This window comes from Quercus robur, chromosome 3 (assembly GCF_932294415.1).
Source record: "Quercus robur chromosome 3, dhQueRobu3.1, whole genome shotgun sequence".
In the NCBI taxonomy this organism is placed as follows: Eukaryota; Viridiplantae; Streptophyta; class Magnoliopsida; order Fagales; family Fagaceae; genus Quercus; species Quercus robur.
Window position 1 is genome coordinate 6514465 of NC_065536.1, and position 124509 is coordinate 6638973.

At 33.0% G+C, this 124509-nt stretch overlaps 5 protein-coding genes, 1 long non-coding RNA gene and 3 pseudogenes across 28 annotated transcripts; 5 read left to right on the forward strand and 4 right to left on the reverse strand.

Moving 5' to 3' along the window:
* Positions 1-5818: 5818 nt before the first annotated feature.
* LOC126716866 (universal stress protein A-like protein) lies at positions 5819-7812 on the forward strand. The gene is made up of 4 exons (XM_050417876.1): positions 5819-6123; positions 6207-6316; positions 6911-7029; positions 7520-7812. The coding sequence occupies exons 1-4, from the start codon at positions 5946-5948 to the stop codon at positions 7614-7616; spliced, it is 504 nt and encodes a 167-aa protein (XP_050273833.1). The 5' UTR covers positions 5819-5945; the 3' UTR covers positions 7617-7812.
* Positions 7813-9875: 2063 nt separating this feature from the next.
* LOC126716868 (uncharacterized) lies at positions 9876-13695 on the reverse strand. Of its 3 annotated transcripts, XR_007652306.1 has the most exons (4): positions 13622-13695; positions 12849-13344; positions 11851-11982; positions 9876-10294 (listed from the first exon to the last, which is right to left on the reverse strand). It is a non-coding gene; the product is annotated as an uncharacterized LOC126716868 (long non-coding RNA). The 3 variants fall into 3 exon arrangements; XR_007652305.1 differs by lacking the exon at positions 12849-13344; XR_007652304.1 differs by lacking the exon at positions 13622-13695 and having other exon boundaries at positions 12849-13594.
* LOC126720113 (small nucleolar RNA snoR83) lies at positions 10739-10858 on the reverse strand (annotated as a pseudogene).
* Positions 11177-11296, reverse strand: LOC126720111 (small nucleolar RNA snoR83; annotated as a pseudogene).
* A 3520-nt stretch (positions 13696-17215) lies between the features above and the next one.
* LOC126716867 (universal stress protein PHOS32-like) lies at positions 17216-27929 on the forward strand. 3 transcript variants are annotated; one of them, XM_050417880.1, is made up of 4 exons: positions 17216-17521; positions 26355-26461; positions 27087-27205; positions 27725-27929. In XM_050417880.1, exons 1-4 carry the CDS (start codon positions 17344-17346, stop codon positions 27819-27821), a joined length of 501 nt encoding a protein of 166 aa, XP_050273837.1. In that variant the 5' UTR covers positions 17216-17343; the 3' UTR covers positions 27822-27929. The 3 variants fall into 3 exon arrangements, with proteins under 3 accessions (XP_050273837.1, XP_050273835.1, XP_050273836.1); XM_050417878.1 differs by lacking the exons at positions 26355-26461; positions 27087-27205; positions 27725-27929 and adding exons at positions 17604-17710; positions 18307-18425; positions 18920-19148 and having other exon boundaries at positions 17219-17521; XM_050417879.1 differs by lacking the exon at positions 17216-17521 and adding an exon at positions 25893-26265.
* An 18371-nt stretch (positions 27930-46300) lies between these two features.
* Positions 46301-61443, forward strand: LOC126719149 (histidine kinase CKI1-like; annotated as a pseudogene).
* Positions 61444-64393: 2950 nt separating this feature from the next.
* LOC126716869 (calreticulin-like) lies at positions 64394-68217 on the reverse strand. Its single transcript, XM_050417881.1, has 14 exons — positions 68048-68217; positions 67005-67112; positions 66694-66886; positions 66331-66589; positions 66179-66235; positions 66044-66091; positions 65857-65943; positions 65716-65773; positions 65534-65601; positions 65328-65423; positions 65190-65237; positions 65000-65029; positions 64802-64915; positions 64394-64710 (listed from the first exon to the last, which is right to left on the reverse strand). Exons 1-14 carry the CDS (start codon positions 68151-68153, stop codon positions 64699-64701), a joined length of 1284 nt encoding a protein of 427 aa, XP_050273838.1. The 5' UTR covers positions 68154-68217; the 3' UTR covers positions 64394-64698.
* Positions 68218-82962: 14745 nt separating this feature from the next.
* On the forward strand, positions 82963-98686 carry LOC126716870 (putative pentatricopeptide repeat-containing protein At1g12700, mitochondrial). 15 transcript variants are annotated; one of them, XM_050417892.1, is made up of 7 exons: positions 82963-85148; positions 89483-89634; positions 90766-90984; positions 91348-91588; positions 92122-92265; positions 92512-93308; positions 98610-98684. In XM_050417892.1, the coding sequence occupies exon 1, from the start codon at positions 83210-83212 to the stop codon at positions 85073-85075; it is 1866 nt and encodes a 621-aa protein (XP_050273849.1). In that variant the 5' UTR covers positions 82963-83209; the 3' UTR covers positions 85076-85148; positions 89483-89634; positions 90766-90984; positions 91348-91588; positions 92122-92265; positions 92512-93308; positions 98610-98684. The 15 variants fall into 15 exon arrangements, 14 of the variants coding, with proteins under 14 accessions (XP_050273849.1, XP_050273841.1, XP_050273839.1 ...); XM_050417884.1 differs by lacking the exon at positions 98610-98684 and having other exon boundaries at positions 92512-92875; positions 93012-93836; XR_007652307.1 differs by lacking the exon at positions 98610-98684 and having other exon boundaries at positions 82963-83213; positions 92512-93836.
* A 1951-nt stretch (positions 98687-100637) lies between these two features.
* On the forward strand, positions 100638-107065 carry LOC126716871 (putative pentatricopeptide repeat-containing protein At1g12700, mitochondrial). Of its 5 annotated transcripts, none has more exons than XM_050417898.1 (5): positions 100638-102786; positions 103638-103905; positions 104004-104016; positions 105582-105644; positions 106591-107065. In XM_050417898.1, exon 1 carries the CDS (start codon positions 100873-100875, stop codon positions 102721-102723), a length of 1851 nt encoding a protein of 616 aa, XP_050273855.1. In that variant the 5' UTR covers positions 100638-100872; the 3' UTR covers positions 102724-102786; positions 103638-103905; positions 104004-104016; positions 105582-105644; positions 106591-107065. The 5 variants fall into 5 exon arrangements, 4 of the variants coding, with proteins under 4 accessions (XP_050273855.1, XP_050273857.1, XP_050273856.1 ...); XM_050417900.1 differs by having other exon boundaries at positions 105582-105635; XR_007652308.1 differs by having other exon boundaries at positions 100639-100876.
* The last annotated feature ends 17444 nt before the right edge of the window (positions 107066-124509 follow it).

A 124509-nucleotide genomic window follows, 5' to 3' on the forward strand; every position in this document is an offset into this window, starting at 1 on the left:
ACGGGTGGACACATAGAATTAGAGGCAAACCACAGATAGGCAAAGTGTAATTATCCCAAAATATTTTAAAGAAAAAATAAAGATTATAAAATAAATTTATATACATGATGGGTTGAAAAAACTATTAACTCCAATTTGACTTGACTTAAGTTTCAAAATAAAATTTCAATCTAATCAAACTCACCAACACACAAAACTAACTGAAGGGTTGGGTTGGGTTAGTAAGTTTGATGCACATTCCTATCTTTTAATGGTGCTTCCCGCTTAGCCAATTTAAGTATGAATCTAGTTCAACTCCATTTTTGTTCTGCCTTCCTTCCTGAAAAACAGGTATGAGTGACCAATCCCTTGAAGATCTTATTTAGACGTGATTTTAGTAGCATCTATATGCCTGTTGAGTAATATTTAAGGGGCCTAGATGTGACTATGGGCCACAATCTCACAAAACTTTAATCTCTTGCGTGTTAGTATAATTTATAAGCTAGTTTTTTACTCTTTAATTTTTATGTATAATTTTTTTAAATTATATATATATTTTTTAAAATACAAATATATTTTAATATACTTTCAACAAAAATGAAATTAATAGATTAGACGATTGTAGAATTTTATATGGACACCAGTTTCCATGATTTGCCGGGGGCATCAGCTAATGTTGGAAAAGGTAATTTCTTATAAAAGCAGTATAAAAGTCATTTCTCCTAAGATGCTTTGTGCTTAATATCTTCTGGAATGGTTCCCTTGTCCTTAAGCTTGTTGTGTTGGTTACCTGAGTCTAATCAACACATCCTTTGATTTGATATGACCATTTGTCCTTTCTACGAATAAGAACCCAGAGTTTTAAAACTGCATATAATCTTTAAGAATTTTTTTTCCAAATAACCTAACCATTTAATTAGTTATTAAGTTTCAAAACAATTTAGAAAACTAACATTTCGAGTGTTTAAAACTTGAGTTTATAAGTCTCGATTTGTAAGTGGTGAGTCGTGATGTGGGAGAAAAAATTCACGTGGAACTCGAGTTTTTAAGAGCATTCACAGCAGTGCTTCTAAAGATGTGTAAAATAGAAAAAAACACAACTTTCACACATTTTGCCTCAAAATTGCTCCACATTAGTGCTTCTAAACTTGTGTATATATTTTCACTAGCTACAGTAACCGTGTATATTTACACGGTTACTGTAGCATTTGTATTTATTATTTTATTAATTTCTGTTCACACTAATTTTTCTCTCTCTTCTCTGTGCACAACAACCTCAGCTCCTCATCTTCTTTTCCTCATATGCACACAAACACACCCACACAGACAAATCAACATAGAAACACACCCACACACAAACAAACCCACACAGACAAACCAACAGAGAGATAGATCGGTGCTTGTGGAGCTTGGTTCGTGGATCGGCCAGTGAAGAAGTGATATGGGTTGTGGAGCTTGGTTCGTGGATCGGTCGGTGAAGAAAGGATCTGGGTTGTGAAACTTGGTTCGTGGATCGACCGGTGAAGAAAGGATTTGGGTCGCCGGAGCTTGGTTCGTGGATCAGCCAGTGAAGAAGTGATTTGGGTTGGTAGTTTTTGAGAGAGAGAGAGAGAGAGAGAGAGAGAGAGAGAGAGAGAGAGAGAGAGAGAGAGAGAGAGAGGTGATATGTTCAGAAAAAATGAGTAGAGAGAGAGCGCGCGTATGTAGGTAAAGGGTAGTTGAGAGAAATAATAAAAAATTTGAGAAGAATAAATATTTTATTGAAATATCTTGTAAAATAGATAAATTGATGTGGGTATTTTCTAAAAGTGATAGTGTAAAATAGAAAAAGTAGGTTTTTTGTATAAAATAAACAGAAAATTTAAAAGAATTGATGTGGATGCTCTAAGACTTGAGTTCCACCATCTTATTTCTCTTCTTCTTCCTTGCGTCTATTCGTGTTCTGTGTTCTTCTTCGTCTTTGGTGTTTTTCTTCGTTGCTCCACCCAGTGTTCTTCTCTAGCCAGATCTCCCAGCGTCACTGGTGTTCTTCTTCATCGCTTCACCTAGTGTTCTTCTCCAGCCAAATCGCCTACCTAGCGTCTCTTCATTCTTTCTTCAGATCTTCTGTGGGTTCTTCTCTTCTTCTCAGATCTTCATTTTTTTTTGGGTTTTTTTTTTTCCTGGGTTTGTACGTTTTTTGCTCTCTGTTTGAAATCGAGTGTAAAAAACTCGAGATTCATTTTTTTTGAACTGGACTATTAAAAACTTGAGATCTATGTGGCATAATTATGTCCAAACTCAGCAAACTCGCAAGTGGAAGGCGAGTCTTTGAGGCTTGAGATTGATATGGAACTCAAGTTTCTAAAACTCAAGATTCTAGTCTGCAACTTTCTTTCAAACCCGTATTAACTTACTATATTCTATCCCTTCACGACGTTAGTCTGCAAATATCCCCTAATCTTTAAGCTCTCTTTTTTAAGCTCTCTTTTCCCTTTTGTTGCAATATTCACATAATCCACTTATAGAATCAAGCATATAAAGCTAAGGCAATGTCAATTGAACCTAATTAAGTACTAGGAAATGGTTAATGAACCCATGTTATCTCAGAATCTAAAAATGAGCTAATCTATTCACTAGATCATATCAAATATGATATATTTTTTTGAAATCCACATCAAGTTCAACTAATTTTTAAAATTCCGAAAATGACATGTTAGTACTTAGTGCCATGTTTATAAAATGGTAGATTTCAAACTTTTAGTAGAGGGATTAAGAATTTAAACTTTTGTGTAATTGTCAAAAGCATAATATCAAATTTTGTGCTTGTCTTAATAACTTTCACAAAGCATAAACAATATTATAACATATAGAGCAATTGCATCAGTCTAGCCAAATTTTTCCGTCTATTTTACACCAATAACTAGGGGTGTCCACGGGTTGGTCTAGGTTGGGTTTGTGCCCAACTCGGAACTGACCCGATTCCATCGGGTTGCAAATCGGCGGACCTGTCGTCAACCGATTCGACCTGCGGGTCGGATCGAGTCGGATTTTCCCTAGGTCAAGTTGTTTCGCTCAAAACTAAGAGAATAGTGGTAAATGATTGACCACCATCGGATTTGGATGGAGATCACGAGATCACCACTAGATTTGGACAAAGAACTCGAGATCTCCACCTGATCTGGGTAGAAATTGCGAGTTCTACATTGGATCTGGGTGAAGAACTTAAGATCTCCACTCGATTTGGATGAAGATCTTGAGATCTCCATCGGATCTAGGTGAAGAACTCGAGATCTCCACTAGATCTGGGCAGATAAAGGGAGATCTCCACTAAAACTGGGCTGATCTGAGAGAGAAAAAGAGAGAAAGGGAGGAAAATCAAACAAATCTACCTATTCTTCAGTTGGGTCGGCTTCGACGAGTTGAGAGAAGTGAAACTGAAACTCGAATTGACGAGGGTCGGGTTTTGTTGGACAAAACTGTCACCGACCACGGTGGTGCTTGGGTCAGTCGGCCTTCGGTTTTGGTGGCCACGGGTCAAGTGATTCTGGTGGGTTGAGCGGGTCCTAGACACCCCTACCAACAACCTACTTTTTATTTTATTTTACAAGATCACTTTTACAAAACATTCACGTCAAAATATTTATTATACACTCTAATTTATTTAAATATTATTTATTATTATTATTTTATTAATACATATCTCTTTCATTAATATATATTTATTTCCCATCCCAACCATCTCTCTCTCTTAATTCTTCTCTGCCTCTATTTCTCTCTAAACTCTTTTCCTTACTCATATCTCAAACCTAGAATTTACACATGCAGAAGATTTGGTGGCAGCAACAAGGCAAATCCGGCAGCAGCAGCAAGGCAAAGCGGCGGTAGAGTAGCAAATCCGTGAGACTTTTTGTTGGACTCCCTTTTTTGTGAATTGTTCCGGATGCGGTTTGGTTATGGAGAACTAACATGGATAAATTGAACTTAATTTAAGCCACCATCAATTATTAAATCATGAATATGGATAAGATGTGATCTTAGAGTTCACTTACACTAAGTATACCATCAGTGGAAACTTTGCTTTCTGGTTTCACGTTTTCATTGGGATATATATATATATATAAACCCATGAACGAAGTCATATTAGATTAAATTGCTAGTAGCCAGTACACGATTTCACTAGGTTGCCTACAGTTGGTTTTTTTAGGGTGCCTACAGCTTGTATCCAAGAACAAGTCGTGGATTACAAATCTTAATATTTGTAAATTTGTAATCCATGAATATGGCTTTCAAGTTTTTTTGGGGTTTTATAATAAATCCTAGGTCAATGATATTTTGACTAGTGCCTTTCCTCATGGCAATTTGAGTTTCAGTTAATGCAAGGGAATATTTTTTGGTTAGAATATCATTGGTTAGAGAAACTTAAATTTAGTGTTAAAAATGTTATTAGTTCAGCAAAGCATAATCTTAGTGAGTTAGTTTGTGTAATTCAATAAGATTTATATTTTGTGGAGGATATTAAGTAATTTCCATGATTAATTATAGATCCTATTTAAGAGTGTTTTAAGATTATTTGGAGGGTGTATCAACTGGGCTTTCAGAGAAATTCAAATGTTGTAAGTAATTATGCATAATATGCACAATTTTGTTCATTAGGTTCCTAGAAGTTAAAGGTTTTCAAAAGTTATGTTTTTAAGCATACATTTTCTAAAGTTTATCAAAAGATTTTTATATCATTGAAAGAGAAATACAAATTGTAAATAACGTTTTGAATGTCCAAATCTCATTTAAAAGATAATTTCTAAACTAAATTATTTTCCAAAAATAATTGAGTTTCAAAATAAGTTTTCTAAAAAGGTTCTTGATTTTTAAATTTGTCTAAAACCAAGTGATTTCAAATTCATATTCCTATTTTCCAAATGGTATTTAAAATGTTTTTTTGGCCAATTGAGTTTTCAGACTTATTCAAGAATTGTAAAATACTTACATAAACTCCTTAGTTCCTATTTATTCCTTAAGAGAGTCAAGCATCCTTTGATTTATGTTTCAATTCCATATTGTGATATTCAATATGCCTCTATATTTGGAATAATTGTTAATATTAAGAAAATTATTTTGTTTTGTATAAACTTTGCTTCTGTGATATGTGACTCAAAATAAGTGTTTTTAGAACTAATCAGATATATGTGTAAGCCGGCTCACTAGTTTGTATGTGAGAATAAGTGTTGATCCTTTACCAGCAGAGATTAGATGTTGGTATCCGTTCACAAGATTGTATGTAAAAATATGTAATATGTGTATATGTGACACTGTGCTCTAATCAATTATAAAAAATTTATTAAGAGCATTGTTTATTTGAAGTTTATTTAATTATGTTTAAATTAGTTATATTATTGAGTTACGTAAGACCAGCAAATTAATCATGCATCAAAATTTATGTTCTATTAATTTGAGTAGTGACACTTTTTCTATTCTAGAGTCACGGGTGCGGATGCTCTAACACTTGCTAATGGGCCCCATCTTTTAAAAACAAAGATTATCTGTTTGCAGTGGCATACTAGTTTCACCATGCTTGAGCAGTAGGTATTGATATTTTTTTTTTTTATGAACAGTAGGTATTGATATTTGATACTCTGGTTTTCCCAAAAAAGAAGAAGATATTTATACTCTATCCAAACCTTGTTTTATGTATTTATTTATAATCATATCCTAATGCCAAAACCAGATAATCTTAAAAATAAATAAAACCAAGGAGTCCACTGTGTTTGAAAACCACAAATGACGTAACCCAGAAAACCCGCCAACAGATTTGAACCCAACACATCATTTCCTCTCTGCCTATATAAATACTCAAAACTCTCAATCTCAAACATTCATCACCACCACTACCAAATTTTCATTCACAAAAAGAAAAAGGAAACAGTGTTTATTTTTATTTTTCATTTTTTTGTCATCAACAATTTTCAACCGTCCGATCAAAGAGCTGAATGGCTGACGTGGCAGAAAAGGAACGGAAGATCCTCGTGGCCGTCGATGAAGGCGAGGAGAGCATGCACGCGCTCTCGTGGTGTCTCAAAAACGTGATTTCTAAAAATTCCAAAGATACCCTTTCCCTCCTCTACGTTAAGCCCCCTCGTGCAGTTTACACTGCCATTGACGGCACAGGTAATTTTTCTGTAATCTTCATGGGCATTTTAGGAATACGAAAGATTGAATGGTGCTGATTGTAATTTTGGTGTGTGATTCAGGAGGGTATTTGTTTTCTTCTGATATATTGGCGACAATGGATAAGTACAGTAATGACGTGGCTGAGTGCGTGGTTGATAAAGCTAAAAAGATGTGCAAAGATCTTCATGATGTGAGTTGTAATTTTTTGGTTTGTTAAAGGGTATAATTGTCATTTGATAATTTTCATTTTTTTTTTTGAATTTTTGAGAAAATTTGATTTTTTTTAAACCCTTTCATGATGATTATCTTCACCTATTATTAATCATGTAACTTATTATTTATAACAATTACAGTACTTAAAAAAAAAAAAATTTGTTATTTGATAGTACTTTGTTTGATCATTTTATAATTTTTGGATTTTTTAAGAAAAGAAAATTTTTAACCCTTTTAATGATTTTTTTTAATCACGTAACACATTAATAATTAAAAAGGTATTTTTTTTCATCTTCTCAAAAAAAAAAGAATAGGGTTTTTTTTTTTTCATATATATATATATATATATATAATTGGTTTGAAAAATAATTGTTAATCCCAAATATATAAAAAGAAATTAAAACAAAAAGTTTAATTTCCCATATATATATATATTTAGAAAGATTTTGTCGGGCTAAAATTTTTAATTTCTTATATTATCTTTTTATTAGAAATAAATAAGGTTTTCAATTTGAAAAACCATATAATTTCTTAATTAGTTTTTGTCTTGACAAATTTGTCCCTCGTGAAGGTCAAGGTGGAGACAAGAATAGATCATGGTGATCCAAGGGATGTAATTTGCGAGATGACACAGAATTTGGGTGCTGATATGTTGGTCATGGGGAGCCATGGTTATGGCCCAATCAAAAGGTGGGTCTTACTTAAAAAAGGAAATTATGGGCCTAATTATGTTATTATTGTAATTTTGTTTTGATGCATGATAAGTAAATAGGGGACTTCAAACACGTTGAAAACATGTCAAAATGTCACTTTTTTATTTATTCCAGCTGGGGTGTATACATGTGAATGATTTGAGGGTTTTTTTTTTTTTTTTTTTTTTTTTTGAGCTAGTGAATGATTTGAGTTAGTGTAATTTAGTTTTATATAATGTTGATTTTTTTACTGTCTTATTTGAAATCTGGTAAGCATAATAATACTATGTGAAAAAGCTTTTGGTTTTTTTTTTGGTTGAAAAATGAAAATTTGTTACCATGAAATAAGATGGACAATTACCTTCATTTTCTAAAATCATATGAATAAAATAAATTCATGTTAATTAGGTACACCCTAATATATTGTTTTTATGTTGTAATTATATTGTTTAATTTATTTACTAACACATTATTCTTGGGGCTAGCAGAGCTTTCCTTGGGAGTGTGAGCAATCATTGTGTACAGAACGTCGAGTGCCCAGTCTTGATTGTGAAGAAGCCAAAATCTACCGCAACAAACAACTAATTTTTTGTCTTTTGGGTTGGGGGGGTTATCTCTCTGGCTCTTCTTGTAGCTGTTATATAAAGTTTCGTGTATGCTCTTATAAATAAGTGTTTTTCTTTTTTCTTTTTCTTGGTGATTCTGTCATTGTATTTTTATTAATCTTGTAAGTAATGCTTTTTCGGGAGTTTGTTTAATATTATTATCATTGAGTGGAGAATTTCCGAAGTGGGAGTGAAAGCTTGGGAGGAATATGGAAGCATGGTATCTTGGGGGAACAAGCAATGATTATTGTGTAATTAACACATAGGGAATAAGCTATCTCAATATAATAGATTATCGAAAAAAAAGCTATCTCAATATAATAACAAAACTTATATTTTAAGAATAGAGAGTAGGAGATAGAGAATGGTCTGCATTTTCTTATACCATTGAAGTAATTGAGTTGATCGAATTTCTAAAACGAATTGGTCACAAAAATGCAAATGCACATTTTTTTATTCTTCTTCTTATGCTGCATAGCTGAAATTATATGATTGCAGAAAAATGTGCTTTGCTAAACAGGTTCAGTATTTATCATAATTCGACCATCATTATCTATTTTCACACAACCAATCTTGCTTCAAGCTCTTCTTTTTGGGTGCACCACTTGGGGCTTGGCACCTATTTTACAGTGACAAGCTTCAAGGTTTATTTCCAAGAACTAATAAAGTGAAGTGCCTTAGTGTGGCCGGAATGTTTCTTGATGCATAAATATTACCTCTTCATGCTATTAGAGTTCAAGCAATATTAGTGTGAAAAATTGTTCATGAACCAAGTTTTTAAAACTCGCAATTTACATTGATGGTCTACCTTCACGAATTACTTAGCATCTTATCCTTACGAGTTCCATGTTTATATCTTCTCCTTGTGGGCACCATGTTGATTTTATACTTCGTTACCTACTACTTAGCATCTTTTGCATATTCCTTGGTTTTAGACTTTACAGGCTCACCTATGTCTTAACTACTCTGGAATGTGTCAAGTGTCAATTATATCTTGTGCGGGTAACTCCAATTTAGAATCTTTTTTTTTTTTTTTAATGTATTTGAGTTGTAAGTTTTAGTGTCTTGAGTGTACTTGAGAAACTACATTGAAGACACAATAGAACACCTCAAGAATATGCTCAATAAAGTGAAGTTTTTCAGCTTCGATAGTTGCTTGAATAATTGAGGTTATGTGAACCTCGACTGCAGGCTTGACCCTAGTCAACCAGTAGAGCTTCAAAATACAAACTTTCCAACTTGTAGCCCATGATGACCAAATGACCTAGGACCTTTTCTAATTATAAACTAGTATATTTGCATAACCCACCATTTGATTGAATGCCCGCCTTATAACAATCATGCTTACCAAATGTCAAGGTAATTGGATATTAAAAACTCACTTATCTATGAAGAGCACACATTTTTAGTCTTAAATGAAATTGGTTAAGTTCATGTATGGGCACTAGTAAATGAGCAATTTCAGCCATATCTTTAAGATGTTTCTAATATATTCTCCATAAGAAACATGGTTTTTCACAAATGATTGACCATATTGATGTGATGTTTACTACTCCTCTATGCCTTCTTAACCAGTTCTAAGTTGACTGATCTATTTGACTCTTACAAAGAGCTGGAGTGTATATATAAATTTGCTTCCACGGTTCCTTCTTTGTTTTCTAATTTTCTATTCCGAATATTAATCCCTAAGTACTAGTAAGAACAAATAGCAGGCAAGGAAACATTTCATATATTTTGCCCAAGAGGGTGTGGAGTGTTAGTCAGGGGACCAACATCCCAGCTAGGATGCCCTGGTTCAACCATCCACAAAAGCATTATTACTTATCCGAAACATGTTGCTTTTGGGCAAATGAAAGTGTTTAGGGTTTACTCTCCAGGAGTTAATCAAAGGAAACTGCCTTAAAAAAAAAAAAAAAAAAAAAAATCCGAGTTGATACACAGAAATGTAATGATAAAACTTAATGGACTAATCTTGGAGACACCAACAGAAAGTTTTCTAGAATAATGTAACCATCATAAGGAATATGACAGAAATAGCTAAGCCATGGTGCTGAAAATTCCTTTAATTTTATTTTTATTTTTATTTTTTTTTATATTGCAAAATATTAAGAAGAGGCAACTATGGAGTAGTTTCAAATTCCTAAAAATAACCTTTCTATTTTCTCGGAAAAAAATCCTAAAAATAATAAGGCACACTTCAATTTCAATGAAGCAAAATTATTTATCAAAAAAAAAAAAAAAAAAAAATCAACAAAGAAAAATCAGATTTCCAACCAGAAATTTTTTTCCTTACAAAGTTGAGTTTTCTCTTCTAATTTGTGGATCTCTTTACTTGTCTTTGCAGCTTTAGTTGACACATTTATAATTCAATCAGTTGCACCAACATTGTGTCGACCTCTTTCTGCAGATTCATACCTCCCTCTTTTAGTTTAGAAACTCTGATAATTACCTGAGTCTTCATTCTTTGGTGATTTGATCCAAAAGCTGTCATTGACCTTGTCATGTGCCTTTGCTCTAAGAAGATGAATCATGCTGTTACTTTAAAGGGCAAGTGACTTTGCTCTAACAAGATGAATCATGTGACTTTGCTCTATGGTATTACAGGTTTCTACATACGCTTAATTTTTCTTCTTCATTCAAGCTAGGGTGTGCCTACACCTTCAGAAAGATAGAAATGTATTTAGCAAAAAACATTAATTAACAAGGAAGATATAGGCATAATTTGAGCCTTTAAAAAAATCCTGCAGAATTGTGAACCAGCATGCAATGATGATCATAATTTGAAATATATTTCTCTTTGCTAGGCAATCAAGCAACATCTTGCCAAATTTCCAATACAGAATTTAAAGTTTGATTTAAAGATCACTATTTCTTTACATTTCCCAAATGGAAGCATTTTGACCCTCAACAATTAAAAGCATTCTGCTGGTTTTTAAAACTGACAAGAAAGGAGGTCTGATCAAGAAATAAAAATTAACATGCAAAGAAGTCACTGACTCACCAATGCACTTGTGGAATTATGAAATGCCATATTTTAATGCAAGAGATCTACAATGTATATTTTGAAGTAGACAGATTTGGTACAATGGCAAAGAGTATGAATTATGTATAGTGAGATACTATTAGCAGACATTCTAAACACTGAAGGTGCTATCAGTGAACTCCCACAATCAATGTCTGCCTCCTATGAGTCAGATAAACATGGAAATGTTTGTCTGGGATTATGAAGGCAGAACTATCATAACATTTAGGATTCTGCATGCAATAACATATTAACATAAGCAAAAACAATTGCACAGAATGCTGGTACTCAATCAGGATAGCAAAGCTCAGGAATTCATAAGAAGTCGCTATTTCTCTCAGGTTTTAGAAAAGTTGACGAGAAACAAGGTCAGATCAAGGAAGAAAAAAATAACATGTAAGAAATCTCTAATCTACTAGTAAAAAAAAATGTGAAATTCCATATTTTAATGGAAGAGGTCCAAAATGTACATCATGATTCATGACCTAGATAGATTCGGTAAAATAAAGCAGAGTGAATCATGTATGGTGAGATACTATTAGCAGACCTTCTAAAATCAAAAGTTGCTATCAGCGAATTCCCACAATCAATATTTGCCTCCCATGAATCAGATAAATACTGAAAGGTTTGCCTGGGATTATGAAGGTAGAACTATCCTAAGATCATTCTGCAGGCGATAACATAAGCAAAAACAATTGCAGAGGACGCTGGTATTCTATTAGGATAGCAAAACTCAGGGACATGGGACATGGATTGTCATCTAGCTAGTTGAAAGGGGGGGGGCGGGGGGAGTTAATTCATATAAAGTACCAAAGTTTCTTATTTTCTTAGTATTTTGGTTAGACTTCAGCCAAATCAGTTTAATTTATTACAAGGGCTAATTATTCCATATCAAAATATTCGTTATTTCCAAATTTATGGCACATATGGTTACAACCCTAAGTTTATCACAATTCAAATCAGGGAAAATTCTGAATCTAGCTACCAAAAACTAGTCACAATCGTTTAAACCACATTCCCTATTGTTCAACCTTGAATCACACAATTGACACACTATAAAAAAACAAGTATAAAAATTGCAAATACTCTCAAGAGTAACAAAAATATATATTATAATGACCATATTATCACATTCCATGAATCATTAACTAAACATTCTCATCAAAGATAATTGATAGATTGATCTATCTACCTTGGTGTAGTAGTCTTTCCACACTCTACGAGCTATTTGATGTCCTCCCAAATCAAAAGCCTTAAACTTGATTTTCCCAATACTCATCTCCTCTGATGCAGGGTACTGTGTTGGCTGGTGTTGAACTAATCTCTACAATATTCCATTACCAATACCCAGGAAAAAAAAAAAACCCACCAATTGTTTGCTTAGAATCACAATTGAAAAAAAAAATGCTGTTTCAATCTTAATTTTTGTGTTGTTATGGCTATTTTATTTTTTTATTTTTTGATGACATGGAACCTCGCCAAGGCAAGGCCATTTGGACCCACCCCTAGGGAGAAAACTGTGGATACATGAGTAGAGCATATAGCTCTTCTCTTAGACTCAAGGAGACAGGCATTTGCTGCTGCCAGCTCTACCCCAAGGCCCTGTGTTGACATTGGTCAGGCCGAGGAGGGAACACAAGTCCTCCTCTGGCCAAGAAGAAGATCCAGCAAATGTTATGCAAAAGTTAAGGAATGGAACATTTGCAAAGGCCTTATCAAAGAGTAGAGCATACAGCTCTTCTCTTAGCCCCAAAAATTGCTCCGTGATTAGATGAACAAAGATTGAAATGTATTTAGCAAAAATGCATTACTTAATAAGGAAGATAGCATGGTGGAGCAAAACACAATGACAAGCAGCAATCAGGCAGCAATTTGCCAAACTCCCAATCCAGAATCTCAAGATATATTTAAGAATCACCCATTTTCTTAACATTTCCCAAATGGTTTTTTATTTTTATTTTATTATTCGATAGTTATAACTAGGAAGAAGTGATTGAACCCTTAATGAATTCCATGAAAATACTAGGAGGTGCCAACAAATTGAGCTTTAAGGCTCTTGGCTTCTCAAATGGTATTTAAAACAACTAACAAGAAACAAGGGCTAAACAAGAAAGAATTATAAACATGTAAGAAGTAAATGATTTACTAATAAAATTATGAAAATCCATATTGGGTCAGTGAGTGTATTACTTTCAATTGCGGCCTTGTGGGATACTTCAAAGGGAGGAGAGGGCTTAGACCTCTCCTTACTTATTTGTATTGGTAATGGAAGTCTTTTCGAGAATGTTATAGTTAGCTATCTCAAGATCCTCTGCATTTAGATTCCATCCTAAATGTGAAGCTCTAAAACTCACTCCCCTCTGTTTTGCAGATGACTTGATGCTGTTTTCAAGTGCTAACATCCATTCTCTCACTATTTTCAAGATACTCTTGGGACTTTCAAAAGAATTTCAGGCCTTAGTGCAAATCCTACAAAGAGTGAAAATTTTCTTTTGGCTGTTCCAGCACATTTAAATCACTAAATCCCAGAGTTCCTTCAGTTTAAAGAAGGGAAGCTGCCAGTTATCTATCTTGGAGTCCCTCTTTTGTCTAGTGTGTTGCAAGAGGGTAATTGGATTTGGGCACAAGCCAGATCCACGTACTAACCCAGTCTCTATCCAAAGCAAATTGTGCTTAATTGATTTTGCTGAGGAAGAAAGACCCATTGTTAATATTATAGTCACAAATCAAAGTTCATCCTGCTTTTAAATCTGAATCTGGATTCTAGCAAAAACTACACACAACAATTGAATAAAAAAAAAAAGTTGACCCTACAGTCTCTACATTAACAAAAAGAGAATATATCAGATAAAATAGAGAAATTGAAATTACAATGACATTGACAATATCATCATATTGCACAAATCATTAACTGAAGGAATATTCTCATCAAAGAGACAATTTGATAGATTGAGAAAATCTACCTTGGCACAGTAGTATAGTCTCTCCAAACTCTACGAGCTAGGAATATTCCAACGACCTCCTAAATCTTTTCTTTAATTGGGGAAAATAGATTTTTGCCCATACTTTTTAAACTATGCAGCAATTTGTATCCGTTTTCAAACTATTCAGCAATTTGTATCCTTAATCAAACTATTTAAGTGTATGTCTCTATTGTGGAATTTGATTTTCATTTATCCTGTATTGAAATTCGATTTTTTAAAAATCAAGTGACCCTTGTAACTTGGGTTTTCTTATTACCCATCCAATTATTACCAATTGGTATTTCGAGTTTTCTTATTAGTGCCGATTAGTATTAATTGAGAAATTATCAGTATCGATTGGTACTAATTAAAATCTGATTAATACCGATCAGTATTAATTGGAACTTAAATAATACCGATCGATATTAATATGATTTCTTTTTATAAAATGTTCAAAAACACAACAGCGACTTGAATCACATTTTTGGCCCTGCAAACATTGAAATTTGGTTTTTTCTATTTCTGGAAAATTTGTAGAGAATTAATTTCTTTTTAAAGGACTTAAATCTCAAATCAATTAGAATTATGAGCAGAAAGTTATAGCCAAAACACTAGACAAGTGCAGAAGATATCTTAGAAATGGTAAAACTGAGTTATAAGGGAAACTCAATTTTTTTTAAATCGAATTTCAAAAGAGAGACATACTTTTATTTATATATATATATATATATATATTTATTGCTATGGATTTTTTTTTTCCTTTTTTTTGGTGCTGATTTTGGTAAATCTAGTAGACAAAACAATACAAAAGGTCATATTGGGACGGGGACCAACCCATTTAACTCTTTAAAGAGAACCCCAAAGAAAGGAGAGGAAATAGGATGAGCCCCAAGAAGAACAAAGGGCAGCCCACAGTTGTCAAATTAATGGGCCAACAAATTGGCCTCCAAAAATTGGAAAAGAAAAAATTCCACATTTGAAGGATCTTGCGTAAAAGCTATGGTGTTTTGAGAATCACCCTAAGAAATGACACAAACTATTATTATAATTGTAGCTTCTGTTTCAGTCCTTAACACGCTACCCATTACATCTTTTAGTTGTCCATGTTTTAATACTTTCATAAGGCTCACGCACCACTCTTATATACGTAGAAATCACAATCCAATAAAACCATTAAACTTTTTAAGTATGACAAAATCTATATCTTCAAATGTGGACAATAGGAAACCAACCCAAGGCTTATCCTACTTTTTTGTTATGTTGGGTTGTGTCTGTGAGTTGTGCAATTATTTAAATACTTTTATCAATTATTAATGTTTGTCTTTTTCAATAAATTATTACAATTCATATAATATTCTTAAATTATATTTCATTTTGTATAAATGAATCAAAACTATTTCTTAAAATGCCAAAATTAATCAACTAATTAAAAAAATAAAGTTCTTTTTTTTAAGAAACAAAAAAAAAAAATGAAAATTATAAAATAAACTTATATATATGGTAAATTGAAAAAACTATTAACTCGAACTTGACCTAACTCAAGTCTTAAAATAAAATTTCAATCCAACCAAACTTACCAACCCGAAAAATTTGACACTTGGTTGGATTGGGTTAGTAAGTTTGATGCACATACCTATCTTTTAATATGCTTAGCCAATTTAAGTATGAATCTTGTTGTACTTCATACTTTTTTTTCCTTCCTTCCCAAAAAATAGGTATGAGTGACCAATGAAGACCTTATTTAGCAGAATCTATTGCTTACTGAGTAACATTTAAGGGGCCTAGATGTGAATATGGGCCATAAGGTCCGCAATTTTATAAGATTAGTTTTAGGATTATGCACTATTTCACAATTTTTTACTTCAATTTTGATGTGGCAGACTGTAAGTGATTATCTATCACTTACACATAGACTCATCATTTTTCTTCACCACTTAATTTCATCCCCATCACAATTGCGGTAAAGAAATTGTGAAATAAGTTGTGGTACTAGACTTTCTTTTCTTATAAGCTAGTTTTTTGCTTTTTAGTTCTAATGTATGACTTTTTAAAATCTCAATTTAAAAAAAAAAAATTTAAATTTTTCAATATTTTAACAAAAAGCTACATAAAAATTATGGTCATGATCGGTTAGGGGCATCAGCTAATGTTGGAAAAAGTAATTCCTTATAATTGAAGCAGTACAAAATTAATTTCTCCTTTTATTAGATGCTTTGTGCTCGATATGTTCCTGTGTGGTTCCCTTATCCTTAAGCTTGTTGTGCTGGTTACCTTGGACTAGCCAACACATCCTTTGATATGACCATTTGTCTTTTCAATGGAGAAGAATCTAGAGTTTTAAAACTGCATAATATCTTTAAGCTCTATTTTCCCTTTTGTTGCAATATTCACATAATCCACTTATAGAATCAAGCATTTAAAGCTGAGGCAATGTCAATTGAACCTAATTAAGTACTAGGAAATAGTTAATGAACCCATGCTATCTCAGAATCTAAAAATGAGCTAATCTATTTACTAGATCATATCAAATATGATATATATCTTTGAAATCCACATCAAGTTCAACTATTTTTTAAAATTCCGAAAATGACATGTTAGTACTTAGTGCCATGGTTATAAAATGGTAAATTTGAAACTTTAGTAAAGAGATTAACAACATGATTCCGAAAACTGTTTGATTAGAGGTTTATAGTATCGTTGTTTAAAATAATGTAAAAATTGTAATTTAAAAAGTGTTGTAGAAACACGTGTTTATAGCATTCATAAAACATAAAATATGTTTGGTACCACGTTTCAAATAATATTTTTTAGTGTGAAAAAACATTATTGTGTGTTTGATATGCGTGTATTTTATTTTTAAAAAACTGACGAGCACAGTATAATTTAATATTTTTTATTTGAGGAGAGAGAAGTCCGTTTATGTTTTGTCACATCAAGTGGGCCCCATGATTTTTAACATATTTACAAAAATGTCATTAAGCAACATTATTTAAAAACTGAAAACTGATAAGAGGAGTTTTCTAAATTCAATGTTTAAACACTTTAAAATGAGCTACATAACTCAAACACTCCAATAAACAACACCTTTACCAAACGCATTTTTTTTTAACTTACAATTTTCAACATTTATACACCCTTGTCAAAAGCATAAACAATAACTTTCACATAGCATCAAATTTTGTGCTCGGCTTAATAACTTTCACAAAGCATAAACAATATTATAACATATAACACTTGCTAAATAGGCCCCACCTTTTAAAAACAAAGATTATCTGTTTGCAGTGGTAAACTATTTTCACCATGCTTGATCAGGAGGATTGATATTTGATACTCTATCCAAAGCTCTTTTTCACCCTCAAATATTTTATGTATTTATTTATTTTCTGGACCTACCCTTTATAATCATATCCTAATGCCAAAACCAGATAATCTTAAAATAAATAAATAAAAAAAAAAAAAAACAAAAAAAAAAAAAACCAAGGAGCCCACTGTGTTTGAAAACCACAAATGACAAAAACCTTAAGCCCAAAACCCACAAACCCGCCCACAGATTTGACCCAACACATTATTTTCCTTCTCTGCCTATAAATACTCAAAAACTCTCAAACATTCATCACCTCTACTAAATTTTCATTAACACAGAAAGAAAGAAGAAAGAAACAGTGCATTTTTTTTTTCAATTTTATCATCAACAATTTCCAACCGTCTGATCAAAGAGCCAAATGGCTGACGTGGCAGCAAAGGAACGGAAGATCCTCGTGGCCGTCGATGAAGGTGAGGAGAGCTTGCACGCGCTCTCGTGGTGCCTCAAAAACGTGATTTCGGAAAATTCCAAAGATACCCTCGTCCTCCTCTACGTTAAACCCCCTCGTCCAGTTTTCTCTGCCCTTGATGGCACAGGTAATTTTCTTCACTCTCCATGGGCATTTTAGGAACACGAAAGATTGGATGTTCCTGACTGTAATTTTGGTGTGTGGTTCAGGGTATTTGTTTTCGGCTGATATAATGGCGGCTGTGGATAAGTATAGTAATGACCTGGCTGAGTGTGTGGTCGAGAAAGCTAAAAAGATGTGCAAAGATCTTCATGATGTGAGTTGTAAATTTTTTGTTTGTTAAAGGGTAAAATTGTCATTTGGTATTTTTGATTTTTTAAGAAAATAATTGTTTAAAACTATTTGATGATTATCTACGCCTATTTTTAATCTTGTAGCTTATATAACAATTATAGTAGTTTTTTTTTTTAACATATATTAATTGTTATTTGATAGTAATTTATTTGATCATTTTACAATTTTTGAATTTTTAAGAAAAGAAAAATTTTTAACCCTATTAATGATAATAATTTACGCTTATTTTTTAACCAATGTAACACATTTATTTAATAATTAACATGGGTTATTATTAGAATTTTAATTTATTTAATGATTATAGTGGATCATAATTTGAATCATCATCTAATGATGGTAACTCATGCCTCATGGTTTAAAATAGGTTTTTTTTTTTTTTTTTTTTTTTAGTTTGATTTCCCATATAAATTGTTTTTAAAGGTTTTGTCGGGCTGAAATTTTTAAAATTTAATTTCTGATTTTATATTTTTATTAGAAATAAGTAAGGTTTTTTTATTATTGAAAATCATATAGTTTCTTATTTAATTTTTTATCTTGACAAATTTGCCCCTCGAGAAGGTCAAGGTGGAGACAAGAATAGAGCACGGTGATCCAAGGGATGTAATTTGCCAGATGACAGAGAAGTTGGGTGCTGATATGTTGGTCATGGGGAGCCACGGTTATGGCCTAGTCAAAAGGTGGGTCTTACTTAAAAAAGGAAATTATAGGCATAATAATGTTATTATCGTAATTTTCTTTTGATACATGATAAGTAAATAGGGGAATTCAAACACGTTGAATACATGAGAAAATGCCATTTGATCTAAATGTTATTGACAGACTTTTTAGGCGTATGCATGTGAATGATTTGAGGGTTTTTTTTTTTTTTTGGCTAGTGAATGATTTGAGTTAGTATAATTTAGATTTATTATTTTATATATTGTTGATTTTACACTCTCTTATTTGAAATTTGTTAAGCATAATAATACTATGTGAAAAAGCTTTTGGTTTGTTCATGGTTGAAAGATGAAAATTTGATACCATGAAATAAGATGGACAATTACCTTCATTTTCTAAAATAGTATGAATAAAATAAATTCATATTTATTGGGGTACGCCCTAATACATTGTTTTTATGTTGTAATTATATTGTTTAATTTATTGCTAACACATTATTTGTGGGGGCTGGCAGGGCTTTACTTGGGAGTGTGAGCAATCATTGTGCACAGAACGTCAAATGCCCAGTCTTAATTGTGAAGATGCCAAAATCCACTGCAACAAACAATTAATTTTTTGTTTTTTTTTTTTGAAGAGGGGGGGGGGGGGGGGGGGGGTGGGGTGTTCTCTAACTTTATAGCTCTTATTATGGCTGTTGTATAAAGTTTCTTGTATGCTATTGTAAATAAGTGTTTTTTCTTCTTTTTGGTGATTCTGTCATAGTATATATATATATATTTTAATCTGGTAAGTAATGCTTTTTTGGGAATTTGTATAATATTATTATCATTGAGTGGAGAATTTCCAAAGTGGGAGTGAAAGCTTGGGATGACGATGGAAGCATGGTATCTTGGGGGAACAAGCAATGATTATTGTTTAAACTTTTTTTTTTTTTTTTTGGTGTACAAAAAATGGGGGCTTTTATGGTTGTATTTTGCCCCCGGGCAGGGCGTCGGGCTGGGGTCAAGCTCAAGCCGTTCTGTCCAGTCCGTGTGAGGGAGCTACCCTCACCAAGGTTGCCCACCAACAAGAACCCGTTGGCAGCGGGAATCTTGACATGGGCTGGTTAGGTGGAGTGAACGAATCTTACCAGCTGAGCCAAGCCCTCGTTGGCTATTGTTTAATTAATACATAGGGAATAAATTAAACCATGAGGCATGAGTTACCATCATTAGATGATGATTCAAATTAGATGATCCACCCTCACCAAGGTAACTCATGCCTCATGGTAACTCATCATCTAAAACGACTTGATAAAAAAAAAAAAATGCAAATGCACATTTTTTTTATTCTTTTTCTTATGCTACAGCTGAAATTGTATGATTGCAGAAATTGAACATTCAATGTCAAAAGGAAATGCGCTCTGCTAAAAAGGTTCAATATTCATCATAATTTGACCCTCATTATCTATTTTCACACAACCAATTAATCTTGCTTCAAGCTCTTCTTTTTGGATGCACTACTTGGGGCTTGGCATCTATTTTACAAGGACAAGTTTCAAGGTTTATTTCCAAGAACTACTAAAGTGAAGTGCCTTAGTGGTGCTGGAATGTTGCTTGATGCATAAATATTACCTCTTCATGCTCTTACAGTTCAAGAAATATTAGTGTGAAAATTGTTCATGAACCTAGTTTTTAAAACTTGCAATTTACGTTGATGGTCTACTCTTAGGAATTACTTAGCATCTTCTCTTTGCAAGTAACATGTTGAATTGACCCTAAAAAAAAAAAAAAAATGTAATTGGATATTAAAAAACTCACTTATCTATGAAGAGCACAAATTTTTAGTCTTAAATGAAGCTGGTTAAGTTCTTTGCTGAATAAATACTTTATTGATACAAAGAAACAAAAGATATACAATCCAGGGAGGGCCTGTGACCATCTCTATCTAAAGCCTTAACTAATATCGGTGACAAGTTAGAGATGGGAACTGGCCCACTCCAATTCAAAAGAGCAGCCCATTGGGCTAGAAGATGAGCGGTAACATTGCCGTCTCTATATATAAAAGAAAATGATACATTATCAAAATATTTAACTAGAAACAAAATATCTTCTAGAACTGCTTTAATTCTCCAGTGAGAGACAACTGCTTTGTTCTTAAATGGCTCAATGACATTCAGTGCATCTCCTTCAAGGATAATTCTTTTGAATCCTTCATCAGTCGGCTTTTTGATAGCTAACCAAGCTACTTTGGCTTCTCCTAATAAAGGCTCTGTTTGCTCCAACTGCTCTGTCCATGCTCCAATTAGCTTTCCCCTTTGGTCTCTTGCCACCACTGCCACTAAAGCTTTATCTTCCCTAATTGCAACATCAAAATTCAGTTTTATCCAAAATAAAGGTGGGGGAGTCCAGGATGAGTCTTTTGGAGGTTTTGTTAATTGATTTCTCCATTCATTCTTGTGCTCTTCATATGTTTTATTCACCTACCTTGCCACCATTTCTGGGTTTGTTTTGATTCCTTCCAGTCTAGCTTTATTCCTTATCATCCAAATTTGATCACATAAAATTGCTGCATATAATTGGAAGTCTTTAGCTTCTTCTCCCTCTAAACCCAAACCATGCTTTGGGTTGATTATCATCTTCACCCAATCTGCTATAGACACATTGTGCATATGGCTCATATTTAGTGGCCAAGGACCTGAAATGAAGCTGGTTAAGTTCATGTATGGGCACTAGTAAATGAGCAATTTCAGCCATATCATTCAGATGCTTCTAATATATTCTCCAACAAGAAACATGGTTTTTCACAAAATCTACCTTGGCATGGTAGTATAGTCTCTCCACCCTCCACGAGCTATCCAATTCCAATGTCCTCCTATATCTTTTCATTTCAATGGTTGGGCCAATTATAAAAAATATAATTGGGGGAAAATAGATTTTTGCCCTTACTTTTTAAACTATGCAGCCATTTGTCTCTGTTTTCAAACTATTTAAGTGTACATCTTTATTTTGGAACTTGGTTTTCTCTATTTTCAAACCATTTAGGTATATGTCCATGTTTTGGAACTTGATTTTCTGAAATCGAGTACCCCTTATAACTTGAATTTTCTTATTACCGATCCATTTATTACCAATTGGTATTTCGAGTTTTTTTTATTAGTACCAATCGGTATTAATTAAGAAATTATTAGTACCGATCAGTACTAATTTAAATCTGATTAATATCAATCGGTATTAATTGGAACCTAAATAATACTGATAGGTATTAATATGATTTCTTTTTATAAAATGTTCGAAAATCGTTACAATTTTCAGCAGCAACTTGAATCACATTTTTGGCCTTGCAAACATTGAAATTTAGTATTCTCTATTTCTGGAAAATTTGTAGAGAAATAAATTTCCTTTTAAAAGACATGAATCTCAAATCAATTGGGATTATGTGCAGAAAGTTATAGCCAAAACACCAGACAGGTGCAAAAAATATCTTAGAAATAGTAAAGCTGAGTAATAAGGGGAACTTGATTTTTTAAAAATCGAACTCCAAAACAGGGACACGCTGTTATATATATATTGCTATGGATTTTTTTTTTCTTTGGTGCTGATTTTGGTAAATCTGGTAGACAAAACAATACAAAAAGTCACATGGGGACGGGGACCAGCCCATTTAACTCTTTAAAGAGAACCCCAAAGAAAAGAGAGGAAATAGGATGAGCCCCAAGAAGAACAAAGGGCAGCCCACAGTTGTCAAATTAATGGGCCAATAAATTGGCCTCCAAAAATTGGAATAGCAAAAATTCCACATTTGAAGGATCTTGCGTAAAAGCTAAATGGTGTTTTGAGAATCACCCTAAGAAATGACAGAAACTATTATTATGATTGTACCCATTACATCTTTTTGCTGTCCATGTTTTGATCCTTTCATATGGCTCACGCATCACTCTTATATACGTAGAAATCACAATCCAATAAAACCATTAAACTTTTTTAAGTATGAAAAAATCTATATCTTAAATTGTGAACAATAGAAAACCAACACAAGGCTTATCCTAATTTATTGTTATGTTGGGTTGTGTCTGTGAGTTGTGTAATTATTTAAATACTTTTATCAATTATTAATATTTTTTTCAATAAATTATTACAATTCACGTAATATTCTTAAATTATATTTCAATTATATAAATGAATCAAAACTAATTCTTAAAATAACAAAATTAATCAACTAATTAAAAAAATAAAGTTTTTTTAGCAACAAAAAAATAATGAAGATTATAAAATAAACTTATATATATGGTAGATTGGAAAAACTTTTAACTCGAACCTAACTTGACTTAAGTTTCAAAATAAATTTTCAATTCAACCAAACTCACCAACCCGCAAAATCTGACACTCGGTTGGATTGGGTTAGTAAGTTTGATGCATATACCTATCTTTTAATATGCTTTAGCCAATTTAAGTATGAATCTTGTTGGACTTCATACTTTTTTTTTTCTTCCTTCCCAAAAAACAGGTATGAGTGACCAATGAAGACCTTATTTTAGATGTGATTTTAGCAGAATCTATATGCTTGCTGAGTAACATTTAAGGGGCCCAGATGTGAATATGGGTCACAAGGCCCACAACTTTATAAGATTAGTTTTAGGACTACCTACTATTTTACAATTTTTTATCACAATTTTGATATGGTAGACTGTAAGTGGTTGTCTATTATTTACATATAGACCTACCCTTTTTTTTTTTCTATCATTCACATTCTTCCGCAGCATAATTATGGTAAAGATGTTGTGAGATAAGTCGTGGTATTAGATTTTCTCATTTTATAAGCTAGTTTTTTTATTTATTTTTATATATAACTTTTTAAAACCTCTTCTTTCTTCTTTTCTTTTTTTTTTTTTTTTTTTTTTTAAAATTTCTCACTATTTCAATAAAAAGTTAAATAAATTATGGTCATGATCCGTTAGGGGGCATCAGCTAATGATGGAAAAAGTAAATCCTTATAATTGAAGCAGTAATTGCTCCTTTTAGATGCTTTGTGCTTGATATCTTCTGGAATGGTTCCCTTATCCCTAAGCTTGTTGTGCTGGTTACCTTAGACTAGCCAACACATCCTTTGATATGACCCTTTGTCTTTTCAATGGAGAAGAATCTAGAGTTTTAAACCTCATATAATCTTTAAGCTCTCTTTTATGAGGCTTTTGGTTAAATATTATTAAAAAAATAAGTTTATTTGTGATATAAGTACTGTTTAAATTTATTTAATAAAATGAGGGGAGAAACAAATTTTAGTAATACTATCACCAAAATCTTGATAAAAAAGAGAGAGGAGAGAGAAATGATTGAGAGAAAAAAAGAATTTTAATGATGTGGTTACCGGGAGAAAAAAAAAAAAAAGGAAATTCAGCGAGAAAAAAAAAATGAAGAATTTCGGTAATAGAATTACCGAAATTAAAAAAATGAAGAATTTCGGTAATCGAAATTCATTTGTCCTTGGACACAAAAACTGCCCAACCCGTTAGCTTCAGTACTGTTAGTAGTTTTTTTTTTTTTAAATGGTTGGATGCCATCAGGAGTCAAACCCATAAGGCCAAGCTCTTCCCTTCGGAAGCTAACCAGTACACTGCCACATTACATCTTACTTTAATTGGAAACTAAATCTATTTATTCTAAAACTAATAGGTATTTCAAGTAAAAAAGAAAAAGCATACATTTTTTTCTCAATACTTTCCAAAAATTTATAGTTATAACAACTAGGATGGTGGATTTGAATATTAAACATCTTCTTTAGAGATATCAAAACGTGTAGCATAATTTAATAAAATTTAAAAAAATATATTTTTAGAATTTTTATTACAATTATAATTAATATATTTATTTTTATTTATGGTAATTAGTCCACTCTCAATATTTAAGAAAATAAACTATTGAAAGATCTGTGAAACAAAAAAAGTTCAAGGTTTTGATGTCTCTAAGAAGATGTTCAATGTTTGAATCCACCATCTTAGTTGTTATAACTATAAATTTTTGGAAAGTATTGGGAAAAAAAAATGTATGCATTTTCTTTTTTACTTGAAATACCTACTAGTTTTAAAATAAATAAATTTAGTTTCTAGTTAAAGTAAGATGTAATGTGTGGTAGTGTACTAGTTAGCTTCTGAAGGGAAGAGCTTTGCCTTATGGGTTTGACTCGTGATAGCATCCAACCAAATTTTTATTATTTTTTTATAAATAAAAATAACAGTACTGAAGCTAACGGGTTGGGCAGTTTTTGTGGGTGGTAAATGAATTTCGGTAATCTTATTACCAAAATTCTTCATTTTTTTTCTCACTGAATTTCTTTTTTTTTTTTCCTCTTATTTCGGCAACCACATCATCGAAATTCTTTTTTTTTTCTCTCACCTCCATCCTATCATTTCTCTCTCCTCTCTCCTCTTTTTGTTAGAATTTCGGTGACAATATTACTGAAATTTGCTTCTCTCCTCATTTTGCCAAATAAGTTTGAACAGTACTTATATCACAAATAATTTTTTTTTTTTTGCAATATTCACATAATCCACTTATAGAATCAAGCATTTAAAGCTGAGACAATGTCAATTTAACCTAATTAAGTACTAGGAAATAGTTAATGAACCCATGTTATCTCATAATCTAAAAATGAGCTAATCTATTCACTAGATCATATCAAATATGATATATTTTTTGAAATCCACATCAAGTTCAACTAATTTTAAAAATTAGGAAAATGAAATGTTAGTATTTGGTGCCATGGTTATAAAATGGTAAATTTGAAACTTTTAGTAGGAGATTAACAACATGATTCTGAAGCTTGTTTGGTTGGAGATTTTTAGTATTATTGTTCAAAATGATGTGAAAATTGTGGTTTAAAAAATGTTGTAGAAACATATGTTTATAGTATTCATAAAGTAAAAAATGTGTTTGGTACCATGTTTCAAATAAAATGTTTCAGTGTGTGAAAAATCATAATTGTGTGTTTGATATATATGTTTTATTTTTAAAGAACTAATAAGCATAGTACAACTTAATATTTTTGATTTGAGGAGAGTGAGAAATCAGTTTATAGTTTGTCACATTAAGTAGGCCCTATAATTTTTTAAGATATTTAAAAAAATATCATTGAACAACATTATTTAAAAACTTAATAAGATAAATTTTTTAAATTTAATATTTAAACACCCTAAAATGAACAGCATAACTCGTCAAATTTTGTGCACGTCTTAATAACTTTCAAACTTTCACAAAGCATAGACATATAACACTTGCTAAATGGGCCCTATCTTTTAAAAACAAAGATTATCTGTTTGCAGTGGTATACTATTTTCTCCATGCTTGACAAGGAGGATTGATATTTGATATTCTATCCAAAGCTCTTTTTCACCCCCCAAATAGACCTACCCTTATAGTTATAATCATATCCTAATGCCAAAACCAGATAATCTTAAAAAAAAAAAAAAAAAAAAAAAAACCAAGGATCCCACTGTGTTCGAAAACCACAAATGACAAAACCCTTAAGCCCAAAACCCACAAACCCGCCCACAGATTTGACCCAACACCTTCTCTGCCTATAAACTCTCAAACATTCGTCACCACTACCAAATTTTCATTAACACAGAAAGAAAGAAAGCAGGAAACAGTGAATTTTTTTTTTCAATTTTATCAACAACAATTTTCAACCGTCTGATCAAACAGCCGATGGCTGATGTGGCAACAAAGGAACGGAAAATCCTTGTGGCCGTCGATGAAGGTGAGGAGAGCATGCACGCGCTCTCGTGGTGCCTCAAAAACGTGATTTCCGAAAATTCCAAAGACACCCTTGTCCTCCTCTACGTTAAACCCCCTCGTGCAGTTTTCTCTGCCCTTGATGGCACAGGTAATTTTCTTCACTCTCCATGGGCATTTTAGGAGCACGGAAGGTTTAATTGTTCCTCTCGTTAATTTTGGTGTGTAACTCTGGCTCAGGGTATTTGTTTTCGGCTGATATGATGGTGGCTATGGATAAGTACAGAAATGACGTGGCTGAGTGCGTGGTCGAGAAAGCTAAAAAGATGTGCAAAGATCTTCATGATGTGAGTTGTACATTTATTTTTTTGTTTGTTAAAGGGTAAAATTGTCATTTGGTAATTTTGATTTTTTAAGAAAATAATTGTTTATAAAACCATTTGATGATTATCTACACCTATTTTTAATCATGTAGCTTATATAAAAATTATAGTAGTTTTTTTTTTATACATATATTAATTTGTTATTTGATAGTAATTTATTTGATCATTTTATAATTTTAGATTTTTAAGAAAAGAAAATTTTTTAACCCTATTAATGATAATAATTTACCTGTATATTTTTTAACCAATGTAACACATTTATTTAATAATTAACATGGGTTATTACTAAAATTTTAATTTATTGAATGATTATAGTGGATCATAATTTGAATCATCACCTAATGATGGTACATCATGCCTCATGGTTTAGAATAGGGTTTTTTTTTTTTTTTTTTTTTTTTTTATAAAAGTAAAGTTTGATTTCCCATATAATTTTTTCTAAAGGTTTTGTCGGGCTGAAATTTTTAAAATTTAATTTCTTATTTTATACTTTTATTAGAAATAAATAAGTTTTTTTTTTTTTTTTTATTGAAAAATCATATAGTTTCTTATTTAATTTTTTATCTTGACAAATTTGTCCCTCGAGAAGGTCAAGGTGGAGACAAAAATAGAGCATGGTGATCCAAGGGATGTTATTTGCCAGATGACAGAGAAGTTGGGTGCTGATGTGCTGGTCATGGGGAGCCATGGTTATGGCCTAATAAAAAGGTGGGTCTTAAAAAAAAAAAGAAAAAAAAAGAAGGAAATTATAGGCACAATAATGTTATTATCGTAATTTTCTTTTTGATACATGATAAGTAAGTACGGGAATTCAAACAAGTTGAATACGTGAGAAAATGCCATTTGATTTAAATGTTATTGACAGACTTTTTAGGTGTATACATGTGAATGATTTGAGGGTTTTTTTTTTTTTTTTTTTTTTTTTTTTTTTTAGCTAGTGAATGATTTGAGATAGTATAATTTAGTTTTATATAATGTTGATTTTTTTACTCTCTTATTTGAAATTTGTTAAGCATAATAATACTATGTGAAAAAGCTTTTGGTTTGTTCATGATTGAAAGATGAAAATTTGGTACCATGAAATAAGATAGACAATTACCCTCATTTTCTAAAATAGTATGAATAAAATAAATTCATATTTATTGGGGTACGCCCTTATACATTGTTTTTATGTTGTAATTATATTGTTTAATTTATTGCTAACACATTATTTGTGGGGGCTGGCAGGGCTTTACTTGGGAGTGTGAGTAATCATTGTGCACAGAACGTCAAGTGCCCAGTCTTGATTGTGAAGAAGCCAAAATCCACTGCAACAAACAATTAATTAATTAAATTTTTTTTTTTTTGGACTTTCTCTAACTTTATAGCTCTTATTATGGCTGTTGTATAAAGTTTTTTTGTATGCTTTTGTAAATAAGTGTTTTTTCTTCTCTTTTTTTTTTGGTGATTCTGTCATTGCATTTTTTTTTTTTTTTAATCTGGTAAGTAATGCTTTTTTGGGAATCTGTATAATTTTATTATCATTGAGTGGGGAATTTCCAAAGTGGGAGTGAAAGCTTTGGAGGAAGAAGGAAGCATGGTATCTTGGGGGAACAAGTAATGATTATTGTTTAATTAACACATAGGGAATAAGCTATCTCAATAAAATAGATTATCGAAAAAGAGGTATTTCAATATAATAACAAAACTTATATTTTAAGAACAGAGAGTAGGAGAAATAGAATGGTCTTCATTCTTACCGTTGAAGTAATTGAGTTGATAGAATGTCTAAAACTTGATAAAAAAAATGCAAGTGCGCATTTTTTATTCTTTTCCTTATGCAGCAGCTGAAATTATATGATTGCAGAAATTGAATATTCAATGTCAAAAGGGAATGCGCTTTACTAAACAGGTTCAACATTCATCATACTTTGACCCTCATTATCTATTTTCACACATATGACATAACCAATCTTGCGTCAAGCTCTTCTTTTCGGGTGCACTGCTTGGGGCTTGGCATTTATTTTACAGTGACAAGTTTCAAGGTTTATTTCCAAGAACTACCAAAGTGATTGAAGTGCCTCAGTGGTGCCGGAATGTTTCTTAATGCATAAATATTAACTCTTCATGCTCTTAGAGTTCAAGCAATATTAGTGTGAATTCTGAAAAACTGTTCATGAACCTAGTTTTTAAAACTTGCAATTTACATTGATGGTCTACCCTTAGGAATTACTTAGCATCTTCTCCTTGCAGGTACCATGTTGATTTTATACTTCAGTACTCATGACTACTCAGCATCTTTTGCACATTCCTTGGTTTTAGACTTCACAGATTCACCTATGTCTTAACTACTCTGGTGTCAATTATATCTTGTGTTGGTAACTCCATTTCAAAATTTTTTTTTTTTTAATCTATTTGAGTTTTAAGTTTTAGTGACTTGAGTGTGCTTGAAAAACTACATTGAAGTGACAAGAGAACATCTCAAAAATCTGCTCAATAAAGTGAAGTTTTGCAACTTCGACAGCTGCTTGATTACTCAAGGTTAATCGAGGTTAAGTGAACCTTGATTCCAAGCTTCAAAATACAAACTTTCCATCTTGCGGCCCATGATGACCAAATGACCTAGGACCTTTTCTAATTATAAACTTGTATATTTTGCAAATGCCACCATTTGATTGAATGTCTCCTTATAACAATCATGCTTATCAAATATCCAGATAATTGGATATTAAAAACTAACTTATCTATGAAAGAGCACAAATTTATAGTTTTAAATGAAGATTGTTAAGTTCTTGTATGGGCACTGGTAAATGAGCAATTTCAGCCATATCTTTAAGATGCTTCTAATATATTCTACAACAAGAAACATGGTTTTTCACAAATGGTTAACCATATTTATGTGATGTTCACTACTCCTCTATGCCTTTAATTAGTTCTAAGTTGACTGATTTATTTGGCTCTTATAAAGAGCTGAACTGTATACATAAATTTGCTTCTACGGTTACTTCTTTGTTTTCTAATTTTTTATTCCAAGTAATAATCACTAAGTACTAGTAAGAACAAATAGCAAGCAAGAAAACATTTCATAAATTTTGCCCAAGAGGGTGTAGAATGTTAGTCAGTGGACCAACATCCTAGCTAGGATGCCCTGGTTCAACCATCCACAAAAACCCCATTACTTACCTGAAACATGTTGCTTTTGGGCAAATGAAAGTGTTTAGGGTTTACTCCCCTGGAGTGAATCAAAGGACACTATCCTTAAAATTTTAAAAAATAAACAAATCCAAGCTGATACACAGAAATGTAATGATACAACTTAATGGACTAATCTTGGAGAAACCAACAGAAAGTTCTCTAGAATAATGTAACCATCATAAGGAATATGACAGAAATAGCTAAGCCATGGTGCTAAAATTCCTTTTTTTATATTGCAAAATATTAAGAAGAGGCAAATATGGAGTAGTTTCAAATTCCTAAAAAATAACCTTTCTATTTTCTTGGAAATAGAAAACCTAAACATAAGAAGGCACACTTCAATTTCAATGAAGCAAAATTATTTATCAAAAAAGAAAAATCAGATTTCCAACCAGAAAATTTTTTCCATACAAAGCTAAGTTTTCTCTTCTAATTTGTGGATCTCTTTACTTGTCTTTGCAACTTTAGCTAACACATTTGTAATTCAATCAGTGGCAGCTTCATTGTCTTGACCTCTTTCTGCGGATTCATCCCTCCCTCTTATATTGCGTGATTTTTAATGGGAGATTTATTGAGGCTTAGTCCATGGAGCGGAGGCTTGGGTTGATAGGCCTAAGCTGGAGTGCTCATGGGTTCGGGAAAAAAATTTTGGCCCGTTTTTATATAGAAACCGACTTTGGTGATTAGGGTTTTAATTGTGGGTGGTGTTGCTGTTTTTATGAGAGAAAAAATTGTAGCTGCACCTTGTATTTCTTTTTCCCTGATAATAGTGAAATCTCTGCAACTCCGTGGACGTAGGCAAATTGCCGAGCCACGTAAATATTGTCTTGTGCATTTGATTGCTTTCTTTGGCATGTGTTTTCTCTATATATATATATATATATATATTTTTTTTTTTTTGTTTCTCACCGATTGGGATTTTGGTTAAATTCCCTACAATAATTACTTGAGTTTGCATTCTTTGGTGATTTGATCCAAAAGCTGTCATGTGACTTTGCTCTAAGAAGATGAATCGTGCTGTTATTTTAAAGGGCATGTGACTTCGCTCTAAGAAGATGAATCGTGTGACTTTGCTCTATGGTATTACAGGTTTCTACATGCACTTACTTTTTCTTCTTCATTCAAGCTAGGGTGTGCCTACATAATTGGTCCCAAAATAATGGTTATTTGCAACTTAAATTTAATAGCTTCTATGACTGGTCAAAATGTGAGGTTACATGTTCTTAAAGTCACTTAATAAAATGCTACATCATTCAAATACAACACTGATTGTGTAGGACTAAGCTTTGAAATTTATTTAAGGAGACTTATAGCCACTAAGCTTTAAAATGTCCAATAAAAAACACAAATATCATACCACAATAATTCTTTTAATCAAAGTAAATCCCTATTTTATGGTGTTGCAGGTCTCAGACTCTCAGGAGCTCAATTTTCAGATAATATAATCATCATTAGGAATGAAAAAAAAAAAAAAAAATCCATACCTTGAGATACATGTCAATGGCTCTATAAGGGTTGTTATGACACTACAAATATTTTTGGTGTGGGTTTGCTTGAAAGAAAAAAAACATGAGATTTCACCACCCTAATAAGTAATGACAATGCCCACACCATAACCACTTTCATTGTCTCCATAATTTGTTATGATCTTAGTGTCCCACATTGATTAAGTGTAAGTTTAATAATGTGTTTATAAGCTTTTGGGCACTCCCTTTGCAAATTGGTTTTCAAGGGTGAGTTCTACCCATGAGTTCCTAACATTTGGTATAGAGAATTGGTTTGCAAATTGGAAGCAAATTTTTCTAGCATATTCTATAATTCAGAATTAATTTTCATCCTTAAAACCAACCTCGAGAAGGTGTAGAGAAAATTGCAAAAAACTAAAATTTCTGCCACATGGAGCACATCAAACAAGCATTTAGCTGTAACTCTATAATTGGGGGTTTAGATGTTTGGGAGCCAAATTGTGAAGCCCAAAAGTGATTTTGGAAAGCCAATGAGCTCTTCATGAACATACAAACTCTGATCCCATCCCTTTACTTTTAATAGTTTGAATGACTTTACTAAATTGATCTATTCAAAGTAATGAACCATCCATCTTTAAAGCCATTATTTGCTAGAACATTCAAGCCCTATACAAAATCATCACTAAAAATAAGTTCTTTTGGATTTATGCAGGCCTTCCAAGAAATTGCTTTTGAGCATTTTCACAAGTTGTAACTCTGTAAAAATTACGAAGCTTAGAAAAGCCTTAGTTTTGGACATTAGATTTCCTTGTTCAAGATCATAACTTATTTGATATTTACAAGGAATGAGCAGCACAATGTAATGGTGCAACATTGGTGTTAAATCAACCTTCCATCCATAACAAAATTCGACTGCTAAATCAAAAGTTTTGGGCCCACCTGGAAGATTGTCTAGTTAAATAATGGGGCTAGTGTCTATTTCACCAACTTGGGGTAAGGATGCAACTAGTGAGGTTGAATATCTTGAATGATTAGTATGTAAGAACTCATAGCCAAACCAAATTTAATTGGTATTAGGCTTAGTAAAGTTGATTTGAATATTAAGTAAGGGAAATCAAGATGGATAGTTAAGGTTTTTAAACTATTATTTTTCAGACTAGTTTAACAACTTCCAGGAGTTTAAGATACAAACAATATATAGCATGGTTTTGAATGCAACACCGGAGAATGAATGCATTCATCTGCCATGTTTTTGTTTTCTTTGGACTGAATATAGGACACCATATGGAAGCAAGCTATCTGCATTAGTCAATATTTGTAATGGAGATTCTGAGGGCTTGAAGTCGATTATGCATATGTCACATGAAGAAACATTGATTTTTCATCCTTTATTAAAAATATAGTAATTGAGTGCACCTTGCGCAAATAGTTATATATGTATGAAACTATAACCACAAGTACATCATTGACATTCCATATAAATGTATGCATAGAGAGGAGCGTGTCTGGAAAGAGAGCTAGGGAGGTGTTTTTTATCAGTCCGGATTTCTTCTTTCTAGAGCTTCAGCAACCAAGCTGACATTTGCCGGAAACATGACACATCAATTACGCTTCCCACCAGATATTGACCCACCATTTACTCCATCAAGATTTTTCCTTCCTACTATAAGCATATCCTGTCCAAGGATGTCAAACTAATATGTCATTCTTTTTCTAAAGCTTCACTTGTGTATTTCTCGTTGCTCTCACAAACCTGCACATACATATATAAACAGGTAGATAAGACTTATTCCTTATACATAGATTCTAGCATGTGATAGACATAGGCATTGTGCTGGCCTTCTTGCTGAGATTGTGTATTGTGTAATATTTGGTTTGAAGTGGTTATGTCATTAAGAAGGTCTGCTTCCTTTTTCCAGCTCCTGGCATTTAAAATATAGGTGAAAGGTTTTGATAGAATGAAGCCAACACCTTGATATTATATATTTGCTACAATCTCATCCACTTATAGAGAAATAATGAACCTCCTTTCTCCATTAGTGTTACTCTTATACTGCATTAGAGAAAATCACTCAATCAATGAAAAAAAAAACCTCTCATTGAAAGAAAGTTGGAATGGCTATTCGATAGTTTCAACTTTTGTTTTCTTATGTTAATAAATGGTAAGGACCAACAATAATGGGCGTATGATGCCCTTTTATAAATTGCATATAATCTACTGTAGCAAGTTTGAAAAACCAATAGAGCTTAGAATACGTTTAGGTCCAAAGAAGCATTGACCTTGGTTTAATCATATCGCTCGCAACAAACATTAAAGACACTTGACTGATAAAACACAGACAACCTTTAAACAAGTGTTTGTATGAATAATTCATTAATTCTTAAGTTTGATAGGAGAAAGGATCACTAACATGTTTAGAACAATCCCAGCCAAATCCACTGTTGCACCCTTCAAAAGAGGTTCTAATCAGTACACCAAGATGGGATTTTGTAGTTATCATTAGCAAATAAGATCTTTCAGCAAGAGGAAATCTAAGCTGATCAAACAACCACCAATTTATATCAGCGAAAGATTACAATTCCCCATGAAAATGCTCACTAACTTTGTGAGACCTCCTTAGAGAATCCAAGATTCATCTATCACATGCTCAAATCTCATATCTCAATTTCCATAGCCAATGACATATAAACATCTCATGCTGTCAATCTCAACACAGATTATCATGCGCCATCTTATAATGTAATATAAAGTAGAAAAATCAACATCCATATGCTAGAAAACTTCATCCAAGATCCACAAAACCAAGAGGATAGAAGAATCTCTAAAACTCACTAGCATATATTTTGCATTTGACAATAAATATAGGAATAGCTAACAGAACACACCTGACAAAAGGCCTCCATGAGAATGAGAGAAGAAGCCATGGGTTCCTGCCATATGAAGAATGGTTGTGTGTGACGGAAGTAGAGCTAATATGAGAATTAAAGATTGCAAGCCTAACCCATTAAAGGCTGCTTATAAATAAATAAATTGCAATAATAAAATCTCTTATTATCTATGATGCACTGACACGGACACGGACACCAACATGACACCGACACCGATACGGCGATACGGCAATTTTTGAAAAACAAGGACATGACAAGGCGTGGACACGGCAATTAAATAATTAATTAAATTTTATATTTAGACATATTTTTTAGACATAAAATACGTTTATGTCCAGAATTTAAATCATATAAGAACTACAAATAAGTAAACTAAAGTCTAACACCCAAAATAGTACAATAATACACATTAAATGTTCAGTATTCATTTTAGTAAAATCACCTACAATATTTAACTTTAATAAATAAATAAAATTATAGCTAGGACACACAAAAAAATATAAGTTATAAGGTATAACTTAATATGGCAGTAACAAGTAACAACATTATATATGGAATTAAAAAAACATTATATTATATCCCATTCTCACACAGTGACAGTGAGAGTGGGATTAAAACAAAAACAAAACAAAATGCGTTATAATAAGTGAGTATAAGTAACCCATTCAGCATTCACCCAAATGGCCCAATATTTGAAAAAAAAAAAAAAAAAAAAAAAAAAAAAAGAAGAAGAAGAAGAAGAAGAAGAAGAAGAAGAGAGAGAGAAGCTTAAAGGCAAAGAGGTCAGAGACCTAACTTGTTGTCCACGCTGAGAGAGAGAGAGAGAGAGAGATTGGAAGGAACAGAGGGTGTCGACGTTTATGGAGGTCGCCGATCAGCCCGATCTAGCTCCAGCGAGGGACAAAGGGCAGCAGTAGCGGGCAGAGGTCAGAGGGAGGGTGGGTTGAGAAGTGAGAACTTGAGAATGAGATGTGGATTTTGGTCTAATGACTTCTCAGACTTGTTGTTTTAGGATATATCACAAAATCAATGGTATTGGTAAGTCCATATGTCAAAATCTGTGATTTTCCTTTTCTTTTCTTTTTTTTTTTTCACTGCTAGTGTGTCGGAGAAGCGAAAAAAAAAAAAAAAAAAAAAAAAAAAAAAAAAAAAAGAGACTGCTCGGACATCGGAGTCCGGCGAATCGTACCGGTTCCGGTGTCCAATACGTGTCAGACACCGACACGACGCCAAAAATGGCGTGTCAGTGCAACCTAGCTTATTATTAATCATAAGGTGCACTAAAAGGGCTCAATATTAGTAATTTGTGGAGATCACTATCCACTTGGGTCTAACAAATGCTTACTAAAATACACTCAAACTAAACATGTTTTATTAAATAAATAAAACAATGAATATGCTAGCCCACAACACAAAAAATGCCAACACTATACGATCTCAACCTAATTCAAGTATTAGTGTAAAAAAAGGTTGCCAACAAAACACTTCCATTAAACTAATCTTTTATTTGTGAATATTTTGACATGCTAACAAAAATAGCTACCACCCTCCACCATAGAGCCCAAAGGACAACATTTCCTCAAACATCTTGTGTCCAATAGGTCACCAGGTTTAAAAATAAAAACGCTAGACCAAATTGGATATCACTTCTTGAGAATTAAATGGCCCACATAATAGACTGCAGACTATTTCACAAAAGGGAGGAAAAGGGTCCCGATATAAATATGTATAGCATCTTATAACATGTGTGCATGATTATGACACAATCTAAATACCAAGTCATTATAGAATGAACTAACATGAGAAGTTCTTCAACTCACCTCAATTACAGACTTTGGGTAACACAAAAAAAAATATTGTCATTTAGTAATTCAAGGAAATGTGATCTATTTTAATATTAAATGAAGGTCTAAAGATCGGTTGTAAAAAACAGGTGTATAGCAAAGTGTGCAAATATCATTCTTTTGCTAACATTAGCAAATACATAAGATTTCAAGTATCATATATGTCAAACAACCATAGTATCACTTTTGAAAGTGCTTACTAACAATGTAAATATATGCTCACTATGTTCAATTTGACATTTTCACCAAATACCAAGCCAATCAATACTAGTAAGCTCATTAACTCCATTTTGGATGCTCTACAAACCAATTAAAGCAGAAAAGGAACCTACCTCTAATCAAGTTCATCACCTACATCTTCAAAATGATTCTCTATTTTCTGGTCTTATTTGTTAGTATTTACAAACTTGAGTTGAGCCTCCATTCTTAAGCTCTCTCTATCATCTATGATCTCATGCCAAGTCTTCCTTTTTGGGTTGTCATTGTCATTTACAATGCCCTTGTTTTCTACTAGCATTCGAGGACCATGCCATTCAATTTATTATTCCCTACCATTGTGAAATTCTGCCCTGACAAGATTGATTTTGACATTGTGGGAATTCCACAAGATGATGACCAAGCCAACTGTAAGATCCTACTAACAACACAATATTTGGGAAGTGTGTAGGCAAACAATGATCAATCAAAGATGTCATGGCAGATTTTCTAAATGAAGAAGAGGCTTGGAACTTGTTTGTGCAGAACTGATGCAAGAGATATAGTTTGAGCCAGAATATATTACTATTGTTACAAGAGCAATTGCTAAGAAATTTGTGATCTGCAATTGGCAATCAAGTCCATGGTTAAGTCCATGAGGAACAAAATGATAAGTGAGCTATGGATGAAATTTCTCAGCCAACTGCAGGGTCCTGTGCTCACATAAATAGTGGGACTTCCTAAAAAAAAGAGAGAGGGAAAGAGTTTAGAACTTGAATTAGTTGATATTTTCTACAATGAATCATATACAATCAACAGCTTATAAGCACTCAATCTGTTACATCCAACTAATTATCCCTACTGCACTTTCACAAGCTTATTACAACAATTACAATGAATGCTACTACTTATATCTACTAACCAACATGTACTTAGCCATGTGCTCAATTCCAATTAGTCATAAGGCTAATTCAAGTATTACAACTAACAATCTGTTACATACAACCAACTATCCCTGTTGCACTATTACAAGCTTATAACAAAATATAGTGGATCATCCTTGTAGCAATTGAGATGAACTTCTGCAACTTAACCTCACTTACTTAGCAGCTAGGATCAATTTCCTAAACTTCTTAGCAATTACAGCAACTCTACAACAGTTCCTTGGCAAAGACAGCACTACATTGAACTCAATCCAACTCCATGGTCTTAACACTTATCTTCTTCATTTCAGGAGCTATTTTAATGACCACAAATGCACCTCCATTTAAGAGGATTTCTTCATACTTAGAATGCATGAAAGTTGCTATTTTTGGTATATTGGGTATTATTTAAGCAAAATTGTAGGCATCTTTTAGAAGGAAAGTCCAAACTCACATTTTTACTAACCATTACTTCTAAGAAATTCCATATACCTTTAGAGAATTTGTTAGTTAGGTATAACTAATAATTATGATTGCAACATAATAAGAAGTATATTTATCACACACACAAAAAAGGAATTTTTAAGTTATGAGCCTTACCTAGTATGTATAATCGGTGCAACTTGAGACTTAATGTTTACAAGACCTTTTTTCAAATTGATAAGATACACCTCAAACTGAAATACCACACACAGCCCTACAATGGTCACATCATCAGCAGCTAGCAAATGTTCCAACTCCCAACCACTCATGCACCCACAACCCCTCAAATGTTGTTCAAAACACCCAAATGCACCCACCTAAAGCAGATTAGCCACAAAGCATCACAAATCCACCGAAAGGGGAAAAAAAAGCCAAAAAACTAAGACAAAGGAAATCAAAAATAAAAAATAGAGAGAGAGAAACACATCTCGGGTTGCTAAATTTGAAGTTGTTTATTAATTTCACTAATGAGGTCAGCAACTTGATTGTCCATTAGTGAACTAAACTAATGGATAGCCCTAATAACATATTACGTTCAACAATTAAAAAACTAAGTCTCAACCAAAAGGAAAATATATAAAAATTAAAATTAAAACCACATTTGTCCTTTCTATGGTAGGCTAAAGGGAAAGCATTGGTCATACTGCTTAAAATCATATATATGCTCAAGAAGATATTCAAACGCAATGTATGTCTACAATGAATTTTATAGAATAGGGTGCATGCTTTCATGGTTAATGTTTATAGAAGTGAATGTGCATGTGGATTTGTGCAATTGTGCATGGCAAGTTGGCAACTACCTCCACACTGTATACATCAAAGTGGCCACAAATGAGGGATGGTACCTAACAAGTAGATATGCTTCTAAACTCATTGGAGGTCCTTTGAGATGAATTTCTAAAACTAATGGTAAACTCATCTAGTTCTAACATGGGTCAAACTTTAACTAATACAACTTTCCCAACTCAACTCATCTAGGGTGCATGCTTTCATGGTTAATGTTTATAGAAGTGAATGTGCATGTGGATTTGTGCAATTGTGCATGGCAAGTTGGCAACTACCTCCACACTGTATACATCAAAGTGGCCACAAATGAGGGATGGTACCTAACAAGTAGATATGCTTCTAAACTCATTGGAGGTCCTTTGAGATGAATTTCTAAAACTAATGGTAAACTCATCTAGTTCTAACATGGGTTAAACTTTAACTAATACAACTTTCCCAACTCAAGTAAAGAAACAATCCTCAAACACCACAAGCTATCTAAAAGGACTGATTTGAAACATAATGACTGAAATGGCAGCTAATTAAGAGCTGCAATGTGTAACATTACCTAGCATCTCATTATAGGTCCCCAATATCAGTATCATATCAGGCCATACATGCTGACCAACACAACATACTGGATGCCAGAAAACTCCCATTTAACATGGAAACACGTTACAAACAATAAATATATCTTGTGGAGGAATGCCGGTGCCATCAATAAATAGTTCTTGATCTTGATATGTTGTCAATATGATGGAAGGGATCAATTTACAAGTACAGCTGCTAAAACCAACTGATCTTTTTAATATGCTGTAGCAACAGACTGCTCCAAATCAAACAATCACTTGGAACATTACTTAGTCAAACTATGGCCCTATCAATAAAATCTGATAAAGATGCATCATTGGAGAAGCTCCAGGATATATATGATCATAAAAAATATATATACAGGAGCAGAAAAGGAAATACTATTCAAAGAATCATATGCAAAATAAAACATTAAATTACAAAGGATCAAATATAATAGGGAAGTTAAGAATGCATGAATGTATGACTATTGGTTAAATTCACTATTTTTACTCCTCGAGCTACAAATTTTTACTACAGTATGATTGCAAAAATATATGATTAGTTAATAAAATTCTAGGTTTGATGATATATTGTAGTAAATTTAAATTCAGTTCACAATAAGAATCTAAAGTTTCAGTTTTATTTTCTAAACAAAGTTAATGTTGTAATTAATGTCAAGAATAAAAGATTTGTTTGAATAGAACAAAAATTCACACTAATAGTCTCAACTTAATGTTATAAAAGGTGAATGTGACCCATTTTTGACAATCGTAATAACACGTTTGATTCAACAATGAAGAACTATTGCTCAGCCTAAATGAAAAATACAAAAACTAGAATTAAAACCACATTTGTCTTTTCTGTGGACATATACTATGCTTGCTGAAATTACATTGGGTACATGTATAGATCAACTCTTGGCAAGGATAGTCACAATATTCACATTGAAGGTGGTCTTCCGATCCGTTTCCTCAATGAAAGTAAGGGGTGTGGGTGATAGTCAAATGTATAAACACCTCCAAACTTAAGATATGGGTATTTCCCAAGAATACATTCGGGATCTGCAGGATAACTGTAATGTCCACAATAGTAAAACCAATGCTTTGAGTCACGTTCTTCTTCACAGATATCACAATAATATTCACTTGAGTCATCTTTAGGTGTATAACGAGAATGAAGAGATATGTTGTTTATACCTTGTGGTTTGTGGTAGTGTAGCGCTTTCATAGTCGAGTGCAAATTCACAAGAGATACAACAGAATACTTGGCCTCTTTCAAAACCACAACTACTGCAACTTTGTAAATAAGGTGTGCTAGAAAGGATAAGTCGATGCTGATGATCTCTGTGGGTAAGGATGTCTAAGGTCAAACTACATTGAACATCGAGATCAAACTTGCATTGGTCACAATTGTAGGTGAAGCCATTGCAACACAAACCACATGCAATACACCAAACGACCTACTATAATAAGGTGACTTTGGGTGGAGAGTGAGTGAGTACCGATGAAGTGGGTGTCGTTTTTTTTCTTGCAAATTCAGTACAAAATTTATGAAGAATGAAGCTAGATTTAGCACAATTGTAAAAAGGAGGGAAAATCGTACTTACACACTCATCGCATTTTTCGTTAGAGTGAACCAATGCAATGTTGTGAAAATAGTAGAATGCAGGAGATATAGTTTGAGCTAGAATATGTTACTATTGTTACAAAAGAAATTACTAGGAAATGTTGTGCTCTATAAATGGAGATCAAGTACATGGGTAAGTCAATGAGGAACCAAATGATAAGTGAGCTGTGGAAGAATGTACTCAGCCCATCATAGGGTCCTATACCTCATTATGGGAGCATCAAGAAGAACACCTACCTGCTAGGCCGCCACTAAAATTTACCTATAACTCATTGGCAAGTAAGAATTTTTTAACATTATTTTTTCATGTATTGTTATCTAACTCCTCTATCTTTAAGGTTTCTATCAAACCAAAAACCATCTTCACCACTCTCTCCCACAAAGCTGGCCTTGAAATATCTAAGCTATTATAGCATCCAAACTTAAAGGACTTTGTCAAACAGAAATACTTAAGACAAGAATAGCTCTTGTTCTCCATTATATTTATTCTAAACAACCCCATTACTCAGATCCAGTATAACATTTTTTCTGTTCTTTCTTCAAAGCATTCTACTTCAAGTGATAATGATCATATTGTTTCCTCTGCTTCTTCCATTGTTTACCTTACTCATCCATCTTAGACATTTCAATCAAAGACAAACCCACTTTAAAAGTGCCAACATTTGTAGCCAGGTAGTGGGCAGTGTATGACTATGACCCATCATTGTTATCCAGAAACATCAAACTTGAAAAACTCTAATTGTAATCTGGATTGTTGCAACATAACATGAGCTACACTACTATATCAATTTCAATGTTAGCACCTTAGGAGCTCACTAGTCAGATATATATAATGGAAAACTAAAAGATTACACAATAGCATGCTATTATCATTTGCAAAAATTAAAGCAATGCTAAATTACAAAAAAAAATTCAACTAGTGGGCTTTTCATCATGAGTAAACACAAAGTAAAATCTCAGTTGAATTCTACTTGTTATGTCTAGTTATAAAACACTATATAGACACAATGAATGGATGAAACAATACATCATATCACCATACATAACCTTACATTTCACATGTTTTTGAAACTTAGCTTCTTCATTTTAGGAGTTATTTTGATGAAAACAACTGCACCTTCATTTAAGAGAATTTCTCAATACTTAAGGATGCAATAAGTTGCTATTTTTGGTAAATTGAATATTATTTAAGAAAAATAGTAAACGTTTTTTAGAAGAAAAGTCTAGTCTCACATTTTTACAGGCAATTACTTCTAAGAAATTTCATATACCTTCAAAGAATTTGTAAGTTAGGTATAAATAACCGTATAACTAATAATTTTTATTGCAACAAAATAATAGGTAAATTTATCAAAAAAATAAAAAGAATGAATTTTTTAAGTTATCAGCCTTACTTAGTTGTATATTATTAATGCAACTTGAGACTTGAGGTCTATAAGACCTTTTGTCAAACTAGTAAGATACCCTCAAGTTGAAACACCAACAACTCCACAATGGTCATGTCATTAGCAGTAGGAAAATGTTCCAACTCCCAATCACTCATTCACCCATAATCCACTCAAATGTCGTTCAAAACACCCAAACAAACCCACCTGAAGCAGATCAGACACAACCATCACAATTCCACTGAAAAAACAAAAAACAAAACAAAGGAAATCAGAAAAAAATACAGGGGGAGAGAGAAAGGGTGAAACTTATCTCCGGTTATTGAATTTGAAGGTTGTTTATTAATTTCACTAATGAGGTCAATGACTTGGCTTCCATTAGTGAACAAAACTAGTGGACAGCCCTAATAACATATTAGATTTAACAATAAAAAACTAAAGTTCAACTCAATAGGAAAATATAAAAATTAAAATTAAAACCACATTTGTTCTTTGGCGAAAAACACATTTTGGTCCCTATATTTTCAGCCGATTTCTGTTTTAGTCCCTAAGTTTTTTTTTTACCGCTTTTAGTCCCTCTCCTGAAAAACACTTCCATTTTAGTCCCTGCCGTTACATCAGAAATGGATATTGCAGACGTGGCAAACGGCAAAGTTAAATAATAATAAACTAATGTCCATGTGGCCTAAATTAATAATAAAAAATATTTTTTAATGCCACATCAACATCTAAATTAAAAAAATTAATTTATTAATTTTAACTAAATAAAAAAAATTAAAAACAGAATTAAAAACTAAAAATCTTATGAATTGAGATCTAAGTGTGCCTTAAACAAGAACAACAAGAACACAAACCCAGATCCAAGAACACAAACCCAGAAATTATTTAAAAAAAAAAAAAAAAAACTAACCAAAGCCAGAAATTCCGATCTCAAAGCCAACCCACAACCACCAAAATAAAACCCACAACAACCCAGGCCAAGAAAATCAACCCATAGCCACAAACCCACTAATCACTATTTGGCTTGATTTATCAAAACTAAGCATTAAACTCAATCGAACATCATACGATCTTGTTTCGAACTAAAATTTAATTTAACTAATCAAATTGAACGCTACAAAAAAAAAAAAAAAAAAAAAAATCAATTCGAAGCAATCACAAAGAGCTACATAAAACGAACGATCCGATAATCGAATTATCTAAATTTCATTATACCAACAAAAAAAAAATTCAATAAATATATGATTCGATCTAAATGAAGAAATGGTAAAAGTTAGTTAGGTTTAAAGAGAAAATTTACAAGAGAAAACGAGTGCTACGGCTGCGCCGAGGAAGCCGAAGAACGGTGCCGTTTCATCGCCGCTGAATGATGAACCCGAAGACATTGTTTTTTGGTTCTTGATCGGTGGTGGATCTGCAACGACGTCGTTCAAATCTCAGAGTTTCGGATCTCTCTCTCTCTCTCTCTGTGTTTTGATTCCGTATAGAAAAAAAAGGTGTGGACGAGTTTGCTTCAACTACTTTAATAAGCTATTTTGTATTTAGTGGGTTTGTGGCTGTGGGTTGATTTTCTTGGCCTGGGTTGTTGTGGGTTTTATTTTGGTGGTTGTGGGTTGGCTTTGAGATCGGAATTTCTGGCTTTGGTTAGTTTTTTTTTTTTTTTTAAATAATTTCTGGGTTTGTGTTCTTGGATCTGGGTTTGTATTCTTGTTGTTCTTGTTCAAGGCACACTTAGATCTCAATTCATAAGATTTTTAGTTTTTAATTCTGTTTTTAATTTTTTTTATTTAGTTAAAATTAATAAATTAATTTTTTTAATTTAGATGTTGATGTGGCATTAAAAAATATTTTTTATTATTAATTTAGGCCACGTGGACATTAGTTTATTATTATTTAACTTTGCCGTTTGCCACGTCTGCAATATCCATTTCTGATGTAATGGCAGGGACTAAAATGGAAGCGTTTTTCAGGAGAGGGACTAAAAGTGGTAAAAAAAAAAACTTAGGGACTAAAACGGAAATCGGCTGAAAATGTAGGGACCAAAATGTGTTTTTCGCCTTGTTCTTTCTATAATAAGCTAATGGGAAAGCATTGGTAATACTACTTAAAATCAGATATATGCTTAAGACAGTATTCAAATGCAATGTATGTCTACAGTGAATTTTATAGAATTGGGTTCATCCTTTCATGGTTAAGATTTATAGAAGTGAATATGCATGTGGATTGTGCAACTGTGCATGACAACTACCTGTACACTACATACATCAAAATGGTCACAAATAGGTAAATATGCTTCTGAACTCATTGGATAGAGAAACAACTTTCCCAACTTAAGATAGAGAAACAATCCTCAAATATCACATGCTTTCTGAAAGGATTGATTTGATATGTAATGACTAAAATGTCAGTTAATTAAGAGTTGCAGTGGGTAACATTGCCTAGCATCTTATCAACAAGACCCCAATATCAGTACCAAATCTGGCCTATACATGATGAGAATTACCAAACAAAATATACTAGATTCCAGAAAAATCCTGTGTAACATGGCAACATATCACAATACATATATCTTGAGAAGAAATGCCAGTGCCACCAATAAATAGTTCTTGATCTTGATCTATTGCCCATACAACAAAAGGGTTCAATTTACAAGTACAACTCCTAAAACAAAGTAATATATCTCTTCTATGCTGCAACAACAAATTGCTCCAAATCAAACAATCACTTGGAACAGTACTTAGCCTAACTATGAACTCTATCAATAAAACATGAGAAAGAAACATCATAGGAAAAGCTTCAGGATATATATGGTCTTTTAAAAGACAAAATATAGGAGTAGAGAAGGAAATACTAATCACAGAATCATTAGTAAAATAAAACATAAAATTACATAAGATCAAATCTAATTGGGAAGTTTAAAATGCATGAATGAATGACTATTTGTTAAATTCAGAGTTTTTACTCCTAGAGCTACAGTTTTGACTATAGGATGATTGCAAAAATATGTAAAACTAAACTAATAATGTAAGTAATGTCAAGAATAAAATGGAAAGATGACTCGTTTGGATAAAAACAGAAATTCACACTAACAATCTCAACATAATGTTATAAAAGGTAATGGAGACCCATTTTTGACAGCCGTAATAATACATTTAATTCAGCAATAAAGAACTAATGCTCAACTAAAAAGGAAAATATTAGAATTAAAAACAGATTTTTCCTTTCTATAAACAATAATTGTGGATATAGAAATTACATGGGACTCATTGATAGATCAAATCTTTGCAAGGAAGACTACATGTGTGACATGGAGGGTGATCTTTAGTTTCCTTAATAAAAGAAAGGGGGTGTCAGTGACAATAAAATGTTTAAGAGCTTTCTTACTTCTTATTTGGATATTCCCCGAGAATACATTTGGGATGTGTAGGATAAGTGCAATCTGCACAGTAGTAAAACCAATGGTTTGGGTTTCGTTCTTCTTCACAAATATCACAATAATATTCACCAGAGTCATCTTCAGCAGCATAACTGAGAGTAAAGGGATGCTCATGTTGTTTGTACCTTGTGGTTTGTGGTAGTGTCGCACATTTATAGTCAAGTGCAAATTCACAACTGGTACAACGGAATACTTGATTTCTTCTATCACCACAATTACTGCAACTCTGTTCAAAGCTTGTGTAGGAGAGGATGAGTTGGTGCTTATGACCTTTGTGGGTAAGGATTTCTGGGACCAAACTACATTGAACATTAAGTTTAAACCTGCATGGGTAACAAATGTAGACGAAGCCATTTGTTCTCTAGCCACAGGCCTTACACATAACTGATGACTTTTGAAGGGTGAGCGGGTGTTGATTTAGTGGGTGTTTCATTTTCATTGGTAAATTAGCACAAGATTTATGAAGAAAGAAGCTACACTTGGCACAACTGTAAAAATGAGGGAGAATAGCTCTTACGCACCCATCACATTTTTCTTCATTATTGTGAACCTCCTTCTCAGTAAGCTTTAAGTCATGCTCATGACTAAAATATTCAATTTCTATGGCTATTTCAATTCTGTCCTCTCCTACTTCAATTTTTTTAACTTTGTAAGTTGCCACTGACTCAACAGATTGATCGAACTCTGCATCTTCGTTCTCCCCATCTTTAAGTTTCAGCAAATTTATGTCCTTCCTGTTTCTTCGGTGTGTAGCACAATTGAGGTGGGCAACGAAATCGCATTTGGATCAATAGTAAAGCCCATAGCATGTGTCCACTTTTTGAATACATAGTAGACAAAATTGGGAGTCAGATTCATGGAGTTCAAGAGAAGAATGGGTGATGTGGAGAGGGTGCTTGTGACGTACAACTTTGAGTCTACGTGGGAAATAAGCACACCTTCCATGAATTGAGAAACCGCATGGATTACACAGATAGGGCATACATTTGCCTTCTTTGCCACAAAAATTGCAAGTGAATGTGATCCAATTACAAAAGAGTGTCAATGGATGGTCGTGGAATTCAGCTTCCAAGGTGGGTAGTAAAGAAGCACATCTGATGTGAAGGTTGAAGTCGCAACGGTAACACTAATAAGTGTATTCATCATGAGATTCTTTACAGACTTGGCATTTGATCTTTTCTTTCTCAGGATAATCCACGTATTCGTCAAAGAGAATAAGAGGATGGGTTGGGTGCAAGGGATGGTGCAACCCAAGGGGTAGTTCCGCACATGATTTGTGATGCTTGTAATCATCGCATTCTTTACAACTGTAGCTAGGACCCAATATTAGTTCGTTGCATCCATAACAAGAATAACCTCTTCTGTCGTCTTGATTGAAGACCAAGGGATGCTCCGGATGAGAAAAATGTTGAAGCAGGTCCATCAGATCTTGTATGACATGCACAGTCACAGACAAAATAACATCCAATTTGTTTAGAGAAAAAAGAAATACGTGACTTATTGATACAACAGGGGCTAGTACATTGAATCAAAATTTGTATCATATAAAGAGGAGAGAGAGAGAGAGAGAGAGAGAGAGAGAGAGAGAGAGAGAGAGCTTTATAAAAATCCAACAATACCAATTAGATTTAAAGAATATCGCACTTCTCCCGCTAAGCTTATAAATGATGATGATGGTCACTGGTTGGGGTTGTTCAATTTGGACCGATTTTGAATGTTTAGTTGTAAGATTGAGGAGTTGGCGATTCTAAGCAAAATGGGGGATGGATGCAGATGCAGTGTGTGTGTATTTTCAATTTGTGGGTGTGAGTGAGTAAAGAGTGAAAGAGTGACAAATACATCTAAACAAAATCTTGCACATCAGGTGTTTGAGTTTGTTTGGGTCTAACAAGTAAGGTGGCGCAATTTTTTGGACTGAAAATTGGAAAGTAATTTATGTTGGGTGATATATGGAGTTAGTGCTTTGGTATACCTAAATTAATTATTATAAAAACATATTGTATCATTGGTTTTTTTTTTTTTTTTTTTTATTTAAAGGAGGAAGCCAAGCCAAGATTAGAAAGTTAAAAATATTGAGATAGATAGCAGTTTTTTTTTTTTTTTTTTTTTTTTTTTTTTTTTACAAAAAATACTTGTGTAACTTTTGCCCAATAATGTCAACTTTCTATAGGATAAAATTAATGTTTGATAGGGATCTAGTTCTTCAAGTTAGATTTTGGGTAAGTTTTACAAAACTTTTTTTCCTTCATAATAATGATTTGCTAAACCCACTATTGAATTATATTTCTTTTCTACAATCATCATTGTCAGTAAAATATTTAGATGATCTATCATTCTTCTCAAATATCAAGATAATTGGGCATTAAAAACTCACTCATTTATGAAGAGCTCTTATACTCTTTTTTTTCTTTTTCTTTTTTTTATTTTTTTTATTTTTTGTATTCTAAAATATACTAATTGAATAACCTTATAGATTTAACAATAAATAGAAACCCATTGTAGTGTAATTTTGTATGTGATTAGCCCATAATAGATATTTGATACAGTTGTTTGTAAAAAAAAATATAAATAAAAAGATTGATTAAATTTGTGAACTAATGCAAATTATCTCACCTTTAATATGAAACAAAATGAATATTTGACAGAAATTAGGTTCAAGTTAGACTTTGGGTGGCTTTTACAAAAGTTCTATTGTTCAATACTTTTTTTTTTTGGATACATGAGAATGGTTTGCTAAAGCTACTGCTGGAAAAAAATTCCTTTCCAACCATTATTATACTAACCAAATATTAAGGTGATCTATTATTCTTTTTTAATACCAATGTGATTGGGCATTAGCAACTTACTTACTCTTTAGCTTTTTGTTTTTGTGTTCTCAAATATACTAAAGGACTAACCTTATAGATTTAACATTAGGGAAAAACTTAGGTATAATACCCTAAGTGCAATTCATTAGGTTCCCTAATTAAATTCAAGTACATGGTTGTATTAACCAATAAAATACAATCAGTTATTATAATTTCCAACGACAATTAAATTCAATGCATTGATGCGTTTGAATTTAATTGAGGAATTTAATATACAACACCTAAGGTACTATATATAAGTTTTACCCTTAATAATTAATGACAATTGATTATTTTGAAATTTTGAGTGTAAGTAAACTATAATTGATATCAAATAAATACATGGATTAAAGAAAAATGGTGATTTATAAAAAGTAATTGAGTGATATAACTTTAATCAAAGCTACAAAAAAATTTAACATGTACCAAACAATTTAGTAGTAATATATCTCAAAAGATATGATATTAATTTAAGTGCAATAAAAGTTTACTACATTTAACATCTATATGACAAATTTTAAGATAGCAAAAAAACCTATTTATGAATAGCAATAGAAAAACACATATAAGAACAAATTTGTTGAAGCAATTAATGATACTTACGGCAAGAAGAATCCAATTTTGGCTTCAAAACACATCTAGGCAAGCCTCCAAGTTAGCCTTAAATTTCAATTTTGTTATAACTAAGTAAATATGGAATTCATTTGCAACTTCCACTATATATAGCATTGTTATCAATCGTACCAAATAAGAAATGCATTATTTATCTCAAAAGAATCTCAAAAGAAAACAAAACAAGGAAAGAACAAAATAAGGAAATAAGCAAGGTATTATTCTTGCTTGCCATAATTTAAAAAAAAAATGAATATTTTAAACTTGAAACTTATCTTTCATGTGTCCAAATCTATTAAAAAACATCGTCTATAAAATTGTCAATCTTTATATGCTCAAACTTTACTAATAGACTAGTATGTAGTCCCATGCATATGCACGATTATAATTAAAAAAAAAATCATAATTATACAATGCAAATTAATTTTTTTTAGAAGAAGTTCAAATTATACAAGCTTACACTTTTTTTAAACCATACATTTCTAAAATATGTAATGGTTTCTCATTATATATATGATTTACAATTTAATTGGTTTTAGACTCTTTAGTTTTTGCTCACAATAATTCACTTGCTACAAAAATTAAAAATTTAGATGGAGACGTGGCAAAAAATTGGACTTCAATTGAAATCCAATTTAAAATCTAATTGGATTTTGACTCTTCAATTTTTACACTCAATAATTCACTTAGTACTAAATTAAAAATTAAATGAAACACGTGGCACAAAATTGAGAATTGTGAATCATGCTTTGCCAACCTTCCATTTGCATTGAGCCACCAAATCATGACAAAACATGTAAATATATAATTTTAAGAATTTTCCTTTATCTCAGCATACGATGCAATAGATAACATAACATAATTTTCATTCATTCTAATTATCTTGTGCCTTTAGTGCAAGATAACTTTCACTTGCTCTAAAGAAGCTGTTTAGTTCCCAGGGTTCACTAGCACACTAATGGCATCTTAATAAAAATCCGGTAATAATAAGATAGTAATTGAGTGATCATAGATTAATGTTAATTGTAGCATATTTTTAATGGATTTGGCTTACCTCTAGTACTTTTTAACTAGACATGTCCTTTTATTTAAATATATAATGGTAAGTGGTAGTGAGTTTTAATTTCCAAATTTTATTTAGTTAGTGGTTGATGTGACAGTCTCTTATTAAAACAAAAAGAGATTCCAATTAAAAAGTATTGAAGATAAACTACACCCATTTTTATCTATATTATTTACATAATCATTCCCATTTTAAGTTATTATTAGTTAATTTAACTTGTTTCTTTCAGAAAAATGTAGTTCTGTTTAACACTTTTGCTTCAAAACATTTTAAGTTATTATTTACGTTTATTTGAAGTTATACTTTAACTTGCCCCCACCCCCCCACCCCCCCCCCCCCCACCCCCCCCCGCGGGCTTTCCCTCTTTCCATTTTCTTTCTTTTTGAAAAACTCAAGTATAAGACTGATGTGTTAGAAAAATAAAAAAGAAACAGGATTACCTTCATTATATGATGCTCTTTCATGAAATTATAATACCACAATTATTCATTTATTTAAAAACACCAAAAAAAGAAAGGCAAAAGGGAAAAAGAAAAAGAAGAAGGAATCTATGGTCTATAAGAAATCTTATGATATTTCTTCGATTCTTAATATTCTTTTATAACAATCAAGAAAATAAGAAACAACATCAACACAAAGATACTTTAAAGAAATGGACTTCTTTTTCGTTACATAAAATCGATTCAATCAAATTTAAAAATTATGTGTACTTTGTTTTTTTGAAGAAGTATATTGTTCTTTCTTTTGTAAAGGGGTTTGCATAATTCATATGCCAAGTAAAGCGTAAAGAGATTCAACATCCTTATCTATAATAATAATTAATAAAGTTTATTGTTTTCAAAGGATTGAGAAGGACACTAGTTTTCTTTATGTAGAATCAACTCAATGAAATTTAAAAATTATATGTATATTGTGTTTGTTTGAAGACATATATTGTTCTTTCTTTTGTAAAGGGGTTTGCATAATTCAAATGCCAAGCAAAGCATAAAGAGATTCAACGTCCTTATCTGTAATAATAATTTTTTTAAAAGTATATTGTTTTTAAAGGATCGAGAAGAAGGGCAATTAGGTATTTTCACGTTGTGCTATATTTTTTCATCCAAGTTAACGACAAACTTGATGTCGAGGTGCAAAGTGTAACCAGGATCATAGTTTTAAGTGCAAAACATGCATTTGAAAAGTTTTGAGTGCAACATGTAATAAAAATATATAGTTCAAGGTGATAAAGTGTAATTTCCCCTTTAAAAAAAGTTGGTTAATGTCCATTGAATTGGCATACACAACCTAAGAATCAATTGAAGTTAAGTGCATGTAAGTGTAACTACTCAATCAAATTTTTTTCTTTTTTTTTTTACTTTGCTTTTTTTTTATTGTTCTTTTCTTTTGTAAGAGGGTTTGCATAATTCTAATGCCGAGCAAAGCATAAAGATTTTTAATGTCCTTTTCTCAAAGGGGGAAAAAGCAATGAGAAGTGTATACATAGTTCAAGAGCACGCTCATTCTTCAACTGCAGAGAGACGTTTGAGAATTGTTTTACAATTTGATTTAGTGTGAATGCTTCATGAAAGAGGAAATGATACCAAAAGGAAAAGTTCCATGTAATTCAACCATCTTAGTGAAACAAGTTGATACCAAGGATAAAGTTGAGGCTATAGACCATTATTGATATTGATTGAATAACTTAAGCGGCTAAAGAGTGAGAACTGAGAAGAATCATACAAATATTAAAGAAAGAGTTACGTACTTACATTAGTTGCATAGGGCATGATTTCATGTCTTTTAGTCAAAATATTAAAGAGCAACTATGCTCAACTTTACTCAGCTAAACCTAACCAATTAAAATGGGGTGGCTCTAAAAATCTTAATCAACTAGCCGAGGTTATACAACCAAATTCATTTATTTTAGATGAGGTGAGTCAAGAAACACGAATCATGATAAGCTAATCAAATGCACACATTGATTGATTATCTACCAAGTATGCTAAGTAGGCAACACCGCTTAGAAGTTCAACCAGTTCTTAAATCACCAACTAGCTAAAAATCAAACCATCCAATTACATTGAGAGATTATCATACCAAACCCAGAAGATTAAGAAATATATGAGTGGTTTGTAAATCAAAATGGCTTTCCCTTCCCATCTTGATCCAAGTTATAGAGATTAAACCTCTTATTTGGAGCATATCCTTTTTATATGTCATGTGTCTAAACAAACTCAGCCAAAACCCCATATATGTTTCCAGATTGCGCATGCATTTTGCCCCCAACAACAAAGCTTAGGATTTTCTTTTCAATCTCAATCCAACACATACCTGTTTCTTTTGCCACCCCCTTCTCCCTCGTGCTCTTAATAGTCTTTTCTCTCTCAGCTTTCTTTGAGCAATGTTAGAACCACAAACAATCACACAACTTTTGCTACAATTCGCCATGTAGCGAGTTATGAGTGGTGGAGGTGTAGACACACATGGTTGCCCCACTTTTTCTTCACTACTTACAACTTGTCACGTGATGAGTTGTGATAAAAGCTGTGTAATTGATTGTGGTCCTAGCATTTTTCGCTTCCAGGTGCTACCAAAATCAACTGATCTGTAGAATATTTTCTGATTTTGAATCACCATTTTTGCTACAAGCACCAAGCAATGCTTGCCAAACATCCATACCAGGGATTTCTGGTGATCCATCAATAAACCTTTTTGCTTAAGTAACTAGACATGGTAACGTTTTGTGTCATCAATAAAAATTTAGAGTATTACCTATCACATCAACTTACCCATTCAACAAGATCTTTATTTCTCCATTTAAAAAAAAAAAAGAAAAGATCTTTATTTCTTGTTCTTCCTTTATTGATTACAATAGTCAAAAGACTCAAATATTACTTTACTAAAAAGACAAAACTGAAAGGGCAAATTATAACTTACCCACCTTTAATTTGGCCAAAATATAAGTTGTTTACCTGTTGTTTTAAGAGCAAAGTCCAACAAGCCAATGATTTTTTTTTTTTTTTTTTTAAGAGAGTTTTAACATATGGCGTCCGTTTCTGATAATAGTTTTTTATTATCAGACCAAAACACCAATCGATTTTTGGTATAGGCGGGGATTGAATCCTAGATCTCTTATTCAACCTTCAAAAACTTTACCAATTGAGCTAATTAGAACCCACGATTCAATATGGTTTTCGGTGACGGTGCTATTATTTGAGAGTCCCTGTGCCAGTGCAAAGATTTAAACAAGCATTGTTCACCACCATTGTTATACACAAATAAAAAATAATCGAATATTTTTTTCAGCTTAAGGAGCAACTACTAACACTCTTTTAAAAAAAATACAAATCAAGAATAAAAATAAATAAATAAAGAGACATTACATATACATAGGCCAATGGAACTTTCAGCTTTTCATTGACTTCCTGATTGACTTAATGGATGAGTTGATGAAACTGTTACCAACAGCAAGATCTCTATCAAAATCATCATCACCATTTACCGAATAACATATGTTCATTCTGTAATTTCAATCTCATATCTCTCGATTAAATATGCAATTAACATAACTTGTTAGGCTACAGTCTCATGAGTCATGACCAATATCCAAAAGATATTAGATAAAAAATAAATAAATAAAAGGGGACTTCAAGAATTATTTGCGGTGGCACTCTCAAATAATTCTTGAAGTTCAAAATATGTCCTACAATCCTATTATATTGGAATTATTCAATTAAAATTTAATATTTATTTGCCATATGGCTATATGGTTAGAAATTTCTGGTGTACGATGCACTGATCAATTGCTTGTTTGCCGAGGTGTACGATGCACTGATCAATTGCTTGTTTGCCGAAATGGGAGGTTTGGCTATAGTGGGTGCTCTTTAGTAAATGAGTATAGTTTGCAAGTTATTGAAAATGGCAGTGTGCCCTTTATTTTCCTAAAAAAAAAAAATTGAAAAGCAATAAATAAAGAAAGAGAGAATACTTCTATTAATTAGGTAATAAGATCAAAAGCAATAACATTTAATGATTTTTTTTAATTGTTAAATCTCTTATAATTTATGGTGTAAAAAATATGTAACTTAAATATATATATATATATATATATATGTCTATCCTCGTAAAAGAGGTTTAATTTGTTCCCCCAATTATACTATCTTTTTTTTTTTAGAAACAAACACACACACAAGGCACACAACAAACTCAAATTATACAACCTAGTGACTATTGGTTTTTCATGTTAATTTTATATCCAAAATAAAACAAATTAAATAATTTAACTATATGTTATTAATGTGACATCTGTCAATCTTATATAGTAAAATGGACAATAAATTTAACATTTTCATTTTGAAAAATATAGTTTTAAAAGAACATTAATGTCTTTCAAATAGAGACATCCAAAATTTTTAAAATTAAGCTTTTTTATTTAAACTATATTGAAAGAAAAATATTTACTTTTTATATAAAAATTTATTAAGTTAGAGAAATTATCTAAACTTTTCATTGTTTTGAAATACTATTATATTTTGGGACATCCTAAAAATATGGAATAGAAAAACCAATAATATGGGAGGGAGATTGTTTTTATAGATTTGGCTACTTAAATTTACGGTGGCAGAATGGAGAAGCTTTATAAGATCACCTTCTTTGTTTAATTCCTCTCTGTGGTGGGCCTCTCGTTTGCCAGTTGATTTGTAATTACTCTTGACCCAATAGTTTCATTTTATGGGCTTGTTTTTGTTTCTCTATTTTTGGCCCACTTAGATTTTAAAATCTTTTTAGTATTAGTACTTCCCACCAAGATTTGCGGGATTTGATTTCTCACAATTATCTCACTAGTTGTTACTGACTGCTCATTTATCTCTTGGTTTTACAATAAGTACTTTTTACAATAGGATTTTTTTTTTTTTTTTTTTCATTTTTAGATTTCCTTTCAAACTCTTTTTTCACCAATTTGCTCTCTAATCTACGAAGAATACAGAATCTCTATCTGGTGAATTTGTAAGTACACGTTGTATTTGCATGCACTTAATATAACGTTTTTCCTTGCTCCTTGTTACACTGGATTTAAGCCCCACGGTTGCTGAACAATATTTGGTATTCTGTTTATAGCAGATTGCACAAGATTTTCTCTCTCTCTCTCTCTCTCACTCTTCCATTTCTACTATGAACTTTGGTCATTTTCCACATTGCTAGATTGGTTGCTCTTGTTCAATTGCTTTCATAGTAAGTATACAACTAAGTCTTGTTAATAATGTCCTTTACAATGCCATGGTTGCACCATGTTTTATTATTACCTTTGACATGTATTTTCATGGATTAGTTTTTCTTCATTTACATTCCAACTTCTCTTTTAATTATCATATACTGTTATTGAGACCTTTTTCAGTAGATTATTAAAAAAAAAATTACTAGTGATCGGTACTAATTAGCACTTTTTCCATTTATACATTCTCTTGATCATTTTTAAAGAAATGTAACTATGCAGAAATGTATTTGACATTTTATAGAATTTTAGCAAAGTATCTATGAAAATAAGAAAATATCTATTTTTTTTTTCTTTTTCACATTCAAAATTAAGAGCCAATAGATCATTGAAAACAACCAAATAACCAAAAATTCTTATTTTTGAGACGCAAATTAATTATTTCAATCACAACTTTTGGATTTGGATTCTGCTGTCATTGTCAGTCTATCAAAAATGGATTTTTTTTTTTTTTTTTTTTTAATTTATAATTGATCATTCTTCCCATCCTGCACTTGTTTGTATTGGCGGTAGATGTGACATTGTAAATAGTTAAATCAATATTGCCATATCTTTTCAATGAAAATAATTGTTACTCAATAGGATTGTTCTGAAAAATTAGATATATTAATGAACTGAAGTGTAACACATCATGACAATTATGGTTCAGCAACCAAAAGTTGGTCATATATCCTGTTTTTTTGTTAACCATTATCTAATACTCACATTTGCCATGAAATGCAGATATTAAACCACAACTTTCAGCCATGAGAGTGAAGTCCTATCCAATGAACTTCTGCTCAACAATAATTTGGCGGCCAATTTGTTTTCTGGTCATTCTAGTAATTCCCTCCACAAACTTTAGCATTCTGGACACACTTATATTGTTTTGAAACTAAACCTTCGTCTGAATTTTGCTCAAATAAGAAAAATATTTTCTTTTATATCAGTGCTTTTATTTGCAACAGTTTAAACTTACGCATTTTATTGTTAAAAACTTGGCAGGGATTTTCTGGATTCATGATATCAAGGTTGATTGTCATGATCAAACTAACTGAAGAAAGTATAACAGCAGAATCACTTGAATCACGCAACAACTCGTCTTTAAGAATTGAAACAGCAGCTAAATTGCTAGTTCCTTTAAATTCATCAACAATGAATTTTGCAAGAGCTCTAAGTTTATCACTAAATGGAACTGAAATATCATATGGTGTCATCCAAGCAAAGGCCAGTGTTTTTATTGATGGCAGAGTTTGTGTTTTTACTTCTTAGTTTCCTTTTCCATTGAAATGTAAACAGATTCAAGGAAATGTGAAAGCTCTTTTGATAATCAAGCATTCGGAAACTTTCTAAAATTTGAAAATTTGCAATGCATAATGGTAATGTGTCTAGAACATATGAACTAATGCTTTTTTTCATAATTTCTTGGCTTTTTAATTATATTTTCAGGTTGCACCAACATTATTTATAGCACTTTCAACAATTCCATATATATCACATGCTTCTTATATTGGACTAGATGGCTTACTGTTCTCACTTTACAAAGATGAGGATCAAATGCTAGCAGTATTTTCCAACACTTCATCTCCTTTAAACTGGTATGCTCAGCCAGTGGACCGGGACAATGGGAAGTTATATGGAAAAGCAATAACTGCAGACCTTATGGCCACTACAAATTCAAGTTGGATTCAACAGGCCTTAAATAGTACAAGTGGCTATTCTTGGTTAGGAAAAGCATGGAGCAAATCTCAAGATAGCGTATTTCTTAGTGCTGTGGCTGTGGATGGTAGAGGTGTGGTTTCCTTTGGTTTGCCTGCAAAAGTGGTTATCGACCATTTTTCAGCTTTGGACTTTCATGGTGGTAATTTTCACTTGGCTACAAAAGATGGGAAAGTGATTATACAAGCAAGCCTACCAAATGCACAGATAATGGTAAGCAATAATACAGTTTTGGTGCAAATGATGAATTCAAATGGAGACCCTACAGATCAAGTAGCTAACTTCTCGTGTGAGTCTGATGATGGTGCGTCAAAACATTTTGATGGGAAAGTTTCAGGAATGAAATACACATTTTATTGCTCTACGCTTGAGATTGCTGGAGTTGAAACGGTATAATTTTTGCTACTTTTTTCAGGCAACTTCTTATTTATGTTTAAGAGATTTATATGAATTTTAAAATGAAAAATGCTATAGAAATTAGATATTAGTATCAGAATAGGTTTTCAACTCAACATGGCTTATCTTGGATTTCAAAGAAGAATTATCGCTATTTGTTAGTTTTTGAGTTTTCCATTGTCACATTGATTGGTGTTTACACTAGTCAGCTAAGAGCACTATGTTTCATATAAAATAGTATTTTGTTTCTTAATTAAGGGGTAAAAGATTTTGGCTACTTGCTTACACTATCAAAAGTGATATGACAAAGATCCAAAGAGTTTTGCAAATTATAAGACACATATTACATTTTTGGTTATTGTTGATATGGGGTGTAAACCCCTTCATTGTCTCCTACAATTGGATTTAGATTTAATTCTGTTATGTTCCAGTCATTATCAGTACATTATCACTTCCTTTGATCCACTGTCAAATACTCAAATCAAGTTTATGTCATTGTGCTGGTGCATCTAACTGCCCCACTGACTCTGTATTTACCAAGACAATTTTAGACAAAGTAACCACCATTTGACTACATGCATGTTATATGATAAAGTAAGACTGCAACTCATCCTCACTCATACAATTTATCTGGAGTTCTATCTATACTCATTTCTTTCAACACGAAAAGGAAAGGACATAATTTGCTCTATTCTTGACTAACAGCTAATGTTCCTTTTTATTTCCTTTAATTTGAAAATAACATCAAATTCATCTAAGACTTTATAATTAAAAATAATTTTATTCCACAACTTGACCAAAAAAAAAAAAAAAAAAAAAAAAACATCTTAAATTTTACATAATGAAGTTTACAAATGCATATAAGACATGAAGATTTGCCAACAATGACTAATAGTATAATTTGGCAACTATAGTTCATTTAGATGTGTACTATTTTTTTTCCCAGGTATATGTCTTGGCTTATCCCACCAACAGATTAGTGAGCCTTGTCCATCAGAACAGCAAGCTTTCGTTCACACTTCTTTTGCTTCTGTTTGTTTTTATGGTTATCTCGCTTTCCATCTTCTTGTTCTTGATAGTTAGAGCTGCGAAACGAGAAATGTTCTTATGTGCTGCCCTCATTAAACAAATGGAATCGACTCAACAAGCAGAACGCAAGAGTATGAACAAAAGCCATGCCTTTGCTAGAGCAAGCCATGATGTACGTGCTTCTTTGGCGGCTATCACTGGTTTGATAGAGCTTTCTAATCAAGATGCCAATCAAGACTCAGTTTTAGCAACAAACTTAGCACAGATGAATGATTGCACAAAAGATCTCCTTGGTAACTATTATGCTCATTCTATTTACTTTTTGCCACCCTAATAAAGTATAAACCAAGGTCATCAACATAGATCAATTCCAAGGAGAAGTGTATATTTCACCACATGCTTTAGTACTTGTTTATAAATAATTTGGAACTTTAGGGATGTGTAGTACATTTAAATCATTCTTAAGCATATTCAGTAACCTATACTTTATTTAATTCAAAGCATTAACATATATGCATGTTATTATATTAATGTTATCAATGATCCAAGTGTTTGTATCTGACATTTTCTTAAATCATCTATCATCTAAAATTTTAAACGTGTGGTAGAAAAATTTTTCTTCCTTAATTTTCCAATGGAAGTTACTTTGTCAATAATATAGTCATTAGCCAATCAGACTCAAGATTATTTGAATTATCAACCAGTTCTTAAAGTTTTAGCAATAGAAGATGAACTATTTGGCATGGAGAAACTGCTTATATTTACAATTATTTTATTTATGAAAATGGTTCAGGCTTATTGAATTCAGTTCTGGATACAAGTAAAATTGAAGCTGGAAAGATGCAGCTCCAAGAAGGAGAATTCAACTTGGCTCAACTCCTCGAGGATGTAGTGGATATGTTCTATCCTATGGCTATAAAGAAAGGCATTGACATTGTACTTGATCCTTGTGATGGATCAATAGCTAAATCTTGTCATGTTAGAGGTGACCGTGGAAAGCTTAAACAGATCCTGTGCAACTTGCTTAGTAATGCTGTTAAGTATACAACTGAAGGGCACATCACAGTTCGTGCCATGGTCCAGGAAACAAGTTTTGAAAATGCCATAATTGCTTCTAATAGTCATCTTTTATTGGAGTACTTGTCACGGTTGTGTTACAAGAACAAAAAAGGTTTAAATGATTTGGTTGCCTTTCATACAGCTCAACAAGAACCCAATCTCACAGAATTTGTCATTGAGGTGGATGATACTGGCTTTGGAATTCCTAAAGACAAGCAAAAATCTGTTTTTGAATACTATAATCAGGTTACAGAAACAGCTTCTGGTCAAGAAGGATCTGGTTTGGGCCTTGGTATTGTTCAATCTTTGGTAAGCAATTCAAGTAATACCTAGTTAATGCACTGAAGTTTTTCCTCCTTTTGGACGTGGATGTTGCTTTGGTTAATTTGTTGTTGTCCAACCTATAATTAAGGTCTTTCTGTTTTATACTTTGTTTTCTTTTGAATGCAAAGTGGACCTATTTTTACTTCCAAAGAAATATGAAGTACTTCTGGAATTAGCAAAAGGTTACCCCAATTTGTGAAATGATGGGCCGTATAATTGCTTTTAAGCTGACCCATGCATTTGACTAAATGTTATTGTGTTTGTGGCTTTGTGCTCTAGGTGCGTCTAATGGGTGGAGATATAAGAATTGTTGACAAAGAGCCTGGTGAAAGAGGCACCTGCTTCAACCTCAATATCAAGCTTCCTACATATAAACCGGAGTCAGCAGACACTGAAGGAGAATTTCCTAGAGTGCACAGTGATCGCCATTCAAACGGATTTCAATCTTTTGCATCAATTCGGTCCCCTTCACCTAAACCAGAAGGATCTCATGTGGTACTTCTTATACAAGGCGATCAACGGAGGAAAATCTTGACGAATTACATAGAAAGCTTAAACATTAAAGTGTCATATGTAAAGCAAGGGAAAAATCTACTATCACATCTGGAGAAAATAAAGCACAAGTTGGACCTTTCCTATTTCAGTTTTTCAGAGAAAATCCAGATGGGTTTACTTGATTATATGGGCAAATCTGCATCTTTCAGTTCTGATTCAGGACCAATTGATGGGCCCTCATGCATCAAGGATGGAAGTGACCATGTTCCACTGCCTTACAGAAAGACCAACTCCAAAAGTTCACCAGGCATCATACTGATTGTGATTGATGCCAGAGCTGGTAATTTCTCTGAACTATGTTCAGCTGTGTTTAACTTCAGGAAGGACATTCAAAATTCACGGTGTAAGGTTGTATGGTTATATCATCCAACTGTACATGGAACTCATTCAAGAGAGCCTCCATGTGATCATATTGTATATGAACCATTTCACGGGTCACGCTTATATCAAGTACTAGGACTGATACCTGAACTAAGAAAATGCAACTTACCAAGGTTGATAGACCATAATTCCTCAAATGAACTTGACTGTGAAGATATGCAGTTGGGGATGCCTTCTTCTCATCACAGATCACTCAAGCAAATAGTGATCCATAAACCTGATGAGAAAAGCAGTGATATGCCTTTGAATGGAAAGAAAACTCTGGTTGTTGAAGATAATGCAGTGTTACGCAAGGTGACTATAAAAAAACTTTGTAGTCTTGGTGCAGAGGTAGAGGTATGTGTGAATGGAAAAGAGGCCTTTGATCACATCTGCAAAGTCTTAACTGATCATAGAAAGGGAGGACACTCCAATTCTCTCCCTTATGACTATATTTTCATGGATTGTGAGGTAATTTTACAAAACTCATCTCAATTTCATTTTCATTTAAAAATAGAAAATTTCCATCTTTGGTAATTCATATTTATGGAGAGTTTTGGAATAAAAGCTATAGACCTTGTATCTGCTATGATCTGACCAAACTGAATGATTTCCCAGGACTAACAAATACCATGTCTGTGTGGTAACTACCCTAGTATCTCAAATTTCAAGCTTTAACAAGTTCTGTCGATGTGTTTAAAGATTTCTCAAATAATATTTTGCAGATCCACAATGCCTTTCATTTCTACATGACAGAATTGGTATATTGTTCTTATTGCAGATGCCAGTAATGAATGGATTGGAAGCTACAAAACTGATAAGGGTGGAGGAACAACACTATGGCATCCATCTACCTATTGTTGCTTTGACAGCCTATGGAGAGTCAGAACAAATAAGCAAGATGCTTGATGCAGGGGTGGATATCCATTTAATTAAGCCATTAAAAGAGGACAAGTTGTTGGAAGCAATCAGATTTATCAACAATAAACAATAAACGTTTAAACTATTCTTGACATTAGTTATTCTTTTGGATCAGATCATAGTCACTAGCCATCATTTTTTGTTCAACTTGTAAAAATAAAAGTGTTTGGGTTCCATATTTCTTCGAATAAAAGTATATGTCCAGTTTTTTTATCAGGGCCTATTTTTCATTTGTGGGTATCACTCATTGTTAATGGATGATAATGGTTATGTGCTGATTGAATTCCCCAGAAACTGTCTTAGATGTGGTCTGCTTTATGTGATTACTAGAAAAAGTGTCACTAACACTTCCCTTTACGCACTAAAATGTGCTCTACTTCTGTGATTATTAGAAATTAGGTGTTCAGTAAACATAGGGTAACCAATTTTCATGTAAACAAACAAAACAAGAACAATCAAGCTTATTCTATGGTTCCACATCAACCAACATGCAAGATTATGGAATTTACAAATAAAACTTTTTAAGAGTCTTCCTTAGAAGCTAACCATGCATATATCAAAGGAAACCAGATATAGTACTACTATATATTAAAGCTTCACCACGAGTTAACACTCACCAAGTTGGGACACTGAAGGCCCCATGATTCTCCAACTTCACCAATTCTTTTTAACAAACAAATTACACCGACTGTCAAATTGTTAAAGGACAAGTAGTTTGCTTTATTATGTCACTGTCAATTGAGTCCAAATCTTCTGTCCCACACTTTCTGCTCCACTATATACTCTACAAATAAAAACATGCCACATATCCATCTAATTTATTAAATGCTAAATTTATGCCTTCCATTATTTCAATTTCCTAAAATAAATAAATAAATAACCCATCATATTTAAGTAATTAAAATAATAGAAGGCATAAATTTAACATTTAATAAATTAGATGGACATGTGACATATTTTTATTTGTGTAGTATATAGTGGAGCAGGAAGTGCGGGACAGAAGATTTGGACTCCTGCCAATTATGTAATTTGAAGAGCTAACACCATGTGTCTCACTCTTTCTGCTCCACTATATACTCCACAAATAAAAACATGTCACATGTCCATCTATTTTATTAAATGCTAAATTTATATCTTCTATCATTTCAATTACCTAAATATGATTGGTCATTTATTTATTTATTTTAGGAAATTAAAATAATAGAAGGCATAAATTTAGCACTTAATAAAATAGATGGACATGTGACATGTTTTTATTTGTGAAGTATATAGTGGAACAGGAAGAGTGGAACAGAAGATTTGAACTCAGCACAAAGTTAGTTGTTCTTTTCTTTTTCTTTTTTACCCTTACAATCAATGGGAAGAGGGATTTGAAACTAAAGTTATTTACATGGGATACATTGAGATACAGGATTCTTTGGTGCATTGTTAATTATATTAGTTGCAAACTTGTGTGATGCGTAGAAAAGTTTGACAATTTGTTTTTTTGTTAATTGAAAAATGAAAATAATAAATGAGACTTATAAGTATTAGTCTCAAAACCTTCTTAAAATGATGTGATTATTTTCTAACAAAATGTAGTTGATACAATAAATTAGATTATCAAAATTAAGCTATCTATATTTGTTATTTGAAAGTGGTTTAAATTTAGTAAGTTTTTTTTTTTTTTCCTTCCTTCAAGGAAACATAATGCATTTTAACTTCAATTATTATATAAGGGGAGGTATTTTTTAAATAATGTAATGTGTGGTTAGAATTTGTTTTTCGTACTCTTTACAACGATTTATCATCTATATGTATTGAATGGCCTAAAGATGAAGCAGATATAAGTAAATATATCATTTAGATTAGGAAAAAAATACAAGAATTTAATAACATTTAAAAAAAATTATCAAGAATCTACTAACATTACGTTGAGAATATGAAATAATTGTCAATGAAGTAGTTTCTCTTTTTACATAAACCCCTCCTCTCAAAACATCATTGAAGTGGATCGAATGGACTAAAGTGGACTGAAATGAACCAATCTAAACCTAAAAAGATCAAATGAACCGAAATGGACCTAATAGACCGAACTGAAACAAAATGCTACACTAATGTAACTCAATAAGAACATGGACATAACAACAATAAATGCTACACTTCAACTTTAGATAATTAACTATAGATTTGCCAAGAATGAGAGAGCAAAGTGCTATTTCATCTACTATTGTAAAGAAAGAATGTTCAATCATCAATGGATCCCATTACTAATTTCCCTCAAAACATTAAGGCTGGCTATTGTCTATAGAATCCTCACACAACGTCTTTTGGAAAATTGTTTTGCTTTGTAAAAAGAACTCATTATAGTTTATTTCACTGCAGCAAACAGAATTTGTTTCAGCTATAATTTTTTTTTTTTTTTTTTTTTTGTGCAAATTGTTTCATTTGGGTGCAGTCAGAGCTGAAATTAGATCATAACAAGGCCCCATTTCTTAAGCCAACAGGCCTTGGCAGAAACTATTCCTTCACGGAGCCTAGTGACGTACTATTTACCTCTGTTTATCATTCTATTCGCAACCGTAGATCATACGTTAAATAACTGTATTTGCAGGCTTTTTTGCTAACAATAGTTATCTACTTGGTTAAGATCTATTGATGTTTTGAGGTTGGCAATAAGAATGATTCATGTTTTCGGAATACCCATGATGGTCCAAATTCATCATGCGGTTGCCAGTGAACTCTTTAAGGCTAATTAATGAAGCTCCACCACCCTCATGTAAATGCCTCAATTTTATAACAGTTCCACTTCCACTATTTGAGGCCAATAGCATAAGTGATTGGGGAAAAAATGACAGTCCAGACTCCGGAGTTTATTAATATAGTTTGAACCACATTGTCAAAAGACTCAAAACAACATCACAAAGCTTTTTTTCTTGAGAAAGAAAGGTATTTTATTCCAAGCAGGCAACAATTGGGTTCCCTGGTGGAATGGTTTGCCACATTACCAAAAATATAAAGCATTAAGTTCATTAGCAGGTTGATTCGTCTAAAGAAATTTAAATTTAATGGTAAATGTAACATAAATACTAGAAGCCAAAATCCAGTAGGACATTTTTGCCATCAAATGCCAAAACTACTTCATAATTGTGATGATAAAACACAGACATTATCCTCTTTGATCTAATGGCTCAAATAGTCTGAAAGAGTTAAAGCAATCAGCCATGAAGTTCTGCTTTAAGCCTTCAATCGTTTTCTAAGAAAAACCTCCTATTACTAAAAATAAACAAGGAAAAAATTTTTTGGACCACTTCATGCCCAACCTTTATGTCCAGAACCCTCAAGTCCCTTACAGTTCATCCTGCAAACATAGAGCACAAGAAAAAATATCAATACACAGTTTAAAACAAAACAAAAATGGTACAATTTCATTAGGAGGAAAGAAACCCTACATGTTTCTCATCTTCCTTGGTTTCAACCTCAGCATCGTCTTTGCTTTCATCCTTGGATTCAACATCAGAATCTTCACCTGCTTCATCTTCGGCGTCATCATCGTCATCCTCAGCCTGAAAAAAAGATTGGCAGAATTAGGACCACAGTAAACATTGCAGTTTCATAATTTCCAAAAATCAGCTTGCTTGTAGACTTACATCAGAATCAGCTGGATCTTCCTTTGCTTCCTGGTAAAGAATTAAATTCAAGAGTTAGGAAGGAGCAAAGAAATAAGTACAAACGCAAGTAGCATGGATGAAATACTCTTCAGCATTTTGAACTGCCATGGGCAAATAAATTGAACTTTAAAAACTTTCTTATGACAGAATATATGGGCAAAGAGTGTACCTCCTCCTCTCTCTTCTTCTCAGCCTCATCAAATGCTGCCTTCTCAGCCTGCAAAATCAATATATCTCAATCAAATTTCACATTCAACAGAACAGATTCTAGTGTAGATTCAAAGATAAGAAGGAAGATGCAACTTACATCCTTGTACTTGCCCCAGGTGTCTTCTGCTAACTGCTTGGCATACTCTGCATCATCAGTAATCAAGACATTGCTGAACAAGGTACCAGATTTCACCTGCCAAGTTACACATCTTGCTTGTGAGAAACTAAGCTGGCGTGCAAACACAATAGTAACCCTCCCCTCCCCCGCCTTGCCCCAAAAAATATAATTTAAACATAAATTACCTGCCACAGTTCAATGCCAACATACTTCAACTTGGGGAAGACATATAGGTCTGGATCATCCTTGAAAGCTGCTCAATAACAAAATTAATAAGTATTACTGCATACCATTAACTACAACAAACTAATACGGCGTCACAGCACATCATTATGTGATTTGTAGATTTATATAATAAGCAACGCACCTGGGTTGTCAATCAATGGTGCCTTCCATTTCCCCTGGTAGTTGGGGTTCTTAATTTTCTGCATATAGGAGGGGCAAAGTTATCAATAAGCATGTTCTAAATCACAATACACATAAAAACTTGTACTAGAAATCTACAAACCTTTGCCTTCCATGGGCCCTTGTACTCAGGGTTAGCAATGGTTGGGGGTGTCCACTCACCATCTTCCTCATCATCCCAGTCTTCGGGCTGAAACAAACCATCTTTGTTAGTAACTACACTTCTATTTCTTGCCTAGTAAAACGCAGTCAATAAAAATAATTTGAATAACAGGAAATTCAGTGTCTACCTTCTTGGCATCGGTATCAGGAATTTCCTTTGGGATGTCATCATAGCCCTAAAAATGCAACAAATGAGTCAGATTAAATGTGATTTGTATAAAACTATACAGAAATTAAGAGTTTTACGAATTTAGGACCAATACCTCTGGCTTCTTGTCTTCAGGATCAGGAATGTACTCTTTGTCATCCCAATCTTCTGGCTGTCAACATTAATACAGTTGGGACAACATCAATATCTGAAACCCAAAAAGAAAAGCTAAAGTAAAAGTCAGACTGAGCATGAATGAGTAATTACTTTCTTGGCCTCGGGATCCTTGATTTGCTTTGCAGGGAGAAGATCCCAATCAGAGTAGAGACTGCCGGATTGCTTCTCCACATTGTCAATTAGGATGGTGTAGGTGGCATCTGGCTTGAGGATAAATGTATAGACGTGAGTGAGTTGGTCGGTTTCACATGGAACATCCTTCTTGATCAAGTGGTTTGTTTCGTTGTAGTTGAGAATAGCATGCACTTTCTTGGTGGTGTAGCCACAGATATCTGGGCCAAACATGATACTGTAGAACAAACAATCATCGTATACCAAATCAGCAAATTTCAACAAAAAATCACTAAGCCTTAGTCCAAAAGAAAATGCCAAAATGGGAATTATATTATCGACCTGTATGGGGTGTCACCACCGAATTTCTTTTGGTCAATTCCATCGCTGAGTAGTTTCATGTACCCACCACCACAGTCAAGCTTTTGTTCATGCTTGACGGCAAATTGGAAGACTAGAGTCTTATCCTTATTGCTGAATTCGGGGAACTCAGCTGAAATAGCAAAGAATCTATAGTCTTCGCTTGTCTGGATACCTGTAAAGATGTTTAGAAATCTTAACATGTGACAGTATATTGAAAACGCTAAAGATCAACTAAACGCATCAAATTTTACTCCAACACACACAAACATCATTTGAATTTGAAAGGGTACCTTTGATATCAGGGTTTCCAGTCCACTTCCCGGAGGTGTAGTTCCATTCTCCAGCCATGTTCTCATCTTTCTTCCAATCAGATTTAACCCACCGACTTTCCCATCCGTCTTTAGTGTATACATTGCACATTCAAAACATGGAAATCAGTAACAAGAAATCTCAACATACAAGAGCATAATGAAAACTCAACGACACCAAAGCAAATAGTTTTCATTAATCATATTCCAAGTTTTCAGTATGGTCCCCACATATATGTGGATGAGGAAGAATATACAATTATACACAAGATACCAATTTTCTTATATCCCTCCCTAACAATGGAATATCTAAGATTCTTTATACCTTTTTTTTATCGACATTGACTAAGGCTTGATTCTTATGGTAGACACGATAATTGAGCTAGAGCTCATTGAAAAATATCAAAGATTCAATAGCTTCGTTCTCTTTTCTTGTAAATCTACCGAGTATTTATTCATTTTTGGTAAATCACATATGCAACCTATGGATCTCGAACCCACATTTCATCAAAATGCAAGGCTTTTCTATGTTTATGAATATTCTGCGTCTTATAATACACTCGTACATACACAATCTATATCTGTGTATTTATACATATAATTATTAATTAAGCACACTCAATTTTCAATTAAAACATATATATATATACACACACACTCAAAATCAATCTCAATCATTTCAAATATACATATTAAGTTACAGAAAACAATGTACACGCAAATCTAGCTTTAGATATACTCATAATCATTCTCAATCATTTCATTTCCAAGATCATGATCCTGATGTTGACCGAAATTACCGCATTTTGACCATTTCAAAATTAGAAAGCGAAAATTTGGAATTTTTTTTTCACAGATCTAGTCCAAAATACTAATCTAAACAATCACATTTAAGCAAATTCGAATGCAAAACCACTAGATCGGATCGCACCGAAATTGAGAGCGAGTATCGAAATCTAGATAGAGAAAATGTGAGCAGTGAAATGTATAGATAGAGCTAGAGAGAGAAAGAGAGAGAGAGGTACCGTCGAAGCGTTCTTCAAAGAAGACTTTAGCGGAGGCGATGGAGAGGAGAGAGAGGAGGAGGAGTAGAGAGAGAAAGCTAGGGTTTCTTCGGCCCTTAAACGCCATTGCTGTGGCACTCAGAGAGAGAGAGAGAGAGAGATACAGAGAAAGCTACAGAGAGAGAGGGCTCTGTGAGGGACTAATATAGGGGTTGAAATCCATGTTTTTGCCATATCTGGCCGGGTTAAAATAGTAAGTTTCTATTTTGTAATTGCTGAGGTGGACACAAATTGATGACGTGGAAGAATATCTGTCTGACGCGTGGAAATGCTTGTCACTGATATGACGTGGTGGATTTGGATTGGTCGCTCCGCGAGGTGTGGAGGCTCTTATTGGATGAGACACGTAGGGAAAGTGGTTTTACTGTGAGATTACGGAAATGCCCTTGGATTTACTGGTGGCATATACTTCAACGGAATTAACACGTGGCGCGATTGTAGTGATGGGTACGTAGCAATTGGACCCGATTTTATTGTGCGCTGTGACAGCGGGTCACGCTTATTGGAATTTTTTTTTTTTAGAAAAAGGTAAAACTTTTTATTTTAGTTCCTAAATTGAATTTTTTTTGAATATTAGTACATAACTAGAAAAGGAAAAGCTTTTATTTTACTTCCTAAATCATGTGGGGTTTAATTTTATCGTTAAAGATTTAATTATGTCCATATAAATATAATTACTATTTAGCAAATAAATAAGAGTGATGAGTTTTTTGTAAAGAATTTATTATGTCCATATAATTCCTATTTAGCAAAGAAATAGGAATGATGGGTTTTTTCTCAAAAAAAAATTTTGATAAAAAAAAACAATTGTTTCTCTTTTATGTGGTGATTTTGGTTATTGTTAATGTGCCACACGTAACATATGAATTGTGCCTCCTTCAAATTTTTTTTTTTTTTTTTTTTTTTATCAAACCAATATGATTAAAACAAATTACAAGTCAATTTACTTGGGTTTTTTCCTCTTCTTAAATATGCAATAACATTTAAATTGTATTGGATCATTGAAAATTATTCTTCATCATTAGAGCAATTAATGACTCTTTCTCTTTCGCCCAAATGCAATTCCAATTCAATTATTCAATGAAAGTGACTTTCATACTTTAGCCACCAAATCAATTGACCTATTAATTCAGTTTCACAAAAAGTACTCAACTTATAAAATAAAGTCAAACAAGGATAATTCTGAATCATTCTAAAACTTTTTGGACTAAATTGATAGATCCGATAATTCGACAACAAAATTGAAACTCTAATACAAATTTTTGTAGGCTAAAATCGTAGCTTCATATTAAGGTTGGGGGGGGGGGGGAGAGTTGGATTAGGAAATTTTTTGCCATCAATATCAAGTTCTTTTTTTTTTTTTTTTTTTAACATAATCTTGCTTGAGCTCATTTGTAATCCTAATAGTAATATATCTATAAGAGTAGGTGATGTAGTTAGAAAAAGAAAATTATATATATATATATATATATATAAAAGTGGCTAATAGATTATTAATCTTCTCCTAAGGACCAGGCTTATGAAATGATCAGTACAACTATTTGATGATAATACAAATATCAAAAATTCTAGAATCATAAAAATTTTCACAACTTCTTGTCATAACTATGACGTGACAGAATGTAATTGGTAAATAAAAAGTAGTGCATTTATGTGTAAGTAATGGTTAATCACTCACAGTCTGTCACGTTAAAGTTGTGACAAAAAAACTGTAGAATAATTTGTGATACTACTCAACAAATATTGAAATGATTCTGATCAAATAACTTGCTTTAACATATTATAATAATATCAAACTTGAGATGTAATATTTTAAAAATGAAACAAGTTGAGCTGGTCTCAATTTAACCTTTGTAGAGTTTAAAACAATTTCAAGTTGCACCTAAATGTCAACCCATGATCGAATGGTTTGAACCTTAAACTCATAGTCTTCTCTCTCTCTTTTTTTTTTTTTTTTTTTTTTTTTTTTTTTTTTTTTTTTTTAAGAACCTTCTGCGTCCACTCCTGATAATAGCTCTTTATTATCAGAGCAAGATACCAATCAATTTCTAGTGCAGGCATGAATTAAATCCCAGATTTCTTATACAACCATAAGAAACTTTACCAGTTGAGCTAACTGAAACCCACATGTAGATAGAGATCTTTAAGTGTATATTAGGTGTTCAATTAAATTCAAATACACAATTACATTAATGGATATATATATATATATATATATATAGAGAGAGAGAGAGAGAGAGAGAGAGAGAGAGAGAGTATAAAAACAATGTTTAGGAAATGTTTTGCAATTTTGGTACTTGCCACCATAGAAAATGCAATTCTAATGAAGATATTTTATGTGATCTACAAAAAATAATGGTTTTCCCTACAAGTTAGATGGTAAAGATTATTTTCTTACTCATTTGCATAATAGCATTGCTCCTTTGTTTCACTATAAAATGTTATTTGAGTGATCCCTTCCAAATTATTTGGTCCATATCCCATTTTGGGTTGTCTCAAAATTAAAACTTGTTTATTAACATTCTCTTTATGCCCTTATAGAATTTATAGGTAAATAGTATTAAAATTTGATTAGAAGATAAAGATTGAATTTGGATGAGGCTAGACGCTATAAATTTTAAATTTGAAAATAAGTTTGTAATCTGTAGCCATTAAAGCTTGTAATTGTAGAAGTAGTAACCCAGTAGAGTTTGTAATTTACAATAACTTTGAAAATTGGTTGTAGTTGTCACCAATGTGGGGAAAACTTTTTCTATTTTTTATATACATAGGTGTTTAAATTTTTGATAAATTTGTTTAAAGGTAATTTAGGAAAATCATAAATTAAACTGAAAATAGTAAACGGCATTGATTTTCTCAAACTTTTCTATCTCTTAAATTAAAGAGTTTATCCTTATTACAAAAAAAAAAAATTATCACGTTTCAATTTTGAAGCTTATCATAAAAAAAAATAAAAAATAAAAAAAAGATAGTACATTAGTTTTATTCCCACACTTTAATTTTGAAACTTGTCATTATCCAAAACAAAAAATTAATCTACATGTTACTTTTGGTAGAATAAATAAATATATATTTTTTTTTAAATCTCAAAGTAGAAATGGTCTCCCAAACATCATTTTTATTTTGTTTTTAGTATTTTGAAAATTGTTCTTAAAAGTGGAAGCCAAACACATATAATATAAAAATTATTCTCTAAAAACTAGTTTCACATTCAATTTTTTGAAAATTATTTTCATACTATTTTGAAAACAAAAACAAAAATTCTCCTACCAAACTTGCCCATAATGATATTCTTCTGAATAGTTGAGTTTTCTAATAAGAAGTTCTAGGTTCACAACATTTTCACAGCAAATTATAGGTGATAAATTATTGTTGGTTCTAATTTTAACCTACCACTAAAATTACTATTTTTCCCACTAATAACAATTTGTCACTTATGATTTGTTGTGAAAATATTGTGAACATAACATTTCTTTTTTCAAAGTAGGCTAAACAATTTGGGAGGAATTGAGTACAATTTTTCAAGCATAAACTACCAAAAATAATGTCTCCCAGATACCTCAAATTGGTGGCCTGGTCCACAAGTCTAGTGGCCTAGCAATCAAAGGGGAGAGAGAACTACTGTGTTTTTTGTAAAATATTTTACTAATAAGGGTGTATTTGGATACCGTTTATTTTGCTAAAAACTGAAAATATCATAGCAAAATAATTTTTAAATGTGTGAATAATATCGGGTACCCATTTTTTATGAAAGTTTTGTTGAAAAAAGAGGTTTGTGAGTCCCGTGAATAGTGCACGGGACCCACTAGAAAAGCATGAAACTCTCTTCTAAAAAAAGAAAAGGCCAAAACGCAAACGCTGCTTGAATCAACTATATCCAAACGCTGCTTAAGACTTATTATTAACAACTTATTTTAACAACCCCCCCCCCCCATCTTGGAACTCATATTTTCATCCGCACCTACTACCAATATCCTTGACTCATCACTTTGATAAAAAAATGTCAAAGATGGAAATGTCAGTCATAGTAAATAGTAGTAAATGCTATGGATGTGCTTGTATAAACTATTATAAAACTGTGTTTTGAGGTTAAGATAAGCATTTGTAAAAAATTATGAGAAGTTATTATTGCGAATTAGAGTTTTTTTTTTTTTGGTAAACCTGGAATATATTTAAAAGCTAAACAACAGCCATAGGGGCTGTTAGGGGTGGCAAAAATTATCCATATCCATGAACCCGTCCATTACCCACCTTATTTGGATAAGTCTTAACTCAACCCATTTAAATATTTGGGTTAAATGGATAAGGACCTATTTGGTTATTTAATTAGATGGGTCTAAATGGATAAATCCACTATACCCACTAAACCCATTTAAATTTTAAAATTAAATAAACCCACAAATTACCCACAAAACCTTTCTAAAATCTAAAACTTAAATAAAGAATATAACCTTCTTAAACCCAAAACATTCGGCCCTCAGTCAAATTAAAAAAAAAAAATTTCCTACATTTTCTCATCATCCAAACAGACTCGTAACAATCACAAAACCAAAAATAGCACACGATCACATTCTCGGCAACCAAACATACACTACAGAACACAACCGATGACCTTGAAAATCAGAAAATCACTCATCCAAACTAATAACAAAATATTAAAAAGGCAAAAACAAAAAATCCAAATCCAAATCCAAATCTAAACACTTGCACTTCCCTACACTCCCGGCGCACGTTAGCAAACCCATCCTCTTTGCCGCTATTCCTTCGTCGTCAATGGCTTCCGTTTCTTCTCCGACGAACAAGTTATCGTTGTCCGTATAACCACCGGGACGAATGGGGGTTTTGAAGGAACGATCTGGACCGCCGAGGGATGCTGCTCAGAAAAGTATGGGGATCGGTCTCCAGCCGGTCCGAGTCAACGTCATTGGATCGTAACCCAATTTTCTCGTCGTCACCGTTGTTGTTGTCGTCGCTAGGGGCGTTCAATCAGTTACCGACGGATATATTAATGCAGCTACTGAGAAAGCTTGGAGCTAAGGACGCTATGAAAATGAGCGTGGTTTGTAAGTCTTAGAAATCGTTCATCTCCGATAATCTTCTCTGGATTTTCTTCCTCCAGAACCAGGCATATGAGTCTTGGGACTCTTTTCTTCATCGAGACCAGCTTTGTTTGGATTCCGAGTAAGGAAAGGAAAGTTTATGGCAATATTGAATTTGTTTTTTTTTTTGGACTCTTTTCATCAGAGAAAGGAAAGTTTAGATGATAAGTTAGAAAAGTCTTCAACACGTGCTAACGCATTTGTGGCAATATTGATTTTTTTTTTTTTAAGAATCAACAACAATATTGAAATTAAATGGGTTAAATGGGTGGGTTACTAATTAAATGGGTTGGGCGGATAATGGATAATGGATAATTAATTTATATATAAATGGGTCATAAATGGATAAATGGATAATTACACACCCAACCCATTTATGACCCAATCCATTTATGACCCAACCCGCCCATTTGCCACCCCTAGGGGCTGTGTAGTTACAAACCCGATTACAAAAAAGACCAGAAAGGTCTTGCATCAGCAGTTGGGACAACTCCACAGGCGGAGTGTCTAATATACAAAAATCTAGATGACTAGAGACTGCCTTATTGGCCAAAGCATCGGCGCAAGCATTAGATTCCCTATAACAGTGCTGGATCTTCCACCAAGGGTGCCGGTGTAGCATGTTCCTGCAGTCATCAATAAGAGGAGCATATTGAGCAAAGGACTCTGTATTGCGAATTAGAGTTTTTGGTTATAAAACTACTCTTTTAGGCTTCTAAAATGTCTAAACAAACAGAACTTAAATAGTAAATAATACTTAGATCTCTCTCTTATTTCTTTCCTCTTCTATTTATTTATTTTTTATTTTTAAGATTCAACACTTGGATCTTTCTATAATTCTAAAAAATGTGCAAAAGAATAGCACATATAAAGAATTAGACGGCCCAAATCAGATAATGGGCAATCCTGATATTTTAGGTGTTCATGAAAAGTAAAACGTGCCTTTTCAGCAACCATGCAGTAGTTGAATAGGAGAGTGGAATCATGATATTGATATTGATATTTGATAATGATAGGCACTAACTCCGTAGCACACGATAAACTCAAGAAGGCAATATTGTACTAGTACTTTTTTAATGTTATCCAATGTGGGCCGGCATTATTTTTCTCTGCTTTGCTTGTCTGCATGCTTAAATTGCAAGCCACTCGAGCCCTCATTACAATAAAGGAAAGTGTGAGCCGGCCTCTCTTTTTTTTGTATGTTTCTATGGAGAAGGATTATTTCTAGAATTGTTATTATTATTATTATTATTTTAGATATCATTCAAACAATTGATATTGGGTGCCATGAACAGATTTGGTAGTAGATCAGTATTATGAAATTCTGAGGGGAAAAATTATTTTAAAACAGTTTTTTAATATGTTAATCACTTTATATCAATTGAGAATGGAAATAAATAGTCCAGAGTTATGTGACTTGCAGTTTGGGCCTTGTGGTAGAGAAATTGGATTCAGATTCCCTTTCCCACTCATTGTAAGAAGAAATAAAAACTGAGATTGGAAAAAAAAAAGTTATATGAAAATAAAGCTAAATTGTAAAGATCTTTCATGGCAATTTTACTGGATCAAAAGTGTAGTTTTATTGAATGTAAGAATATGATGGATCAATTCTATCGAATTATCAATAATAATAATAATGGATCAATTTGGGAAGGCCGAAAAAAGGATTTTCAAAATGAAATTGTTGTGGTAATTATTTGTGTCGTTAGGATAATGGTAGTCTTGATACACTTTCACGTAATGCAGGAAAAACATATATGATAAAATGAGCCTCGTAGTACGATGCCCTATGTTTGGTTGGAGAGGGATGAGAGAGTAGAAAAACGGTGAATAAAATATGACAAGAAGATATTAAGAGTTTGTTTGGATACCGCTTATTTTGTTGAAAACTGAAAATTGAAAATAATAAAAAAATAATTTTCGGTTACTGTTTACACTAAAAAACACTGTTCATATACCTTAATGTACTGTTTATGTCCCATAAACAGTACACCAAGCGCTAGTCCAAAAAAAAAAGGACTGAAACACAAAACGTCCAAATGTAAACATGATCCAAACTATCACTAAATATAAATATATTTGGACCTCTTCTCTTATACTCTTTTTTCTTTCTGAACATACAATAAATTCTACAAGCAACATTATACCGCCTCTATTTGATTCTATTGTGCCCCTTCTATAGACTATATTATTCGAGGAGCTTGAGCTAAGTAAACCATCTCTCTAGGCTTCTCACCCCACCAGCCTAGGCTAAGCTGCTGAGGTCCCTATGGGCTACCAAACCAAGCCTACGGGGCATGATCCTTAATCCTTATTAAAAATGGCTCACTTGAGCAAAGCCACTACTATCATAGATGGATCAAGCAAAACGCTACCATAAAAGCACTAGCAATAATGAAGCTAAATAGTTATATTGCTATTTTAGCTTCACCAAAATACAAAAAGTGTTTTACAATAGTGAAGGTATATAGCTAAATATTTTACCTTCAAAACTACAATACACAGCTATTTTTGGCTGCATACTGTAGCTTGAAACTAAACAAAAAAATTAATTTTTTATTCTCACTAGCATTAAAATAATATTTCTTCTCTTTCTTTATTTAATTCTTTTTCTATTTCTTTTCTTTCTTCCGTTTATCACACAATGACAAAGCTCTCAACTCTTTTCTATTTCTTTTCTTTCTTCTCTTCTCAAGCTCTCAGAGCATAATCAGATTATCAGAATACAAACTCAAAAACACAATTTTAAAATTAATCAAATCATAACAATTAAAGCAAGAGAAAAAAAAAGAAGAAGAAGACAAAAGACAGAAGCTATCTGATCCATCTGGACTACGTTGGGGATAAAGATGAGTGACGACACAGTGACCCATCTCTCTTGTTCTTTCTCTCTATACCTATTTTCTTTCTTTTCTTATCTCAGAGAGAGCTAGTGAATGCTCTGGAATCAAGTAAAAAAAGAAAAGAAAAAGAGAGAGCTGGAGAAAGAAAGAGAGAATGAGAGCTGGATGAATGTTCTTAAATGAGGGAGAAAAAGAAAATAAAAGAGGGGGGGGGGGATAGAGATAGGACATTGTACACGCGTGTGGAGGAGAAAAACAAGAAAAATAGAAATGAAACGTATGAATGAAAATGAAATGAAAGAAAGGAAAAATAATATAAAGAATAAAATATCCTAATTGAGAAATGCTACCATAATATTTTCACAACAAATTATTTTCACAATAATTTGGTTTAAAAAAAAAATAATGTTGTTATACTAGACGATAATAGGCTATCATGACGATTGAGAAATTTTTTTTAGTCAGAAGATAAATTTGTATATATATAAAATTTGGGGTTAAAACAAAATATTATTGTTACACTAGATGATTATTTGCTATCATGATGATTGAGAAATTGTTTTAGTAAAAAAAATGTATAAGTATAATTTGGGGTTAAAAAAATCACTTGTTAATACTAGACAATTATTTGCTATCATGTGGTGGAGGTGGTGGTGGTGGCGGTAGTGGTAGCGGTAGCAGTTGCGGTAGTTGTGATTGTTGTTTATTGTAGTGGATATATTATTTTATTGTGATGTTTATATTATTTTATTGTGTTGAAAGCTAAAATAGATTCACCGCTGCTGAATGTTTTGTAAAATGAGTAGATAAAATAAATAAAGTAATTTTTTGAAGTGCCAAATAGCTAAAAAAATAGCACCACTATTGTGGATGCTCTAAGAACTGTACCCCATATAAGAAACATTTTTGAGTTTGGACTTTGATATAAATTAAGAGTTTAATTTATTAATATGTTACTTTTAAAATTACATAGTTTTTTTTAAAGAAAAAGGTAAGTAAAAATTAGGCTAATGGCATTCCAAGTGGCAAGTCGGTCTTCCATAGGGTCGAACTCACATTTCAAAATAAATAAAATAACTTGACCCATTTGAACCAGCTTACGATTCTACCAATTTTTTAGGTTGAACCCTAGTTCACACGGTTCTCTCAAATTTCTTAAATGTTCGGTTCTTGCATATAAAAAATTGGTTTCATAATCAATTCATAGTTAACCTGATCAGACCGGCTAGTTTGATCCGAGTTTGAAAACCATGGGTTGGTACTAACAGAAATCACTTTCACGACAAGACTAAAGGCGCTTTCTAAAAAACTAAGGTTATGTTTGGTAATAATTTTTGTTTTCTATTTTCAAAAACTTGTTTTTAGGAATAAAAAAATAAAAAAAATAAAAACAATTTTCTTGTATTTTTGAAATAAAAAACATGTTTGGTTAGTTGAAATTAAAAAGATAGTTTTTCCAAAAAAAAAAAATTAGAAAATACTAAAATATGTTGTTACTAGGATTTGAACTCTAATATTAACTCATTAAATGTGACAGATTCATTAAATTAAATGCGTGTTTTCATTGACTTTTAAAAATTAGAAACTTAAAACAGTCTTTTACATGTTTTTAGTTTTCTCCACAAATTGAATTTTGAGAATAGTTTTTGTTTTTTGTTTATTTTGGGTTGCCAAACAAGTTTTTTAGTCTTAAAAATAGAAAATTGTTTTTAGAAACAGAAAATAAAGAGAAAAAACAATTACCAAACATACCCTAAGCCTTTTAGGCATTAACAACATCTCTCACATTAACGTTTAATGCATCTCACACACCTCTAATGTCATTAATTATGCTATAAAATTTGTCCCCAACCTGTGATCCAGCAGCCTAAGCATGCCACCATGAAGATAAATTATTCACTCCTCTTGAAAGACCATGTTTTCAGTGAATAAATTATGCTAAACATGTGTTGGGTTTTTAGTTTTTAAGCAACATTACACGTATTTTCACACATTTTTTCACTCAAACGTATTTTCAAAAAATACAAACAACGTTACTAGAACAATGTTACCAAACGACCTGTAAGTATTAAAAAATTAAAAGATACAAATAATTGTTTTTGATATATTTCAACTTAATAATTTATGATAATCAAAATTTGAACTCGATTTTATTTTGTATCATTAAGTTAACCAATGATTAATTTTGTACTAAATTTCACCATAATTTACTGTAAGGACTAGGATTGTGGCTCAAGTTCACTTAGAGTAGTATAACCCAGTACAACAAGCCCAAAATAATAGATTTTTAAGAAAATGGGTTTTATGAGCCAACTACAATGTAGAGCAAATACGGACTTGAGAATAATTGGGCTAGTGCTATTAATATAAGTGCCAGAGACGCAAATTTAGCATAAAATCTTCCTTGGGCAAGTCCGAGGAGGAGTTGTTCATTAAAGATCCTTTTACAATGAGATTCAATATTCTCTTCCTTTCTCTTTCTTTGTGTCAAATGTGCCTGCTTTATTTATGTGGGGTTCCTTTCCTTATATAGTCATTTTCATTGCATCTTAACCCTTAATTTGTACGTTTCAGGAGAACCATTTGAATGCTTGTCCTATTAGGACCCTTCTAGAGGTGGTAGAGAGGGCTATGAGCTGTGAAATCACTATTCATATGTCTTTTTCTCATAAATGTGGTCAATTCAATTGGTGCAATGCATTAAATGTGGAGGTGATAGTCATCTTTTCAGATATTTCCCCCTTCTACTGCTTGCATGATTTTGTTCTCTTCCTTGAAGCTTTACTTTCTAGTGTAGGCAGTTACTTAAAGTATTCCCGAGGTGTCTTTGCTCCTCGGGATCCTCGGTCAACAGACCAATCTGCCTTTTCTCCTCAGAGCTCTCATTCATAGCTTTTGTCTATTTTTGAATAATCTTGACGTCTTCCCTCCTCGGACTTGGTTCACGTGTCAGACTTTGGTTAACATATATGTTGATCTTTAATCATCCTTGAATAGGGCCCGTGGCCTAAAAATATGCTCGGATCATTTACTCCCACATTTACCTTTTGATGTACACAATCAAATAGTGCATTAGAATATGATATTTCTTTTTGTTGTGAAATCTAATTTTGATAATATTTATAATTGAAAAAAAAAATTCATTCCATAGTTATAATAAATATTAAAAGAATAAGTATAAGTACAATCATTCTCTAAACTAATAGGTAAGTTACAGACATTGGAACAATTTTAAAAAATAACAATTTTTTGAATTTAGTGACACTACCTTACTTCACCTTCTCTTGCATGCATACCTAGCCTATTTCCTCCTACATTACACTTAAGCACATTAAATTGATAGACTAATAATATAAACTAGTCTCTGAGCACGTGCGTGAGCGTGTGCTTAGATGTTCTTCTATTTTTTGGGTAAAGATTAATAATTTGCATTTATTATAATTTGAGATTTCTACTTTTTCCAATCAAAAAAAAAGAAAGAAAAGAAAACTAAGGGTGTGATGAAGAAATTACTTCCCCCATAAATGCATAAATCAATACTACCAAAATTTTTGGAAGATACTTGTTTGCTTAACGAATGGTTTGAGTCTTGATTGCATTTGTCAATCTCAATTTCAGACCCCGTAAAATGTGTCCCTAACTTAAAATCCATTGAAGTCATCAATTAGTTGCTAAAGTTTGGCTTAATTTTAAAAAATAACCATTGAAAAGCACAAATTGAACAAATTGTCAAAAAAAATTTACAGAGAAAAAGAAACATGAGATTGATAAGAATGAAACTTGGATAAATATAAAACTGACTAACAAACATGGAGGTTAATGACAATAAGGAGATCGTGAGTGAGAAAATGAAAAACAAAAATAAAAGTGTGAGAAATTACATAGTAGTAACTGTTTTTTAGTGGGGATGTTGGGATGATAAGGATGAATAGAAGTTATAGTACCGATTTTATAGTAGGAGTTTTTTTTATTTTTTTTTATTTTTTTAATTTATAAATAAAAAAGAAGAGATTTGGGAAAATAAAAACATGAGATTAGAGTAATGAAATTAAAAAAAAAATGAAAAAAAAGGGGGGCAGAAGAAACAAATACATTGTGATGAAGTAAAAAAAAAAAAAAAATATATATATATATATATATATATATATATAAGGGGTGAGTTTTGTAGATTGGAGGAGTTTTAAAACTAACAAAAAAGTGATTCTATTTTGTAGGGAGTTAGTGAGTAGAAGTAGGAATTTAAATCAATGTAAAAGTAGGAGTTTATTAGAAACAGAAAGACATTTCAATGTAGAAGTAGGAATTTATTATTTTTGTCAATTTAGTATGTTAACCCTATTTTTAAGTTTTAGGTAGGGGTATTTTTTACAGCAAAAAAAGCAATAACTAACTTTCTTTTGCCAATCTACTATTTTAACCCCATTTTTAAGTTGTTGGTTAATTAATTTATGGGTATTTTTGACAGGAAAAAAAGAAATAACTAACTTTTTGAATCATCTTAATATATACAATTAATAAGAACTTTCATTTTTCTGTTATCAATTTGAGAATTTCAAATTTGACTAAGACACCAACTTCTCACTTATCACATTAAACTTCTATATCTTTTTCAATAAACTTGTCAACTTATTATTCATCAAAATATTAAAAATATCAATTTAATAATAAAATACTCTAATAGAAACGGTTAGGCTTGGGTCTAGTGTCCAGTGACATTGGACCCATTGATATGGTGATATATGTCCAATTTTGGACACGTGTCACCATCTAACTGGGTCTAGTGTACTAGACCTAAACCAAAGTCCAATAGAAACAAACATACAAATATGAGATTATATAACACAAAAGAAACACCACAAACTCCACTCAAAGGGTGTGTTTGTTTGAAGGTGAAATATGGTGGATGGAAAACTTTGGAGAGAAAATTGAAAGGAAAATTTTTTTGGAGTGTGTTTGGTTGGGTGAGAAGGAAGAAAAATAAATAGTGGGGTTCAACTGTTTTCTTCCCAGGCCCACTAAAATGGGGAGAAAACTGGGTAGGGATGCATTTTTTTAGATTGACAAAAATGCCCATGTGCAAGTGCACGTGGGTTTCGTCTAGGAATGGCAACGGGTCGGGTTCGGGCCGGATTTTTTCATATCCGGGCCCGACCCGCGGGGCAAGACCCGTAACCTGGGCCCAGCCAGTTTAGGATACCGGATTTTTTTCCGAGGCCCGGACCCACCCCAGCCGGGCCCCGCAGGTCCCGCGGGCCCGTTTAGGGATTGGGCCCAATTCGTGGCCCAATAAAAAAAAAGCCCAAATTTAATTTTGCCTTAAGCCTGCATTTTTGGGCCTAATCCAAAAAAAAAAAATTTGAGCCCAGGAGACAGTGGCACCGAAAACACAAAGATAACTTCAAATTCTGTCCAAAAGACAAAATGTCCGCAATCAATCATTCCATTAATTTCAATTGTACACTTTCCACATTGGTAATTACAAAACAGAAAACTCAGAAATGTTTTAAAATCAGGAAAAAAAATAAAAAAATTAAAGAGAAGACAAACTACAACACAAACTACATATTTGACCATTTAAATATACTTAAAGTCATGCTTCAAATTTTGCAAATCTTAATTTTTGCCTACATTAAGCCTGCAGATTCACCCCTCTGAAACCGAAAGTCCAAGATCCTCAGTGATTGCGGTTGGAGTAGGTGATGAAACCGAAAGTCCAAGATCACTCCCGTCCTGATCGGCGATCTTGAAGCAGGCGACGACGTTCTAGAGACGCCGACGGTACCAGAGACGCGAACGGCTGCCGTAACCAGGAGTAGAGGGAGGGTAGCCGGAGCCGAAGGCTTGTGAGGGTCGGACTGAGGGACTGAGGGACGGAAGGTACCAGAGACGCTGAGGGACGGAGTGTAGGAGTGAGGGTTGTGAGGGTCGGACTGAGGGATGGAGGCTTGTGAGGGTTGGACTGAGGGACGGCGGCGTGAGGGAGTGTCGGAGTGTGGTGTGGGAGTGAGGGTGATGGAGTGTCGGAGCTGAAATGAGAGAGAGGGACTGTCGTACTGAGTAGGGAGGCTGCTGAAGAGTGAAAGAGTGAAGAAAGTTAGGGTTAGATTAAGGTATATATATATAAGGGGTAGTTTTGTAATTTCAGGTGCCGGGTTTTTACACGGGTCGGGTTTCGGGCCGGGTCTCGGATTTTTTAATAAAACCCGGACCCGACCCGGACCCACTTCGGATTTTTTTTTGAAATCCATACCCGACCCTATTCCTAATTGGACCGGGTAAAATCCGGCCCATTAGGATCGGGCCGGGCCGGGTACCTGCGGATCGGGCAAAAATTGCCATCCCTAGTTTCGTCTAGTTTGGCTTTTTTTTTTTCTTTTCTTTTTTGTGGGTAGTAACGATGCCTCTTTTTTTTTGTGGGTAGTAACGATGCCTCATTTTTTTTTTTTTTTTCTTTAATTTTTAGGGCTTGGCGTGATGGTTGTTTTTTAATAACTAGACTTTATTTTTATTTTTAATAAATTTGGGCGATTGTTCTTTTTTGTGTATGATTATTTGTCACTATTTTTTTGATAGAATATTTGTCACTATTTTGTTTTAATTGGTCACAATTTTTAAATAAGAATATATGAGTAAATTTATTTTAATTCATTTTTTCTATTTTTCTACTTTTCTATATTCTCACTTTTTCATTCTTCCATTATTTTATATCCTCTCATTTTTTCACCCTTCCAACCAAAAGTCGTGGCTTGTGAGAAGAAAAAAACCATGTTTACTTTTTTTTTTTTTTTTTTTTTGAGAACCCATCTTTACTTGTTATTTCAAAAACTATATAATTTAATTTTTTCCAATTTAAATGATTTTTTTTTTTTAAGTTTCTTTTATACAAATTGAATTAATTTAGGAGTTTAAACTTAAAGTATGATTAAGAAAAAAAGAACAACAACAACAACTACGGTTGTGCACTTGTGTTACAGAGGAAAGCACCGTGTGCCTCTGTCTGGTTAGCGTGCGGGTGGGAGGCAGCCAGCCAAGTCAGTCAATCCAACTCTCCATGTATTGACCACCCATCAGTCTCAAAACGAAGCAGCCTCCTTCCTTTGAAGTACTCGACCCACACCGAAATCTAAACCCGACCCGAATTGTTTGCTTCTTCTCCTTCTTCTTCGCGTTCTGCAAAAAAAATGGGTACGGCTTCTGCTAAATCAAGAAAAGCTCTTGTGTTTATATTCAATCGCTTGATTATTAGAGTGACTGTTCCATTTCATGCTCTAACTTATTATTGTTATTACTATTCCACTCTTGCTCATGCACAAACTAGTAGTAGTTGTTATAGTAGTAGTGGTAGAGAAAATGTGGATAGTACCCATAATCAGAATCAGAATCAGTTCCTGAAATCTGTGAGAAATCAGTGCAAATCTCGAGCCTTTAGGAATCTGGATCACGCCTTAACCTTGTTTGATACAATGCTTCACATGCGCCCTTTGCCTTCCATTGACGATTTCAATCACATGTTGGGTGCAATTGCAAGAATGAAGCATTACACGGTAGTCGTTGCTCTAATTAAGCAAATGGAGTCATTGGGTGTGTCTCCTGATGTTTATACTGTGAATGTTTTGATTAATTGCTTTTGTTGTTTGAACCGGGTTGATTTCGGGTTCTCTAGTTTAGCAAGAGTTTTGAAACTTGGTTATCAGCCGGACTGTATTACTCTAAACACTCTTGTGAAGGGGCTGTGTCTTCAGGGTAACATTGCTAGAGCCGTGAGGATGGTAGATGAATTGGAGAAGAAAGGTTATGAGCTTGATGTAATTACTTATGGAACGATAGTTAATGGTTTGTGTAAGGCAGGTGAGACTAGTGTGGCTATTGGGTTGCTCAGGAAGATCGAAAAAGGGAATGTTGAACTTAATGTGGTGCTTTATAGTGCAATCATTGATAGTTTGTGTAAGGATAGATTGGTAATTGAGGCTTTGAATCTTTTTTCGGAAATGTTGAGTAAAAGCATTCGGCCAGACCTGGTCACTTACACGTGTTTAATCCAAGGTCTATGTAGTTTTGGCTGGTGGAAGGAGGCTACTTATTTGTTGAATGAGATGACACAAAGGAAAATAACGCCAAATGTGCAAACCTTTAGCATATTGTTGGACACGCTTTGCAAAGAGGGGATGTTGGCAGAGGCAAACAAAGTTTTTGATTTGATGATTCAAAGAGGCATTGAGCCCAACACAACCACTTTTCAGTCTTTGATTGATGGTTATTGTTTGCAAAACAAAATGGATGATGTAGTCAAAATATTTAATCTGATGATTGAGAGGGGTTGTTTGCCGGATGTTGTTAGCTATAACATATTGATTAATGGATACTGCAAAAATAAAAGAATTGATGATGCAATGAGTCTCTTTCATGAAATTTCTAAAAAGGGAGTGATTCCTAATGTTGTCACTTACACGACTCTTATAGGTGGGTTTTGCCGACTACAAAGAACTCAGGATGCACTTGAGCTGTTCTATAAGATGCGAGCTTATGAGATACATCCAACTCTTCAGACTTGTGCTGTTTTGTTAGATGGTCTTTGTAAGAACAAACAAATTTCTGAGGCGATGAAATTGTTTCAGGAGATGGAAGACAAAAAGTTAGACCATAATATTGTGATTTACAGCATCTTGATTGATAGTTTGTTTAATGCTGGGAAATTTACGACTGCAAAAGAACTCTTCTATAGTCTTGCCACCAAAGGGTTGCAACCTGATGTTTGGACTTACACTATTATGATCAAAGGGCTTTTCAAATATAGAATAATAGATGAAGCATGTGAGCTGTTGGAAAAAATGGATAAGAACGGTTGTTCACCTAATGATCGCACATATAACACCCTCATCCAAGGATTACTGCAACATAATGAGACATCAAAAGCAATGAAATATCTCCAAATAATGATTAACAAGGGTTTCTCGGCTGACGCAATCACTACAACCATGTTGGTTGAATTGCTAGCATCTAATAAAGTAGATAAGAACATTCAAAAATTGCTTCAGGAGCTTGTTTGAAGGATTTGAAGTTCCTCAAGATGAAGACAAATTTCATATTTTTACCCATCACCAGTCGGTATATTTGCTTCAAGTAAGTTTTATACTTTTACAAGATGATATTTCTTTTGTGCGCAATACTATTTGTTCCTTTAACTGTTTGATCTTTCATTGCAATATTGTTGTGCTTTCATGTTGCTACTTAAAACCTATTTTCATAAATGTCTACTTCAAATTTGGCTGATTTGAAGGTAATGCTAAATGTTATTCCTAGAAGGTCTGGCATTTTTTTTTTTTGCTTACACAGCCAATGGCTGGTTGAATTGAATTTCAAATGTTCCATCAAATTAAAATTAAATTGAATTTAGGAGTTGTATGTTAAATGTTTGATGTAGGACAAATTAGATTTGTCTAAGTTTAGTTGTGGTGGGTTTAGGGTTAGGAAAGAAGAAGAATTAGAGAGAAGTTAGGGCTGTTTAGGGGCTGTGTGAACATTACTTGTGAACAGTAACCTTAGAAAGAAAGAAGAGAAAGAGAGAATGAGAAAGAAACAACAAAGGCCAATGTGCCTATTTGATGCAGGACAACCTAGGCTTCCCACCTAGATTAGTCCTACCGTAAAACCTTAGGCTTCCCACCTAAGGTGTTTGGAATCACCACCAAACAATTCAATGAAAATAATCTCAATAATAATAATAATCTGTCAAATACAAAAGGAACCGTCTGAAGCTTTATATACAGCTTCCAGGAATCATAATGATAAAGATAAACTCTTCTAAACAAATCCTAAACAATCTCAAATACTAGTACGATAATCTTAACAATCTCAAATACTAATCCAATACTAAAGATAAACCCAAATAAAGATAACATAAATGATAAAGATAATCTCCACAGATGTGTCATCGTGTGGTGTCCGCACCAACTCCCCTGGGGTGGGAGAAACTCGACCCCGTCGAGTAAAGCTCATAAGGATCAAGTGACATCAGAACAAACTCCATCAAGCCACAAGCTTACTGGATCAGCATGGCGCCTCCGTCGACGCTCATATGTGCGAGTGATAGGAGGTAGAGATGAGGTGGTAGCAAGTGTATCCAAGTAAGCCTCCAAAAGAGCAGGATCAAGCTGCTGCAACTCCTCTCTGGTGATCCATGTACAGTCAGAATCAGGCCGTCCTCGCCAGCGAACCAAGAAGCGCTGAACTGTTCCATCCCTAGTGAAAAGAGACTGCTCATCCAAAATAACATCAATAATATCTTTATGTGCCTTTTGGAAACAAGATGGTGTAGGGCTAGGGATAGGGTTAGCCAAAGAAGAAGAGAGAGGATCATCAAAAGGGTCATAGGGAATAACTGCTGGACCTTTAAAAGCAAGTAAATCAGCAATATTAAAAGTAGAACTAATACCATAATCTGAAGGTATATCAATCACATAAGCATTAGGTCCAAGTTTCTTTAATACCTTGAATGGGCCAGCACTGCGGGCCTGCAGTTTCTTAACGGTTCCTGAAGGATACCGTTCAGGTTTGATACGAATCATAACATAATCTCCTACATCAAAGTCTAAATGACGTCGATGTAAATCAGCCTGAGTCTTATACTTAAGATTACTAGCATGAATTCGTTTGTTGATGGTGAGTGTGGGTGTGGGATGTCAGTCGTGATTTTGGTTGCTAAAAGGGGAGATCGGGTTTGGGCTCTGATACCAAGTTGATGCAGGACAACCTAGGCTTCCCACCTAGATTAGTCCTACCGTAAAACCTTAGGCTTCCCACCTAAGGTGTTTGGAATCACCACCAAACAATTTAATGAAAATAATCTCAATAATAATAATAATCTGTCAAATACAAAAGGAACCGTCTGAAGCTTTATATACAGCTTCCAGGAATCATAATGATAAAGATAAACTCTTCTAAACAAATCCTAAACAATCTCAAATACTAGTACGATAATCTTAACAATCTCAAATACTAATCCAATACTAAAGATAAACCCAAATAAAGATAACATAAATGATAAAGATAATCTCCACAGATGTGTCATCGTGTGGTGTCCGCACCACTATTGCTCATAACACTCAATTTTATTAATCAACTCATCATGTTTTCTTTGAATTCATTGAGCACAATATATATAAAGACTCTTACTTGTATTCCTAGTAATAGGATCCTACTAGTATTAGGACTACTAAAAAACCTAATAAATACTAACTTGGACCCAAAGTAAATAAACCCTAAGATACTTAAAACCCTAGAAGATTCTAGACTCAAAAAAGTTACCAAAATACCCTTAATTCGCAATAATTGATGAAATTACAGATTTGCCCTTCAATATAAAACTGACCATAACTAATAAAATAAAATCCCAAATTAAAAAAAACTGTTTTAACCCTAAAAGACTCATACTTAGACCAATAAAAGGGCACGACTCTCACTTCAATTGGACTTCATACGAGGACCCAATAAAATAATTCTTGAATAGGCAAATTTGCAAAGTAATAGCATGTTAATCTTCCATGACTCCATCAATGTTCTTCAATAAAAATATATGTTATGCTCGAAATTTATATATTGCTCTCTATGATAAGGTGCAGTGAATATCTTTCTCATGTTTCTGATTTGAATATGCCATAGTATCATAGGTTGTCTTGGACTTTATTATGATTGGACTTGGAAATAGTTTGAATAACTTAAATTGCTTCTCCTTTCATTGACTAGAAGATAAGCAACTTAGGTTGTGTTCTGATATTGAAGTAACCTCATTGTTTTGCGATCATGATGTCCAATGCTTTTTTCTTTTCATGTAGTAAACGCTTTAAATGTTGTAATACATCTACTATTTTATAATAGAAGAAAACTAGTTCTGATTTGGTCTGGAACAGAATATGGGGTGATAAGGAGCTTGAATAATGGTAAGATAATATTCACTAAGTTTATTATTTTGTGGAGCGAATGAGTCATCTTGTAATATTGAAATTTAAGGAAGACTAGTCACTTAGTCAGCCTATTGAAAGGGTTGTAACTTATAGCCAGACTTGCCTGTGGGTGTGTAATACATCCCTCTTGGGTTTTATACTTAAGAATACTTGTGTATCTTCTTCTTTTTCACCCTAGTCACTTTTACAATGTTCCAACCGTTATTCAAAATTCTCGTCATTGCACAACAACAACAACAACAACAACAAAGCCTTAGTATTTAATTTTAGGGTTAGTTATGGATCCTCAACAAATTAGTTAATGTCGAACACATGTATTTTTTTCCTCCATTTTATTCTATCTGAAGCCATGCTGTTTGTTAGTTCCTTAATTAACATGTCCTTTTTTACTACTTCTACTAATGTTATTTTTGGTCTTCCTCAATCCTTTTTCCTTCCCTCAACTTGAATCAGCTCACTTTCTCTTACTAGTGCATTGGTATCTCTATTTTAGAACATGACCAAACCATCTCAAGTGACTCTCCCTCATCTTTTCATCAATAGGGGGGCCACTTCTATCTTTAAGCGGATTTCCTCATTTCGAATCTTATCTTTTCCAGCTACACTCAATTTATGAATATGTAAAACTAGTTTTCAATATAGCCTAAATATCTAACCTGATATAGATATGCGCCTAATCTGTTACCACTACCTTAGCTGATCTTAAAAATGTTAATGATTAGATGCTGGACCAAGTAAGATCATCAATGAGTTTGTTTCTCATGCTCCTTGTCCTACATCTTTCTTACTTATCCTCATTCAGAACAAATGTAGTTTGGTTGCAATTTGCTAAAAATCAAATTTAATGTTAAAGCAAGATATATGTGCTTGCTAGTTAGGCCATTGTTTTAAAACCAGAATGGATTGAAACAATGTAGTCCTTTAAAATGTCAATCAGTCTAAGTTATGTTCTGTTTCAAATCTTTTGATTCTTTTCAGTCAAAACCTAGTATGAATTTCATAATTGTGTCCATCCTTCACAATTCTGATTCTTGTCTTGTTTGCACTTAGTGCTTTTTCACAGTTACTATGGATGTTTGAACCTTTATTCATTTGATGGTAAATAAGATAGCATTTTTTTTATAAAGCAATAATACAATTATTAATTATTTTAATTTATTTTTCTATATTACACAACTAAATGAGTTTATCTTTGAAATTTATAGTAATTAGTTTTGTTTCTTTGGTTCCTTCAATCCTCAGCCCCTTCCATTCAGTAGAGGTCAATTGAGTATAGTAGATCTATTATTTTTCTTGTACTATCATATACCAAAAAGACTTATATGTGAAAATACTATAATATACCAATGTGGTAGGTGCGGGGCTTTCAAAATCTACAATTAGAAATGTTTAAACCCCATGTTGGGGAACCTGATGTCCCTCCCACCAACATGTTTCAAATGGACTAGTCATACTTTCTATTTTTTATTTACTTTGAGTTTCTCTCAATTTTAGGCTAGGAAGCATAACCCCATTTGAAGATGCCTGGCAATGCAGAGAGTTCAATAAGATCAAAGGAGATTGTTCAGGAGAGATTGTGTTAATTAATGGGTCAATTTGCAAGTACCAGCTATATTTGCTGCAAGTCATTCTTATACTTTTACAAGGTGAAATATCTTTTCATGCATCTGGGTCATATGTTGCTATTCTAATTTTGCGATCTTTCCTTCCAATTATATTTTGCACTAGTGCTGTTAATTTGAACATATTTTTTAAAATATTTATCTCAAACCTCAGCTTATGCAAAGCTTTTGCAAAATATTTCTTGTAGAGCCTGGGATTGTTGATAATTTTTGCCTGTTTCTTATTGAATTAAAGTTTTGAAGTGTTCAACTCAATTAAACTAAATTTGTGGGTTGCATGTTAAAGGTTTTGGAATAATGACCCGGATATTATGCTCAAAGTAATGTATCGGTTTTTTATTTTTATTTTTTTAAATTTAATAAATTTTTTATGTGTGTTAGTACTGTTAGCTTATATGTTTCATATGTTTTCTATCGTTGTACAAATATTGGACTTGGTAACCCATTTGGAATGGCGTAGTTTGGTTAGCTTGTCATCCTAAGGAAGTTGCTGATAGTTTTCTAGGCTTCATTGTCCATTGGCTATGAGATAGGCAACTTAGATTGCTGTTTAGTAGAATGTAACATCATAGTTTAGTGATCGTGAGTCCACTCTCTTAAATGAATAACATAGATGCTTATTAACCTTACTAATCACAAGAGGTCTGATGTTTGTTCTTAGGTCATGAATCACCCGGATCCAAGGAGATCTAATTTTTTCTTATTAAAAAACAAGATCTAATATTAATTTGTAATCACATTCAGTGTTAATGCTGATTTGAGTGTTTCAAATGAAGGCAAGGTGAGTAGGGTTATCTGAAGAATCAAAGATATTCCTAGATAGGCTTGCTACCCTTCCAGATGTAGGGAATTGAAAAAAAATTAATAAAAAAACAAAATCAAAAGATAGTAGCTGTTTCTGTTGTATATGCTGCCTTAAGTTTTATAAGCCTTGCAATAAATGAAATGCAGCATTACTAATTAATGGGGATGCAAGGTAGGTTTATTAATTTTAAGCAAAAGAGTTTTAATGGAAGATATTTTTGCTTGCTGTTTATTTTTCAATTGTTTATGGATAATAAAAATGGTTTTATTCAATTGTTTTGACAAAATATGTTTTCCATAGAAATTTGCCTGGGATGTTATAATGAAATTTACTTTGGTGACCAATTTTAGGCAGGGAAAGGAAATGCACTGTTCTAGGGGTATTGGAGAATGGGTTCACTGTGGTTGTGAAACGGGTGACGTTACAGAAGATGGATCATATGCTGTGGCTGTGAAATGTCACCATTTTGATCCAGGTTAACAAAGTAGGATAGGCAAATGCAGATGTCAGAGTTAGACAGAAAAAAGAGGCGCATGGAATGAACACAATTTTGTTGGGCGATTCTCATGGTACTCTTTTTTCTTGGTAGTTTAAAATAACTTATTTTCCATTTCTTCTGTTGATATTTTTATATTGATTATTTAAGTCTGAATGTGTATGACAAATGACATTGAATTCATTCTCGTTGTGTGTTTAGCCATTGATTGAACTAACTTAAGGACATGTTCATTAAAGCATCTAATTATTTGCTAAACCGCACATGTCAATTCATACTATATAGTTACACGTAAAATAGGGAGAAAACATAGCGGGATGGATGCAATACATATGTTGTACATGCTAATAGCTGAGAATTTGAACCTGACATTACCACCAGAAGATTTTCAGATTGGTATATTGATTTTGAAATCATAGTTCTTTGGTGTCTTCAGATGATTTGCTTCTCCACAGTCTATGTTTCTAACAGGCTAATTCCCAAATCCACCATCTTGCATATGCAATGTATTGCACCCAATGGGTGTGAAACGCTTCTTATACACATCTTTTCCAAGAATTGTAAAACGAGGAAAGACATACCAACTACCGAGGGTGACGGAAGTGAGGACTGAGGAGATTAGGAAGAATGGTATATTCACCATGCTAGAACAGAATCCACACATTGGCCAAAGCAAGGTCGTTTTATCCTTTCCTTCTCTTAGTTTCAAATTTATAACCAATCAATCCATTTTTTTTATGAACCAACTTAGATATATGATGCATGCACTTATTTCAGTAATTGAATTTAAGGTCCCATACCAATGATATTTTTTTAAGGTCTTTGATAAATCATTTTAGGGTGATACTATTTTTGCACCAGAAAGGATTATTTCTGCACCATCTTCCCTCACGTGGAGGAATCTGTTAAAACAAATTATGACAGAATTAGTAATTCTCTTCATTTTTTGATGCATAATAATCCTAAAATGCAGTTTAATGTATTTTTTTTAATTATAATTTTTATTATTTCAAACGGTAGAAGAACTCCTAATGCCTTCAATCTTAGATCTCCTCTAAAAGAAAAAGATGTAGTTAATGCTAGTGGTGTGTTTTAAATTTTTAATAGCTTATCCTTTGTGATGAATTTTACAAGACTATACTTGATGCACTGAAGATACCAAGTGTTCTGTTTCATTGAATAATTACCATATTGCATCTGTATGGAATAGGTAGGAGAGCTGGCTAGATCATTATTGTGGGATCCATTTTTTCCTGTGCACTTAGACACTCTTTCATGTGCTTAGCATCTTTCAAAACATAGTGTGCAATCCGTAGAGTGATCCAATTATAATGGCATTGGTTTTATTATACAGGTATGTATCTGAAGACAAACTTGCATTGTAAATTTTTTTAATAAGTAACTGGCCTTCTAAATTATACTAGAAATTTAAAAAGCCAGTTAGCTGCAATACACAAAATGCAAATCTTTGTGGTTTATCAGATTTGTATATCATCAAATGATCAAGGCAATTGTGAAACAGCATGATCTTTGGATGGTTTAGATTGAAGTCAAATTAATAAGTAAATTCTTCAAGATCAATTGATGCCTGGATGGATAGTTAATTGCTTTTGTGACAGAATGCCGTCATCGCTTCTTCAATCAAGTGGACTAAAGTGGTTTCATTGCATGTTTGAGAATTTCTTCAATCAAGTGGACTAAAGTGGTTTCATTGCATGTTTGAGAATGAAGAGTATGTTTTTCATGTAAATGGAGACCAAAGCATAGTAAAAGCTCTTGACACTTTGTGAGAAAGTTGAAATGGTGCCATTGCTGTCATAAATCAAGGAACTAAGAGGCTCATAAGGAGCAGTGACATTCATCTTATTGAATAGAATGACGATCTCCTTCATAACAAAAAGTTTTCACTTCCATCCATTCTATTTTCCACCATTAGATTCCAAAGTTCAAATCACCTGAGTTTGGTAAAAAGTTTCAGCCCACTAACCCATTAGTCATTGTAGATTATAAATTGTATGTATATGACTATGCTATCAGACCACTGTAAAGCAGATCTTTGTTGCCAGTTAGAACTAATGATTTTTTTTTTTGTAACCGTAGGAACCTAACTGTGGAGGAGTTTATTCACATGGAGACCACAACTCTGATGCAACAAGTGAACAAGACCTTGCTCACTGCTGTGAACTAGACCTATGATCATTTGAATTGGGATACTCTATATTATCTTCTAGATCATATGGGTTTTGGGGAGAGATGGAAGAGGTGGATTAAGGCTTGTATTTCTACTATTCGCTTCTCCGTGTTGGTAAATGGTTCCCTGCAGATTTCTTTGGCAGCTCTGAGGGTTTGAGACAGGGCGACTCATTATCACCTCTCTTATGTCTTCTGGTTATGGAGGTAATAAGTCGGATTATGAAGAGGGGTTTGCCTTTAGCGAATTGGTATTGCATGTGTCAAAGAAATGGGGAAACAATGAAACATCTTTTATTTCATTGTGAAGTTGTTTATGCTTTGTGGGGGGAGGTGCCCATTTATTTGGTATTCACTTAGTCATGCCAGGATCTATTGGGAACTTATTGTTTAGTTGGAGGAATTGGTTGGGGAAGCATGGCTTGGTTGTGTGGAACTTGGTGCCAAGTTGTTTAATGTAGGTAGTTTGGAAGGAAAGGAATTGCTATTCGATTGAGGATATTGAATGCTCTTTGGATCAATTAAATTAGTTATTTGTTCGAACTCTTTGATTGGTCTAGGGCTTGGGGTTCTTCATATTGTTCTGATACTTTTGAGTTTCTAAATTCACTTAGCCATAGCATTTGATTTATTTGTATTTTTATGATCCTTTGTGTTCATCATCATGAGCACAAGGTTTTCTTTCTTTATCAATAACTAGTACGTTACTTGTGCAATGCATGGATAATATTGTAATGTTTTATGTAAAATAGTTTTGGAAAATGTTGTGTATATATATTATAGTATAATTATTATAGAACTTTATTCGTAATAAGTTTATCATAAAGAACAACAATTATAAATTGCACATGATTCCATTATAGTTATTCAATTGAAATAATGAGAAGTAAAATATAAAAAAACAACTTTAGAGGAATGTTATAGAATAAAAGTTGATATAGAATGTGTTTTTTTCTTTCTCTTTAATTTTAAAACACAATACACATCTCAAACATCTACAGTCAATCACATCATTTACAAAACCCACAAATCCACAACGTTCGACTTTAACATCAAAATCGTAATTGTCGTTGTCACTCTATAAAATGCAAGTCTCCCTTCCTTGGTTGTAGCCAATTTATATGGGTTAGAATTAGATGAAATAACAATGTTAGAGCTAGGTAGGTGTCGTTGAAAGATTGAAGGTAATCAATATCGTTTTCGGTTTGTATGTATTTAACATGGGATGGCATGAATGACTATGGGTAGGTATATATAAAAAAGTAGAAGTGAAAGAGGTGAAAATAGTGAGTTAAAATGCAAAGAGTTTTGTGTGTATATGTGATGGATGAAGAGTCTTGAAAGTTGAAACATTGAACTAAATGATGCAAAGAATATTTATTTTTTAATTAGAAAAGTTTTGAAACATTGAACCAAATGAAACAAAAAATCAATATTTAATTTGTTTTTATCTCTAATGTGGCACTTAAGAATATTTCAATTTTCTTTAAATAGAATGTGCCACTTGGCAAAACTTCACGCTCAATTATTTTACCCATGATTGCTCAATGGCTAGTTTACTTGTTAATTTCCAATGACTAGAAAATAAATAATAATTAAAGTATTTGGAATACACACCCACACCAACACGCTTTGCTAGCAATTGTAGAGTGTCACTAATCTTTTTCTATCTTTCTTTGAATTTCCATCTTTGGATTTGTGAAATTTGAACATTTAGGCCTATAGGAACGACCTTGGAAGTTCATCTTCTGATAGGATTTTCCCTCGTCCTTCTAGCAATGTAGAGAGTCCAAGCACTCCTTTACAAGACATATCCTCATTTCCAGCAATGGAAATACCAAGTGACGAATCTTGATGGAACTACTAGTGACATAGTGCTTGGACAACCTAATCAGGCTTTGAATGTTCCTTAGTTTAACCTAGTATATTTTGAGTCATTATCATTCCTTTTTCTTTTCTTTTTTTTTTTTTTGGTAAAAATTATTCATCTTTGAAATGAGTTTGAAAATCATCCTTTAAATTGGAATTGACATTTTGGAGGAAAGCATGAGGATGATCATGAGTTTGAAACATACAAACTCATGTTTATGTTTATTATTATTTTTATTCAATATAATATTTAAATATAGTAATTATTACAAGATTTGCAATGCGGTTACGGTGCCACCACAATTGGTGTGGGAGCAACCGTGGCTGCCATCGACAACATGACTCAAATAGCGGTGTCCTTCTCATTGAGTACCAATGCATCAACATCAAATTTGATCTTTTGTCTTGGTTATGTGCATGATAGTGTGTTTGTTGTTCGGAAAATTTTCCATGAAGATTGTTTCTAATTTCTTAAAACACAAATAGGTTTCAATGTCTATTTTAGGGCCCATCTAGGCTAGAACTCTAACTTTGACCCATTTGTCCCTCTCTTTTCTTTGAACATCAAGAAGAAAGCTTATACATATCTTCTATCTTGATTGACCTATGCAATGAAGGTCAACTTCAATTGAGTCGCAATAGCAAAGTCCTTTTAATTGGATATTTTCTATCCTAATTGGGTTTTTACACGGAGGTCAACTTCAGTTGGCTTCTGTATTTCTAGCTGATGACTTTTATGATAACTCTATAATTTTATATCAAATTTTGAAAATTTTCATCCCTTTTATTTATTTTTTCCATATAAAGTGACTATTATTTCTCCATGTTACTAAAAAGAAATGGAATGCTCCGAACCAACTTATTCGCTAGTGTGCATTTGGCACAAATGTTTTAATTTATCTTTTCAAATCATTACAATGTTTTCAGTAATTCATATAGCATTTTGGGGTCCATGTACAAAAGTGAGAGTAAAAGGAGTGTTGTGTCCCAAGGATACAAGGAAGTTGATGACTCAGCCTCACATTGAGATTGATGGATTGTGTTGAATTTATATTTTGATTTTTCTACCCAATGATAACATATGTTTGTTGTATACTTGAACGTATATCTATGTGCTTTGAAAAACACTATTTCATAATATCAAGTAGATATGATGTCTAAAATGAAGTTAAAGGGAATCTATAATATAACTCAATTAAAAAAAAAAAAAAAATCTCCCTAGTTACTTGTATACTCTCATTTGCTTATTTGTTTAAAGTAATGTTAGATAAGTATTAGGAGTAATTTAGAGAATTGAGAGATCGGCTAACTAACTTTCCAAATCTTCTTAGTATACTCCTCAAAAAAACAAAAAAAAAAAAAAACTTCTTAGTATATAAAGATTTTGATTTTTTTTTTTTAAATTGAATGATAAAAAAAATATACATGCTCATGTTAATGTTATTAAAACAAAACGTATATTTATGTTTATTATGCTTTTATTAAAAATGTTATATTTAAAATAATAATAATAACTTTGATGTATTTGTAGCTTTTTCATAATTTTTAAATTATATATATGAAAAAAAAAAATAAATTAGAATTCAAGGTTTAGTTTAAACATCAAAGGCTGTTTTTTAAGGTTAACTTGTTTTGTATTGTCCTATTAGTTGTTAACCCGTGCTTTGCATGGTTGTATTTTTGTTTTAGTTCATAAGCTTGTAAATATAAAAAATAAAAATAAATTTTGTTATTGTATAGAGATGTTTTTTATTATTATTTTGTGTTGGTTAATTTTAATTCATAGGTGAAATTGATTATAAAGATTTTTTTAAATATAAGTTGTAAATATTAGAATGCATCTTGCATTTTTTGTGAAATTATCTGCTGAATTTGAAGATTATGCCAATTATGTCCAATAGTTCTTCCACTCAAACGTATGATGTCATGTGTGCAAATTAGCTTCGAGATTCTCCATTATCCTCATTAAATTAGGCACCATCCTCATCAGATTTAGCACATTTATTGCTAGATTGGTTGGCATCCTCATAAGTTTTGTATTTTGTATTTTTATTTGCTTTCCCTAAAAAAATATGTTCTAAAAGAATTTGGTGTTTGATGGGAATGATAATTGATAAGGCTTGAATTGAAGACTTTTTATTGAGTGTAGGTATATACTTTTCAATCATAAAATATGTTTAGCAGCATGGTAGTTTCATTTTTATTTTGGTAGTTTCAAACTAAAAGGAATCATCCATCGTGCTCTTTACACGTTATGTGTAGTTTTTGTTTAATTTAATGTAATTTTCATAGTTTAAATCAATTTTATTCTTCTTTTCTTCTATAATATTGTGAATGTAGTGATGGTGGATTTTGATTTTTTATTTAATTTTTTTTGGAAGAGGATTTTTTATTTAATTAGGATGGCTTGGTTGGTATTGATTTGCATACATGATATTATAATATTAGGTTGGAGGATCGCTGGACTGAATATTGCTAATGTGGTCATCCAAGTGCATGTAATTATAAATATAATAATAATAATTTTTGAGATTCTACCTTTCTTTCATGTTATTGTGATACTCAATGGAACATTTTGCTACGTATTTTTGCAATGAGTGATAATAACGGAAAAAGAATTTGGGTGATTTTGGTTCTTCTTCTAGAGACACTAATCTTATGCAACTTTTTTTTTCGTTGTAGTGCATTATTATATTTAGAAATATCTCTAAGCCTCTAAGTAATGTCTGTTATAGAGCATTATGGGTTTTGATATTATAATTATTCCATTAGAGATTTACTACTATTAAAATCAAGTGGTAATAGTGCTGATTGACTTTCAATTAGTGTAGTTTGAATTGCTTGTCGACTTAATGAAGTTGCTTCTTTGTCCATTGACTAGAAGATAAGCAACTTTGGTTGCATTGAGGTACAAAAGTAACCTGATGCTGTGGTGATCATGAAATCCAATGTTTTTGTGGATGTTGTGGTGCTTTAAAAAGTGTATAAAGGAAGAAAACTGATTTCTTTTTGGCATAGAATGGAAGAAGGGCCGACGTAGGAGCTTGACTTGCGGTAGAATCATATTTACTAATCTTAGTTTGTTATCTTGTGGAACAAATAAGATATTTTGTAGTCTTAGAATTTAAGGAAAACTGGTTGCTTAATCAGTAGCTTATTTATTGTAGCAAGTTACTTAGCCATTTAAGTAACCTCCTCAGTTTGTCTGATATAAAAGGGTTGTAATTTGATATTTCTGCATAGTTACTTAGCGATTTCAGTTGATCCTGCTACAGTTACATTTTAATATCTATCTCTTGCTTGTTTCTGCAGTTTCTTATATCCTTATTAAGATTTATATTGAAATGTAACTGTAGCAGGATCAACTGAAGTCGCTAATAGGTATTTTGGTTAATTTCAATATTTAATAATATGTCAAAGGATAAAATGAAATTAATGTAATATGTAGCAATCATTCTGAAATATATTGTAATGTGACTTGTTAGTTGTGAATTATTCCATGAAAAATATATACCAATATTTTGACGCTTAGGAATATGTGATTGAGTGGAAATGGTGGGCTTTTTCTTTTTGTTTTTAATTTATAGGTCCATATTTACTCTTAAAAATATGATCAATTTTGTGTGCTTATGACTTCAGCAAGGTCTGAGATGGAGCTCTGGTAAAGGATGTGACGTTAAAATTTGGGGTGAATAGTGGCGACCTACACTCACCTCTCTGGTTTAAGTGCTTTATACGGATGCAAGGGTGTCTGAATCGATTGATCCTCCAAGAGTTTCGAAACATTTTTCTGTGGAATACATTCTGTTCCTTAGTCATCCCTTCAAAAAGTCAAGATATTCATGTGGAGAGCCATGAGTAATTATTTGCCCCCAATGCAGAATTTGGCTTGTAATGGAATTCCTGTTGACTTGATGCCATATGTCCAGTGTGTAATGTGTTGCCAAATGAAGAAACTATTTTCCATGCTCTTTTGTCTTGTAATGCTGCCAATGATGTTTAATCTGCTTGGAAAAATGTTTTTCATTAGCATAACTGGTACGAGACTGATTTTAAGGAGTTGGTTTCCAAGCTAACATGTAACATCTAAACTGGACAGATCTGATCTCAGTATTTTTGCTATTATGGCTTGAAATATATGGTATGGATGGAACTTCTCTATTATTATTATTTTTTTTTTTTTTCATGCTAGGAGAGTTGTTGATTTTACCTATTTGATTCAGTCCAGTGGACAGCTTTTTCATGATTTTCAACATAAGATACGAGTGCAGGGGCAAGTGCAAGGTTTTAACCTCTGCCGGAGATTTCTCAGAACTGGCAACCTCCTTCAGATGGTGTTACAAATTGAACCTGGGATTTGGTTTCTTCTAAGAACTTAATTGTGTTTCTTCTTGGTGTTATTATCTGTGATTCACAAGGTCTGGTTATAGCATGTTGAAGTTCAAGATTATCCATGGTGGATTCCTGTCAAAGCTTGAAGTTGATAGGTGCAATTGACTCCAACTTTGCCCGAGACACTGGTTCCATGATTTTATCTTTGAATGTGCAGACGAAGGATTGTATGGTTTTTAACAAGAAAATAGTTCCTCTAAGGCCAATTTATGGACATTTTGGTTTATGAAACCTTGCAACTCACGAGAAGTACTAGTATGTGCATGCTCTCTACCTGGTGGCTATTGATGGCAATAATGTGGCTATGTTGTTAGCTTTGTATGCTAAGGAGATTATTGATCCTATTGTATGGCTTGAGTATTCACCTTTTTCTTTTAGTACCATTTGAACGGTTGATGTGTCTTTTGTTTAAGTTATTATTATCTACAAAATTTCTCATCTTTCTATCCAAAAAAGAAAAAAGAAAACCCCTCTTGCGATCATATCTAGTGCAACGTACTGAAGCAACTGTCAAAGCCTTTTTATTATATGCTTTCCAACATACTCAGGTAACTACCAAATAAAACTGCTGAGTATTACTGGCCACGTGAATTTATTCCAATTCAGTTCATTCGGATTAATTTGGTCCATTAAATCTATTCAGTTCATTTCGGTCCATTGCGGTCTACTTTGTTCCCCTTCTATGTAAGACTTTGTAACTTTTGAATTTATCCCAAAAAAATTAACACATACTTTTGTTGAGCTATATCAACGGTCCACATTAGATCATTAAGTTCCTTTTAGTCCATTTGATTCATTTCAGTTCACCGCTTTCTTTCTCTAAGACGGTAACTTTTGAATCTATCCAAAGAAAATAAAATATACACTCTTATTGAGTTACATCAATGGTCCATATCAGTTCATTCGGTTCACTTCGGTCTATTTAATTTATTTTAGTCCATACGATCCATTGTGGTCTATGCTGATCCCCCCTTTCTAACTTTTGAAGTTATTCAAAGAAAAAGGAAAAAAAAAAAAAAAAAAAAACTTTCTTGCTAAGCTACATCATCAGTCTACTTTAATTTGTTCGGTCCACTTCGGTTAGTTCAATTCATTTTGGTTTATTCGGTCTACTTTGGTTCCTTTCTCTCTTTAACTTTTGAATTTATCCAAAAAAAAAGAAAGAAAGAAAAAAAAAAAAACCTTCCCAATTAATTAAATGTTATTTTTTTTTTGGGATATTTAATTATTTTTCTTAAAAGACCCTGTAACCTGTTAAATTCATAAATTGTTGAAGTAAAAACTCAAAAAGACACACTAAAGGAAAAAGCTCAAAGTTCAAACCCGGCTTTTGCTTCCGGACCCGGTTCTTCTCTCACAGATTCAATCGTGATATCTCTTTCTTGTCCCTCCCCGCCACCAAGCTTTCTCCTTTGAAGAGTTTCGGAGCTCCACTCAACCCAAACCCGACCCGAGTCTATAACCTGAATACCAGATTTGCTGCTGCTTCTTCTTCTTCTTCTTCAGGAAAATGGGTACTGCTACTGTTAAATCAACAAACTCTCTAGTTTTTATATTCAATCATTTCATTGTTAGAGCAAGCTTTCCATTTCATGCTCTTACGTATAATTATTCTACTCTTACTCTTACTCATGCTCGAACTAGTAATAGTAGTAGTAGTAGTCTTAGAGAAAATGTGGAAAGCCTTAATCAGAATCAGTTCTTGGAATCTGTGAGAGGTCAGTGCAAATCTGGAACCTTTAGGAATCTTGATCATGCCTTAGACCTGTTTGATGAAATGCTTCACATGGACCCTTTGCCTTCCATTGTCGATTTTACTGGATTGTTGGCTGCCATTGCAAGAATGAAGCATTACCCAGTAGTTATTACTCTATTTAAACGAATAGGGTCATTAGGAATTGCTCCAGATCTATTTACTTTGAATGTTTTGATCAATTCCTTCTGCCATTTAAACCGTGTAGATTTTGGGTTCTCGATCTTAGCAAGAATTTTTAAACTTGGTTATCAGCCATGCCAAACTACTCTAAACACGCTTGTTAAGGGGCTGTGTCTTCAGGGTAAAATTAATGGGGCTGTGAGGTTGGTAGATGAAATGGAGAAGAAAGGGTATGAACCTGATAGATTTACTTGTGGGACGATAGTCAACGGTTTGTGTAAGATTGGTGAGACTAATGTGGCTATTAGCTTGCTTCGGAAGATGGAAAAAGGGAATTTTGTACTTGATCTGACCACGTACAACACAATCATTGATAGTTTGTGTAAGGATAGATTGGTAACTGATGCTTTGAAACTTTTGTCTGAAATGATAAGTAAAGGCATTAAGCCAGACCTTGTCACTTACAATTGCTTAATTCAAGGTGTATGCAATTTTGGTCAGTGGAGGGAGGCTACTACTTTGTTGAATGAGATGGTGCAAAGGAAGATAATGCCAGATGTGCATACCTTTAGCATACTGGTGGACACATTTTGCAAAGAGGGGAAGCTAAAAGAGGCAAAGGAAGTTTTTGATGTGATGATTCAAAGGGGCATTGAGCCTAATATAGTCACTTATAATTCTTTGATTGATGGTTACTGTATGCAAAACAGAATGTATGAGGCAATCAAGGCATTTAATATGATGGTTGAGAGGGGTTGTTCACCAGATGTTGTTAGCTATAACATATTGATGAACAGGTATTGCAAAAATAAAAGAATTGATGATGCAATGAGTCTTTTTCATAAAATGTCCAACAAGGGAGTGACTCCTAGTGTTGTGACTTACACCACTCTTTTAGGTGGGTTTTGCCGGGTGAAGCGACCTCAAGCTGCACTAGAGCTATTCCATAAGATGCAAGCTTGTGGGAAACGTCCAGATTTTCAAACTTATGTTGTCTTGTTAGATGGCCTTTGTAAGAACAAACAAATTGCTGAGGCAATGGAATTGTTTCAAGAGATGGAAGACAACAATTTGGACCATAATATTGTGTTTCACAATATCTTAATTGATTGTATGTGCAATGCCAGAGAACTTTTGACTGCAAGAGAACTCTTTGATCGCCTTCCTACCAAAGGATTGCAACCTAATGTCTCAACATACAATGTTATGATCAAAGGGCTTTGCAAAGAGGGCCTGATAGATGAAGCAAGTGAACTGTTTGAGAAAATGGATGGGAACAATTGCTCTCCTGACGATCGTACGTATAACAGAATCATCCAAGGGTTCCTAAAACATAACAAGCCATCAAAGGCAGTGAAATATCTCCAAATAATGGTGGATAAAGGTTTTTCAGCAAATTCGACCACTGCAACTATGTTAGTTGGCTTATTGTCATCTAATCAAGTAGATAAGAGCATTCAAGAATTTTTTCAAAAGTTTGTTTGAAGGTTTTGTAGTTTCTCAAGATCAAGGACAAATTTCGTATTTTTACCCATCAAAAGTCAATCCGTAAGTGATGTGTATTTGCTTCAAATAAATTTTATACGTTCTACAAGATGATATTTCTTTTCATTTATGTGTGTAAGACTATTTGTTCTGTTAAACGTTTGATGATTGTTCGTTCCTCTAACTATTTGATCTTTCATTGCAAGTCATCATGCAATCATGTTGTTTCTTTGAGCCTATTTTCATATATATATATATATATATATATATAAATATATTTGTTTCAAAATTTGGCCAAAGTGAAGTTAATATTATGTGTTGTCATAAAGTGTGGCATTTTTTGTGGTTGTTTTTATTTATATATATGTTATATTTGATTACAAAATTAAAACAAAAGTAAAAAACCAGATAGTCTCTTGAAGTTAGTTTCGTGTATTTTTATTTATCCATATCTTTTCTTTTCCCTCATCATGGGTCATATGGATATCGTATGAGTAACTTTATCCCTACTTGCAGTTAAAAATGAGTGTTGAAATCATATGAATTTTCCTCTTTTGAATGCTTTGACATTGTAGTAGTAATAATTAAAGTTATCTACAAGTCAATTATATGATTTGTAAAATCAATTTCCCATAAATTGGGAACAACACTTTTACTACCACCCTTCAACACTTTTGGGAATTTGCCTCTTTCAAATTCTTTATAATAACTTTGGTTTATGCATTATTCTAACTTGACCTTTTTGTTGAAGTTAATAACATATATACCCTTGTTCATCTTATAGAATATAAAGGACCTAAAATTGTTTGTGTTACATTGCTAATTGTAAGCAAGTAGCACATTTAGTTACTCACCATGTCAGAGTTTTGTTGAAACTTTCTTGCCCATAATAATGTTGCTCAATGAATGCCTAGGTTGGATTGAGGAATGCTGTGCTGCTTTGCAAACAAGTAGGATCTTCCAATTGCATGAATTTTGCTGAAATCACTGATACGCTTGGTCTTCACTCCCTCTGTCAACAAAACCACTAGCATATTGACATTCTCTCATGTTTTACCACATATGGAAAATTTGGTATCCACTGATTGAGGCTATTTCAGAAGGGTCTATTTCCGTAGCACATGTGCCAGCAAAGGGCTTGTATGAGGGCTAGACTGGCTTTCCAACAATATTGCTAACAAGGTTAAGCTTTAATGCTATGTTTGCACTCATACCTGATAACTTTCTATATCATTATGTGATTGTTATCTAATATTCGCTCTATTTCTTGGTTCTTGCAGGCTTGGGAGATCGGTAAATCTTCAGTAACCTTTTTATTTATTTATTATATATTATTGTTAAATTTTTAGTAACTTTTTGGAATGTAGTCTATGTCAAAGGGGATATTACTGTTGTTATGTGGCATTTATGTGTTGTAAATTAATAGTGTCCCGAGGGCTGAAAATCTGTCTATTTGTTTAGATCATTGTCAATATATAATAGAAATTGGCTTTTGGCCATGATTCACAATTTATAGATGATTGATCCAACCCTTTTTATATTGGGTTCCTCTTGTTTTTGGTGCCCCTTCATTGGATATGGTTGAGATATCTTGTCTCCTCCCCTAATTCCCCATTTATGATTAAAAGGTAATTCTTATGTGGTAAATGCTATGAGTACTGGAAGATCAATTGGTGCTTATCTTTTATAGGTCACCAATATCTTTGGCTAGAATGGTATTTATGATAGGTAGTAGTGGTACCCCAGTTTCTTGGGCTTCAAAATAGTGCTGTTGGCCTAATTTTTTCTTCCATTGTGGTTCATCTTTTAATGCATAAAGACATTCAAAAGATTTTCCATATTAGTTTAGAGTAGTGATTTTTAATCTTTGTACAAGCAACTCACTCTTCTACTTGAACCATTCTTGTGCTTTGAAACCCATTAGGATTTTGGTGAATGCTCAGGGTATTGGCGTGCTAGCCTTAATTAACTAATCAGTAGTTGAATACATCTAAATGGTTAGGGATCTTTATTAAATTTCTGATAAAAATAATTATCTCCCAAATGTGGGGAGAACATGTTCCTACAGCACCAACTACAATTTTTTAATACTTGCACTTGCTTTTAGTATTTGATCCCATTGGTGGTTTTCAGTTACATCTAGCATGCATCACATTAATGTGTTAGCATAGATGTGTTAGCTGTAATTTGGCCTTTTCCTTGATGATGCAATGTTAAGCAAAGTTTTTCTTGAATAGATGGGCCATTATGCCCATGTGAAACAATAACGCATCTATGAGAGAAGTTTAAGTAAACGGTGCCAACGGTGATCACCCATTTAGAGCTAAAATGGGATAAAATTGGTTACTTTGATCTCTTATAACTAGAGTTTCGCTCCTCTTCTTTGTAGCTCATAGTACAAGAATTTGACAAATATCTAAGTTGAGGCACGAAGATCTGACCATCTGATATTGATGGCTGACACTGTTGAAAATGTGACGTTGATAGCCATTGTTTAGCTTATGTGAGACAGTTATTATTCTACTGTTATAAGTATGAATATTTTGAACTAAATTCAATGGGTTGACACCATTGAATCGTAATAATATTTAATAGGATTGATCACCTAATGTATCTATATAACATACGGTCAGTCTTGAGCTTAATTTAGTGTTGACTGTTGATATGATTTAAAAATGTACGCAGTAATTTTTCAGTTGTTATGCTTGGAGTTTTAATATCATTCAACAATTTCTTATTCCTTGACATACTTGATGTTGGAAAGTAAAACATGAAAATTTGATGATTTTGGATGCATTCATTTGTCTTATGCATTTATAAGTGGTAACATAATGTGAAACTTGTATCCGTGACTGTAGGAAAATGAAACTGGGTTGCTGATTATTTGAAGAAACAACAAAGGCTCCTTAAAGGTTGTTTGGGTATGCCCTGTTCTAACCACTCAGCAAATATATGGTTTCTGTTTTAAATCAATATTCTTTCCTAACGAGGTTACAAACTTATTCATGAATGTTGTTTGCGTATTAGGCTTTAGCAAATGAGAATAGTAACACTTTGCACAGATGGTGCTACTATTTTTAAATTGATTATTAGTGGCTATCGGTTTAACTTTAGTTTAAATTAATGAACAGTTCGATTGCAGTGAGTGATAGAAGCCAGTTATAATGAGTTATTGAAGCAAGCCATGGATCTCCCACCATGCCATGGTGTCATAATTTCAAATGTTTAACTGGAACTGACTTGGGGTCATTCAGTAGTATTTAACTTCTAGTATATTCCAAAATGATATCCAAGCTATTTCACTCTCTGTCTCTACAAGAGGGTTTTTTCCTTATTTTATACGTTGTGTCGTGATAAAAAACATGCATAAAAGCTGTTTTGTTTGTGGAAAGAAAATTAGAGTGGAATGACAAAGATATTAGAGTGAGAATCAAGAAGACTATTTTGTGTGACAATGTGTTCAACAAATTGAGGAGTGAGACAAACTAGGAATCACTTTGGACAGACTTGTATGGCCTCATGTTTTGGAGAATTTTATAATTATATTAAAATTGGTTATTAATTGAATTATTGGGATTCAAGTATGAAAATAAGTCTTTATAAAGTAAAATAGTGACAATTAGTAGCATTTTTTTATGCTAAATATATCTGAATACTAAAAACTTTTTGTGTTTGGTTAGTATTAGGTGTAATAGCTTTAAAGCACATTATAACTGTAGTTTGGTAAATGCTCCAACTTTCTAGCTCTTTAATACAAAAGTTCTATCATGGTTAAACCTCTGTAGCATGAAACTCTAATTCCAACAGAAATACCAAATGAGCTCTTACTGTTAAATGCTAATGGAATAGCTCCATCCTTGATTGCAGGGTTAACCTTATGAGTTCTGGCGCTGGAAGAGTATAGGGCAAGGATATTGATCTTACAGAAGCAAAATGGAGAGTTGCTAAGGGTGAAGCCATTGCTAGTAACAGTAGTGCTTGGTGTAAAGTAAGAGGTAAAGGCATATTGAATAATTTTCCTGAATGATCTGATAGTTCATGCAAGCAAGAGGTGGAGAGTGGATTTAATTAACAGAAGCAAACCTCGAAGTGCTCAAGAAATCTTGAAGATTTCACTGCCTAGAATGTGGCCTTCCAAGACAAGCTGATCTATCCTTATAGAGCTCATGATAATATGAAGTTTGGAAGAGCTATTTCCTTCTCTGTAGACAGAAGTTTTTCTTCTTTTTTAAATTTGAAAGGTTTGTAATCAGGCACTGCTTGTTAGAGCTGAACTGAGGGAAAAATTCTATAGATACCTACTGTCCTTTATGTGATATTGAAAATGAAACTCTTGAAGATATCTTCATTTCTTGCCCTTAGCTAGAGCTTTATGGTTTGACTTAGATATTAATATCAAAGCTATTACTTAAAAAAAAAAAAAAAGAGAAGATATTATTATCGAAGCTATTGTATGAAGTCTATATATCAACACCATTCATAGAGCAGTGGGTAATAAAACAGGTTACTGGGGGTAATAATGATAATTGTGAGGAATATCTTGATTCTCATTCTTTTTTGCAGGAAACTTGTGAAACCTATATATGGCATTTCAGGGAAAAATATATATATATATATATATATCATATTATATCATATTATATATAATAAAAGTTGGGTTTAGACGCCGTGGTTGCACCACGTAATTTCACCAAATTGTAGAAATTTTATTAAAATTTTAGATTTTTAAATAACTAAAAAGGAATAGTATACTATCAGGACTCTAATTCATTCTTTTCATTAAATAAAATTATATTAACATTATTTTTTTTTTGTGAGGATATATTTCTTAAATTAAGGGATAATATTTAACATACAAAAATTTAATTTAGATAATATTTATCATCTTATTAACATCATTTTTTTATTTTTTAGGATATATTTCTTAGATTAGGGGATAATATTTAACATACAAAAATTTAATTTAGATAATATATCATCCAAATTTTCAAAATTTTAATATTATTAAATTAATATTATTTTATTAGAATATCAAGCTACAAAACTTGATTATTAAGGGATAAGCACAATCCAAATTCTTCAAGAGGTGATTAATATAAATCTATCCAAGAAACACTATATATCTCTAATAATTTGATAATCTCTATCTATTCCAAAAAACAGTATATATCTCCATTAATTTGATAATTTCTACGTTGATGACATTTAAATATATATATATATATATATATAACAAAATTCCTTATAGCTATCAACCACATTCTCTTTCTCTCTTAAAAAAAAAAAAAAAAAAAACGCAACAGCAGAGAAAAGCTCCAACATTGATGGGGTGGAGAAAACCCAGATAGTTCCACTTCTCAAGCTTTTCTCATTTGCAGATTCCACTGATGTTGCATTGATGATTGTTGGCACCGTTGGAGCCATTGCAAGTGGGTTAGGCATGCCCCTTATGACAATATTGTTTGGCCAAATGATCAATAGCTTTGGCAACAACCAGAGTAGCAACACATATATTGTTAGTATAATTTCCAAGGTAAATAGACAATACACAGGCTAAGAAAATAAGGTTTACTTCAATCTTTATGAATGGAAAGATGTGACTTAAACTTCTGATTTTATTTTTCATTACTTTCCTGAGAGTTTAAACTTCGATTTTCCCATTTTATAGCATGTGTAGGAATGCATTTGAATCCTTGATCCTTCTTTTATATTTTTAGAATTAATGATTAAATATGGTTAGAATTAATAGATTAATTTAAAGAATTTTCTTATTTGATTTTTATGTTACATCAAATTATCAAGATGTTCTACACGTATATTCTTGAATTATCAACTTTAATTTTAATTTATAATATTATCAAGATTATATTAATTTTAGATTTATCAATTGTTTAGTACTTTTTTTTAAATAATTATTAATTTGAAATTCAATTTGGAATTATCAATTTAATTTAGTTTTAGGAAGAAATCTTACCCTTATTTTAGTAATATAATTATTTACACTTGATAATTTTTTCTTTTATCTTTATTGAATCTATTAAAATATATAATTATTTATACATTTATTTTATAAGTTTTTTCATAAAACCGTGCAACGCACGGGCCTGTAACTAGTATATATATATAGAGAGAGAGAGAGAGAGAGGTCTATTTTGTTAAATAATATATATTTTTGAATTATTTTATTAAAAAATTCTTTTGAAAGTTATTTAGTTAAATAGCCTTATTTGGAACTCGACTTTTGAAAATCAAGTTCCGTTTAAAGACTCATGTTTTAATCCTTATTAAATTTGCAAAAAAAAAAAAACTAAAACTCTAATTTAGGCATTTGTGAGAGGCTTTGATAACTCACGAAGAGACCTACTTAAAAACATGGGTGGCTTTTCTAGTTAACATGTTTATGTATGATGTTAAAATAGGGTTACAATACGATTACATCTCTGTTTGATTGTATCAATAGTTTGTAAATATATGATATTATTGGACAAATACGTGAGCAAGATGAATGAAAAATTATGATAATTAAAAAAAAAAAAAAAAAACTCAAAGCACTTGTAAAGTGTGTGCCATGAGGCTAGTATATGATGTCAAAATAGGATTATGCAATACAAAAGAAACAAACAAGGAAAACTTACAACCGCCATATTTCAAATTATTTTTAACTCTTGGTGGACTTAATAATTTCTCATTTTTAAAACTAACCAATGTAACCACCGCACACTCTTAGTGTGATGATCACTCCACAAGTATAAATACTTGTAGAGTGTGGGGGGAAAGGACTGGAGTTTAAGTCTCTAAGAGAAAGTTTTACACACATATACACTTAGATTAGGCTAAATTAGAATTCAATCTTGTATTAAAAAAAAAAAAAACTAACCAATGTAATTCCATAATGATATTCCTAAACTTAAGGGATGTACTGATATTTTCCAAACCAAATTCATGGCTGCGATTGTGCTCCTTATCAAATTTGTAACGAACCAAAATAATAATAATAATAATAAATAAATAAATTTACTTGGAACTTCCATACAAAAATACACTACTTAGAAATTTACTAAGAAATCGGGTTTTCAAGAGTCAAGTTGCCAGTTGCCACACAAAATGAGCATGTAATCCTAACTGTTGATTTGTGGCGTCAGATGTATTTGTTGACACATGCAATTATTTATTTATTTTTATTTTGATAATGAACCTCATCACGATAGATTTCACTAAAAGTAAAATAATTTGTCAACCACCATATTAAAAAGGATAAGACAGTAGACTATAGAGAGCTCTTTGTGGATCTGATTAGGAAATTCCCAAAATTGTAGGATTTGACAATTAGCACCAAAAAAAAAAAAAAAAGAGTTATATGTTAGTGAAATTACAAATTTTATTATATTAATCTTTCAAAATCGAGAGTAAATTTTTAAACACAAGAAAAATAAATAAATAATTTCTTTTATTATTTAAATTATTATGTTGTTGATGTAACACTAATTATATTCATTATAACATGTGTCTTTAATTTTATTTATTTTTTAGCATAGAATTTGATAATAATTTTTTTTTTTGAGAAAGTAGTAAATTTGATAGTAGTTTGAACCCTTTTTTTTTTTTTTTTTTTTTTTTCATATATAATTTCTCAAAGTTAGGAAATATTCTAAATTCAATGGCATATATATACGCTGTAGTCAAAAGCCCTTGGCCTACTTGCAAGGGCGTTTCAAACTCAGCCATATAATCTCTCTCTCTCTCTCTCTGGGATGTAGGATCCCCCTATAAGTACTTTGTTTGATAAGTCTTAGCTCAAGCTTTTTCATTTCACACACTTATTTGAGGTGCTGTGGAACCAAGTCTATTATCCATCTCTTTCCTAATGATTTCCCTTCTAGACAGAATTCAACTAATATGGACTCGTATCAAGAAAATAAATCAAAGAAGAGAAGGTATGTCTTTTAACTTTTCATGGGCTGTAATTTATTTTCAGTTATGATTTCTTGTTTAGTAAAAGAGTTAATGATTGTTCTGGCCAAGGATTTAAAACCCCCTTCATTATTTATGATTCCAAGATTATTTTTCATGTGTTCTACACCTCTCTCCCTTGGTAATTAATTTTCAACCAAACATATATATATATATATATATATAATTTTTTTTGTTTTGTTTTGTTCTGTTTTTTATTTTTAATTTAAATTAAATTTATATATATATTCGATCATTTGTTATTTACTTATTTACACTATAAGAATGTTTTACTTTGGGAGTGTTCTTTTGGGATTCTAAAGATTTTCCATCTTCTAAGAAAATGGTTATCATATTTTTTTATGCTTGTTAATTTTCTCTTATATTTATTTTAAGTTAAATAATTTTTCATAAAATTTTATGTCAAATGGATAGTTCTTAATTATTTACACTATAAAATTTTCTCTTATATCATATTTATTTACACTATAAGAATGTTCATTATAGCCTACAAATGGATAGTTCTTAATTAATGATAGGTTCATATCTATCTTAGAGGTTTAAGTGATAATTGAGTGGTAATGATATTTTTTATGGTGTCTCATGCCTAACCTCACCCTCCCCCCATTATTCAACCATTTTTTGGGTGCTTTTTATTACACATACTCTCAGTCTCACTCACACAATCAAAATGTACATAAAACTTGATTTGAAATCATAATTTATGTGCAGTTTGAGTGTGTGTAAGGGCGTGTATAAAATGGTGTGAACTAGTGTTCAGTCTTTTTTTAATTTATTAGAGCATTCTTTGTAACTCATGTAATTTTTTTCAACCTTTTAACCTGCAGTGAAAACTTCAATAGTAAAGTTGATCATGGAAAATGAATCACATTCTCACATAGTAGATGACCACTGCCCTTTGGATCAAGATGTCATCGCGGAGATATTAGCAAGATTGCCAGCAGAAAGCCTTATCCAATGTGAAAGGGTTTGCAAAAGTTGGTTTAGAATGATTCATGATCCAAACTTCGTACACAGATCTAAGCAAGTATTCATCACTTCAAATTTTTTACTTAAAATATCAGACAATTTATGGTTCAATTATTTTGATATTGAAGATGCCTATGATGGGCTGATAAATGATAATGCTTAAAAAATCTATTTATAATGGCAATCTCCGCATCTATAATCATAGCACTGGCCAGATGAGCACCATCCCTCATGTGCCACTAACGAGTTCAAGTTCAAGGAATTTCTATTCATTGGTATATGATGTTTCCATCCAAAAGTACAAGATAGTTTGCTTTTGTTTGAGTAAGAATATGGTCAAGTGTTATATATATGTTATGGATAGTAATGATGATGAAGCTCCTGCTTGGAGGGATTTGAGCTTTTCTTTCATGTCAAACTTTCCGATTCATCCCCATCACACACAAGCCCATCAAGATTTTGATGGAGTTGTGTGTAACGGGGCATTGAATTGGATGGAAAAATATGAAACAAATAGGATGCAATATGTATCATCATTAGACATATCAAGTGAGAAGCTTAGGGAAAGAATTAAGTTGCCATCCAAACCCAACAGGTGCAACAAGAAAAGACTCAACTGCAAGTTATTAGCTTTCAATGGATTTCTTTGTTATGCTAATCCAAGCTCCAAGGATAGGTTTGATTTTTGGGTCTTGAGGGATTGGGTTAAATTTAAACCTATTTGGACCAAGCAATATACATTAAGCCTTTCGTCGATGATCTGCAAGCCCAAAACTTTGAAGAGTTTCCTTCAAGATAGTTTTTTGCCTCTTGCAATATACCAAAATGTCAACTCTTGTTCGGTAGAAATCATGATACTATTTTGCCGCAGGTTGTTTATATACAATGTGAAGAGTAAAGAGTTGAGGGCTGAAGAAGAAGGATTACTGGATTCAAGCTCTCTTCCTTGTTTTTCCAAGTTTACTCATCTTTTGTACTGGCGATTATAGCTCATACCAGTATAAGAAGATAAGAGACATTTGTTTTCAAGTTTAATTCAAATAAAGTAGATAGGATTAGGATTGCATTTTTTTTTTTTTTTTTTGAGAAAGTAGGATTGCATTCTTAGTTTCAAAGTTGTGTTGCATTTACCATTAAATTCAAGTCCTATTTAGTGTAAAATAGGAGGTTGATCTTGGTTGTCATGATTCATGAGGTTACATCTTCATTAGTATTTAATATTTACTCTTTAACTATTTATGTACGTGAAAAACCCAAAAGATCTCTCTTTCTTTTAGTAGATTGGTTGTCTCAAATAAACTAATTAAACTCAATTTATTATATCTGTCTATAACTGTATGTATTCATTTATGGTTTGTGGTAAAAAATAAAAAATAAATAAAGAATTTTTTGGATAGATGTGCGTAAAGATAAAGATTTGATTTTTAATTTTTTCTTAGTTTAAATGGCTTAATATAGTATGAAATGACTGTTTTTATTTTTTTCATATATCAAAATTACTATTTTTTTTCATTTCAAATTTATAATATCACAAATTTTTTTGATTGTTAGCAAAATTTTTAAAACTCAAATTATCACATGTTGTTAAATTTAGTAACAATGCTTTGTAGGGTTTCTCTTTAAACTGGTTTAGAGAGAAATCATGTCCTTAATTTACATAATCACTTTTCAAAAATGCTTACATTAGATTATTTATTATATACTCTATTTTATTTAAATAATTATTTATTATTATTTATTATTATTATTTTCATTTAATCTCTCTCTCTCCTCTCAGATTTAAAAACACCCACATAACTCTCTCACCTTCTCTCAACCCAAACCCACAGCTTCTCACCTCTCTCTCAATTGCTGCTGTTGCTATGCTTATTCCTGTATGTCGGTTCTTTGATGATTTATATGGATTTTGTATTTAGGTTTAATGAGTATGGGATCTAGATTTAAGATAGGTTTGATGAATTTGCAAAGGTTGCTGGGATTCAAGAGGAGATAATGAAGGAAGAGAGCTAGAAAAAGGGAGAGAATTAGATGGGAGAGGTGAGCCTAAAAAAAAAAAAATTAAACATGTATCCAAATTCCAAAACCAAATTCCCCCACCCCAAAAAAAAGAAAAAAAAAGGAAGGATTTCGTCCATTTTCGGCATACTGTTTTGTTCCGTGATGTAATTCTTTTGTTTAAAAAAAGGAAAAAGAAAAAGAAAATTTAAGTGCAATGATACATTGATACGTACATACAAAAATATTTTAAGGGAGAAAAAGAAAATATTTAGAGAAGATAAAAGTAAAATTTTGGTTGCTTTTGAGGGAACAACTATCGTGAAAACAAAAGATAAGAAGGGATAAATTTTGAATTTACCTAAAGAAATCTTGACCTCTTAAATCTAATTTGAATCAAAATTCTCTGATACTCCCCATTCAAAAGATTAATTGATATAAATTTAGTATTTTACAGTAGAGTTTGTAAGTTGTAACCTAATAAACTAATAAGATTAGGATCCATAAATCATAATCACTCTAGGACTCCAATTACAAAATATGCTGTAACAATGAGTTACTATAACATACTCAAACACTTAAGCTAACTAAAACACAAATATTGGAGTCCCAATTCGTTCCCATCTCCACTTAACAATGGTATAAATTGCACAATGCACCATGCACCAGCCATTAAACACTAGTACTGTTAACGTGCATTATGTTATGGGCTTTAGGCCCAATTAGGTTACTTGTATAGCACACTTGTACTTGTACTACACTCTACTTGTACTGCACACATATGCCTCCTATATAAAGGCAGTGATGTATATTCTTTCATTCAAGAAATACAATACAATTATTCTGTATTTCTAACATGGTATCAGAGCCACTGCTCTGACCTTTTCTTAGCAGTCTTGTCTTCATTAGTGTGACTTCCTTTCTTTACTAACGCTTCCGCCATCACAACTGCCGCCGCAGCCTCTCGCCGTTGAACCTCCGACGTCATCCAACCGTCGTCCTTGGGTTCCGGACCTGCAGCCGCCGTCATTAAGGAGTTTCACACTGCACAGACCACTGCCCTTTGCATCACCGCTGCGAATATTGTTCCGATTTCATTTTTGAAGGTACCACTGAGATCGTCCTGCGCCGATCTACACATTCGTGGAAGCCTCGCCTCCATCGGAGACCGCACGCGCCCCCACGCGCTCTCACGCGCTGGAACCTGGTCTGCTGACGTCATCCCCTCTGCCACGTCAGCCCTAACTGCGTCAGCATCCACTGTTCTGCTGACGTCATCGCCACGTCATCCTGTGACGTCATCTTCTGGCCGTTGACCGACTGTTGACCGTTGACCAGCCGTTGACTGTTGACTTTGACCGTTGACTTTTCCAGGGTTGACTTTTTCTGTCCAGGTTCTCCTTACCCAGTTTTTCGCGTAGATTTCATTTGTGCAGTCTATTTTTGCATATTTTGCTTCAAAATGAAGAATAAGGACAAGTCTTCTTCCTCTTGCAACAATCGTCGCCGACAATCCAACAAACGTTTTTGCAATTTTTGCAAACGTTTTGGCCATAATGCATCTTCGCCAATGTCATTCGTACGGTTGGTAATGCATCTTATTCCTCTTCTCTCTCAGCTTTATCTGGTATGTGTCCTACCTCTTGGCTTATGGATTCTGCTTGTTGCAATTACATGACACCTCACTTGTCCTTATTTTCTGACCTTAAACCTGCACCGCACCCTCTTAATATTCGCACAGCAAATGGTTCCACAATGTCTGGTCATAATATAGGTTCCGTTGCGACCTCCAATCTCTCGGTTCCTGGAGTCTTTAATGTTCCTGACCTTTCTTATAATTTATTTTCTGTTGGACAATTAGCTGAGTTGGGTTATCGCATTATCTTTGATTATTCTGGGTGTATTGTGCAGGATCCGAGGACGGGACAGGAGCTTGGGACTGGTCCCAGAGTTAGGCGTATGTTTCCCGTGGACAACCTTCGTCTTCCACTTGTTGCTCCAGTTTCTGTTGCTGCAGCTGCTACAGCTTCTTCAATTCCTTCCCTTGACTTTGGCATGCTCGACTTGGTCATGCATCTTCCTCTCGGGTACAACAATTAGCTTCTAGAGGTTTATTAGGTTCAGTGTCTACAAAAAATTTTGATTGTGTTTCGTGCCAATTAGGAAAACAACCAGCTTTGCCTTTCAATACTAGTGAATCAATATCCACTGATATCTTTGACCTTATTCATTCTGATGTTTGGGGCCCTTCTTCTGTTTCTAGTATTGGTGGGTCTCGATATTTTGTTGTCTTTGTTGATGATTACTCTCGCTATAGCTGGATTTTTAATATGAAACATCGTTCTGAATTATTGCAAGTATATTCTAATTTTGCAAAAATGGTTGAAACTCAATTTTCCAAACGCATCAAAATTTTTCGATCTGATAATGCTCTTGAATATACTCAATATGCTTTCCAAGCTGTTTTGCATTCTTATGGCACTGTTCATCAACTAACTTGTCCAGGTACCTCTCAGCAAAATGGTAGAGCCGAACGGAAACTTCGTCATATTCTTGACACTGTTCGTGCTCTTTTTCTCTCTGCCAAAGTTCCTGCTCCTTTTTGGGGTGAAGCTGCTCTTCATGCTGTTCATACTATTAATCGCATTCCGAGTCCGGTTATCCAAAATCAAACTCTATATGAGCGCCTTTTTGGGTCATGTCCAGACTATCACCACCTTCGCTCCTTTGGTTCTGCTTGTTTCGTTCTTCTTCAGCCACATGAGCATAACAAACTTGAGCCTCGGTCAAGGTTTTGTTGTTTTCTTGGCTATGGCGAAACTCAAAAGGGGTATCGGTGTTATGACCCTGTCTCTCATCGTCTTCGTATTTCTCGCAATGTTGTCTTTTGGGAACATCGCCTCTTTGTCGAGCTCTCTCACTTTCGTGCCTCCCTATCTTCCTCTTCTGTTTTAGATCTTTTTCCAGATGAGGCACATATTCCTTCTGTAGCTGCTCCTGATCCTCCTGTAGTTGCTCCTAATTCTCTTGTAGACTTCTCTGTCCAACCACCAAATATCACTGATCTCTTTCCTAGTTCACCCTTTAATGAACAGGTGGAAGATGAACAGGTTGAAGACGAGCTACCCAACCCCAACCCTGAGCTTGGGTCCCCTGCTCCTGCTCCGCCTGAAGATCTTGCACAAGACATTCCACCTCGTCACTCAACTCGAGTAAGATCTATTCCTACACATTTACTTGACTATCATTGTTACACTGTTCTTGCTACATTACATGAGCCTCACACCTATCGTGAGGCTTCCACTGACCCTTTATGGCAGATTGCAATGAAAGAGGAACTTGATGCATTATCTAAAAACCATACTTGGGATTTGGTGACACTCCCTCCCGGGAAATCTGTGGTTGGTTGTAAGTGGATCTACAAGATTAAGACTTGCTCTGATGGGTCCATTGAGCGCTACAAAGCTCGTCTTGTTGCAAAAGGTTTTACACAGGAGTATGGGATTGATTATGAAGAGATCTTTGCTCCGGTTGCTCGTATCTCATCTGTCAGTGCCCTCTTAGCTGTTGCTGCTACCCGTAAATGGGACGTCAAAAATGCATTCCTTAATGGGGATTTACATGAAGAAGTTTATATGCAACCTCCTTCTGGTCTCTCTGTTGACTCAAACAAGGTTTGTTACCTTTGACGTGCACTTTATGGGCTTAAACAAGCTCCACGAGCTTGGTTTGCCAAATTCAGCTCTACCATCTCTCATTTGGGTTACATGGCCAGTCATTATGATTCTGCCTTATTTCTTCGTCGCATTGACAAAGGCACTATTTTACTTCTCCTGTATGTGGATGATATGATCATAACTGGTGATGACCTCAGTGGCATTCAAGAACTCAAGGATTTTCTCAGTCAGCAATTTGAGATGAAAGATCTTGGACATCTCAGCTACTTCTTGGGTCTTGAAATCACTCATTCTACTGATGGACTTTATCTTACTCAAGCTAAGTATGCTTCTGAACTCTTGTCTTGAGCTGGACTCACTGATAGCAAGACTGTTGACACTCCAGTTGAGCTTAATGCGCATCTGACTCCCTCAGGGGGGAAACCATTGTCTAATCCCTCTCTTTACAGACGATTGGTTGGCAGCCTAGTTTATCTCACAGTTACTCGTCCAGACATCTCCTATGCTGTTCATCAGGTGAGCCAGTATCTGTCTGCTCCACGATCAACTCACTATGCTGCTGTTCTGCGCATTCTTCGATACTTGAAGGGCACCCTCTTTCATGGCCTTTTCTACTCAGCTCAGTCTCCTCTTGTACTCCGTGCATTCTCTGATGCTGATTGGGCAGGAGATCCTACTGATCGCAGGTCTACTACAGGTTACTATTTTCTCCTTGGTTCTTCTTTGATTTCTTGGCGAAGCAAGAAACAAACTTTTGTGGCCCGCTCTAGTACTGAAGCAGAATATCGTGCTCTTGCTGATACCACATCTGAGCTCCTTTGGCTACGATGGCTCCTTAAGGATTTGGGTGTGTCCACCTCCTCTGCTACTCCCCTTTATTGTGACAACCAGAGTGCCATTCATATTGCTCATAATGATGTCTTTCATGAACGGACTAAACACATCGAGATTGATTGTCATTTTATTCGTTATCATCTTGTCCATGGTGCTCTTAAGCTTTTCTCCGTCTCCTCCAAAGATCAACTTGCAGATATCTTCACCAAGTCACTTCCTAAGGGACGCACTCGTGATTTGGTTGACAACCTCAAGTTGGTCTCACATCCACCTTGAGTTTGAGGGGGGCTGTTAACGTGCATTATGTTATGGGCTTTAGGCCCAATTAGGTTACTTGTATAGCACACTTGTACTTGTACTACACTCTACTTGTACTGCACACATATGCCTCCTATATAAAGGCAGTGATGTATATTCTTTCATTCAAGAAATACAATACAATTATTCTGTATTTCTAACAAGTACTATACACCCTTTAGCCATGAAACCCTTCACTCTAATAATCTTCTTCGCCCTGTTAACTGCTTATGGCTCTTACATTATTTCTCCTCCTTCGGCATCGCTGTCCCTTCCGCCACCATACTCGGTCGCGTATGAGTCTTGCAAGAGAAGCTACGCTCTGGAGCGTCATGCTCAGGGGTGCCTCTCACCCCACACTGATGAAAATCTCATCAACCAAAATTTTGAATTGCAAATTTGTCCGTCTTACAGGATCTGAACTTTAGTTTCTTACTTAAAGACAAAATATTTTACTGCTTGAGCTATAAAATAATTTATAAGCATGTAGTGGGTGAAGTATCATGCATGCAAGGACCTTCTTAAAAAAATTCATACCAACTTACCAAGCAAAGGCAAAATGTCACTCATTGACTAATATTATTTGAACTGTGTTGTAAATTAACCTGAATATCTTTCTTTTCATATTCGTTACAAATTTGGCATTAATAATAATAATAATAATAACAACAACAACAACAACAACAATAATGTTTGTTAGTACTTAAACTTTGAAGTGAGGTAATGAAAACTTATGATAAATATATCTCACATAAACAATTAGAGTGTTGCTAGGGCAACGAGGTAATCACAAATTATTAAAAAAAAAAAAAAACTAAATAAAAAAAAATCTTACCAAAAATATCCATACAAAAAGTTGTAAGGCAAGGCAACAATTGTTTTTTTTTCTTCATCATACATAGCAAAGCAAAGTACATGAGTTGGGTAGAACTTAGGTAAAATTTCTTAAATAGAACCATATTTGTGTTTGAATTCAATTAGAAAATCTAATGTATTCTATAGGTCGACTTATAGAATACATTAGGTTTTCAAATACAAAATGTATTGAATTAATTTTTCTTAAAAGCATAACATTGTTTGTGATGTATTGAATAAATGGAGCCATGTGTTTTAGTTTAATTGTGGATCTAAATCTAATATACTACATCAAACTATATCTAAGTTTTACCATATAATTTACCTCTCTAAAAATGTGGTTTTAAAGTCGTGGAGCTTTTCCTTAATTAAAGTCCTTTAGAATGGAGAGAATCAAAACATCATTTGCTGCAAAAATAAAAAATCATTAAGCCGAGTAAAAGTAAAAGAATGATTTTTTCGTGACCTAAAAAAGAAATTCTTTAATATTTTGCTTAGAAATACAAAATATGTGTTTAAAACTAGAAGTTTAGTACAACATAACTGTCCATAGGACGCACATAATTCATAAAGGGGTTCCAATATTGTCTATGTAAAAACAAGGTAACAAATATTGGGGTATCTACCTTTCTTGTTTGTATCCTACACTTATCAAAATGTCCACACAGTGATTCACTTCTTAGATATGAGATATGCTAACTATCATCTCTCAATGTCTTCCGAAGATGTTCTTAGAATCATGCACATGATTTGATATCAGCCTGCAGTCGAGTATTACGTTATTAATTAACCAAGAAGCAACAAAAAGGTCTGTTTGTACTTTTACTCCTTTATATTTCTTATTATCCCATGTTATAAATAGTCCATGTCTAATTGGTCACAATTTTGCTAATATGTTGGTTGTCCAGAAAGCCTATACAAAGAGAACAATCCATTCATCCATTCTTCATTACTATCCTTGAGAAGGTGGTAAAAAAATAATAAGTAAATGCATGAGACCCTCCACTCTACTCTTCACCATGTTAGCCACTGCTTGTACCTTTTACCTGTTTTATATTTTCATCTACAACCCTTATCATCATCTCCTAGTCGTGAAACCACCACCTCCTCCTCCTCCACCACCACCGCTTCCGCCACCGTACGAGGCGGTGAATGAGTTATGCATGCATAACTACTATCCATCGTCGCTCGGAAACTGCTTCACCAAACTCATGCAAATCCCATCAACCAAATACGCCGCTGACTCGACCGAAGTCATCAGAATCATAATCGACAAGGTTTACAGTTTGTCACGCAGAGCACGATTCAAGTTCCACCACGCCGCTACTTTTAACGCTACCCATTTGAGCAGCGACTCTATCAAGTGTCTACGAAAGTGTCAGGAATCATCCGACGCCATTGTCAACTATTGGTACCATCGCTTCGAGAAGGATGAATTTTTCCCTCAGATCCGCTCTGGAACAGTGCACCACTTCTGGCGGCGAGCTCGGACTCACGCCCGACGTTGTCTTTACGGACACAATTGTAGCGGTGACAAAGCCGTGAGAGCATTCACACACACCGTTTTCGATGAGGTCGAAGCTCTGGTCAGGCTCGGCAACGCTCTTAGAAACAGGGTCGGGAATATTAGATCGATGAGACTGACGGAGATTAAGCCAATGCCTTTGGTGGTGCGCAGATGGTACGTGGGTGAAACAAAGCGTTTTCGGCGAGATAGGGCTGCACTTGGAGCCAGAGCCAACCGGCCAGGCTCACAAGTGTTTCGTCCAGTAAATTGTTTGAATTAGCAATTGGATTAGATGATAATAGTGTTTTGTTTTATTCAAATATATTATTTGGATTAGGATTAGTTAAATTAGTGGATTTGTTTTTATTAATAGATTATAGTATGTTGGTATTTATCTTTATCTATTTAAAATTCTGCTTTGTATAAATTTTTAGATATTGAATATTTATTGATAAATTAAAAAAGATTAGTATTTATCTTAGGCTATAATAAGTTCACATTAGTGTAGTGAACAATTCTAAAATTTGATCCCTTTAGATGGGCAAATGCTATCGATGTGATTTATGCTTTCAATTCCTTATGTAAGTTAGCATTTAGCTATCTTTTTTTTTTGTCAACTTTTATATTGATTTTTTTGAATTGTGGTTTTAATTGCCGCCACTAAGTTATAGCTCAATTGATATTTATTATTTCATAATAATTTGTTAGAAGGTAAAGTTGATATTCAAACCATCTGGTTACGTAACCTCTACAAAAATAAAAAAAGTTGTTTTTTTAAGGGTCAAAACTTATGAAAAAAGTATGAAAAACTTACATTATTTTAAGTCGTGATAATTACCCTTGATGACCTTGAAATTTGAGGATTGTCGACCCTTAAAAAATAACAAGGGTAGAAAAATTTAAAAGTACAACCAGGGATGGAGCTCACAACCAAGGATGGACCTAAAAATTCAAAATTTAGGATCCCCTCCTAAATTTTTCCCAAAAAAAAAAAAAATTACTAGTGTGTATATATATTTATATATGTATGTATATGTATTAATTTTAGCAATTTGCTTCAATAAAATTTTACTTTGCCCCCCTCAACAATATTATTGATCTTTTTAAAGGGCTATAAAAAAATTATTAGTCTAAAATTTAAAATAAATTTAACCAGCTCAAAAATTAGCTTAAGTCCAAACAATGCTCAAGTAGACACACCAAAGAGAGAGAGAGAGAGAGAGAGAGAGAATGCTCAAGTAGACACACCCAAGAGAGAGAGAGAGAGAGAGAGAGAGAGGGTTTAAAAAGAAAAAGACACCCAACACGCAAGACACTGAAAAAAAAAAAAAAAAAAAAAAAAATCTAAACTAAGTGTGATTTGGGACTAGGAGACAGGGAGAGGAGGCGCTAGGCCTGGGCTAGTGGGCAACAGCAGCATAGGCTTTACAGCACAACACAACAGTAGCAGTAAATAGACTAGCACCATGCCATTGCCAATCCGCCACTCTCAAATTTGGTATTATGAGGGCGTTTGGATTCCAAGAAATCCTGCGTCCACGTTTTAGTGTTGCGTTGTTTTTTTTTTTTTTTTTTTTTTTTTTTTGCATTTGTGGATTTTGGGAGACAAAATATACTGTTATGAACCGTGTATGTCCTGTTTATGTACTGTAAATATACTGTTCACATATTAAAAAATATTAAAAATGAGTCCCACGGTACTATTTACACATTTAAAAATTATTTTGCTATAGTGTTTTCAGTTTTGAGTTTTCAGTTTCAGTAACAATAAGTTCAATCCAAACGGACCTATATCTAATCTCTCCTCTTTTGGGGATCAAATTTGGTATTATATCTAATCTCTCCTCTTTTGGGGATGTGAATATCTTATCTCTTATCTCTGAATCTCTAGTGCCAAAAATTACTAAAATTTTGTCGGTTAATTAGCTTGATTTGATTATCTGAGTTGTGAAGAAAATAGAAAGAGAGGCAGAGATGAGAGAACACTCTCCACAATTTACACTCATCAAAAATAGAAGAGAGAGAGGGGGCAGAGAGCATCTAATGCTCCATCTTTTTTTCTCTCTCTCTTTATAAAATTAAAGTAATATTTTATTATAAAAAATACTATAGTAGTGACTAAAACATCAGCTATGCCCTGTTTTGTGTATTTGTTAATTGATAGTGTTAAATTTTGTTTGTACTGTGCTTGTCTTTAGACATTTGCAATGCCCCGACATTCACTTGAGCAATAATATTCCTCAATGCCATCTAAAGAAGAAAATTAATTGTATGACATGCAATAAAACCACATAAAAATATACTAGTTATATTAATCTCTGAGAGAGAGAGAGAGAGAGAGATTTTATCGTTGAAATTCTGGTATTTATTTTAAGGGTCTAAAATTTTTAATATCTTTTTAATTGAAAAAAATGTGAAAATATGGAGCCCAGCTCCAAAGCTTAAAATTGACCCACTGACCTGTGCATTTATTTATTTATTTATTATTTTTTTATTATAAAGAAGAGTTACATTAGTTTGTTTAGAGGGTTATTAGTGACCTTGAAATAAGCCTACCTAAACTTAGGCTCAGCCCATTTTGTTAGTATCTGTTTCAACAATTTTAATTGAACCTTTGGAAAAAAAGTAGGTTGAAATAAGTGAAGGTTTTTTTTTTTTTTTTTTTTTTTTTTGTAGTGAATTTACCAATAATAACAAATTAACAATAATTAAAATGAAGAGGTTTTAGTTGCCACTATTATATTATCTAATTGAATCTAATACTTGTTTGATGCAGAATTTTTGAAATTCTACTACTAAATTGTTGTTTTTATAGAGGTGTTACATCCACAATATTTTTATAACAAAATTACTATTAATTTTAATTTAATTTAAACCTTAGAGAATTCTTCTATGAAGTTTGAAAAACAAAGGATTTAGAAGGGTGAGGAGGTCCTTAAAAAGAGAGATTTTAACTGAGTCTTGAAGAAGTTCAGTGCTTGTGTGGTATTAACACAATCTATTTAATATAATCTTACCCCCACTACAAAAAAAAAAGGTCCTGTAGCCACGTTTTTAAAACGCGGCTATAGGTCAGAAAAACGTGGTTGTAGGACGATTTGGCCTATAGCTGCGTTTTTTTAGGCCGCGTTTTCAAATGTGCCCTAAACCTCGTTACTATAGGCCTGAGGGGGTCTATGGCCGCACTTTTCAAACGCGGCCTAAAACCAGGACCTATGGTCGCGTTTAAAACATGGCCTAAGACTAGGACCTATAGCCGCATTTAAAACGTGGCTATAAGTTCGGACCAATGGCCGTGTTTAAAACATGGCTATAGGTCCTCAATCTACAACCACATTTAAAAAACGTGGCTATATACCCTTAAATTAAAATTATAAAAAAAAAAAAAAACTTTGATTACCAAAAATTAATTTTCGGTAATCAAAAGTTTTTTTTTTTAAATTAACATTTTAATTTTTAAAATTAATACTTTCAAACTTTAAAATTTCAATTTTAAATAAATTAAGAAATTCAAAACAAAAATACAAACCCAGCAAATTCAAATTCAAACAAAAACCCAGAAAATTTCAAAACTAATCAACCACAACATGCTCTAAAATACAAGAAAACAGTACAAGAACACAAACAGAACATCTCCTTCAACGAAATCAACCCAAACTGAACACACAAACTATTCAAGGA

Bases quoted from the DNA above. Each gene is read 5' to 3' on its own strand.
- LOC126716866 (XM_050417876.1), top strand. From the start codon at position 5,946: ATGGCTGACGTGGCAGAAAAGGAACGGAAGATCCTCGTGGCCGTCGAT. The intron at 6,317-6,910 runs GTGAGTTGTAAT...TCCCTCGTGAAG, and splicing joins TGTGCAAAGATCTTCATGAT to GTCAAGGTGGAGACAAGAAT. The intron at 7,030-7,519 runs GTGGGTCTTACT...TGGGGCTAGCAG, and splicing joins GGTTATGGCCCAATCAAAAG to AGCTTTCCTTGGGAGTGTGA.
- LOC126716867 (XM_050417880.1), top strand. From the start codon at position 17,344: ATGGCTGACGTGGCAGCAAAGGAACGGAAGATCCTCGTGGCCGTCGAT. The intron at 17,522-26,354 runs GTAATTTTCTTC...ACTCTGGCTCAG, and splicing joins CTCTGCCCTTGATGGCACAG to GGTATTTGTTTTCGGCTGAT. The intron at 27,206-27,724 runs GTGGGTCTTAAA...GGGGGCTGGCAG, and splicing joins GGTTATGGCCTAATAAAAAG to GGCTTTACTTGGGAGTGTGA.
- LOC126716869 (XM_050417881.1), bottom strand. From the start codon at position 68,153: ATGGCGTTTAAGGGCCGAAGAAACCCTAGCTTTCTCTCTCTACTCCTC. The intron at 67,113-68,047 runs GTACCTCTCTCT...TATACACTAAAG, and splicing joins CTTTGAAGAACGCTTCGACG to ACGGATGGGAAAGTCGGTGG. The intron at 66,590-66,693 runs GTCGATAATATA...TTTGTTCTACAG, and splicing joins GGTGGTGACACCCCATACAG to TATCATGTTTGGCCCAGATA.
- LOC126716870 (XM_050417895.1), top strand. From the start codon at position 83,210: ATGGGTACGGCTTCTGCTAAATCAAGAAAAGCTCTTGTGTTTATATTC.
- LOC126716871 (XM_050417898.1), top strand. From the start codon at position 100,873: ATGGGTACTGCTACTGTTAAATCAACAAACTCTCTAGTTTTTATATTC.